The sequence below is a fragment of the Mesoplodon bidens genome, assembly GCF_964165515.1.
Source record: "Mesoplodon bidens genome assembly, contig: HAP1_SCAFFOLD_206, whole genome shotgun sequence".
NCBI classification, from domain to species: Eukaryota; Metazoa; Chordata; class Mammalia; order Artiodactyla; family Ziphiidae; genus Mesoplodon; species Mesoplodon bidens.
In genome coordinates this window covers 81,444-225,622 of record NW_027672582.1, presented here as the reverse complement: position 1 = coordinate 225,622, position 144,179 = coordinate 81,444, and the positions used below count along the sequence as shown (strand labels likewise).

The 144,179-nt window shown below is 37.9% G+C and overlaps 2 protein-coding genes and 1 long non-coding RNA gene across 3 annotated transcripts; 1 reads left to right on the top strand and 2 right to left on the bottom strand.

The window, feature by feature from the left end:
- Window positions 1-40,460: 40,460 nt before the first annotated feature.
- LOC308609966 (E3 ubiquitin-protein ligase RLIM-like) lies at window positions 40,461-45,939 on the top strand (the record flags this gene model as incomplete). The annotated part of the gene is made up of 2 exons (XM_081259237.1): window positions 40,461-40,488; window positions 44,498-45,939. 2 exons carry the CDS (start codon window positions 40,461-40,463, stop codon window positions 45,937-45,939), a joined length of 1,470 nt encoding a protein of 489 aa, XP_081115363.1.
- A 3,320-nt stretch (window positions 45,940-49,259) lies between these two features.
- LOC308609965 (putative spermatogenesis-associated protein 31C2) lies at window positions 49,260-90,350 on the bottom strand (the record flags this gene model as incomplete). Its single annotated transcript, XM_081259236.1, has 4 exons — window positions 90,325-90,350; window positions 89,909-89,969; window positions 89,023-89,680; window positions 49,260-49,304 (listed from the first exon to the last, which is right to left on the bottom strand). The coding sequence occupies exons 3-4, from the start codon at window positions 89,548-89,550 to the stop codon at window positions 49,260-49,262; spliced, it is 573 nt and encodes a 190-aa protein (XP_081115362.1). The 5' UTR covers window positions 89,551-89,680; window positions 89,909-89,969; window positions 90,325-90,350.
- Window positions 90,351-105,160: 14,810 nt separating this feature from the next.
- Window positions 105,161-141,490, bottom strand: LOC308609962. Its single transcript, XR_014014376.1, has 3 exons — window positions 141,425-141,490; window positions 111,173-111,394; window positions 105,161-105,715 (listed from the first exon to the last, which is right to left on the bottom strand). It is a non-coding gene; the product is annotated as an uncharacterized lncRNA (long non-coding RNA).
- Between the last annotated feature and the right edge of the window lie 2,689 nt (window positions 141,491-144,179).

Sequence of the window (144,179 nt, the reverse complement as noted above, 5' to 3'; positions counted from 1 at the left end):
TTTGTGATGATGCAAGGCATGGAGGGGATTCTTGGTTGTTGCCGATGTTCCATTTCTTGACCCGTGTGATTGTAACAATTGTTACTGCTTCATAATTTTCATTAAATGTACATAGAGTCTATAGATTTTCCATCTAAACTCACAAAGAAAAACAGCTATTGTGCTTACTACCTAGGGCGTTAAGTACACAGGAATGATGCTACAGATGAATACTTATGTCTCCAGAGCGATGCTTGCTGGCCACAAAAGCTAAACCAGATAACTGCCTTTCCTTATTTTCAAATTCCAAGTCTCACATAAATGCACTGAGTTTGTGGAATTTCTTTTTTTTTTTTTAGGTCACAGCTTTTTTATTTATTTTTTAATTTTTTTAATTTTCTATTTTTTTTTAGTTTCTGCTTTTAAACAAAGTGAATCAGTCATACATATACATCTGTTCCCACATCCCTTCCCTCATGCATCTCCCTCCCTCCCACCCTCCCCATCCCACCCCTCCAGGCGGTCACAAAGCACCGAGCTGATCTCCCTGTGCTCTGCGGCTGCTTCCCACTATCTATCTACCTTACTTTTGGTAGTGTATATATGTCCATGCCTCTCTTTCGCTTTGTCACAGCTTACCCTTCCCCCTCCCCATATCCTCAAGTCCATTCTCAAGTAGGTCTGTGTCTTTATTCCCGTTTTGCCCCTAGGTTCTTGATATTTTTTTTAATTCCGTAAATATGTGTTAGCATACAGTATTTGTCTTTCTCTTTCTGACTTACTTCACTCTGTATGACAGACTCTAGGTCTATCCACCTCATTACAAATAGCTCAGTTTCGATTCTTTTTATGGCTGAGTAATATTCCATTGTATATATGTGCCACATCTTCTTTATCCATTCATCCGATGATGGACACTTAGGTTGTTTCCAGCTCCGGGCTATTGTGAATAGAGCTGCAATGAACATTTTGGTACATGTCTCTTTCGGAATTATGGTTTTCTCAGGGTATATGCCTAGTAGTGGGATTGCTGGGTCATATGGTAGTTCTATTTGTAGTTTTTTAAGGAACCTCCATACTGTTCTCCATAGTGGCTGTACCAGTTCACATTCCCACCAGCAGTGCAAGAGTGTTCCCTTTTCTCCACACCCTCTCCAGCATTTATTGTTTCTAGATTTCTTGATGATGGCCATTCTGACTGATGTGAGATGATATCTCATTGTAGTTTTGATTTGCATTTCTCTAATGATTAATGATGTTGAGCATTCTTTCATGTGTTTGTTGGCAGTCTGTATATCTCCTTTGGAGAAATGCCTATTTAAGTCTTCTGCCCATTTTTGGATTGGGTTGTCTGTTTTTTTGCTATTGAGCTGCATGAGCTGCTTATAAATTTTGGAGATTAATCCTTTGTCAGTTGCTTCATTTGCAAATATTTTCTCCCATTCTGAGGGTTGTCTTTTGGTCTTGTTTATGGTTTCCTTTGCTGTGCAAAAGCTTTGAAGTTTCATTAGGTCCCATTTGTTTATCTTTGTCTTTATTTCCATTTCTCTAGGAGGTGTGTCCAAAAGGATCTTGCTGTGATTTATGTCATAGAGTGTTCTACCTATGTTTTCCTCTAAGAGTTTGATGGTTTCTGGCCTTACATTTAAGTCTTTAATCCATTTTGAGGTTATTTTTGTGTATGGTGTTAGGGAATGATCTAATCTCAAACTTTTACATGTCCCTGTCCAGTTTTCCCAGCACCACTTATTGAAGAGGCTGTCCTTTCTCCACTGTACATTCCTGCCTCCTTTATCAAAGATAAGTTGGTAATATGTGCGTGGATTTATCTCTGGGCTTTCTATCCTGATCCACTGATCTATCTTTCTGTTTTTATGCCAGTACCACACTGTCTTGATTACTGTAGCTTTGTAGTATAGTCTGAAGTCAGGGAGCCTGATTCCTCCAGTTCCATTTTTCGTTCTCAAGATTGCTTTGGCTATTTGGGGTCTTTTGTTTTTCCAAACAAATTTTGAAATTTTTTGTTCTAATTCTCTGAAAAATGCCAGTGGTAGTTTGATAGGGATTGCATTGAATCTGTAGATTGCTTTGGGTAGTAGAGTCATTTTCACAATGTTGATTCTTCCAATCCAAGAACATGGTATATCTCTCCATCTATTTGTATCATCTTTAATTTCTTTCATCAGTGTCTTATAATTTTCTGCATACAGGTCTTTTGTTTCCTTAGGTAGGTTTATTCCTAGATATTTTATTCTTTTTGTTGCAATGGTAAATGGGAGTGTTTTCTTGATTTCATTTTCAGATTTTTCATCATTAGTGTACAGGAATGCCAGAGATTTCTGTACATTAATTTTGTATCCTGCTACTTTACCAAATTCATTGATTAGCTCTAGTAGTTTTTTGGTAGCATCTTTACTTCTTCTTTTCCAATTTGGATTCCTTTTATTTCCTTTTCTTCTCTGATTGCTGTGGCTAAAACTTCCAAAACTATGTTGAATAAAAGTGGTGAGAGTGGGCAGCCTTGTCTTGTTCCTGATCTTAGTGGAAATGGTTTTAGTTTTTCACCATTGAGGACGATGCTGGCTGTGGGTTTGTCATATATGGCCTTTATTATGTTGAGGAAAGTTCCCTCTACGCCTACTTTCTGCAGGGTTTTTATCATAAATGGGTGTTGAATTTTGTCGAAAGCTTTCTCTGCATCTATTGAGATGATCATATGGTTTTTCTCCTTCAACTTGTTAATATGGTGTATCACATTGATTGATTTGCGTATATTGAAGAATCCTTGCATTCCTGGAATAAACCCCACTTGATCATGGTGTATGATCCTTTTAATGTGCTGTTGGATTCTGTTTGCTAGTATTTTGTTGAGGATTTTTGCATCTAAGTTCATCAGTGATATTGGCCTGTACTTTTCTTTCTTTGTGACATCCTTGCCTGGTTTTGGTATCAAGGTGATGGTGGCCTCGTAGAATGAGTTTGGGAGTGTTCCTTCCTCTGAAATTGTTTGGAAGAGTTTGAGAAGAATGGGAGTTAGCTCTTCTCTAAATGTTTGATAGAATTCGCCTGTGAAGCCATCTGGTCCTGGGCTTTTGTTTGATGGAAGATTTTTAATCACAGTTTCAATTTCAGTGCTTGTGATTGGTCTATTCATATTTTCTATTTCTTCCTGAGTCAGTCTTGGCAGGTTGTGCATTTCTAAGAATTTGTCCATTTCTTCCAGGTTGTCCATTTTATGGGCATAGAGTTGCTTGTAGTCATCTCTCATGATCTTTTGTATTTCTGCAGTGTCAGTTGTTACTTCTCCTTTTTCATTTCTAATTCTATTGATTTGAGTCTTCTCCCTTCTTTTCTTGATGAGTCTGGCTAATGGTTTGTCAATTTTGTTTATCTTCTCAAAGAACCAGCTTTTAGTTTGGTTGATCTTTGCTATCGTTTCCTTCATTTCTTTTTCATTTATTTCTGATCTGATTTTTATGATTTCTTTCCTTCTGCTAACTTTGGGGGTTTTTTGTTCTTCTTTCTCTAATTGCTTTAGGTGCAGGGTCAGGTTGTTTACTCAAGATGTTTCCTGTTTCTTAAGGTGGGATTGTATTACTATAAACTTCCCCCTTAGAACTGCTTTTGCTGCGTCCCATAGGTTTTAGGTCGTCGTGTCTCCATTGTCATTTGTTTCTAGGTATTTTTTAATTTCCTCTTTGATTTCTTCAGTGATCACTTCGTTATTGAGTAGTGTATTGTTTAGCCTCCATGTGTTTGTATTTTTTACAGGTCTTTTCCTGTAATTAATGTCTAGTCTCATAGCATTGTGGTCGGAAAAGATACTTGATACAATTTCAATTTTCTTAAATTTACCAAGGCTTGATTTGTGACCCAAGATATGATCTATCCTGGAGAATGTTCCATGAGCAGTTGAGAAAAATGTGTATTCTGTTGTTTTTGGATGGAATGTCCTATAAATATCAACTAAGTCCATCTTGTTTAATGTATCATTTAAAGCTTGTGTTTCCTTATTTATTTTCATTTTGGATAATCTGTCCATTGGTGAAAGTGGGGTGTTAAAGTCTCCTACTATGATTGTGTTACTGTCGATTTCCCCTTTTATGGCTGTTAGTATTTGCCTTATGTATTGCGGTGCTCCTATGTTGGGTGCATAAATATTTACAATTGTTATATCTTCTTCTTGGATTGATCCCTTTATCGTTATGTAGCGTCCTTCTTTGTCTCTTCTAGTAGTCTTTATTTTAAAGTCTATTTTGTCTGATATGAGAATTGCTACTCCAGCTTTCTTTTGATTTCCATTTGCATGGAATATCTTTTTCCATCCCCTTACTTTCAGTCTGTATGTGTCTCTAGGTCTGAAGTGGGTCTCTTGTAGACAGCATATATATGGGTCTTGTTTTTGTATCCATTCAGCCAATCTGTATCTTTTGGTGGGAGCATTTAGTCCATTTTCATTTAAGGTAATTATCGATATGTATGTTCCTGTTCCCATTTTCTTAATTGTTTTGGGTTCATTATTGTAGGTCTTTTACTTCTGTTGTGTTTCTTGCCTAGAGAAGTTCCTTTAGCATTTGTTGTAAAGCTGGTTTGGTGGTGCTGAACTCTCTCAGCTTTTGCTTGTCTGTAAAGGTTTTAATTTCTCCATCCAATCTGAATGAGATCCTTGCTGGGTAGAGTAATCTTGGTTGCAGGTTTCTCTCCTTCATCACTTTAATTATGTCCTGCCACTCCCTTCTGGCTTGTAGAGTTTCTGCAGAGAGATCAGCTGTTATCCTGATGGGGATTCCCTTGTGTGTTATTTGTTGTTTTTCCCTTGCTGCTTTTAATATGATTTCTTTGTGTTTGATTTTTGACAGTTTGATTAATATGTGTCTTGTTGTATTTCTCCTTGGATTTATTCTGTATGGGACTCTCTGTGCCTCCTGGACTTGATTAACTATTTCCTTTCTCATATTAGGGAAGTTTTCAACTACAATCTCTTCAAATATTTTCTCAGTCCCTTTCTTTTTCTCTTCTTCTGGAACCCCTATAATTCGAATGTTGGTGCATTTAATGTTGTCCTAGAGGTCTCTGAGACTGTCCTCTGTTCTTTTCATTCTTTTTTTTTTATTCTGCTCTGCATCAGTTATTTGCACTATTTTATCTTCCACCTCACTTATCCGTTCTTCTGCCTCAGTTATTCTGCTATTGATCCCATCTAGAGTATTTTTCATTTCATTTATTGTGTTTTTAATCGATGCTTGATTCATCTTTAGTTCTTCTAGGTCCTTGTTAAATGTTTCTTGCATTTTGTCTATTCTATTTCCAAGATTATGGATCTTGGAAATAGAATCTTGGATCAGCTTTACTATCATTATTCTGAATTCTTTTTCAGGTAGACTGCCTATTACCTCTTCATTTGTTAGGTCTGGTAGGTTTTTATCTTGCTCCTTCACCTGCTGTGTGTTTTTCTGTTTTCTCATTTTGCTTATGTTACTGTGTTTGGGGTCTCCTTTTTGCAGGCTGCAGATTCGTAGTTCCCATTGTTTTTGGTGTCTGTCCCCAGTGGCTAAGGTTGTTTCAGTAGGTTGTGTAGGCTTCCTGGTGGGGGGGGACTAATGCCTGTGTTCTGGTGGTTGAGACTCGATCTTGTCTTTCTGGTGGACGGGTCCACGTCTGGTGGTGTGTTTTGGGGTGCCTATGGCCTTATTATGTTTTTAGGTAGCCTCTCTGCTAATGGGTGGGGTTGTGTTCCTGCCTTGCTAGTTGCTTGGCATAGGGTGACCAGCACTGTAGCCTGCTGGTCGTGGACTGAAGCTGGGTGCTGGTGTTGAGATGGAGATCTCTGGGAGATTTTCGCTGCTTGATATTATGTGGAGCTGGGAGGTCTCTTGTGGACCCGTGTCCTGAAGTTGGCTCTCCCACTTCAGAGGCACAGCACTGACTCCTGGCTGCAGCACCAAGAGCCTTTCATCCACCCGGCTCAGAATTACAGGGAGAAAAAGCAGAAAGAAAGAATTAGTAGAAGAAAGAAAGGAAGAAGGGAAGGAAGGAAGGAAGGAAGGAAGGAAGGAAGAAAGGAAGGAAGGAAGAAAGAAAGAAAGGAAGGAAGGAGGGAGGAAGGATGGAAAGAAAGAAAGAAAGAAAGAAAGAAAGGAGGGAGGGAGGGAGGGGTGAAAGCAAAAGGAAGAGTGAATGGAAGAAGGGAGGGAGGGAGGGAGGAAGGAAAGAAAGAAAGAAAGACAGGAGGGAGGGAGGGAGGAAGGAAAGAAAAAGAAAGTGGAAAGAAGAAGGGTGGGAGGCAGGGAGGGAGGAAAGAAAAAGAAAGAAGGAAAGGAGGAGCGGAGGGAGGGAGGGAGGAAGGGAAGGTAGGAAAAAAAGAAAGATCAGGTAAAGTAAAATAGAATAAAGTATGAAATATAGTAGTGTTATTAAAATTAAAAAGTAATTATTGAAGAAAAAACGGACAGATAGAACCCTGGGACATATGGTGGAAGCAAAGCTATACAGAGAGAATCTTACACAGAAGATTACACATACACATTCACAAAAAGAGCAGGGGGAAAAATCAAAAATCTTGCTCTCCAAGTCCACCTCCTCAATTTGGGATAATTCGTTGTAAAAAGAGGAAAAGGGCGAGAAGTCTGAAATCTTGCTCTCTAAGTCCACCTCCTTAATTTGGGATAATTCGTTGTAAAACGAGGGAAAGGGGGGAAAGTCTTAAATCTTGTCCTCAAAGTCCACTTCCTCAATTTGGGATGATTCGCTGTCCATTTATGCACTCCACAGACGCAGGGCACATCAAATGGACCGTGGAGCTTTAATCCGCTGCCTCCGAGGCTGCACAGAGAGATTTCCCTGTCTCTTCTCTGCTCTCACAGCTCCCGGGTCTCAGCCTTGGACCTGGTCCCGCCTCTGTGCGTAGGTCGCCGGAGGGCGTCCGTTCTTCGCTCAGACAGGACGGGTTTAAAGGAGCCGCTGATTCGGGGGCTCTGGCTCACTCAGGCAGAGGGGAGGGAGGGGCGCGCAGAGTGGGGCGGGCCTGCAGCGGCAGAGGCCGGCGTGACGTTGCAGCAGCCCGTGGCGCTCCGTGCGCTTTCCCGGGAAAGCCGTCCCCGGGTCCCGGGACCCCGGCAGTGGCGGGGTGCACAGGCCCCCCGGAAGGCGGGGCGGGCAGTGACCCGCGCTCGCACACAGGCCCCGCGGCGGCGGCGGCAGCGGCGGCGGCAGTCCCAGCGTCCCACGCCCGTCTCCGAGGTCCGCGCCTTACCCGCGGCTCGCGCCTGTCTCCGGCGCTTCCCCAAGCAGCCCTCTTAATGCCCTCTCCTCGCGCACCAGGAAACAAAAGGGAAAAAAGTCTCTTGCCTCTTCGGCAGCTCCAGACCCTTTCCCCCGACTCCCTCCGGGCTAGCCGTGGTGCACTAACCCCTTCAGGCTCTCTTCCTGCCGCCAGCCCCAGTCCTCTCCCTGCGCTCCGACTGAAAGCCGATACCCGAGCCTCAGCTCCCAGCCCCGCCCACCCCGGCGGCCGAGCAGCCTGAGGGCACCGGTCCTCTGTGCCGGAATCTCTCCGCTTTGCCCTCTGCACCCCTGTTGCTGTGCTCTCCTCCGCTACTCCGAAGCTTTCCCCCTCCGCCACCTGCAGTCTCCGCCCGCGAAGGGGCTTGTAGTGTGTGGAAACCTTTCCTCCTTCACGGCTCCCTCCCACTGGTGCAGGTCCCGTCCCTATCGTATTGTCTCTGTTTCTTTTTTTCTTTTGCCCTACCCAGGTATGTGGGGAGTTTCTTGCCTTTTGGGGGGGGTTCTGAGGTCTTCTGTCAGCGTTCAGTAGGTGTGCTGTAGGAGTTGTTCCACGTGTAGATGAATTTCTGATGTATCTGTGGGGAGGAAGGTGATCTCCGCGTCTTACTCTTCCGCCATCTTCCTCCGGGCCCCCTGGAATTTCTTTTATATAAAGATCCCAAGCTGAAAGAGGGTTTGGGATTTTTTTTTTTCTTAACTTCTATCCTCTGCCTTACGAAGGTATACTAGAAAATGCAGTAGCCCCCTTATCCTCAGGGTATATATTCCAAGACCCCAGTGGTTGCATGAAACAGCAGATAGCACCGAATCCTATATATACTGTGTTTTTTTCCTATACTTACATACCTATGATAAAATTTATAAGATAGGCACAGTAAGAGGTTAACAATAACTAATAATAAAATGTAAAAATTATAGCAATATACTATAATAAAAGTTATGTGAATGTGGTCCCTTCCTCTCTCAAAATATTTTATTGTACAAATTTAATGCCTTTTCCATCTTAACTAAGCACTTATCATGCACTGTGGCCATAACTTTTGCAATTTGAGGTGTGACCGCAAAACTAGCATGAATTTATTTTTCCTTCTTCACAATTTCACATACAGAAGATTCATTCTTACCATAGATCTTAGCAACCTCAGCAAATGATTTTTTCTTTCCTTATTAAACCAAGAACTTTCACCTTTTCACCTAAAGAAAGTACTTTACAGCTTCTCTTTGGCATATCCAAATTGCCAGCATCACTCCTCTTTTGCTTTGGGGCCATTATTAAGTAAGATAAGGGTGACTTGGACACAAGCACTGTGATACTGAGACAGTCAGTTCTATAAGGAAGAGGGCTACTAAGTGACTAAGGGGTGAGATATGCCAGACAAAGGGATGGTCCATACCCCGGTGGGTGGATGGATGATACAAGATTTCATCACACTACTCAGAAATTTATGAATTGTTTATTTCTGGGAGTTTCTATTTAATACTTTTGGACTTCGATTGACCGTGGGTAACTGAAACAGCAGAAAATGAAACCTCGAATAAAGGGAAATGACTATAGATCAAATAGATGCTGAATGCCAATCCACTTATTTCACTCTAGGAGTAATCTTGGATGAATCAATTATAATACCATCTGAACTCTCCAAATATCTTTAGTTCTTTCAGATTGGTAAGAAGTGGTCTTGTTAATGACATAAGTAATTCTTTTTCCCCTTGTCAATAAACAACATGGTGCACATATTCACTGAAGTGTCTCAAAACTCACACCTGTTAAATGACATTTTCAAATTAACTTCCTTAAGGTGATCTTGCCCTTAGAGAAGTAACTTTTCTTACTTTTTCAGAGTCCTTAACTCCAAGAATCAAGTTTATTATTTAACTATACCTACACTTCCAAATACTCCCACCAATAGCCACTGTCCCCAAAGAGTTTAGACTCTAGTGTTACCCTGAAGCATTTTTTCAAAGGAAAAAAAATCTCCCTAGAAAAAAGTATTTATATTCTCTTTAGGTTTAGTCTTCCTATGGGTATCAAATAATATTCACTCCTTCCTTAAATCTAACACAGACAAAAAAATTCCTGAATCTATACCATGCCAACTTCTGAATTCTGAATTTGGGATATAGTAAATTAATGATTACTAGTTTCTTCTTCAACTTCCTTTAGTACAAACACACACACATCCTAATTTTCTTAGTCTTTTAAAATACCATCACAATTGAATAAGTTTACTAACTTCAGTACTATGATATCATAATATAGGATTTCCTACTATGGTACCATAAAACATTGATCTCTGATGGCTCAATCACACTGAAAAGCTCTACAAACTCTAGGGTTCTACAGCTGTAGTCCTCCTTTTGCACTGCTTATTGAGAGGAAAAATTTGTATTCATACCTTATAACTTCTCTTTAAACTTGCCTTCCATTCTTAGGTTACTTAAGATTTTGTATATTCAAATCTGTCCATAAATTGGAGTCAAATATTACTCTGATATTTGATTACGCGCTAAAATCAGTGGAAAATATTGTTTAAGGGACTAAAGTCAAAATTACCCTTGAAAATCTCTTAAATCAATCATAATATACACTGTCCACTAAATAATTTATATCAGTTCCTCTAAAGCTTATTTAATCAATTTCCCTTACCCATCCTCTCAATTAATTATTCAATGAATTATTTGAGAATGGCAGAGAATCATGAATTCCTAAATAATGCATTCTTCTTGTCACGTTCTTACTGGCTGTCTTCTCACTAGTTTCAAGCCCTGTTTCAAATGTAGCTGGAGCCAAATACTGTATCAACTGCATTGCCCCCATCAATATTGCCATATCATTCAGGGACTTTTCCTCCGTCTTCATAAACTATCTAATTTCCCTTCTATCATCCATTTTGGATGATGCAGATACACAAATGACCTTCCCCAGACTTCTTCCCTCTCTTCAGAGCCTGATAACAGCTTGTGAATTTTTCCTATGGGAAACTAATAAACTCACTAGAAAGAATTAACCTAGGCATTCATGTTAAACCATGCATTCTCAAACTTGACACTCGGCCAGTGCTTCCAGGCCAAGAATACTACTTTTCTCAAGTTACTCCCCTGCTGAAAGAGTATTCATTACATCAGTTTACAAAAGCTGTGAGCACTCCCCTTCCTCAGCAACAATCTGGTAGTTTAGATAAACGGTGGAGTATTTCTTGGCTAATTTCTATGGTAGTCTTAGATGGAGGCACAGCCATATGTTATGTCACAGTACAGTAATCTCAGACAAGACCACAAGTATATAAATCCTCATTTATGTAGACTTGAATATCTGGAAGAGCATGAAAGTGGGTCTGTTACTAGAAGAAAAGCCTACTTTACAATACAAAACACGTAGAGAACAGTGGAGAGCATGGATAGTGTTTTCCTCTTTTCCATTTAAAGTCTATACAGGTTTCAGCTTAAAGCTGCATCTCTGTAGGTTCTCCCTAACTTTTCTCCTCTTCACCATGACTTTGGCTTTTTTTAGCTTTCTTCTTACTCTGCAAGACTTGATTAGCAGTCAATAGGCTCCTTTCATCTTCTCAGCAAGATAGGCTGTGGGAGAGGTCAGGTACCTTGAAGGTCCTACGGAAATATGTTTTAATCTTTCAGTTAAACATCTACAATCAAAATTTCTCTTGCAAATGTTGATAGCCTTTATTTGGTGTTATGATAATAGAAACTTTATTTTCTCATCTAAGCTAAGGCTCTCTTCTAGGAGGGGGAAATGACCAAAAAATGGGAGGGGGGACTTGAAGAAAACAGATCTTGTCTTACTGCGTAACACTGAAGACAGAGAACAGAATTATATGGCACTTTTTCTTGAGGATATGATGACATTGCACTGTGGTATTCTTTTTTCTTCTTTAATTAATTAATTTTTATTTATTTTTGGCTGCGTTGGGTCTTCATTGCTGCACGTGGGCTTTCTCTAGTTGCGGCGAGTAGGGGTTACTCTTCAGTGCAGTGTGTGGGTTTCTCATTGCGGTGTCTTCGCTTGCTGCGGAGCACGGGCTCTAGGCACGTGGGCTTCAGTAGTTGTGCCCTGCAGGCTCAGTAGTTATGGCACACGGGCTTAGTTGCTCTGGGCATGTGGGATCTTCCTGGACCAGGGCTCGAACCCATGTCCCCTGCCTTGGCAGGCGGATTCTTAACCACTGCGCCACCACAGAAGTTCTGCACTGTGGTATTCTAATGAGAGAAGTGGAATTTTTTTTAAATTGTTTTGCATAGAGGGAATTTACCACCATAGTGGTGATATCTGACTTCTCTTGTGTCTTAACCTCTGAGACCTAAAGCCATTCAGCAGTGTTTTCTTGGTAGCTCTTGAAATACCAGACTGTAGAAGAAGAAATTACAGACCTTTGTCCAATGTCTAAAGCCAGTTTATTAACCAGAAGCACAATTTAAGGACTCTGTACTTCAAATAAATCAAATCCTTAGAGTCTCTAATTTATACATAATCTTTCAGTTCCATTATTTTTCATTTCCAAAGATCATTCTTTTTAAATCCACTAGGCTATATTTTCTACCTAAACTATATGTTCCATTAAAATAAAAGTATGGGGGTTGCTAAATGGGCCAAGATCCTCTCATGTTCTATCATGTATGTCATTAAAAATAATTTAGAAAACAATGCCATGTTTATTATCAGATTATGTGTCTGTTATAAAAGATACATTGGAAAACCAGGTTAATCATATGTGGTTTGATTGAGAAATTCAATCTTGATGAAGTAAAAAAATTTAAATGTTTAATTTTTTTCAGTAACTGCTACAAGGGAAATTTAATGCTTTTGCAGTCTAGAGCAAAAATTACATCTAATTTTAAAGAATTCGTTTAAGTAAATATATGGACATTTCATGTACCACTATTATTATGTTATTATTTTTATTGGGGGGATATTTGTTCAAAGCATCAACTCCAAATAGCCAAAAAGCTTCCCACATGCTCTTCTCTAAATTCCTGTTTTGTTTAATTATAACCCTGAGTTTAGAATTAAAAAGAAAAAGGGGAAAAGAGGGAGACCCTCCTCTGACTACAAGCACAGTTAGCTGCCCATTAGCAGTTATGATCCTGGTCTTCTGCCTCTGATATCAGTGGCCTCTAATAACATGGGATGGGTTCACTCTGTGGCTTCAGCATGGGAAGAGTTTATGGTTCATCCTCATTCTTGCCTCTTTTACAACGGAAGAACCCCACCAAAGTGGAAGCCATGTCATACTTTTGTCACTTCCAGCAATAACCCCCTCCAACTTATTCTCTGGGCTACTGTTTGACCACACTGAGTTCTCTTTTAAGCTCTCTGAGAGTGACAGTGAACTAACCGGAGGACTGGTATTTTCATCATCTCTTACCCAGAAACACTGTTTCTTCTACCAGGTCTGACTGGTAGAACAAATGAAACAAATTTTCAAACAACAAAGTTTCAAACACACAAAACCTATCAAATGATTTGTTTGTTGCTTTGTTTTAATTTCAATAACTGTAGCTTTCATCTCTAGAAGTTAAATTTGGTTCTTTTATATATCTTCTATATTTCGACATAACTTTTTTTAACATGTGTGGTACAATTATAAGAGCTATTTTGACTTCCTTATCTTCTCATTCTAACATCTGTGCCAGTTTTGGGTCACTTTCAAGTGATTATTCTTATTCTAGTTCATCTTTTCCTCTCCCTTTGTATGCCTGGTAATCTTTGGTTGGATGCCATACTTATTAATTTTGCCTTGTAGTAGTGATGAATATTTTTGTATTTCTATAAATATTATTGAGTTTTGCTCTGGAACATAGTCAAGTTACTTGGAAAGGTTTTCACCTTTTTGTGTCTTGCCTTTAAGATTTGTTCTGCTCTCAAAAACTTCATTAGTTCAATGTTTTAGATCTATTGTTTAGATGATGAAAATGAAATTCCTAGAGAAAATGTAAAAGCCATGTACCTGGCTGTGGTAGGATCTCAAAAATTATCATTGAATAATTTGAATTCATATCCCTCGGATTCTAAAAACACCATGGTGCCACTCTTCACAACGTTCCTCTGTTTTAAGTTAACTCACTTAATAGCTAGATGAAAAGTCCCTCAAAAGTTTCTTAAATATCAAATTTAAATACTGTGCTAAAAAAACAATATAATAATTTTCTTACCACTGGCTGTAACAATTTCCTCATCTAATTCAGGCTTTTCACTTAACAGTAATTATATATGGTTATAATATGTGAGAACATGCAACGAGAACTTATGTTGGGAAAATATCTGTTCTTACATTTCATATTATAAAAATGTTTTCACTGTACAGGAAAAGCCAGACATATTCTAAAATATTTATTTGCAGTAATGTCTTGGATATATATTTTCCTTTAATAAGTAATAAAACTAAGAACTGACAATAGCATTGATTGAGAAGGAGTATAATTTTGAGGTTCCTGCCTCAGAGATGATGTTAATCTTCATGTTCACATTTCATGTAGTTTAGTTCAGAAAAAAGTTTTCATTTTCCTCTTTGTAACGAAAAGGATCCCCATTCTGCATTCAGAACAGTAACAGTAAAAAACAAAGGCCTACTTTATATAAAGTCAGAATTTATAAAGACACACACACCCATATATACATATATGGATGTGTGTGTGTGTGTGTGTGTGTATAAAACTTCCTTATTCTTGTTTCCAAAATATTATTGTAAAGAAAATTATGACTTCTGTGGTATTTATTCATGAATAAACTCTAATGGAGAGTTCTACTCCTCGTTTTGGTCCAGTGTGTGAACCCATATATAAGTTATGGAAATCCCCATCTTATGAGGAAGAATCTGTCTCTCGTTATACAGACTGAAAATGCCACCTACTTAATCTCTGAGTATCCTTTAAAGCCATAGGCTAGCATATGACCTTAGCTCTGACAGTCAGTTATGTCCATTCTGGAGACTGGACTAGAAGCTACTGACAAGAAGAAAAGACTGCTTAGAATATATTCTGGAAGTGGAAAGCACACACTGTTTTCAGTATCCAGAACAAATGTATCAGTGATTCATATTACTGTGTTTAGCATCCCCTATCATTGATATTTGTAGTTCTAGCTGAAGTGTCTCTGCCCAGTGACTCTTGCACTAGGTTGTTCCCTGGACCAATTCTACAGCATGATTCCTAGACATAAGTTTAAACTTCCAAACACCAATCCTGGTTGTTGAATCTTTTATTTAGAGATTCCATAAACTGTCCAATATCTTTTTAATAGTTTATTTTCTACTTAATTAACCCAGAGTAAGTCACCGATTGCTCTAACATAAAAATTGATACCAGGAGAGATCACAGACAACAGATCATTGAGGATATAGGGGAAATTGCCATCTGTTATCTAGCTTGGTTGGCACTGGAGACAGTAAATCTCTAGTTGGCAATAAGAAACAAATTGAGAAAAAATTATCCTTCGAGTCTCCTGCAACTTAAAGCCTACTAGTGACCTGACTAGGGAAAATCAAGTAGTAACTCACATGTAAAAGTATGAAGGTCCTGGGACTTCCCTGGTGGTGCAGTGGTTAGGAATCCACCTGACAGTGCAAGGGACATGGGTTCGAGCCCTGGTCCGGGAAGCAACTAAGCCCACAAGCCACAACCACTGAGCCCGTGTGCCACAACTACTGAAGCCTATGAGCCTAGAGCCTGTGCTCCGCAACAAGAGAAGCCACGGCAATGAGAAGCCCACACACTGCAATGAAGAGTAGCCCTCACTCGCCACAACTAGAGAAAGCCCGTGCACAGCAATGAAGACCCAATGGAGCCAAAACTAAATAAATAAATTTATCTTTTAAAAAAGTATGAAGGCCCTGGGTATTCGAAATCTCTAGTGTGTCATGGTTACTTCTAAGGGCACTGGGAGAGCATCCTTTCCCAATTGTATTCTTAGCTCCCTTGTCAATGATCAGTTGGCTGTATATGCATATGTTTATTTCTAGTCTCTTTATTCTGTTCCATTAGTCTGTCTTTTTGCCAGTACCATGCTCTTTTGAGTACTGTAGGTTTGTAATATATTTTTTGAAATCAGAAACTCTTATGCCTCCAACTTTGCTCTTTCTCTGAACTGACAAATGGTGTTGGTGAAATTGGATATCCACATGCAAAAGAATGAAACTGGACTCTTGTATCATACACAAAAATCAACTCTAAATGGATTAAAGACTTAAACATAAGATCTGAAACTGTAAAACTCCTAGAAGAAAACATAGGGGAAAAGATCCTTGACACTAATTTTGGCAATGATGTCCTATTTATATGACACCAAAAGCACAGGCAACAAAGCAAAAATGGGCAAGTAGAACTACGTCAAACTAAAAACCTTCTGAACAGCAAAGGAAACAATCAACAAAATGAAAAGGCAGCCTATGGAATAGAAGAAAATATTTGCAAACCCTGTATCAGATAAGGGGTTCATATTCAAAATTTATAAGAAACTCCTATGACTTAATAGCAAAAAAAAAACACCCCAAATAACCCAATTTAAAAATGGTCAATGGTCTTGAACAGACACTTTTCCAAAGAAGAAATATAAATGGTCAACAGATATATGAAAAGGTGCTCGACATCACTAATCATCAGAAAATGTAAATCAAAACCACAATGAGGGAATTCCCTGGTGGTCCAGTGGTTAAGACTCTGTGCTTTCACTGCTGAGGATGCAGGTTCAATCCCTGGTCAGGGAACTAAGATCCCACATGCCACACAGTTCATACCAAAAAATCCCCCAAAAAACAAACAAACAAAAACCACACAATGAGATATCATCCCGAACCTGTTAGGATGGATATTATAAAAATAAAAAAATAGAGTATTGGTAAGGATGTGGAGAAATTGGAACTACAGTGTACTGTTGGTATGAACGTAAAATGGTACAGTTGCTACGGAAAATAGTATGGAGGGTCTTCAAAACCTTAAAAATAGAATTATCACATGACCCAGCAATGCCACTTCTGTGTAGATAGCCTAAAGATTTGAAACCAAGATCTAGAAGATATTTCTGCCCTACCATGCTCACTGCAGCATTATTCATGATAGCCAAGATATGGACAAAACCTAAATTTCCATTGATGGATGAATACATTTTTAAAATGTAATATATACATACAATAGAATATTGTCCAGCCTTAAAAAAGAAGGAAAATCTGCCATGTACAGTAACATCGATATACCTGAAGACGTTATGCTAAGTGAAATATGCCAGTCACAGAAGAACAAATACTGCACGATTCCACTTACATGAGATATCTAAAATAGTCAAACTCGTAGAAACAAAGAATAGAATGATAGTTGCCAGAGGCTGTATTATACACTTAAAAATTTGAGAGTAGATCGCATATTGTTTTCTTACCACAATAAAATTTCTTTTCATAAACTAATAAAATAAATTAAAAATAAAGACAACAGGATACACCAATGTAATAAGAATTTAATATTCCAGTCTTAAATTCCCAGCTCAAGGTAATGCCAAATATCATTAACTTTCTGTGAATGTGATAAAAGTCTTACTTCTTGCATCCACAGGTTGAGATAGAATAACTCTAAACATTTAATTCTGATGACTGCTTTATTATGAGAGTTTCATTGGCATCTTGGAATGGGGCATTGACTGAAAAAGAACTGGACTTCTTTGTAGTGGGATGAGGATATAATGGTAGATTCCAATAAAGAAAGGACTCTCCAACCCTCACTTGCCATCGTTCTAAGGAGAAGTCAATTTTACAATATATAGTAACATTTTTTTCGCCATGATTGGAGACATGTAATGACTTAGCCAAGAAGAGTTACCTAGAAAATGGAAGTCAATTTTTCCCATCCCAACCTCTTTAGCCTTCACTGTATTGATTCTTGGTACTTGCAATACCACTATTCTCCACTAGTCAGGGTGGAGACATGAAGATGAAATGATAAATGGCAGTTAGACTTAAGTCTGCCTCCCAGTAGGACTAGTAGGATGCCCCAAATGTCCATAAATATTTCATTAGTTTCTTAGTATATCATTAAAGTAGTACACTCAGCCACAAGCAGAATCACCATCTTGGCTGCATGTCTCAGGGAATAATATTTTTTTAGGAAGAGCCCACTAAATGCCCCAAGAGCTTCCTCTATTTATTATAATAATATGTCAAAAGCATGATTAAATCCCTAAGAGAATCACAGTGATTAGTTTCACTACTAAAGATTTTACAAATTCAGAGTTGGTGATTTCTATCATATTCCCTTTTAAAATTTCAATTTGTCTAGTGTAGAAGTCAGCGTATTCAGGAGTAAAACAGAAGACTGTTATAAATTTGATCAGCTAGAGACAGCAAATTGAGACCGTTGTTCTATATGTGGTCTCTTCACTAGAACAAATCAGTAAGGTTCTAAGGAACCTGCTTTGCTTTCTAAGTAATCGATAGCTATTGATTAGGCACATGCTTTTATTCCTTTACTCTAAAAAGCTGAGAACATCAGAACAATTTGCTTGCAAATCGCAAGGCAGCAGTATTAATTTCACTGTATTGTCTCAACTTTTTCATTCTATATCACAGCTTAGCTCATAGGGACCTTGACCTTCTGGCATCACACTTATCCTCTATTTTAATGACATCATGCTCAGAGAACCTACAGATCAGTAAATAGACTATCCAAAGTGTCTTGGCAAGACCCATGTCTGCCTGAAAGTCAGAGATAAATTGCATGAACCTTGTCCATTCCCTATGTTTTAGGAATCTCCCTCTTTATGAGGCAAATCCACCTTTCACCATAGAAGCTAAAGATCTCAAGTACTTGTTTTCTCAGCCTCCTCTGAAACTAGGGCATTAGCACAAAAACGGAATTCTATCAGTTGGATGCATATGCCCCAGATTTGCAATTAAAAGCTGCCAGTGAGTGAGTGGAAAACAGCAATTGTAGAATCTATTCTGGTCACACAAAAGAACCCTAGTGGAAGCAATATCCTCTTTCCAGCAGCATCTAACGTTCTGTGTTTGTGAGCTCAGCATTATAATCTGCAGAGTAATCAAGTAATCCAGCAGTAGTGGCAATCTCATCTTCACCCCATCAGACCATGAAATAAGTTTAGACATTTCTCCTGGCTGATAGTTTACACCCACGGTTCTCTGACTCTCCAAACCATTCTGTGAGCTACTCTATATCATTGTAATAAATTCATTTCCTTAAAGTTATCTAAGTTATATCATGTTGCTTAAAACCAAGAGTTCTGCCAATACACCCAATTAGCATTTAGTAAGCATCTTCAATTGGCCTTATCAGACCCTAAAGGAAACTAGATAAATAGGATACAAACTCTGTTAGTGCATATGCTTGTGGGGGAAACTGTGATGGTGTTAGAGTACACACATATATAATAAACCATGGGAGTATACCTAAAATTTTGCTTTTCTTATGCTAATTGTGATTTCTACTTTGTGGATTATTTAAGTAAAATGTTTAATTCCTGAACATTTGGATGTATTTTTAAATAATTTTGGTTACTGATTTCTAATTCAACATCTCAATGGTCAGAAAGCATATTTTATTGTATTTCAGTCTTTGAAATATGTTGAGACTTGCTTTATGTACAACCATATAATTAATTTTGTAATATAGTCTATATATACTTGTTAAAAGTGTGATTTCCATCGTTGTTGCATAGAGCGTTTTATATATTTCAAATTGATTGAGTTTGGTATTTGTATTAAAAATCTTCCATGGACTTTTGGCTGGTTGTTCTACCTACTACTGAGAGAGTTGTGTTAAAATCTCCCACAAAGGGCTTCCCTGGTGGCGCAGTGGTTGAGAGTCTGCCTGCCGATGCAGGGGACGCGGGTTCGTGCCCTGGTCCGGGTAGATCCCACATGCCACGGAGCGGCTGGGCCCGTGAGCTATGGCCGCTGAGCCTGCGCGTCCGGAGCCTGTGCTCCACAATGGGAGAGGCGACAACAGTGAGAGGCCCGCGTACCGCAAAAAAAAAAAAAAAACTTCCATGATGATTGTGGATTGTGGATGATTGTGGATTCTTCTTTTCCTGTCAAGTTTTGCTGTATGAATTTTTAAAAACATTATTGTTTGTATGAAATCTTAGATTTATTACATTGTTTTAGAGAATTGATCTTTTATTCATTATGGTATTTGAAACAAATTCTACAGGTAAGCCATTTGAATAAGATAATTTAACAAGGTTGCTGAATCCAAGGTCAGTATTTTTAAAAATCAATTGTATTTGTACAGACCAACAACAAATAGGATATTCAGAAAACGATGCTCTTGATGGTAATATCTAAAAAGTGAAACACATAAAAATAAATCTAATGAGAGATATGGAGATTTCCATTTGCAAAATTATGAAACACTACGGAGAAAAATTAAAGAATACCTAAATAAAGGGATATACCATGTTCACGGACTGAGGGACTCAACTTATTAGAGAAATCAATACTTCACATATTAATCTCAGTTTCAATATAGTCAAGTCCCATTAATTTGGGTTTTTTTATTTGTGTTTTTGTGTTTGGCTGTTAAATTTGTTGCATATTTGTTTGTTTGGCTTTTGTTTCTTTGTGGAGATTAACAATGGTTTTAAAATCACTGGGAAGTGTGTCCTCCTACAATTTAAAACTGCTACTCTCTTCCTCATTGATGCTTAAAATTTCATATTTAGATATATATTCTATAACTTTACCTTTCTTTGGACCTCTTAAATCTCACTCCTCACACTTCCCTGGGAGAGGCAGCACCTTAAGGCTTGTAAGCCATTTACATTTCAGTACAAGTTTGATATAAGTTTCCTAGAAGAAGTTTTGGTAGGAGGAGGAGAGAACAGAGATAAGAGGCACCTAAAAGGGCAAAGAAAAAAGAAAAGGAGTTCAATAAAGACAACCACAGATTGGAGAAAGACCAGCCTTTTGCTATTTCTCAATCCTTCTTAGAACAGCTCTGTTTATTGACATTCAGAAAAACAGATGACTGCAGTATTTCTGCTTATTGATTTACTTTATATTCCACTATAAGCCACTACCAATCAAGCAGTCATCATCTGCTTAATCCAAAGTTTTATTTTAAAATTGTTTTTTATGTTGCTTTTTAAGTTGATATGACATCTGGATTCTAAAACATGACATTCTGTTCTCTTTTGGATACAGGAAAAAATATTTTGATGTTTGAGACTGTATGATTAATTTTCCAAATGGTGGAAAGAGTATTGGATTGAGAACAGAGATTTTAATACTTCTTAATATTTAATATGCAGTCATCTATCTTTGGTAAATTGCTTAGCTAAGCAGGCTCATAGTTTTCTCATTTGTAAAATGAAGGGACTAGAATATCTCATGAACAACGTGTTCTCAACCCCTTTAAGGGTACATGACTCTTAGTCACATGTTCATTGGATTACTCCGGAAATTCTTTGTAAGAATAAGACAGTATAATTTTAGATGACACCTTTCTTTTAATAACATCAATTAATTTTTTTCTCAAAAATTTCCAGTTAAGCAGTAGAGATAAATATCTTTTAGATATGGGGATATCAATAAAGTCTGAAGTTTTACTAAGCTTACAGAGTTGAAAGTAAAAGGATAAGTATTGTTAATATCAATATTATCATTTAGAAAATGGTTTTTACATCTTATAGGCTTACTTCAGAAACAAATAATGTTTTAAGTCATCTCCAAATGCTCAAAGGGCAAATAATCTATTCTATATATGACAACCATCATAACTCAATACTTTGATTCCTTAAATATGATTTCTAATTCAAACTTACCCCTCATTTATTATAAAAAAGTTCATTCTTTTGATCTAAATTAATTTACTAAAATAGATATTAATTGTCTGTGCTAGATAATATTTTCAAATGTAACTTCCTTGTCTTACAATACCCTCATTTGAGACAGGAATATAATAGATGCATTATTAAAATGCCTGCTCTTTCTACAATCTAATGATTTTCAAAATGACGTAGTCAATCAATAAATACTTATATCAAAAGTTACTGAGACCAGGAACTTCCCTGGTGGTCCAGTGGGTAAGACTCTGTGCTCCCAATGCAGGGGGCCCGGGTTCAATACCTGGTCAGGGAACTAGATCCCGCATGCATGCTGCAACTAAGAGTCCACATGCTTCAACTAAGATTCCGCATGCCATAATTAAGAAGTCTGCGTGCCACAACTAAGACCCAGTGCAGCCAAATAAATAAATATTAAAAAAAAAGTTACTGAGACCAGTGGTTTTTAAATTGTAGTTCTTGGAGTTTGGGGATTTTGTCAAGGACACTTATGAGTTTATGAAAGAGTGGAGGATACAAATAATCAAAGCCACACTTATTGTGTATTTCAAAAAGTTATTGGGATTACATGTAAAATTTTGTTTGAAAGATGGGATATGTTGTATTAAACATTTGGATGTCACTGACTGTACAGACGCTTTTCAAATGTAGATGTTAATAATAATAGTAATAATGCATATTGAGCATTCATGAAATACCAGGCACTGTTTGAGTGCTTAAGAGGCACTAACTTATTTCATCCTAACATCAATCCAATGATCATTATCTCAATTTTACAGATGTAGAAATCAAGGCACAGAAAAATTAAATTTCTGTCCCAGTTAGTAAATGAAAGAACAATAATCAAACTCAGGCTGTTTAACTCCAGTACGTTCACTCTTACCCACAACATTAATTCTCTTTCTTAGGACCTCCTTAGAATAGAAAAATGGACAATCTTAAAAGTCAGAAAAAAAGAGACAAAATAGACTAAATGAAGTTTCTGATCAGAAAAGTAGCAATACAGAAGTGGTATTAAAAATATTCATCTGGTAATTAAAGTAAAATAAATAATAGGAGAACCTAACAACTTTGGGTATTTGGGCTCATTCATTTATTAATGAATATCAATTGAGCTAGTTATCATCCTTTGTGATTAGGCTACATTAATGAATAAAGCATAAAGAAAATTCTGCCCCCTTGGACTTTCTAATGGATCCAGAGACTAGTTACCTTGGCCCAAAGACCTGGCCTAGGAGGATAGCAAGGAGCTTACAGAGTGTTAGTTGAAAAAACATTCAATTTTTTTTCTATCTAAAGGCTATGGCAGAGATAGAAGAATGAGAAAATCAGAAAGCGGGACTAGGTTTGGAGAGAAAAATGATTTTGAATAGCTATCTTTCAAGGAATAGCAAGACATCCATTTATGAATATTTAGAAGGCAATTAGCAATACAAAGTTGGGGCTTTAGTGAGAGTACATTACATGGATACAATAGCCATTTCCCACTGAGGTAATAGCCAATCCAATGACAGGTTTTAGCTGGAAACATAAAATTGAATAAATAGTCTGATAGAGGAGAACCAGCACACAAAATACAGAAGTATGGTGAATACCCAAAATAATGGAATGGGAAAAATCAAAAAGAAGCACTCAAAGTAACAGACTGATTTGCTAAATATGTGAAAAGTGTAACAGGTAGTACACAGACAACACAATTACAGCAAAAAGATAAGAGTCATCTGTGAGGAGCAAAAAAATCAAAAGCAATTGAGATTTTAAGGTAAATGAGACAGAAGAAGAACCTTTGAATTTGGAAATTATAAAGCCATTACTGATGTGGAAAATAAAATCTTGGTGCAATGTGGAATGAAAGCAGGGTGAAAAGAGGACATAAAGAGTTTGTTTATGTCATTTGTTTTGCACATATAATACAAGGAAGGGGAGGAGTAGACCATTAGGAAGAAGGGCATGCTTCATTTTGGTGGTAAATGCATCAAGAACACTACAGGATTTTGAAACCACAAATTAGCTGAGGATTAGAGAAAACTTTACTTAGCTTTGGAAAAGCTGTGCTTCAAATAGCTTACGGATAGCCCAACTAATTCCTTAGTCTTTCCACTACTATATGCTGCTTCCAATAGAGTAATACAAACCTGTCACTTGTTTTTAATAATGCTTGCTCATTGCCCCAGCAGTTTTCTCTTAATCTACTATCTTTGACGTCCTTGCCTTAGCTTACAGTAACACTTTAATACAGGGACTATAACAATAATGCTGGACTCATTTATAATTCCATCTCTTCAAACACATTTTCCCACATGAAATGTTCTTAGGATTAAGTAAAAAGAAAGTAAAGTGACAAATAAGAAAACCCTCTTTTAAAAAAGATTTTTTAAAAACCCTTTGCTCTGAAAGGCCGATATGAATCACTGACAGCACACATTTGGGTATTAGCTAGGTGTAATAAAGTTCTCACACTCTTTCACTCAAGCTTTGTTTCAGTCCAATTGTGTCCTCTACAGTCTTATCAAGTGAATGATGGTGACTTTAGCTTGAAAGGAATCTGATAAGTCTCTGATACTCAGTCCACACTTTTCAGACACGAGAGCAATATTTGATTCTTTATAAAAATTTCCGACCTATTTAATTTGGGGGAACTCTCTAAGATAAAAGGTAATTAAATTTAACAAGTGGATACATTTGCTTGGCTGTGTGATGACCACTGGAAAAGAAAATAAAGTTTTATATAGTCTAATTGTGTCCTTCAATACTGAAAACTATTATTAGTGACAATGTTGAATTTTACCTGAGCCCTCGGATCCTGGAAAACAGCAAAAGTTAAGATATCTCTCTGCCCTTTGTGTTGTGGAAAACAGCTTAATCCTAAGAACCACCACAGATGCCTCCTCGTGTTTACCGATGGCAATGCCAGACAAAGATATTCCAAATTGCCATTTTTTTTGTCTCATAAATTATCATCTGAAGTGTTTATTCCTACTAATCAATTGGAACAAACTGCTAATTAATCAAACTGTAAAGTTTCACTCCTTCCTCCAGGCTCCAGAAGTCTGACTCACTGTCAGACTGAGTCAACATATAATCTCTCCTAAGAACAGGCTGACCTCAGGGTAAAATATTCTCTGATCTACCATCCACTCAAGCTACTCTTTTATCCCATTTTCCCACAGCCTACACTTAATACCCTTGTTACTTCCTCTCAAGAGAAGAAAAACCCCTTTTGATTAACCACTGAGAGGCTTGCAGATCTTAGGGTCACAGCATTCTCCCTAATGCAATAGTTCTCCTCCCCCAATTGCAATACACCCCTCCTCGCACTTAACCTTTTCAGTAAAGTTTCTCCTTACTATGCTGGTATTGTTTGGGGTTTTTTTTAGTTGACATTGGCAACTGATAGAAGAAGTAAATATTGCTGCATCTGGATATATGTGATAATGGGGGATTGAAAACTCTAAAATTTTAAATTAATTTTTATTGGAGTATAGTTCTTTTACAATGTTGTGTTAGTTTCTTGCTGTACAGCAAAGTGAATCAGTCATACATATACATATATCTGCTCTTTTTTAGATTTCCTTCCCATTTAGGTCACCACAGAGCACTGAGTAGAGTTCCCTGTGATATACAGTAGGTTCTCATTAGTTACCTATTTTACACATAGTAGTTATATATGTCAGTCCCAATCTCCCAATTCATCCCACCCACCCCTTCCCCCCTTGGTAACCGTAAGGTTGTTCTCTACATCTGTGACTCTATTTCTGCTTTGCAAATAAGTTCTTCTCTACCATTTTTCTAGATTCCGCACATAAATGGTACTATACAATATTTGTTTTTCTCTGTCTGACTTACTTCACTCTGTATGACAATCTCTAGCTCCAACCATATCTCTGCAAATGGCACTATTTCATTCCTTTTTATGGCTGAGTAATATTCCATTGTATTTATGTACCACATCTTCTTTATCCATTCTTCTGTTGATGGACATTTAGGTTCCTTCCACGTGCTGGCTATTATAAAGAGTGCTGCAGTGAACACTGGGGTGCATTCATCCTTTCGAATTATGGTTTTCTCTGGATATATGTCCAGGAGTGGGATTGCTAGGTCATATGGTAGCTCTATCTTTAGTTTTTTAAGAAACCTCCATACTGTCCTCCATAGTGGCTGTACCAATTTACAGTTCCACCAACAGTGTTGCAGGGTACCCTTTTCTCCACACCCTCTCCAGCATTTATTGTCTGTAGATTTTTTGATGATGGCCATTTTGACTGGTATGAGGTGATACCTCACTGTCATTTTGATTTGCATTTCTCTAATGCTTAATGATGTTGAGCATCTTTTCATGTGTTTGTTGGCCACCTGTATGTCTTCTTTGGAGAAATGTCTATTTAGGTCTCCCACCCATTTTTTGATTGGGTTGTTTGTCTTTTTGATATTGAGCTGAATGAGCTATTTGTATCTTTTGGAGATGAATCCCTTGTCAGTTGCTTTGTTTGCAACTATTTTCTCCCATGCTGAGGGTGTCTTTTCATTTTGTTTATGGTTTCTCTTGCTGTGCAAAAGCTTTTAAGTTTCATTAGGTCCCATTTATTTATTTTTGTTTTTATTTTCATTACTCTAGGTGGTGGGTCGAAAAAGATCTTGCTGTGGAAAACTGTAAATATTAACTGATTTGGTTCATTCAGTGAATTATGAGTGTTAATGAATACATTAAACCGTCCACAAAGAGAGAGTCCTTTAAGCATCTGCTGTGTGCTAGGGTTTCCTCTACTAGGCCACAATTAGAAAAATCTGTTTGCTCAAAAAGCACATAGGTCAGTACAGAAGACTAACATAAAACCATCATGAGACGCATTGATAGAAATGTACACAGAGTGCTATGTTTACATTTGATAAAGTCATTTACTATGAGTGCCTAAGGTCTATGGCAGGAAAATAATGTGACAAGAAAAGTTCTATAGTAAAGGTGATATCTGAGAAGACCATCAAAGAATAAACACGACTTTGTCAGATGAACAAACTGTGGAGAATCTGTATTTGGCATTGGGAACAAAGTGATCACAAAAAGCCCAAGTAATACCATGGTTCCTATGGAGAGCAAAAGTAGTTGGAACTGACTCAACTGTAGCTCACATATGTAAGACAACTGAAGGGGAGCTGGAAAGATGAGCAGATACAAAGCAGCACAGCCTTTTACAACTATGAAGGTTGGGGACTGCACAACTCCAGGGGGTACCATTCATAACAATGTCAATGAGAATGACACATGCTGGAGTTGTGTACAGCCCTGAGCAAGACCTCTGAGCAGGTACCAAATTAGTAGAGTATTTTTATGCCAAGTGTATAAGTTAGGATGCTTTTGGTAGCAAAAAATGGAAACCAAATCTGTCTGTCCTCAACTTTAAGAGGATTTTGGAAAGAACATCAGGGCTCATGTAACAGAGGAGGACCCTATGGGGCCTTCCTAGGACAGACCCCTCCCCCATATCCTCTACTTTAGCTCCTCTCTGAAGTACATAGATCACAGTATTTGATGCACATTTCCTGCTTTACAGATGCTAAAACCCCCACCAAATGGAAGGTTAACTACTTAATGACCATAAGCACATAGCCCCCAGGCCTACTGGAGCCAAAGAATTGATGACCTTAACCCCTGGGACACTGTCCTGTAACCTCACCATCAACCAAACACAGAACTGTGCACAAGCTGATCACATACCCTGGGACTCCCCTCCCTCACCTTGCCTTTAAAAACACTTTGCTGAAACCCATCAGGAAAATGAGGCTTTTTGAGTACTAGCTGTCCCGGACTCTTTGTATGGCACCTTACAATAAAAACGGCACTTTCTTTCACCACAACCCAGTGTCAGTAGATTGGGTTTACTGCATGTGGATAAGTGGACCCAAGTTTGCTTCAGTGACACTCACAGTACTGCTATGGGGCTTTTGCACAGCAATGGAGACCATAAACAAGATGAAAAGACAACCCTCAGAATGGGAGAAAATATTTGCAAATGAAGCAACTGACAAAGGATTCATCTCCAAAATTTGCAAGTAGCTCACGCAGCTCAATATCAAAAAAACAAACAACCCAATCCAAAAATGGGCAGAAGACCTAAATAGACATTTCTCCAAAGAAGACCTACAGATTGCCAACAAACACATGAAAGGATGCTCAGCATCACTAAGCATTAGAGAAATGCAAATCAAAACCACAGTGAGGTATCACCTCACACCGGTCAGAATGGCCATCATCAAAAAATCTACAGACAATAAATGCTGGAGAGTGTGTGGAGAAAGGGGAACCCTCCTACACTGTTGGTGGGACTGTAAATTGGTATAGCCACTATGGAGAACAGTATGGAGGTTCCTTAAAAAACTAAAAAAGAGAACTACCATACGACCCAGCAATCTCACTACTGGGCATATACACTGAGAAAGCCATAATTCAAAAAGAGTCATGGACCACAATGTTCATTTCAGCTGTATTTACAATAGCCAGGACATGGAAGCAACCTAAATGTCCATCAACAGATGAATGGATAAAGAAGGTGTGGCACATATATACAATGAAATATTACTCAGCCATAAAAGGAAATGAAATTGAGTTATTTGTAGTGAGGTGGATGGACCTAGAGTCTGTCATACAGAGTGAAGTACGTCAGAAAGAGAAAAACAAATACTGTATGCTAACACATATACATGGAATCTAAAAAAACGCAAAAGGTTCTGATGAACCTAGGAGCAGGACAGGAATAAACACAAAGACATAGAGAATGGACTTGAGGACACAAGGAAGGGGGAAGGTTAGGCTGGGACGATGTGAGAGAGTAGCATGGACATATATACACTACCAAATATAAAAAAATAGAGAGCTAGTGGGAAGCAGCCGCATAGCACAGGGAGATCAGCTGGGTGCTTTGTGACCACCTAGAGGCGTGGAATAGGGAGGATGGGAGGGAGATGCAAGAGGGAGGGGATATGGGGATATATGTATACATATAGCTGATTCACTTTGTTATACAGCAGAAACTAACACACCATTGTAAAGCAATTATACTCCAATAAAGATGTTTAAAAAAAAGAAATAGAAAAGAATGGAGGTTTTGTAAAGGAAAGGGAAAAGCCAAAAAGTGCTGGATATAATTGAGGATTTCTGTATTAGAGATTCTGCAGCACTGAAGTACAAGAAAATTGAGTAGGGGGATGAAGATTTAAGAATGTTCAACTTTTTATGAATTTAATTCCTTTCACCTTTTTTTTATGAGTAATGGTTAAAATTTGAATTCCTTTATAAATTACTTTTGGGTGATTAACTGTGTTTTTTAAAATGCATCTCTGTACAAAGACTCTCTCTGAAATTTATTACGGTGGCCTAAATAAATTAATACATCTTGAAGGTCTTAGTGGCAAATCACCACGTTTAATTCCAAGAGAATTTAAAAGGTAAAGAAAAATTAGTTTCAAAAATATTTTCAACAAGTTGACATTTATGAAAAAATTTGAAAGATGAGCAGTATGGGCATACCACCTTATTTTAGCTGATGAACTAACGAATATAGACTTCACACATTTTCAATGTACTGAACTGCCTTTTCTTCTATAGCAATCCTCAACATATACCAGGTTAAAAAACCTAATAATCTTAAATCATGATTTCTTCCCTAAAATCCCCTTTCTACTCATTTATAAATCCTCCTTAACATTATTTTTTTCCTATTGTATTTCTTAACATTGATTATTTCATGTATTTGATGTACAAATGTACTGATCACTTACAATATGTACAAGATACTTTTTTTAAAGCTACATATTAGTTGACACTTTTGTGCTTGGCACTGGAAGATACACTGTTGGAAGATTCAGCCCCTGCACTCAATTTTCTCACAGGTTAAAAAAGATTCAGACAAGTAAATCCACAATTCAACACTCTGCTATAAAAGATATGAGAAAGGGTTGCCCAGGGGGTTTTGATTGTAAAGAGCAGGAGAAACTATCTTTTCCTGGGTATGGGAGGATTCCTAGAGGAGATGTTACCTGAGAAAAGGAAGATGAAAAGAAATTGCCAGGTGAATAAGGGATATTTTTTTAGCTTTTATTTCTCTTCAATTCTCACAAAAAAAGAAAAACTCAAAAAATAAATGAAGGTATATGACTCTCAGAGCTCCTTAGGCTCTTTGGTATCTATATTTGTAGCTGGAGATACATGTGCCACAATTATGTTCTAAGTTAAGGGAGTCTGCGTGTGTCATGCATCAAGCATGTAGCGCAAGCTCATGTTAATAAAAATAGCCAGTCAGGCATAATCAAGGTAGAAAAGCAACAGCTCACTACATATTCACTGATAACTTTCCTCTAGTCCCCTCTCCTGTGTTCCTTTCACCCACCCACCCCCAAATGTTTTGGTGTGTAAGCTTTCCTCTCAAGACAATGGAGTCCACAGCATGGCCATCACAAGTTTGAGTGTTGAACAATAGGTGAGATCCCTAGTGAATAATTATACCCAGTTGGAGAAGATTGAACAGTGCTTGGAGCCAGGTGAGAGAAATAGTGTTTGGCTTACCTGCTCTAAAATAATATCTGAAAGACTCAATTCATAAAGTTTCCATATGTTTGAAAGCAAGTTGAAGAGTGAACCCTGGGTCTTAACGTTATGTGTGTGTGTTTTTGTGTGTGTATGTTCTGATTCATCAAATGTTAGGGAGAAACATTTTATGATAGAAAGAGCATTGGCCCCAGAGGCATGGGTTTAAAGTTCTGTATCTGTCACTCTCTTGCCAGGAGGCTTTTTTAAAAGCTCATTTAATGACTCAGTTAATGCTTTTTTACATTTGAAAAAGAATGAGGCTTTGTCCAACTTTAAAGTTTGATGATTTTATGGTCACTTTTAGTTGCAGCTTTTTAAGACTCCCCATCTAAATAAACTCTTAGGCTCCATGACGTGTGCCCAACCTAGACATGCCGAAGGGGCTTTGAAATCCTGGCCTGCTTTCAGCCAACTTTATGCATTTATATCAGCTGATTTGTTACTTGATAAAAATGTTCAGGATAATGCAGTCACTTTTTTAAATGCTGTAGAAAAGACCACTTCAGAAACAGATTAGAACAGCCATGATAATGGACCGGAGTCCTGAGGCATTGAGCTGAGAATTCCATCTCCCCCTGCATGAGAGAGGCAGATCGTTACCCTCTACAGCATCTGAAGTTGGGGATTTGCTCCCTACCCCCCTAACTCTGGCTAACAGCTTCCCATCAGCCTACCATCTGGGAATGAATCTGGACCTGCAGATTTATAGTCTCAGTTGGTACCGTGTCTTAGGATGTGGAGGACAGCTTGCTTTATTTTTCCCTAATGCTGCTTTTTCTCAATCTTAAGAGCTAACTCAAGATTTAGTGAATAATCTATACACACATTACATGAGCTACTCAGATTCCCTCCCACATCGTGTCTTCCAGACTGAGGAGTTCTTCCAACCGCCTATTCTCAAACGGAAGTTCCTCCTCTCCCTCGATGGTTTTTGCTTCCCTCTGTATTTTAAGGTGTCCTTATCAAAACTTCCTAAGAACTTCTAGGTTCAAACAAATTTCTATTTTGTCCAAGGGTAAGACAATACCTTTCACTTTGTTTCCAATATCCTTTGTGATAATGTCCAACAAATTTGGTCAGTGTTGGTTTCCTGGTCGTAATCTTAGACTGAACCTTCAGGCAACGGAGTCCTTAGGCTTTCTTCTGCAGTGATAATCAGTTCTCAGAGGCTTCCATCTCATAGAAGCGTTTCAATGATTTGACCTGAATTGTTTCTCCCTGCTCTCATTAGAGCTCCTCTGCTCATTTCAACTCCTGTTCATCCTACTTTGATGATTTTTTTATTACCTGGAAGAACTTAGTTCTGTGCACAAATTTGGAAATTCTCCCATGGTACTTCTTATCTTGATCCCTTGAAAAAAATGTTAAATAAGGCCAGTTCAATATGTCTTCTTAGGGGTTCCTATTATAAATCCTTTTCCTTCCAGAGAAAAGGATCATTTATCTCAACTCTTCATTTACTCTCTAAGATTATTCTCTCTCCATCTCAAAACATTGTCTCTAATCCCAAGAAAACTCAATTATTTAGCTTTAGTGAAGTGTAATTGATATATAATAAACTGTACACATTTAAAGTAAAATAAATAAATAAACTCTCAACTATTTCTAAACTTCCAAGTATATATAGATAGCTGATTACTTGTGACCTCTCACCGATGGGCCTATTCCACTCAACTAAAGACAACTATGCCACAGAAATGCACTCAGTCTGTGTAGACTACAGATCTAAATGTCTACCCACTCATGGTGTAATAATATATTCTTAATAAAATGCTCTGTAATATTGATGACTGTGGTCTTTAGTGTCCCATGAACCTAAACATGTTGATTAACGGAGTAACATGTAGATTTCACTGTGTGTTATTTACAGGAGCTTTATTTTTATTAAGGTCATTGCTAGAAAAATATGTTTCTGCTAATAGTATTTATACTATACATCAAAAGTTAAAGTTATGATTTTGGCAAGATCAGACTCCTGATACTCACTTATTTAGTACTGCCCAGTAAATTTTCAATATTAGAATTCTTTATCGATGAAGAATAAAGAATTCATGATACTTTTATTATTCACCTTTTACATTTGTATCCATTAAGAAGCATTTTCACAATACATGCATATGAATATTTGTGGATTATTTTAATGTATCTTTCACAATGTTAAAATCTCTTTCAAGACCCATTTGCTGTTAAGAGGTCTTACCTCTTTAATAATAGATGATGGATGATTTATTGTCATATTTGCCAATGAAAAGGAAAACCATGGCCAGAATTTGTGATGTCACTCTATGTAGACACATATGCATGGAAATAACCTGTAGGTGTTACACACACACATATATAGTCCTATATATATAAGTATATATTTTTATATGTATATATTGTGCATACATATGTATGTATATGTATATGTGTGTGTATGTACTCACTTATCTTTCCACCCACCAATACATGCATCCATTGATCTATCTAGCTATCTTCCAACACACAGTACCCCTACAATGATAAAATAGGATCAGAGTTTCATAGAAATAGAGAGCCCAAAAGATCCTTAGACATAGTTTAAAAACAAAGAATGTTATTCTTAGAGGTGTAACTCTCCGAGATAGCACCAGGAGAAAGAACTCAGCTGGAACCTAATCCCCATATTCCAATTACAAGTTCAGTTTTCATTCCACCATACCACACTGTCTTTCGCACAGATATCTGTTATACAGATGGATAGATACTGATCCTTAGAAGACAGTGTCAGTGCTGAAACTATTTTCTGTACTGAACACCCTGCTGTCAACTAAATTCTCGTTTGAGTTTTGAAGTTTACTGATGGTTTCTATCAGTCCCAAGCCCTCCTAGGCATTTTTACACATAATCAATATGAGGGGAACTTCCTGTCTGGCATCAATCAGTTCTTTAAACCACAATTATCTCTTAAAATATTGTTCTTAAGTCAGGAAAAATGGATGTTAGTGTCAAACACAGCTTTGCTCACTCTCTCACACACACACACTCACGCAAATTACAAATAGTATTCGACTGCTCTATATTTCAGGCTATTCAATAACTAGATAAATGACATATACTTTCTGTCTACATAATTTTTTTTACTATGCCAAGGCATACACACTAGTTGTTCCCTGCAGTACCTGCCGAATGCAACTAAATTTGCAACAGAGTTAATCACTGGAGCAGCTGAATATTTTAAGAGATTTCTCCTCTAGTAGGAAATTCATCTTTTTTCCAAGAAAAGGGCATTTACCCACTCCTTCATCTCCAACTGAAGTAGTTCCATGATTTCCTTCCTTTCTCTGATTTCCACGCTCCAATTCCCAAAGACAAGCTCATCTCTGATGACCTTTCAGTCTATGAGTATTTGGGGTAGCAGTGGGGGTAGTCCACAGTTAAAATAAAGTTTGTATACAGTCACTTTCTATGTTGTTATGAAATTATTCTAAGCTTCCCTAATAATAAACTTAAAAGAAACCATGCAACTGGTTCAGATGTGCATATGGAGATAGCTATTATCTAGAAAGCATCCAGATTTCTTAAAAAGCCAAAAAAAAAAGAGACTGACTCACTCAGGATATATGGAAATATAAGTGAGGTAGGTGGGCTAGAGTGTATGTCATTATCAATAAAGCCCTAAGAGAAAATCATAATTTGAAAAGATACATGCACCCCAAAGTTCACTGTAGCACTATTTACAATAGCCAAGACATGGAAGAAACCTAAATGCCCACCAACAGATGAATGGATAAAGAAGATGTGTTTCATATATATATATATACACATACACACACAAACACACATACACACACACACACATACACACAATGGAATATTACTCAGCCATAAAGAAGAATGAAATAATGCCATTTGCAGCAACATGTATGGACCTATCATACTAAGTGAAGTAAGCCAGACACAGAAAGACAAATATAATATGATATCACTTATATGTGGAATCTAAAAAAAATTATACAAATGAACTTATATATGAAACAGAAAAAGACCCACAGACATAGAAAACAAACTTATGGTTAGCAAAGGGGAAGGGGGTGAGGGATAAATTAGGAGTTTGGGATTAACATATAAACACAACTATATATAAAATCGATAACCAACAAGGACTTCCTGTATAGCATAGGGAACTATATTCAATATTTTGTAATAACCTATAAGGGTAAAGAATCTGAAAAAGAATATATATGTATATATATGTGTATATATATATATATATACATACATAATTGAATCACTTTGCTGTACACCAGAAACGTATACAATATTGTAAATCAACTATACTTCAAGAAAAAAATTAAATTAAATTAAAACTAAAAAATAAAATAAACCCCTAGATATATTTTTGCATAACTGAATTAAATTCTTAAAACCCCAAAAATGAATGTTTTAACTGAATTTGAGAAATGAAGTCTAACTTAAATCTTGGGTTTAGAATTAATTTGATTCATAATGGAAGGAAGTTAGAAAATAACATTTATTAAGAACAACACTGTTTAGCAATCCTATATGAAGATATAACACACAAAATATCTCCTATTACTTCCCTGTTAGAAGAGCTCTTTGCTTTAATACTTACACTACAGAGAATTTAATTAGTTCTCAATCAAATATTCTTCAGCCAGTGATTATACAGCAATAAAACATATTTGCATCTGCAAACTCAAGGTAACTTTTATAAGAACACAGTGGTTGGAGAAAATCTTGAGTTACATTCCAAATACATTGGGTAAAACTTCAGACTCCTGTGTAGACATTTTGAAAAGCCTGCAAAGTGTCACAGAAGAGGATGTGCAACTCTGATGTTACTGGGGTTAAGAGAGGCCATGTTACTGCAAAGCAATGTTTGTTAAAACCATATTAATTATTAAGTGATTAGGATATGATGATTTTAAATATCTATATTATAACAATTTTTGTTTCTTTTGTTTCATTGCGTTTCAGGAAATTTGTTGGGGTTGTTGGGCTAACATATAAAACATATTAAAGGTTTCCATTAAAATAATAGGAAATTTTTTCCTGGTTACATTTTAACAAAAACGGCTTGATTTTTACAAATGGATTCCTGACCTCAAGCAGGAGACACCTTTACATATAGTATCACATTTACTTTATTTTACATAGAATGTCACTAAAGTTTACCACAACCCATTTAGTTATCATTGCCTTTTACAAATAATGAAACTAAAACTGAGAGATTAAATAACTTACCCAATGTCACACAGCTCATGAGCGGGGGAGATCAGAATCCAATTCAATAGCCTTTGAATTTTTCACTATATAGTAGGACCATAGTTCAACTAATCAGGTATTTATTGAGTTTCTAACTGTGCATAACATTTGGTGTTAGGCATTAGAGGGGCACATAATGATGCCTACTTCTTGCATCACTACAGTTTACAATCTAGTAGAAGGCAAGTGCACACATTGTTCTATTTAAGAGTCTAAGAGGAAACAGGAAGGTGAAAAATGGCAAATATTTATGCAAACAGGAGTTTTACAGGCCATCTTGAAGGGCAGTGTATTTAATACAGGACTAGAAGGGTACAGATATTGCAGAGAGGTTTGATATGAACTAGGGCATAAAGGGTAGGGCATCGCAGGCACAGATTACAATGTGAACAAAGGCATGGAACAAGTGACAGCACATGCAGAGAGATGTAGGTAAGGAAAGCCTGGAAGGTATTGAAGAAAACAAGTATACATGATACTTGTTAAAGGTAGCAAGGATAAGTCAGGGAGACTACACAGAGGGGCTGTGTAGTAGGAGAGGGAGACGGGGCTCAACTCCTAATATAATAAGAACAAGTAGAGATATAAAGGCAAGGAGCAGGGTGGGGGTCAGTGGATAGAAAATTACTAAGAGGAAACATCAGGGGTAAGGAGAATTCTGGCTAAACCAATTTGACAGAACTTTTTTCTGTAGTCAGGCTAGGATTATAAGACATGAAGGGTGAGGGATAAAGAGTTTGATCATATATCAAGGGTAGAGGATTTTTGCTAAACTGACCCACCAGAATTCATGCTAATACTAGTCTAAATGGGCCAAGGACAGAGCCTAAGGTCAGGGACTAGTTAGAAAGAGGACTCAGAAAAGCCTGACTCAAGTTTGGTCAAAGAAGAGTGCTATGGTCTGAATATTTATGTTCCCTCAAAATGTATATGTTGAAATCCTAACCCCCCAAATTGGTGGTATTAGGAGGTGGAGCCCTTGGAAGGTGATTAGGTCATGAGGGTGGCACCCTCATGAATGGGATTAATGCCTTTTATTTCATATTTTTTGTGACTATTATTATTATTTTCATTGAAATATAGTTGGTATACAATATAAGCTACAGCTGTACAATATAGTCATTTGCGATTTTTAAAGGTTATACTCCATTTATAGTTATCATAAAATATTAGCTATAGTCCCTGTGCTGTACAGTATATCCTTGTAGCTTATTTTATACATAATAGTTTGTACCTCTTAATCCCCTACCCTCTCCCCTTCCCTCTCCCCACAGGTAACCACCAGTTTGTTCACCACATCTGTAAGTCTGTTTCTTTCTCGTTATATTCACTTGTTGGTTGTATTTTTTAGATTCCACAAATTCCTTCATGAATGGGATCAATGTCTTTTAAAAGAGGCTCCAGAGAGCTCACTAGCCCCCTTCCACCATGTGAGGACACAGCAAGAAGGTTCTGGCTATGAATCAGGAAGAGGGCTTTCACCAGAATGAGACCATGCTGCTATCTTGATCTTGGACTTCAGGCCTCCATAACATTACAAAATAAAGTTCTGTTTTTTATAAGCTACCCAGTCTGTGGCATTTTGTTACAGCAGCCAGAATGAAAAAAGATGGAGAGAGAATCTTTGCCAAAGGCCCTTCCTTCCTCCCTTCCTCCCTCTGGCCTTTCTTCCTTACTTTACTTATTTCACTCTCCAACGCATATTCATTTAGTATCTACTTTAAGGAACTGAATAGATGGAAAACACAGGTTGAGCTATAAAGATCACTATTCTTATAGTATACAGTTTATTGGAGGAAGAGATAAGCGTCTGTGACAGAGCATGACATGCACAATTTTATTTTAGATAAACTGGTCAGGAAGACCTTTCCATGGAAGTGACATTTAAACTGAAGTTTGAAAGATGAAAATGTAGTAATGTTGGCAAATCTAGAGTGATTTTTGTAAGGCCTTACTACACATTTTACTTTATTCTATATGCAATAAGTTGTCAAATGTGTTTGAAGATAGAGGATGCATTCTAATAGTGTGGATAAGAGCTTGCATTTAGCCTGAATATTAAAGAGGCCCCAGGAAACCTGACCATAAGGAAACCCAAACTCTGCTCCCAATACAAATGCTACTTTTTAAAAAACTTTCACCCTTTGGTCAACCTACTGTCCATTGAATTTGTTGAGGTTTGTGGATATTAAGACTTAAGCAAGAGAGGCAACTTGATTATAGTACAGTAGTTTGAATTTAAGCAAAATGGTATGCCTGAAATGTAGGGGCCTTTTTGTAATGTAATTTGAAAATGTGGTGAGTTTCTTTGAATAGGCAACCCAGACTGACCATTCAGTGACTCTCCATAAGAGCGACTACAACACCCATTTAGCACCATAAAAGGGAGAGTCGACATGACAGAGATGTGAGGTGACCATTTTTACCCACACCACACGCTGCCATTGTGGTTACACCTACTGGTGTAAATACCTGGTGAAAGAGGCAGTGCACTTCCCTGTGACTGCAGGCTACTGAACAAAATCACCAACCTCCCTTCAATAGGAGCATATAAAATTCTAGGCCTGGAGAAGAACAAGTAATAAAGTAACTATGTACTCTCCCCTGAGTTCATTATCCTCTTCTCTTCTCCCTACTGGGTCGAAGGAAGGCAGAAGATAGCATTAAAGCTCATTTTCAGGGTCTGCATGTTCAGTTGTACAGGTGGTGCACTGCATATTTATAGGAGTGTCGTTCACTTTCTTCTTTACATGAATGGTGCCCCCTGGGAATTTTAGAGTGCACAACCTGTGAATCTGTATACGGCAGGCCTGCTTAATTTAGTTTTACTCATATATTGTGAGCTTTTGTGTTGCTTATTCATTTTGTGTTCTCTGTGTTCATTTGTTTTGAGAAACAAACCTGATATCCGTTTCATCCTTGGAACCGTATAATTCATCTTTAAATATATCTATATAGGTAACAAACAGAATATTATTTATGTATATGTAAGTTTATTTATATATTACAATAATCTAGGATGTAAGACTTTACAGATAAACAAATGTGCGGAAATATGAACTAACTTGCTTGTGAATAACAGACCTGGAGCATGCCTCAGAGAAAGTGTGTAAAATGGCTCAAAACTAGAGAAAGCATAGAAGCAAAGTATCCACTGAAACGGCACTAATAGAAAAGCTATCAAAAGTCTAAATCCGAGCAGAACTGGGAAGAAAGGAAATCATAAGAGGGATGAGACCTTGCTAAATAAATACATTTTTATTTCCATAATTAGAGGTAAGCATAAGGAAGAGGTGAAACTAATTCCTAGTGTCAAGACTATGTAAGTGGAAAGGGTGTGATTTCAATTAACAAGAATTTCGTGTTTAGATTCAAAACAAGTATTTGTGTCAAAGAACCAATTCCAGTAGATTCCATGAGACATGCATATTTAGATTCATTTTTCTGCATCAATGTTTTCAAGCTTTTAACCCATCCTTCTGGTAGGAAAGAAAAAGACATAAATATATGAAATATCTTATCAAGCTTTAATTATGTTTACTGCTCGATTTAAAATTACTCTTTATTAAGTTAAAACGAAGATATTCTAGACTAACTCCAAAGCAGAATTGAAATGGCACACGAAAATGATCAAACATGATTCAAGCATCTCATTTAACTGAGATTTTACTACGTTTGTGTAATGATGTCTGATATTGTGTTTTCATTAAACATAGCAGACTAGAGCGAAACAGGGAGAGTCATCCTATAGACCTTGTTTGAATCTAAACATATTATCTATTACTGTAACTTTGAGAAAATCACTTAATTTGCATCAGCCTCCATGCCTTTATCTCTGAGAATAGTAATACCTATCTTGCATGGGGCTTGAGATCAAATAAGTTAAGACACAAGCAGAGTGTCTAGCAATTACAGTTGCTCAGTAAATAGCTCTTAATATTACCAATGGTCTCTGATGTGGGAAAACTATTACATAATAAAAAGATCCTTAATCGGGTATCTTTAAAATCATGTTGAATGCAAAGAACTTCAGATTTTATGTCCTCCCTTTTTTTATTTTTACCCAGAGAATAATGCAATTCAGAAAACAGAGGGAGAGATTAATTTCCACTTCAACTGAAAAGTCATCATTATAAGAGTTTTTTCATCATGTGCTATAGTACATTAAATATAACCATAAAATCTTTGTTATCTCTCTATTGAAAGGTAGAATGTGGTGTCCCTCTTCTTGAATATGGGCTGATCCAGTGGCTTATTCAATCAACAGAATGCAAGAGAAAAGGTGTTCTTGCACTTGTGAGGCTAAGTCATAGGAAGCCTTACAGATTCCAGCCAAGTCTCTTGAAATGTTTACTTTGGGTAAAGCCACTCACTATGTAAGAATTCAACTATTTTGAGATATCCAGGTTGCTAAGACTCCAAAACTACACCGAGAAATTTCATGGAGAAAGACAGAGACAGAGAGAAAACCAGCCCCAGATTTTTCAGCCTGTGCAGCCCAACTCAAGTCCCAGATTTGTGAATGAAGATGCCATCTTGGTTGGACATTTCAGCACCAAAAGATGTGACTCAAAGAAAACTTAGCCAGAACCAAGGCCCCAGACATATGACACCAGTCAAGTTGTCTAATCTATCTCCAATCATTCAAGCCACCACAGCTGAGGCCCAGTCATGATGGAGCAGAAATGAACCATCCCCAGTATTCTTTATCTTTATTCTTAGCTCACAAAGTCCTGACTATAACAACATGGTTTCTATTGTATCTACCACTGCGTTTTGGACTGGTTTGTTATACTGCAATAGGTATCTGGAATATATGTCTTGATCATTTCTTACAGTTCTAAAGCCACAGAACTCCTTTTACCCATATTCAGGGAGAATGCTATCTCTTGCTTATTTTCAGTCTCCCTTTGAGTCATAGAATCTGTTCAGAAGCTTCCTTGGACAGAGTCAGTAAAAGAAAACTCTTGATTACAAAACTCCATCATTACAACCAGGATAAAAGAATAGCCAAATCTGCTCACACACACCCCGTTTTTTCACCACATCATAAACAATGGATTGGCCAAATTTTTAAGGGCTTGACTCTGATTGAAAGTAAGCAACTTTCCATCTTCAACCTCTTCCCCTCCAACTCAACCTAGAGTGATGCTCTAGCCAACCTCCGGACTTCCTGATGCACCTCCCATCTCTGAAATGAGAAGTGAAGAAAAAACATCTTCAGAAGACCTCTAATATCAAGACAAGGGATAGAACAAAGGCCAAAGCAGCAATATTGCCATCCAGAAGAAAAACTACTGAACCTACACTGCAATATTCAGAAGGAAAGTCAAGACTTGAGAGAACTAAGTGTAAAGCACAGCTGTATTGGTGGCTTCTATTTAAATAATCAAGGTCAATAAGTAGGTCTCTGGGATGATGATCCCTATACCCTGTTACTTGCACCAGAATTGGGACATAACCAGGAACAAATAGTTCAGGAAGCTAGAGTCATTGACACTGAGAGCCAACTACAGGGAACACCAAACATCCCGGGCTATTAGTTCATGTGCTTCTGTACGTAAATTTGGAATGACTGTAAGACTTTCTGAATCTTCAGGTAACTTGCATACTATTCTAATCAAAAGCAGTCATGCTCCCTCTTAAGCTAAACCATACAACTTCAGAATCAGGTGTTACTTCTTATTGGTACCACTGTCCACTAAGCAAAGACAGAAATGCAGAAGTAATCCTGACCCCTGCCTTTCCCTCATATTCCCCCTCCCCACTTTTCCCTCTTTCCCATATATTACTAGGTTTAATCAGTTCTGCTGCCTAGAGATCTGTTAAAGTCCTTCATTTTAATCATATCCCTTTGCCCTGATTCAGATCCTTGTCATCACTAGCCTAGGCTGCCCTCTATTTCTGACCCTCCCACCTGAACTGTTGCCCTTCATATTCATCCTCAACACTACTATCAATATTATTTCTAAATTGCAAATTTGACCATCAACTGTCTAAAGACTTCAACATCTTTCCATTGCACTAATGATAAAGTCCAACTTCTAAACATGTCATAAAGGTCTCCATTTTTTGGCCTTGCTCTGCCAATTTAACTAATGTCTTTTTTTAGTAATTAAAATCTACTATCCTTGTTGTTTTACGAGTGTCAGCAGTGGCTGTTCTCACTTTTGAAAATATTTCCCGCTTTCATTCACTTAGAAAACTCCTATTCATCCTTTCAAACCCAAATGCAGTGAAACCGATTTTCTCTCTCACTCAAATCACTTTCTCCTCAAAACTGTACTTTTAACTCTGTGTAGCTCAATTGTTTGTTATACTCTAATGACAACACATTCTTAAATATACTCACCTTTGTATCTTAATATCCGATAATATGACTGACATTTAACAAACGCTAAACATACTTGACACTTGAATTGATTGAATTGAATTAAACTGAATCAATCACTCTCAAGAACACTAACGATTGTTAGGGTTTCCTGCATCAAGAGTACAAATCACGCTGAATTTTCATAGTACTGCTAGTTTTGATTGAGGCACAGCAAACAAGTTTACAACGGATTTCCCCTGTGAAAAGAATAACTTCAGTAAAAGATAACAAATACACTCAGAAGTCCATAAAGGAGGCAGGGTGGTCTAGGGGATTCTGTTCTCATCCAAAGACTTGCTGAGATTTGATTCAGAGGGGAAAGATTGATTTTTCTAGCTTAAGTTAAACGAGGCATGGAACAAATGTCAAAAGCAGGACATAGACTTAGATTCTTCACTGTCACACCAGTAAAGTTCCCATCCTTCCATCTCCTTGAGAACAAACAAGAAAGACTGCTGTGGACCGTGAACAAAACAACAACCGTGAATTTACACAGCTCCTTAAACTTCTAAGCTGTGTACTGAGAGTGAATTAGAGGTCTCCTCCAGATAGCATTGCAAATGAGCGTTATTTTATTTTCACCAAGCCTTTCAGGTGATACATGCGACAAAATCAGCAGGGTCAGTACTCACTGTGGCAGACAAAGTAACTATTATGTATCTGTCCTAAAAGTTCCTGTGATGTTCTGGCTAGTTTTGCTTAAGGACTATTTATAATATTTATGAGAAAGGAGGACAAAAATGAACGTGATGCTTTTGTGGAGAAGGAATTCCCTGGCTGAGCAGAAAAGCCTGCCAAAGTTTTGGTGTTTCTTGTTTGTTTGAAACAAGACTGAAGGACCATATAATGCAAGATGAAGCCATTAACAGTTAAAAGGGAGAGGACACACTAAAGAGACTCAGCCAGGGCCCTGGTAAATTATCCAAAATTGTGGGCTTTCTTAGTGAGAGTCTAGGATTTGAGAAATTCATGAGGAGAAAAGGCGGAGGTCCCTGGGCACCTGAAAATGAGAATTGCTGCCTTGAACTAGGCTGACTTTGGCATGGCATTTTGAAGAAGGCAGTCCTATGGAATGTAACGAATAAATAGAGCATATCAGAGCCTGAAAACCTGAGAATAGGCTCATGTGGGTGAAACGAGGTGAAGCACGGTGCTTGGTACACTATAAACCCTCAGTAACATTGGCTGGTTTTGAATGAAATGAAACCTAACCTGAATCCAGTCCCTACTCGGTAACAGCGGGGAAGATAATGGGTGCCTAGGCAACGTCTAGCAAGTTCTGGGCTCGAGGCGGCTCCCAACTGTTGCGTCACCAGGGGCCACAGAACTGAGTCGGGAAGGGAGAAGGGAGGAATCTGTGCGGAGGGTCATCCGACTGAGTCGGAACCGGACACTCTGGCAGGAAGTAGAAAGCGAAGAAAACGAAACGACCATTGGTGAATTTCAACAGCACGTCGTGAATTTCAGATAATTTTCCACTTGTTTATTAAGATGGAAAACTCGGATTCCAACGATGAAGGAGATGGAGTTTCGGCCCAACACATAAGTCAAACGGACCGATTGGTTCGGGAAGAAGATTTCTCCAGGTTCGTAAATAATCTGAGTGAAGAAGATTACGAACTTATGAGAGACAACAATCTTCTAGGCATTCCAGGTGAAAGTACGGAAGAAGAGTTGCTGAGAAGACTTCAGCTAATTAAAGAAAACGCACCACAAGACTCAGATGAAAATACAGGTATATTCTGCTTTTGGAGGGAATAGGATGGGATGAATAAGGAACTTCATAATAGGAAACAGTAACTTCATAATAGGAAATAGTAAATTATAGAGAAGTGACTTACATTCATTTGGTAAGTAACTTCTCATAAAAGGAACTGGCATTTACTTGATTTTGGGTGAGCATGTCAAGGTCTGTTTGTTTGTTTTCCTGATTCACATTTGGGTTGTTTTAATTGGGAAACAGTGCAAAGTAGCCTATTTGTATTTTTCTTGGTTTTCTACCTCAACTGAAAGTCCCTCCTACTTCCTGAATTATTTTTTCTACATAGACATGTAAAAAAAGCAAACAGAAATAGTCTCCACTGGGGACAATTGTGCTCTCTTCAACACCTGGGGACATTTGACAATGGCTAGAGATATTTTTGGTTGTCACAGGGGAGGCATGGGTGTTACTAGCATCTAGTGGGCAGAGGCCAGGGATGCTGCCAAAGATCCCACAATGCACAGGATAGCTCCCCAAAACAAAGAATTGTCCAGCACCAAAATGTCAATAGTGCTAAGGCTGAGAAACCCTGCTCGGACCTCAGGTCTGGTGCCTTCCCTTCCAGTGTGAAGCAGAGGATTTTGCTGTCTAATGAAGAGGATACTATAATACTTTGGCTCTTGAACATGGTCTTATAGGTACCATGCTAGGTTCAGTCTATTCATTTGATCTGACCTTCAATTTAATGTCAATTAAAAATCTTGGTAACTTTAAGAAGTATTCAAAATGCAAACACTTTTAAACCTATAAAACTTGTTTATGTTTGGGCAATAACCTTATATTTTAAAACAGCTTATCTATTATCAAAAGCACATAAGTGAAAAGCCTAGAAGTAGTCATGTTGGAGACTAATGAAAATTAGACAATAATGTAAATTGAACTAAACTACTAGCATTGTACCTTAACTGGTGTTTACCTTGTTTAATTGCATTAGTGTTTTGACAGTGGACTGAAAAAAAAGTCTCTTGACATTCCTCTGACAGTGGTACACAGGGCTGTGTATATGATGAAATACTGAAACATAGACTTCCTCCGGATTCCCTTTTTAAAAAATTCTCTAAGTTTATCTAGGATTAGCTCACTCTTTTTGGATGGAATCGAAACTTTTCTACCTTTACTTATAAATCTACACAGTGCAGTTTATAAAATATTAACTCTATAAATGTGAAATCAGTTGAAAACACCTGAGTATTTAAGTTCTCATTTTTTGTTTGTTTTTGAAACAAAGTTTCAGAGTGCTATTTTATGATGGTTCTAATTTTGGTAGTTCTTTTATGCACCCTCCCCATTTTTTTTTTTTGTTAACAGACAGAGGAGACTCTTCAGATGACGTGTCTAGTGGTGACTCTCTAATAGACTGGCTTAACTGTTCTGGACAAACTGAAAATATGACAAGTGGACAAAGAGAAAACCAATCTTGGAGAGAAGAGAGCCAAATTAATCCTAAAAGTGATCAGTTCATATTCAGTTTAGAAATAAATGCTAACCTTGATCATGGGAGTCCAAATCCAGAGAATGAATATGTAGCGTCTGCAAGACTTCCCAGAAGAGAAAATATGGAAGACAGCCAAAGGCAAGTGGAAAGTCCACAATCTGAATCAATATTTACAAGACCATCTATGTCTGAACAAGATACAACTGAAACATTAATGGAATTCCCACCTACCACAAGTCAGAGAAGAGCAAGAAGTAGGAGCCCAGAGTATCGGAGAACCAGAGCAAGAATTGAAAGTTGGTCGCCTCCACGTTCACTTAGGGAAATTGTACAAAGACTGAATCATAGTATACCCTCTCAGAATTTTGAGCAGCCTCTGCTAAGTGAGAATGCGAGATTTTCTAGAACTGAGCACCGAGAAATATTGACACAGCAAATGACTGGATTTGAGTTGCAAAATAGCGGTCTTATTGAAACTTCTAGAACAAGGAATGCCGTTCATGGAGAAAATTCTCCAGATACAACCAGCAGTGGTGAATCTTGGGGAATGAGGGAAATATATCCAACCATACCCTTCAATCTTGAAGTAGGACAAGTTCATTCTGGAGCATATTCTCAGAGAGACAGCAGAGCTAGTAGAACTCAGTTAACATCTGAGACACCAAACAACACTGTCACTTCTGAAAGTGAACGAGGACTGAGGCATATGTATTCACATTCTGAGCAGGCAGGTGTGAGAGCTTATGTCAATACCATTAGAAATCCCGTTTGCAGAATGTTCAATACTAGCTTAAATGATACAACATCTGTTCCAATTCAGAGCACGTTAAGGCAGACAATGACAGAATTTAGTAACTCAAATAACCTTATGGACAGTGACAGTAATTTAGAGCATAGTGTCTCACCTCCAAGTCCAAACATGGAATGGCTAGAGTCACCTAATGGTAGTAGTAGTGGTACATTTGGTTCTGATTCAAATGCTAGCTATGATACCCATTCAAGTTCCACACTGAGTTGTCATTCAAGCCCCAATTGTACGTCTAGTTCCAGTTCTAGTCCTATTTCTGGTTCCAGCTCAAGTGATGAAAATTCAGGAATTAGATCACTGATGTTTGAAGGCAGTGAAGAAACAAACTTAGCAGCAGACTTATCATCAGAGACCAGGCAAGTGGGTAGACAAATTAGCCTAATAATATATGATGAAAGTGACTCTGGGTCCTCCCATGATCTGCAAACTACAGGACTCACCAAAGCACAGATTGACAGCTTGGCTGTAAGATCTTTTGATGAAAATGATGCACTAAAAGCCTGTAGCATTTGCCTTACCGAGTACACAGAAAACAGCAAGCTTCGCATACTACCTTGCTCCCATGAATATCACAGTCACTGCATTGATCGCTGGCTGTCTGAGAACTCTACGTGTCCGATTTGTCGTAGGCAAGTAGTGGATTCCAATGAGAGTGAAAATCCTGATCGATGAGTTCTCAGCTACATAAAGTGTTATAGGGCTTCCCTGGTGGCGCAGGGCTTGAGAGTCGGCCTGCCGACGCAGGGGACTGACAATAAAAATTAATTTCACACCATAGCAGTTCACTGAATTTCAATAAAAACTTAGCATGTGCACTGGGTTGGGATGTTCCTGATTCCATGGGAGAAATGTCTTAATATGATATAATGAATCTAGATAGATCCTAGTAGTATTATCTCGTCATGTAAATCCCAGACATCTCTTAGCCCTGTTCAATCCTGGTTGTGCATGCAGAGAAACAGAAACCCAACCAAAGATCAATAATTAAGAAGCCATTTAAGACTACATTAGAGTCATTCACATAAAGAAGTCATGTTACATTCCTAGAATGCCATAAAAAGCTTTGAAACCCTTCTCTTCCTATCTCTCTCCACAGCAGTTTATCCCACCTCCCTAACACTACCTTAACGTTTCGCCTATTCCCCACTACCAATGTATCAGTCAGTTCTAGCTAAAAACTGATGGCACACTTTAAAAGAGTGATGGAATAGCATTTAATGAAGAGACTAAAGTGTGTAAAGAATGAAGGGAAACCAAGAGATGATGAAGTACTCTGAGGCTAGCAGCTGTGAGAAGCCAGTATTATAACCACTAGGTTTGAAGGGGCATAGAGAGATAGCAGTTCCTGCAACCCAGAATGTCTTCGAGTTATAGGAGAAGCCCACCCAACAAGAGATGTAACCTTAGAAAATGGCATCCACTGCCAACCTAAAGTTTGGAAGGGGGCAGATCATGGAAATAAATACCCTTGCCTTCTTTCCTCCTGACTTCTAATCACTTATCAGTAGGTCATATTAACCCAACCCAACCTGAAGACACAGAGAGACTGGTCCATGAAGCTGATAAAGATCAGCCTCCTGGAATCACGAAGCAGGGTTAAGAAGGATGGCGAGTAGATCCGGTAAGCAAATCAGAGACCATCTACCACAACCAGCATTCCCAACTCTCTTCAAACCCAGCCTGTGTACGCTTTCTTGCCTCTTCCGCTTCCGCTTGTTCTCTATTCCACTCTATGACTCAGCTCTTTAACAACCCTCTCTATTTTCCTTTCATTTACTCAGATCTTGTATTTTTAAAAGTGATAAGATGGGCCTCCCTGGTGGCGCAGTGGTTGAGAGTCCGCCTGCCGATGCAGGGGATACGGGTTCGTGCCCCGGTCTGGGAGGATCCCATATGCCGCGGAGCGGCTGGGCCCGTGAGCCATGGCCACTGGGCCTGCGCGTCCGGAGCCTGTGCTCCGCAACGGGAGAGGCCACAACAGTGAGAGGCCCGCATACCGCAAAAAGAAAAAAAAAAAAAAAAAAAAAAAAAAAAAAAAAAAAAAAAAAAAAAAAAAGTGATAAGATGACAAAGCCTTAGAACTTAATTACCTTTCTCTTAAACATGTCACACTTTGATTTGCTGTGATTGTAAACAACTAAGGATAAAGGGCAGTTATAGGTATGTCTTTAATTTTTGCTGCTTCAATATATTCAAGCTTCAATTTCTTTCTATATATGTTTAGTTCATATAATTAGTTTTTAAAACAGATTCTGATGTCTTATAAAGGGTTTTATGGTTTATATATGACTCTGAATCCTTGTGTGAATGACCCAAAGTAGCCAATTGCTGCTTGGAGCCTCACAAGCTGCAATATGAAAGCCTTAAAGGTAAAACTTGGCTTCAAGAAACATGTCTACATAGTTCAATTCTAACTGTCCCCAGTAAAACCATCACCCAAAACCCCGAGTATTTGAAATCAAAATTTAGGTCATGCTTCCTTCCAACCTAAACATAGTGAAGGATTTTTCTCCTAATTCAGCCTGAAGACTATTTTTGGGAGGTTGTATTGGCCAGTCCAGAAAATTTTGCTTAAATTTTTCAATCCTGGTATAGGTGAGAGTACATTGTATTATAACCTAAAGCAATAATCAGAAATTTTGTGCAATGTGCAACCTATACAAATGTAGGCAGTGTTAAGTATACACCTTCTCTAAAAAGTTAAAGTCAGCAACATCACTGACCTTTCTTTTCTCTGTGAATTGCTGGCAGCCACAGTTTTTGCACATAACTACAACGTATAAATGGGGAGTGGTGGTGAAGTTTTTGAAAACATCTTTGAGGTAGCATATTTTTCACACAGAAGATATCTGCATGGCCAGAAATGAAGGCTTGGATCAAACCTCTGAAATTTACATTAACTTCTGAAAGTTGTTTGAATAGTCTGATTTTTAGGAAGTATTTTTGATATCAGATATACTTCATTTAAAGTGAGTAGAATAATTATAACAGTACTTGGCTTTCATACTATCCTAACAGATTAAAACCTTCCAAAGGATGATAATTGCTTAATTAATGCTTCAGTACATTCACATGCACATTCTGTGGTCGACAGAATTCTAAGATGATGCCCAATGATCTTTGTAGGAGCCCCTCCCCTTGAGTATGAGAGCTGTGAATGTGATGGAATATCATTCCCATTATTAGATTATGATATATAGCACAGTTGATTGGGAGATTATCCAGAGTGAGCCTGACCTAATCAGGGGAGCACTTAAAAGGCACAGAGAGGACTTCTAATCCAGATAAGATGGTTTATACTCCCCTCTCCCTGCTCCCCCTTTATACGCACAACTATATATCCTGGAAATAATATGAGACAACCAAAGGAGATCTCTGAAAGGTCTAGAGAAGGTGAATTGCCTAGGGACCCTCAGAATGGATGAACAGCCTCATGGCAGGGCACCTTATGACCCTCTACCAACAAAAAAATGTGATCCAGACCCAGCATTTCCTAACTCCCAACTTAGTAACAGGAAGTGGCTCAAAGAGGCTCTTCCTCCATCACATCAAATGGAAATCCCCCAAACACCAGGCGAGCCTTGCAGAACCTGCAACGACGAACAATTGGAAGCCCTGATGACACTAAGTGACCAGGGAAAGTGCTTTCCTTCCCCACTGGGCCTGAGATCCCCCTTCACCACCCAGACACGTCAGTGGCTAAGGGTCCCAGCAAAAGTGCTCCTACCACAAAAAGCTCCCGCCTGGACAATGCTCTCCTCAGATGGGCCTGAGACTCCTCTCCCCTCCCCAGAAACATCAGGCAACTTGCTGGTACCGGCAACGGAGATCCCTCCACAGAAAGCTCTCAACCTGGTAAGCACCCTCCACTCCTTACAGTCCAGGGAGATTCTGTCACAAGTGCCTGGCCCAGGAAGGACTCTTCATCACGTGTTCCAGAGATGCCCTTCCCTCACCAGAAGCACCAAGTGCCGTATCCTGGGGAAGCTACTTCAGACCGCATAAGCAGCATGAGAAGGGACCAGAGGTAACCCCACCTGCACAAGAGAAACAGACCAAAAGAGTACCACAAAGGGTCAGAAAATTAGGTTATCATGGAACCACCGTCCATAAAAGTACAGGAAATGTGTGCCAAACCTATAAAGAGTGAATGCCTGCTAAAAATTAAAAAAAACAAAACACTTTAAATAGGGACCAAAGTATCCTAACATAATAGCCAAAATGTCCAAAAGACAATAAAATATCACTACTTATACCAAGAACCAGATACATGACAGCTTGAATAAGATGGGACAGATGATGCCAACAGAGATGAATTAGATGTTAGAATTATCTGACAAGGGTTTAAAAATGCTGATTTCAGACCTTTAAGACCTCGAACACAGAACCTAGTCACTCCATGCCAGTATCCCCACCTATAGGACTGTGAGCTAATAAAGGGATGCTGTTTTAAGCCATTACATTTGTACTAATTTCTTATGCAGCAACAGACAACTAATACAACTTCTCAGCTAGGATCCATCCTGTACCTAGAAAATGATTAGAATGAGTCCTAGACAAGTAAATGGCTTAATGTCTTGGTTCTAGGCCCACTATAACATTATATTCTACCATTTTTCCCAAAAATGGAATCCCTAATTCCTGCTACTGAAGCTGCTAGAAGACAGTATCCTTCCTGTTTGAACAACCACCAATATCGTATCACTCTAACTTTACTTCACATCACCCTATCTCATTCTACCAGTGTATGCTGCTTATATCATAAACCCAATTTAACACTCTGACTTTGAAACTATAGAGCCACTTATTTTTCTCTCAAAGCGATTGCTGAGTATTATATTGCTCTTCCAAATCATATTCCTCTCTGTCTGCCCTGACAAATCAGAAATGGAGAAGATTTGTACCTGAATCTTCTGAGCTCAACCTGATACGTTTTTTACATTACAGTATATCAGTTTAAATACACAGCATCACTGTGGTTGTGAGCATACATATTTCCATCTTAAGAATTTTCTCTGTATTTTCTTGGTAGTTTTTAAAACATTTGTTTATTTTGGCCTAATTCCAAAAAAAAAACCCCTTATCTGAATAACAAATTCTTTTTGAAAGTAGTTATAGCCTGTGGATAAGTTTTTGATAGCAATATAAAGTCTATCTTTTTTGGCTAACCCTGAAAATAAGTTGTGCTCTCAATATTCCATGAAGAATTAAGTATAAAGATTCTGTTGTAAATGCAAACAAGCCTGAGCATCGAACAACATGAACATCAAAACACTGCATGTACTGGAAAGTTCACAAAGAAATGTGACGTTTCTCTTAAGTAATATTACTTGTTATCCATATGCAATACTTTGAGATCTTCAGTATCTTCTTTACTACAATTAACCAAACATTTCATGTCTTTTCATTATTTGAGAGGTGAATGTATACTCCCTTCAATGAGAAGTTCCTGGTATGAGAATTTCGAATGGAAACTGAACTGCATTTCTTTTCTGTGACTTCATTTAAGATTTGAAAATTCTTTACCATCCTAACTCAGGCTTTCTCCCTATGAAATAAGAGGCTCTCCTTTGTGTGATATTCAAAATTCTCCATTTTTAAGCATCAAGCCAGCATCTTTAACATCACTGCAAAAATGTGGAGATTTGGAAAAGCATGTTGGGGAAAATCCTTTTTCTCTCATCCACCATTCGTAGAGGACAGACACTAATTATAAGCCAACTCTGGGCTCTGGGTTCTCCATTCTCACATCACTAGTCACAACACAGTTATCTACCACCCCTGGCCTTGTCATCTTCTATTCTGGAAGTGTATTTTTTTTTTCTTTAGTATGACTTGTGACTATCTAAAACATTTTTTATTTATCTTGTGCTTGTTTTCTTCCCCATTCCTATCACAAAATAGAAGCTCCAAAAGATCTTTCTTTTTTTTTAAATTACTACTACATTTCTAAAAACTAGAACAGTTACTGGCATATACACACACACACACTCACACACACACACACACACACACACACTGCTTCAGAATTTTTGGCCACTGTGAGCATCCCAGACTTATTTTTCACCCTTTATTCTCCAAAGAAAACCTATTTTAATACTGTTACCTACCATCCTGGATTTGATGTATTTCAACCTAGATCTCTCTCACTTACTTAACATATTTGTATAGGGTTTCTTGCCTATTAAGTTATAATATCTGCCAACCCTTTTCTAAATCACTATTCCAGGCATTCAATGCTGACCAAGAATGTGCCATGCCCAATGCTGGGTGCTAGGGTTATAGTTACAAAGTACAGCACTTATCATGAAGAAATGTATTACATTTTAAAGAAGGCAGCTGAATAAACATACAGTAACACTCTATGTCAGGGATGCCCTGACACAGATTCAGATACAGGATAAAATGGAATGATCTAGGAGGAGAAATCTACACTAATAATTCAAACGTCCTTAAAGTTGGGTTATATCTGAGTTGTATCTTACAGGACTAGTAGCAATTAGCCAATGAAATGAAGTCATTAATTTTATTCTAAGCAAAATAAACACTTCATGCAACAGTAAAGATGCATTGAAAATTTAGGGCTCAGTAAACAGTAAGTATGAGTCATCATGCTCTGGGGTAGAATAGGAAGAGATGTAAGTACATTAGCAAGAAATGAAGAGATGAGGCCAAAGAGGCAACAAGTGGTATTGTGTATCAGGCTGAAGAGTTGAACTAGATCTTCTAAGCAATGCACAATCAAGACAATTTTTCTAATAGGAATAAAATTTTTCAATTTTTAGAATGGTCATACTAGCAGGGATATGAACAGATTGTCAAAATTTAGATTGTCCCACTTACGGAGTTACGGCATTAACTGGAAGAAAAAAGTATAAAGTCCTGATATAATGGTGAGACAGTTGAGATATGGATGCATATAGATTCAAGTAGTATTAAAGAAACACAATAAAATTTGGTGGCTGCTTGGATAATTTAAAGATGACCTTAAGTTTCTGGTTTAGGTGACTGAGTAGATGGTGAGAAGTTCCACTGATATAAGAAATGTAATATAACTTGTTTGTCATAGTAGAGGAATAGATGACAATTCAGCTGGAATCTCTGAGATTTGAGATGTCAGAGTGATATTTTAGTGGCAATGTTCATCTAGCTATCACGGAATATCAAGTATGCTTCTAAAATTAGGATAAAGATGCCAGACTGAAGTCAAAGAAGTATGAGGTATTGCCTGTGGAAGTGTGTTCCATGGTAGTAGTGGAGGGAGATGGATGGAATCCTTTGGAACAGGAGCAATTATAAAGTAGACAGACATAAAGAAGCTAGCAAAGATAATCAAGACAGAAAAATGAGAGGTGTAAAGATAATCATAAACACAGAGCTCATGGTCTTCATTCTTAAATATGAAGAGAAAACAAAATATCTCTAGATGTTAAGAAGAATGCAAACTCCTAGGAAAGCAAGGGTTTTGTAATTTTCACTACAATAGTCATAGCACCCAAAACACGGCCTTGCCCAAAGTAGATGTTCCATAAATATTTGTTGAGATATTTGAGATAGGCATGACATAAGAGAGAATAAGATAAATATTAAAAATAGCAAAATAAGTCCTGGGAGAAATAGGAATAATTCATGGACTAGGAAAGAACCTGAAAGGCTTAGTTTTACCATGAGCAGATGGAGACCTGCCACTATTCTAAACACATACAAATGTTGAAAGCATAAGTCTTTGGCAGGAACTGTAACAAACACACTGGCCATTATAGATCACCTGGAAACAGTCTTTACCTATCTTTTTTAAAAGGCTCCTTTTTAAAAGAAAGAATTGGTAAGAGGGTGGTTAAATGCCTTTCTGTCAGGCTTTTTGTTTGGAGAAAAAGGTGTAGGTGAAGTAACTGCCCCACATAGATTCTCAGTCTACGTCTCCCTCTTGCCATCCTGAGTTACTCAGGAGTTCTGCTGGGCACATATATATCTCAGAAGCTGAAGCCCTCTCCTTGCATATTATAGTAGTGGGCTTCCCTTTCTTTCAGGTTTCACCGTTATTATGATAGGTTTTTGAGAGGCAAAGGTAATGGCTACGTATGCTTACATTCACAAACATCTTGAAGCAGAGCCCATTTTCTTTTGTATTTTGAAATCCAATATAAAGGAATTTAAAAATTCAGCAAGAGGGAAAGGGTTTCAGAGTATTTGGACTTGAAAGAGTATATACCCATAACTTCATTTTTGCAAGAAAATTAGCTTCTTGAAACCTTATGCAATTGCTGCCATGGTCATTGTATTAATTTTAAGTTGTAATTTTAGAGAACACTTACAAATTAGTTTAAAGGCTAGAAAGGAATTTATTGACTCACAATACAACAAAGTTTGAAAGTGCCGATACTTTCAGACACAGGTAAGTGTGGGGGCCCAAAGGATATAAATAGAAAATGTTTCTCTGACTTGGATATTCTTCCCTCTGCAGTTTGTTTTGTTTGTTTTGTTTTGTTTTGTTTTGTATTATTTTGGGGAAACCTTTCTCCAAGGGGTGGCAAGAAAAATGACCAATCCCAACTCTATTTTTGTATATTACCAATTTACTGAACCCAGGCAAAGAGAAAGCCTTTTTACAAAAGACTGACTCAGCTTGGGATTTCTGTTAAAACCTCAAGTTCAGGGAATTCTAACTGGCCAGGTCTTGGTCACATGCCCAGCACGAGAATATGGAGGTGGGATCTCCAAGCCAAACCAGATGGAAATGTGGACAAATTCACCAAAAGTAGCAATGAAGGTCTTGTAAGGGTTCTCTTTTGTTTTTCACACTCTTCTGGAATCAATTCTGGTGGTATATATTTTACTAGGAAATAATCAATTTCATCCAGTTTTTAGATTTTTACAGCATATTTATGTTCAGTGCATCATCCTAAATTTAATATATTTCCCTTTGTGTTATTTTTCTTTCTGTTCCTATACTTTATACCTTGGCTTTCTCCCTTTTTCCTTGATCAGAATATCAAATGACATTCGATAAACTCTATATTAAGGTTTGGTGGGACAAGTAGAACCACTAGAAGGACTTTATTATAGAGATTAAACCTTACATGATAGTGGGGCTTTGTTAAGCAGTCTATGTAAATTCACTGTCCCTGCCTCTTGGTGCCAGTCCTGAAGTCAGTAGGGCTGGATGTCAGGAATGAGAGATGATCTGAAGTTAGAAGATCAAGGATAAGCTGGAACCTTCAAAGATAAGCTATAATCCAACTAGAAAAATGAACTGAACACCATATTAAAAGGATTATACATCATGGCCAAGTGGGATTTATTTGTAAAATGCAAGGATGGTTCAACATACGATAATCAATCAATGTGATACACCACATTAACAGAATGGAGGACAGAAAAACCAGATGATCATCTCAACTGATGCAGAAAAGGCAGAAAAAATATGTTCATTGGAGTTCAAAACTCCATAGAAAGTTTAAATAACATATTTGATAAAACTGAATTTGAATTTTATAAGTTGAAAATAAGCCAGAAAAAATGATGAGATTAAATGAAAATGTGAATGATAAAGGAATAAAGGATAAAATGGAAGACCCACATTCATCTAATAATATTTTTAGAAGGTGAGATTAGAGTGAATTTAACAAGTATTTGAAGAAATAGTACTTCTCAGAGATTAAGTTAGAAATAAATCCTCCGATAAAAGAAGTGCATGGAGTCACCAGTAAAAGAAATGAAAACAAATATATGACTATATCCTGTATCGTATACCTCACCTCAGCCTGATCCTTCCTTTGTTCCACATTAAAAGAATGTGCAACACTGGCAGACTACTTATATATACAATCTGACAGTGTCTCACTGTGTTCATGATTCCAACAAATCTATCCTCCACCTCTCTCCTTACTCCAGCAGGTGAGAATATTCCTAAAGCAACCCTTTCAGTTCTCCCACAGGCTAAACCCATGGATGAATTCTTTCTCCTTTCTTCACATTCCCTCCCCATAATTTTGAGATCCAGTTTACAGAACTTCCAGAGGTCAAATCCCAGCTTGATCATGCATTCTCATATTGAATCGCCAGCCTTCCCTGCTTCCCTGCTTTTGCCCTGCAATCCGGTTCACTTGCATTGTACTCTCTAATTAAATAATAGCACATAAACTCTTGGCCTGAGGCTCTGCTTTCTGGGGAACCAAGGCTAAAATACAGCTGGTAAACCACATCACATAATGGCAAAGAGGAAAGTCTACAAAGCAACTTGGAAGAAAGAAAGAATATCAAATAAAAAGAGCAATGAGACTAGTAGCAATCTTCTCATCAGTAACAATAGATGCCAGAAGATAACTGAAAGCACTATCCTTAAAGTACTAATGGAAAAATCACTCTTAACCTAGAATAGAACATTTAACTAACCATATTAAAAAATGAAAGAGATGACATTTTCAGACAAAGAGAGAAATTTCTACCTATAGATCTTCAATACTAAAACTTCCAAGGAATAGGTTTCTTACTGAAGGGAATTAAACTCACCGTGAAGAAGTGGGATTAAAGAACAAACTGAGCAAAGAAAGTGATATACATGTAGATAAATCCAAGAGGTTTAACTGTTAAACACTGTGTAATTGTGTGACTAATTTGGGGGCCAAGTCAAAAATAAAGTGCAATTCAATGGAATATTACTCAGCCTTAAAAAGAAACGAAATTGAGTTATTTGTAGTAAGGTGGATGGACCTAGAGTCTGTCATACAGAGTGAAGTAAGTCAGAAAGAGAAAAACAAATACCATATGCTAACACATATATATGGAATCTAATAAAAAAAGAAAGGTCATGAAGAACCTAGTGGTAAGATGGGAATAAAGACACAGACCTACTAGAGCATGGACTTGAGGATATGGGGAGGGGGAAGGGTAAGCTGTGACAAAGTGAGAGAGTGGCATGGACATATATACACTACCAAACGTAACATAGATAGCTAGTGGGAAGTAGCCGCATAGCACAGGGAGATCAGCTAGGTGGTTTGTGACCACCTAGAGGGGTGGGATAGGGAGGGTGGGAGGGAGGGAGACGCAAGAGGGAAGAGATATGGGAACATATGTATATGTATAACTGATTCACTTTGTTATAAAGCAGAAATTAACACACCATTGTAAAGCAATTATACTCCAATATAAATGTTAAAAAAAAAGAAATTAGAAACTAAAATAATAATAATAATAAATAAGTACAATTAAAATAGAGATGATCATTACATGGAGATGATATAAAATACAATCAGAACCAATGCTTTGAAACTCATCAATTTTGCTTTCTGTAAGGGTTAGAGCTATTAAATATAAGACTGTGATCACTCAAGTAGGAATGTTAGACCTTTAATTATTAAAAATCTAGAATTAGAATAGATAAACTCCAAATCTGTTGAGGGGAAAAACATAACATTGAATGAAAAATGCAAGTTACAAAAGGAAATATATTATTTATGCAAGTTCAAATTATAAAAGAGTAGAATAGGATTTCTAACTATAAACAAATTCTTGATTTACAAAAATATGGATGCTAGAGTATAGTCAAACTTTAGACAGTGTGTAACTAAGCAGCAAGGAAAATGCCATGGACCTTGAGAGCTCTCATGTGTATCACTAATATTTTATTCTAAAACAAGGTACCAATCAAATAGGGAAAAATCACATCTTGACTCTGAGTTTTGGATATACTAGTGATTCTGAGCTCTTTTATTAAGTTTAAATAGTTGTAAACAGTAAAAGTTAAAAAAAAAACTGTAATGGATCAATGTCCTTTACTAAGTCCTGAGTCTTAGATCATGCTTTCTCCTCCTCCTTGGACCAGTCCTTCTCTCTTCCTCCTTTTCCTTTTATCTCTAGTACATAACCTTGTAAATGGAACATAGTAAGTACACATTAAACATGTGTTGACATGAATAATTCACATGAATGAGCTTTGCAAACTAAAGCCATTATCATAAACATAAACTCCTCACAAAATAGCACAATTGTCTTCCAAGAAGTGAACCACTATAATAAACTCTGTTATGTGCTACAGAGTGCCTCAACATTAGTAAATGTGAAAATATGTACCATAATTAGAAAGCTATCTTGAAGAGCATTAAAAACCAAAGAAACAATTAACCAGCATCAGTATATTAGGTAAAAATTGCTTTGTTAGATGTCTTTCCAGAAAACTGCTAGACTACAGAAAATTGTAGACTGAGGAATTTTCTAAATATGATTCTGACGTGAATCCTGTAGACCTATTTTTGCAAATAAAAGTTTCTGTAGAGAAAGTGACATCATATAACACTGGTGGAACCAAAGCTTTTATGACTAAAGTGCACAATTACTGGTGCACAATTATATATAACTTTGGTGGGAGACTATTAAATATCTAGCATGCGAAGGTAATCTATTAATCTAAGAGTATAATTTTTAAGAGAGGTGAGAGTAGAAGGCCAATTTTTTTTTTTACAAATTTATTTATTTATTTATTTTTGGCTGTGTTGGGTCTTCGTTTCTGTGCGAGGGCTTTCTCTAGTTGTGGCAAGCGGGGGCCACTCTTCATCGCGGTGCGTGGGCCTCTCACTGCTGCGACCTCTCCTGTTGTGGAGCACAGGCTCCAGACGCACAGGCTCAGTAGTTGTGGCTCGCGGGCTTAGCCGCTCCGCGGCATGTGGGATCCTCCCAGACCAGGGCTCGAACCCGTGTCCCCTGCATTGGCAGGCAGATTCTCGACCACTGCGCCACCAGGGAAGCCCAGAAGGCCAATTTTTATGAGAGCATAAATGCTATCAGAATTGCACTTGCGCTACTATTATAAAGTAGGACACTCGCAGGTACAGAAAAATAGGTTTCTCAAGTGTGGAAGGTGAAAGAAAGAACAATGGAAATTTTAGCTTTTTGAACATAAAAATGTGAAATATATGCTTTAGCAATGAAAATGAAACTACAAAATAATCGTTTTTATTAAAAATATTTTCTTTCCAGTTACTAGGTCTTGCTAGAATACTTTTAACCCGATCATTTAATTCCCATTTCAATCCATTCTATACACCCGATTTGGTTATGATTTCTAAAAGTAATATGTATTCCCCCCCAAACCGCAATATTTCACACAATATGAAAAGAGAATATTAAGCTTACCGTGAGATTGAGTAAAACCTATCATTATGCAGTGTCCTCATAATGAGATTGCATAGTATAAAAAGAACAAAACAGAATTGAAATAATGTATGAACATCCATATGTTACAGTTAGTTCTACTTGGGTGACACATTATACAATAATTCCGTGAAATTAATTGGAGAGAAATATCTCAAGACTTGAAAAAAAATCCAAATTCACAGACGTTAATCTACTCTAGCATTAATTTTACTACTGTTCTTTAAAAATACTGTGAACCTTTCTTGAAAATCTATTCTAAGTCAAACTCTCTTTCATAGTCAACTATGATTTTTGTACATTTATTCTATGGACTCAAGGAGAGAACTGAATGCTGATATCAGAATGTCCCTTGAGTCCACAGATAGATTCATTGACAATCATCTCTATACATAGCAAAAAAACATGAGCTGATACTCACTACACGCAACACTTTTGGTATTCATACTTAGAGTGTTTCCTTCAAATTGACGTTCCATAGATTTTTGGTATGCAATTATTTATGGAAAAAAGATGAAATATTAAAATCTATAAAATCGCATAAATACACATACAGTTGATAATGTCTATAAGCAGTTAAACCAAACTTTTAATTCATATTTTATTTTTTGCATTTTTGTGAGAAAAGTATCAAACTCAAAGAAAGTTGAAAGACCAGTATAATGAATAAATATATCAACTATTAATGTACCACAATGCCAGTTTTCTCTCTCTCTCTCACTCTCCAAACACAGACACACACACACACACACACTCACACACACCTATGTCTCTTTTATCAAACAATCTGATATTAGCCTGAGGATATTATACTTCACCTCTAAATACTTCATTATGCCTGTAATGAGGATACAAACCCATATCACCACTACCACACATCCATCTTGGCTAAGAGATGTACATGAACACGGGAGGACCCTGAGGTATACCAAATATGGACTCAGAACCAGGCAAAGCAAGATGATTGGTCAAAGGAAACCTGGAAGAAATTCCCCATAAAAGTGATTCAAACTACCAAGTGAGCGCAACTCTCTCTGAGCCCGCCCATGTGTCTAGCCACATGTATTCTTTGTCCTCCTAATAAACACTTTACTTGTTTCACTACTTTCCATCTCTGTGGAAATTCATTTCTACACAGCACACAGGCCAGGAACTTGTCACTGGCCACTAGTCCCTGGTGGTCTAGTGGCTAGGATTTAGTGCTTTCACTGCCCCGGCCTGACTTCAATCTCTGGCCAGGAACCAAACTCCTGCTTCAAGCAGCTGCAGGCTGAGGCCACCTGAGATGAAAACAGGGGCAATGTTTATCTTGTTTAAGATCATGTCTTGTTAAAAAACAAAGTTCAACTGAGTAAATTTGAAAATCTGATTGGCCTTATTTGATGCTTTATGAATTGGGCAGCATCTCATCTAGTAAATAGAAGGGCACTTTGAGAAGTTTTACAGAGTGGAAGGTTTTTATAGAAAGGAGGGTTGGCAAGAAAGTCATTAGCAAAAGAAAAAAAAGGTTATTTGGGACCAGTACTATCTTCTCTTTGTAGGGAAGGGAAGCCTTGAGTTTATCATGCAGATTGCCTCTTCTTCTTGGTTTGGGGGAGATGGAGAGGGCCCCTGTGATAGATTACCATATTGGTGCCAACCAGAAAATTCCAGATTTCAGAATTAAGATAACATTTCTGGTGAAGGTCGAAATTGCAAGTAGGTTAGGTATTAAATATATGCGTGGTATCGTGGGCTTCAGCACAAATGAAACCATTTTGTGTCAGTGGTTTTCCTCCTTAATAGTCCCTAATGCAGAGCTAGCAGAAACACAACAAAGATTTGTGAAGAAGGAAATGAGTGCCTAACTCAATTGGTCAACTGGTGTAAAGAATGTGGCATAAGAATAAAAAGATCTAGAGAGCAGATGAAAGAAGCTTTTGTTTATATTTTTAAAAGGAATGTCTTCTGTGTTTTCAAATTACTGCAAATCTAATCAGCAATGTTGATGTGACTCTTAAAAATGATGCTTTTTGAAAGGTTAGAGAAAGGAAAAACAAGAAAAAAATAAGGATGTTTGGCATTCTGGATGTTGGCTAAATGGCAATTTCATCACTAAGAACATATTTTATTCTATTGTCATGATATATGGGTAATATATGTAAAGATATATTTATATGTCATACATAATATATATTTCCTTTTAATCACCCCTATTGGGGTACAATTTACATACAACTAATAGCACTCATGTTAAGTGTATAGCACAGTTAGATAAATTTTGACAAATATGTACAGTTGTGTAATCACTACCACAATCATGATACAGAAAATTTCCATTACCCAGAAAGTTTCCTTAGGCTCCTTTGTGGTCAATCCTCACCTTCCTAAAAAAGTGATATGATGATTTGCTTTCAGTGACTATAGTTTTCCCATTCTCAAATTTCCATAAATAGAATCTAACAGTGTGTCTTTGGTTCCTGTTTTCTTTCACTCAGCATGTTTTGAGGTTCATCCATGTTATGTATATTAAGATTTCATTCCCCTTTATTGCTGATGTGAATTACTCATTCACTTGATGATGAACATTTGAGCTGTTTACAGTTTGCAGCCTTAACCTTTATGAAACCATCGGGATTTCCATTAGAATTCTTTAATTTCTTACCCAATTCAACAGTATGATTTGAAAGTTATCAGAAACCTGCACTTGTCAGAAAGTCTTTAGTATGAATCTTCCTGAAGATGAAGCATTTTTGCAAAAGCATCTATGAATGATAAAAAGACTTAAAAAGACACAGTTAAAGAGCTGGTTAAAATGCAATTGACAAAAAAAATTTGTTTACTTCTGTAACATACAAATTTGACATATTCAAATTTTAGAAATTTTATTTAATTTCATATAACATAAGAATATCTATATTAATGATATTTAGTATAATCTAAATGGATAACCTAAGAAGGTTGTAGATACATTTATCTCTAATCAATTGACAGTGCCTCCCATAACATACCAAATCATCCTAATTAGTTTAATATCTCTCTTTGAGATGACTTAGGGGTCCTCTGAAACATCCCAAAGGTATCTAGAGGTCAAAATATCTTTCATTAGGATTCTATCCTTGAGAAGTTTATCCAAAATGTTAAAAAGTTTCAAGACACTTGGTCAAATAGGATTACAGATCACTGTGAAACAATGCTTATGCATTTAAGCAAAGTTACAATGAAAGATTTTAAAAGCAAGTACAGAAAGTTATAACAGATTATTTAAAAGGTAAAGAAAATTTACAATCTTAATCAAAAGCAAATCAATATTCCAAGAAAACTTTTTTCTCTTAACAGAGAGAGAAAAAAATTTTAAGTTTTTGTACCACTTTACTTTTAATCTTAAAATTCATTTACTCAATTAAATTCATTCTAATCTTAGTGAGTCCTGACAACACATAGAATTTCTTTCTAAAGATTACTTTTTCCCCAGAAATCTACAACTTTCTATATTCATATTAACTTGCCCTTTATTTTATTTCCTCTTTAGAAATAACCAGCTTTAAGACAAAATTACTTCCTTTTTCTTTAACAAAATAAATTCCTATTCTTCATACCTTCTTTTAATGAAAACACACATCCTATTACCCTGTATACGAAAATGTTCTCATTATTTCTAGTGGCTTTAATTACATATTTAATTAGAATTCTCAAGTCTTAAAAACCTAAATTCCTAGTGAAAATTAAGAAGTAAGCAATTATGAGCTGTTCTTTACATTAGCATTCTGTAGATTGGCAAATTTATAAATAAATGCTATTTATAATTTCTAAAAATATGTACTTTCTTATGGAAAATGTCTCAGTGTGACACCAAACATATTTATTAATAGTCTTAAATATCTTTACTTTCTCTGTAAAAGGAAGCCAATGTTTAGTAATTAATATTTCAGTATATTATTTTATTTGGAAAAGACCTCGATATTCAATGAATTCTCATCATTTAGCTTAATTTAGTTAAACTCTAAAATTTCAAGTTACTAAAACTTCCAGAAAAGCTATTTTTAAGTAGACATTCCTAAAACATAATTATTCCCAGAGTTCACCTAAAAACTCTTGTCTCATTTACCTCTATTTTATTCACTTGTTCTCAAAAATTATGTTTAGATTACCCAAGAAAACTTTATGAGACATTAGACCAAGTCAGCCATTATCCCAAATTTAATATTGAATATTTTTCAGATCACATGAATCTGAAATTCATTCAACTTAGTTTCTTTTATATTTCTGAGCATTTCTGTAAGTGCTTAATTTCCTTTAAGTCAATTAAATAGAGCTCATTTACAAACTAACTTTGATAATACCATCCAAAGGAAAAGAGATATATTTATAATGTACACATGGACATACATACATTCCAGACAAACGAGATCTCACAGTTTTCCTGCCTGAGTTTAAAAAGGACTCTTCTCCCTTTTTTTCCCCCCTCAGTCTCAGGAATTGGCGATGGTATAGACAAGAGTGAGTGAGAGTACATTAGAGCCCAGGGTAAAACATTTACATTTCAAAGTCACAGGGAGAAAAATGTAAGTTCCTCCTAGTAAGATTTGTTTCCTTCTGGTCAGAAGAGTGAAGAGATACTTTTAACAAGCCAGCTTTTTCATATGCAAAAACAAGTTTTAGAATGTCAAAAAGTGCCCCATCTGGGGCATTATTCTCCAGAGCCTAAAGAATACTGTGACCACATGATTTTAGAAAAATATCACCTTCTCCTTTTCATGGGTATGAGCCCGTGAAACTAAGAGCTAAGAATTTCCCAATTCTGCAAAATACACCGTAGGGAATATAAGATGAAACAGAGCTCTGATTACCCCTTCTCAGTTGTTTATGGCTGGTAATCTTAAAATCTCAAACAAACAAACAAATGTAGTCTCTCAGGGTTTCAAACTCCTAAGCCCAAAAGGGAAAATCCCAACAAATGTTTAGCCACTGACAGACCCAAATGGCTAAGAGAATGAATACCCTGGTATTATCACACACAAGTTCCACTACTTACTAGAGAAATCTCAACCAGCAAAGCATGTGTCTTTTTCCCTTTACCACAGAAATCAAAAGTGCCATGGGCCAATGATGCCTGGACAGTGGCAAGTGTTCAGGGCCATCTCTGAGACAAAGGTGTTCAAGCAGCTGCTGAGTCGTATCCATGAGCTGCCACTGGTCAGGGGCCAGTGTGCTATGGTTGAGATGCCCACTAGGGATGGTGGCCCTTTCATGGTTGCCCAAATTATTGCCAAACCAAACACAGATTCACTCACCCAATGCAGAGCAAAGCCAATCTACTGATACCAGTTGTGGTGAAGGAAAGTACAGTGTTTATTTGCAGGATGCGAAGCAAGGATAACAAGCAGCTAATGCTCAAAAGACCCAAACTCCCTGAAGACTTTTGGGCAAGTGTTTCTAAAGACAACATTAGGAGTGAGGGTCTCAGGGTGAATTATCAGTTCATGGACATTCTTTTGATTAGTTGGTGGAGAGGTGACAGGGTGATGTTTTGGGAACCTTATTCATCAGCCTTCTTGTTCCAGCCAGTCTGGGACCTACATGCTTGTGATCAGCATGTAGTCAAATCCTCCATCAGGTGGAGAGCCTTAGCGTCTACAGAAAACGCTCAAGTGTCGTGGTCCATACGTGGGTTAGAAAAGAATTTCCAGACACAAGGCAGAACGTAAAGAAGATAAAATTTATTAGAGGAAAGTGTCTCTGCCAGAACAGCAGGCTGACTTCCTAGTAGTCTGGGGGAGTCGACCCCAAACATGTGCTATTGATCAGTTTTTATAGCCAGAAAACAAAGGAATGCTCCAAGTTGAAAATTTCATTTACTGATTGGTCGAGGCACATATACTTTCCTTTTATAGGGTGGCAGTGGGACAGGGAAGGTGCCTTTTCTTATTTGGGACAGGTCTCATCGCCCAGCTGGGCTCAGGAATTTCATAACCATCACAACATGGTGGGGAGGGCAATTAAGGGTCTGATAGGGGGTGTAACGCTGACACTTTTTCTGAGAGGGTTGTCCTTTGTCCTTGAAGCACCATTGTCCTTGGAGCACCACATCAAGGATATGTGTCAGACTGTTATCTATATCCCTTGAGGAGAAAGGGATAGAGACAACACTGTTTTTCAATCTCTTGTTACTTTTCTTGCTTGACTGCTTTTCCTTTGTTTCTGAATTTGGTCAGTTCTATAATCATTAACTGCTCTTTGGAAATCAAGGGAGGCCTAGGAGACTAAAGCTTTGTTCTACAAACAAGAAGCAGGGAACACTGGGAGTCTGTCACTGGGAAGGCCCCACAGGATCCTACTCAGTTTCACAATCATGAATAAAGTTGTTTCTATGAACGTTCATGTACAAATTTTGTGTGGACATATTTTTCTCATTTAAATTCCTAGGGGGTGAAATTAGGGGGTTGTATTAATGCCTAACTGTTTTCCAAAGTAGTACATCATTTCACATTTTCTTCAGGAATGTATGAGACTTCTGGTTGTTCTCCATCCTTACTAACATTTGATGCTACCAATCTTTTTAATTTTAGTCATTCTAGCAGATGTGAAGTTATTTGCATTGTGGTTTTAATTTTTCTTTGATGACTAATAATGCTGAACATTTTAAAATGTTGCTTATTTACCATTCATGTGTCTTCTTTGGTTAAGTGTCTTATTAAATTTTTGGCCCAATTTAAATTAAATTGTTTGTCTACTAAGTAGTGTTTTAGTAAAAGCTGGAGAAGAAGCCAGTCTGGCTGGATTACAGAAAACAAGGGGGAGAGTGGTAGGAATGAGGCCAAGAGAGACATGGGAGAAGGGGAGAACAGATCAAAAAGGACTTTGAGGCCTTGGTGAGAACTTTGGATTTATTGTAATTAAATTGAATTCACTGGATGATTTTGAGTCTAGAGTGGCACAATCAGGCTTAAATTTTAAGGGACCACTTTGGCAGCTCTGTGAACAGGCCAGAGGAACGGGAGTAAACAGAGGATAGACTAGGAGGTTATTGCAGCAGTCAGAAAGAGAGAAACTGGTTAGTTGCAGTTCTGAATGACCTTTCCCCTCACTCTTGTTCCTAACATTCGAAACTGCATAATTTCAGATGTGGAAGACTGAGAAATTTCCTGGATTTTCTCAACAGAATATTGACTTACTCAAGGCCTTTAAGTGGAACACACTCTACTGAGGGTTGAGAGAAAGCTGACAATAGTGGCTTGCCTAGCTTAACTCCGTGGTTATGCTTGTTAGTTGTGGTTGCAATATTATGGTTGTGTGACTCTTTGGTTAGTATTCACTTTCTCCATCTTGGAATATACGTTTGATGAGGATGGAAAAATGATCTCTGTTTTTAACTCACCATTGTAGCCTCAGTTTGAGCACAGTGCCTGCCAATTAGCATTTAGTCAATGGGTTTTTTTGTAGGGGAGTGAATGTGTGTATGTGTGAGGGAGAGAGGGAAGAGTGGCAGAAACAGAGAGGGGGAAGAGACAGCCATAGGGACAGGGGAACAAGTCCATATTGCAAAAGAACAGGACAATATTTTCTGTGAGTAGAATGCTCAGAGCCTGTGTACTGTGTTCTTTTCTACTTTCTCAGGTTAGATTTATCCCTTCATAAATTTTCTTTATCTTATCCAAAATGAATCTACATTTTTTTTCCTTATAAGTATAAAGAAAAAGATTTTTTTGGGGGAAAATTTTTAATGTCTCACTACAATTCAAGTACCATACATGTCTCTTTCTATTATTTGTATATCTTGAAAATATACCAGCATTATTGTCTAACACAAAGGAGGCACTAAATAAAAGTTTTTCTTTGAAACATTGGTACTATAAATTATAAGAGACAGGAGCCATGTTTTCACAGCTCTGTTTCTTGAGCACCCAGCCCAACGGTATTGTGGAGATGGAATAACAATCACCATGAGCACAGGTCACTGCTGACAAAGGGACTTGCTTTCTCTCTAAACCATTTGACTTTGTTGGTGCCCAGGGCAGGATACTCCAAAATATGCCTCAGTGGAATATTACTTTGAATTAAAGTTACTGAAGAAATGACTGATGCAAGAGAGACACACTGACCTTCCTATCTGTCTCCATGAAAGCAGGAAATTAATATCTCATGTGACTGGTGCCCTCCCTCTACCAGGAGGTAGAAAGACATCATTAGCACCAGAGATAGGGAATGCAGGGTCAAGATGGCTGTATAAACCTTGTTACTTCTTTAACTCAAGAAGGTTGGCAGGGACATTTCTTCCTCCTCAACAGCTGACAAGACAACCAGGAGGCTGGCTAAACCCTGCTTCCCACCACAAGACTGCTGCAGCTGAGAGATCCTAGGACACATGACAAAGGCCAGCAGAAGGTAAAATTTCGTATCTCCTCAACTTCCCAGGCCTGTAAGGTCTGGTGGGCGGGAAAGTGCTTAAGAGTCTCCTTTTCTCTCTCTCTCAATTTAGATTAGCAGAAGAAAATACTTATGGAGCAAGATCCTTGTGACATAGAAAATCTGGTTTTTGGAAATGAGTAATCTCGTCTCAGTTTTTCTTAATCCTTTCCTCCCAGAGATAGTCACTGTTTTTCTTTGTCTCTGTCTCCTGAGTCATGTTTCATAAGAAGAAAGAACCATAGGGCAGAGTACAGGCATAGGCCCTATAAGCCTGCTGTTGGAGACAGCCTCACAGACTGGTGAGTTAACAGTTCTCTCCAGTCCAGTGCCTATTAAGACAAACTTTGCTGTCAGTCCTCTATATAAAAACTGGATGAGATTTTTCCTTCTGCATTTTTCGATGTCCTGAGAGTTTGGCTTTTTGTCCAGTGAGAATATTCTCTCTGGTCTCCACCATCTGGATGGTGTATTTACTGGGGTGCATCTGGTAACCAGTTGAATTGACTGGGGTTCTGAGACGCAAAGTCATAAACAGCACACTCTAGTCTTGTTGTGCCAGCTGTCAGAGGAGTTTGTCCTAAGGGGACCCAGTCCATATGGGGCCTTTGTTGTTTCAACCTTCATTACCTTGTAAGTGTTGGAAAAGTCCCATTCCAGCAGCATATGCCTGGTGTCACAGATTAGTAGGTTTGGGATCAGAGGTGCCTCAAATTCCCAGGAGAGACCAGGGACACAGTTTGCATTATACCACCCTTACTGCCTGTGCAATGAAGGCCTTTGCTTTCTTAGATTATCCTTGGAAATGAATTTTCACATTATAGGGGCTATACCATCCGTGCCTTCTCCATCTGAAAGTATGCTTATTTCATCCATGGTAACGATTTATTCTAAGCCTGAAAAGTTACCTCTGGGTCGTTCCATAAAAAGCCTTACTGATTTGAGTCACTATTTGAAATTAATGAAAGGTCTTACTCCTCAATGGCCAGATGATGGATCCTTTAAATTTGCTGTATTTAAAAGATTAAAGATTAAAAGATTGAGAGCTCTCATCATAAACAGCTGTCATATTGGTATTTATGGAAGGATCAAATTGAAACGAAAAATAATGTATAACAGCTAGCTTCAGGGAATCGTTATTAAGATGAAATAAGAGAAATTAGACTTAAAATAAAGATCCAACGTGAATTCCCGTTTTTAAGAAAAATTTTAAAAATTGCCCCATCTCCTCAGCAATTCCTTAGGCCCTCCTACAAATACTTAGGAAAAGATCAGTTGGAAGCCAATATTCAAGAGCTAATAGAAACAATTATCTTTGTCTTCCAAATCTCTACAAAACCAGAAATGCAACTTAGGAACAAGTCAAGGCCCATTTACCTTCACCAATTCTGAAAGCTATTCCTCTCAAATTCTTGTAGATATTATAAAAGTTGAGGATAATTGGAGCAAAATTGTCCTGTACTTAAGAAGAAAAAGTTTTTAAAATAATAATTACCCTGAGACTTATGATAATAGAAAAATACACTCCAAAACTCACAGAAGAAAATTTACATTTTTTTCTCTGTCCCTTAAAGTTATAAATCTTACCATGTTTTTGAAATGTAAACACAGCCACATTGCCTGAGACTGAGCCCAGATTATCTCAATTGTTAGAACCTGAAACTAAAATTTAAAGAAAAAAAAGGAAAGAGGTGTTTTTTTTAAACAAAAACCACCAAAAAAACCCTCTCTTGCTCAAACTCTAAATCACAGTCTCCTTAAAATTGTTTATCAAGGGCAAGTACACTTAAAGGGCAAGAAGACTTAAAAGTCTTCTCCATAACTAATAAAAGACTGTAGCTATCTGAGTGAGTAAACTTAATTTATTCCAACAAGCAATCTAAAAATTCTCAAAAATATAACAAAAACGAATATAAATATTTTTCAAATTCACATGATCTTGGATAATTTTTGGTAAGTAAAATCTAGTTCAGGTTTAATGGTTTAATTAATACAGACATATCTTAAGAGTTATCAGCATTAAGTATAATAGCTTTATGCTATGTAGTTTTACTAAAAGTCAAATAAGCTCATGTTATCTCTTTTACAAAATTTCTCAGAAAACAGTAATAATAATAATAATTTAAGATGATGGCTAACACTACTTTAACATCTTATGAATATGTCATGAGTAATCTGAGTGATTGTTAAGAACAAATTAATTAAATAGACATAAGATAAGAATTCTTTTAGGTAAACTTTTTTTAGCAATAATTGTTTTTGCTATGTCAACTTAAATAGTTTTCTAAATGTCTTTGATAAATTGTACCCTTAGAGTTTTGCTAAGTTAAATTAAATGAATTGAATGTCTAGATCATTTCCAACTAAGACAAAATACTGAAATATTAATTGCTGCACGAGTCTAAGTTTACCTACCTTTGACCTCTTATTACACACTAAATATGTTTGGTTCTATTAGTAAACATGTCTTGTGCTTCATTAAAAGCTTGTACTATGAAGTAGAATATGTTTCTAGAAATTATGAAATGTATTTATAAGTCTGCCAAGCCACAAAATACTTACACAGTTAATAATTTTTAACTTTATCTTTACAAAAAAATTAAAGCTTCAAAGGATTAAGAATTGTAAATAATATATGTGGTTAAAGCTACTAGGAATTATAAGGAAATTAGAATATGTTTGGGGGTAAGAAAAAGTGTAAGCTATGGAGATGTTTTTGTTCATGTAAAAACTTTGTTAAGTGATTTTTGTCCTAAAGCTGGTAACTTCTAAATGGGAAAGAGAACAAGGGACAAATCAAAATGGGCAGAGAAAGTTGTGAGAGGTTTGTTAAAAAGGAATCTTTAGAAAGGAATTTTATGTGTAGTCACGTCTAAGATTGGAATGAATTTAATAAAGTGATTGAGTTTTAATATCCAAAGTAAGCTGGTAGAAAATTAAAATTTGTTTTTTCTCTCTTTTCTTAATTATTGGTCTGCTCTTAATGAGAAATTGTAAACAAAGACTTTTTTTTACATTTAATGTAATCTGCCTAGCAAAACAAATATTGTACATTTTGTCTTGATGAGTCTTTGATAATTTTGAAGAAAAACTGAGTGCTTTCAATATTAAAAGAGCTAAGTCTTTTTACACTATTTAACTATCTGTATTTACATGTGAATCTTTGTCACTTTGATTAAATTGATAACTAAATATTAATTCACAGTGACATATGATCATATTTGACAAAGTGTTTTAAAACATTTTTATTTTTGAAAAAGTAGATTTTCCCCCAAGTCAAATTCTAAATGAAGTCTTATGGACCTGGAAATAATGTTCAGGTTTTCCAGAGGCCCCTTGGAACACCCTCAAAGATTTGTTTCATCTTATTAGAAAAGAGAGCTATGAAACTCATTAGGCTTATTTGGTATGTTACCTATATGGGAAGCATTGCTAAATAAATGATCATCAACTCTAGGTTATATCATAAGGGTGAATGTTATTAATATAAATGTTCTCGAAAGTATATGAAATTCCTAAAATTGGATATGTCCTAGTATAATGTTATCAGTCATAATTCTAGTTATTATCTTAAATGTTTTGTGTCACAGAGATAAATTTTCTTGTCAATTCCATTAGAATGAATCAAATTTTTAGTAATGGCTATTTGTCTTTTATTACTTAGACAATGGTTTTACTCAGATGCTTTTACAAAAGCTTCCTGAAAATGTGTTTCATGTTCAGAGAAATTCATGGAAAAGGATCTAACAAGTATTCTAGAACACAAGTTTCTGATGAATTTCAAATCATTACACTGAACTGAGTAAGAATTTACAAAACCCTAATGGAGAAATTGACGGTTTCATAAAACTTCTAACAAAAGATCAAACAAAACAAGAATTAATTCCATGGGACTAAGTAAACTGAAGAAGATGGTTATAATATTTTATGATTTTAAAAATAAATTTATTTAGTTTATTTATTTTTGGCTGCATTGGGTCTTTGTTGCTGTGTGTGGGCTTTCTCTAGTTGCAGCGAATGGCAGCTACTCTTCGTTGTGGTGCGTGGGCTTCTCATTGCAGTGGCTTCTCTTGTTGTAGAGCATGGGCTCTAGGTGCATGGGCTTCAGTAGTTGTGGCTCGTGGGCTCTAGAATACAGGCTCAGTAGTTGTGGCACGTGGGCTTAGTTGCTCTGCGGCATGTGGGATCTTCCTGGACCAGGGTTTGAACCCATGTCCCCTGCACTGGCAGGCAGATTCTTAAACACTGTGCCACCAGGAAAGCCCCATTTTATGATTTTTTTTCATGTTACGCGGGCCTCTCACTGTTGTGGCCTCTCCCGTTGTGGAGCACAGGCTCCGGTCACACAGGCTCAGCAGCCATGGTTCACAGGCCCAGCCGCTCCACGGCATGTGGGATCCTCCCAGACCGGGGCATGAACCCGTGTCCTCTGCATCACAGGCAGACTCTCAACCACTGCACCACCAGGGAAGCCCTATGATTTTTACATTTGAAACATTGCTGGTTTTATTTTTTTTAAGTTTTCTTTCTCCAAATGTAGGAAAATTTGTTTTTCTCTCTTAAGCTTAGAGCAGTTTGGTAAATTATACCCTTGTAAGCAAAATTGAATCATTTGTCTTTTTCTCCCTACCCGATTCCTCCAGAGTTCAGAAGCTTTCATTGAACATTCTTGTTTTCTTGGCAATATAGTTATTTGCATAATTTCAATAGAATCTGTTCTTATAATAGCACATAATTGCAAACATTGATTATATTACTAAACTTTTGCCTAGAATGTCATATTTGAGAGAGATATACATAAACTTAGGTTTGACCAAACAGCTTTAAGAAACTAAGGTTGACTTCATGGAGCCAATAAAGCCCCTTGGTAAAATAGTGTGGTACCTTGCTTAGAGTTCGCAGCAGCCTTACTAGTTGAGTGAGGAAGGTCACTTTCTGGCAAATGCAAGAACCTCAGAATATTTGGGGGACATTGAGGAGAAGAATTCACCCAAATCTATAGATGTCAAATGATTGGCTTGGCTTCTTAGTCTCAAGGGACTATTAAAAGTTTAATCTGGAGATTCCTTATAAAAAGTTCTAGCAAAGCAGATTTAAAAGAGCCTATATGGGAGATTTCCCTCTAACCCTGGAGATATTCTGCAGAGATAGTGGTTGACCAGAGGTAAAACCTGAAGTCCTTCATGAATTTCAATCAAAATTGAACTTTAAAAAGCCAGGACTCCTCACAGTAATATTCAGGAGAGAGGGTAGAGACAAAGATGGCAGAGTAGAAGGACGTGAGCTCACCTCCTCTCATGAAACCACCCAAATCACAAGGAACTGCTGAACAACCATCAACAAAAAAGACTTGAACATACAAAAAAGACACTCTACATCCAAAGACAAAGAAGAAAGTACAACTAGATAGTAGGAGGGATGCTTTCATGATATAGTCAAATCTCATACCTGCTGGGTGGGCGACCCAGATAGTGGAAAATAATCATCATATCACAGAGGTTCTCCCACAGGAGTGAGAGCTCTGAGACCCACGTGAGCCTCCTCAGCCTGGGGACATGGCAATGAGAGGAGGAGATCCCAGAGCATTTGATCTTGAAGGCCAGTGAGACTTGAGGGCAGGAGCTCCACAGGATTGGGGGAAAGAGACTCCACTTTAGGAGGGTGCACACAAGGTTTCATGTGTACTGGGACCCAGGGCAAAGCAGTAACTCCATAAAAGCCTGGGTCAGACCTACCTGAGGGTCTTGGAGGGTCTCCTGGGGAGGAAGAAGTTGGCTGTGGCTCACTGTGGGGGCAAGGACACTGGTGGCAGAGAACCCAGGGAATATTTTTTGGTGTGAGCTCTCCTGGAGGTCACCATTTGGGCACTGAGACCTGGCCCCACCCAATAGCCTGCAGTCTCCATTCTGGGATGCCTCAGGGCAAACAACCAACAGGGTGGGAACACAGACCCTCCCATGAGCAGACAGGCTGCCTAAAGTTATTCTGATCCCACAGCCACCTCTAAACAACACTTGACACAACCCTGCCCACCAGGGGGAGAAGACACAGCTCCACCCACCAGTGGCCAGGCACCAGTCCCTACCACCAGGAAGACTGCACAAGCTCCTGGACCAACCTCACCCATCAGGGGGCAGGCACCAGAAGTGAGAGGAGCCATGATCCTGCAGCCTGAGGAAAGGAGGCTACAAACACAGAAGGCAGAGAAATGTGTTCCAGATGAAGGAACATCATCAAACTCCAGAAGAACAACTAAGTGAAGTGGAGATAGACAATCTTCCTGAAAAAGAATTCAGAGTAATGATAGTAAAGATGATACAAGTAACTGGAAAAAGAATGGAGGCACAGACCAAGAACATAGATGAAATTTTTAACAAAGAGCTAGAAGTTTTAAAAAACAAAGAGAGATAAACAATAACTGAAATGAAAAATACTCTACAAGTAATCAATAGCAGAATAAATGAGGCAGAAGAATAAATAAGTGAGCTGGTAGACAGATTGGTGAGAATCACTGCTTTGGAACCGAATAAAGAAAAAACATGAAAACAAATGAGGACAGTCTAAGAGACCTCTGGGACAACATTAAATGTGCCAACATTCACATTATAGGGGTCCCAGAAGGAGAAGAGAGAGACAGAGGGGCTGAAAAAATATTTGAAGAGATAATAGCCAAAAACTTCCCTAACATGGAAAAGGAACAGTCACTCAAGTCCAGGAAGCACAGAGAGTCAACTACAGGAGAAACCCAAAGAGGAACATGCCAACACACATGAATCAAATTGACAAAAATTAAAGACAAAGAAAACATTAAAAGCAACAAGAGAAAAACAACAAATAGCATACAAGGAAACCCCAGTAAGGTTATCAGCTGATTTTTTTCAGCAGAAACTCTGCAGGCCAGAAGGGAGTGGCCCAATATATTTACAGTGATGAAAGGCAAAAACCTATGACCAAAATTATTCTACCCAGCAAGGCTCTTATTCAGACCTGACAGAGAAATCAAAAGCTTTATAGACAAACAAAAGCTAAGAGAATTCAGCACCATCAAACCAGCTTTACAACAAATGCTAAAGGAAATTCTCTAGATGAAAAAGAAAATGCCACAACTAGAAAAAAAGACAATTATGAATGGGAAAGCTCACCATTAAAGGCAAACATACAGTAAAGGTAGGAAATCATCCACTCACAAATATGATATCAAAACAAGCAATCATGAGAAGAGGAGAGTACAAATGCAGGATATTGGAAATGCATTTGAAATTAAGAGGCCAGCAACTTAAAACAACTTTTCATATATATATATACACTCTGCTATATCAAAACCTCATGGGAAATGAAAACCAGAAATCGACAATAGATACACAAAGAAAAAGCAACCCAAATGCAACACTAAAGATGGTCATCAAACCACAAGGGAAGAGAACAAAAGAGGAAGGGAAGAAAAAAGAGCTACAAAAACAAACCCAAAACAATGAACAAAATGACAATAAGAACATACATATTGATAATTACATTAAAAGTAAATAGACTAAATGCTCCAACCAAAAGACATAGACTGGCTGAATAGATACAAAAGCAAGAACCATATATATGCTGCCTACTAGAAACTCACTTTAGATCTAGACACCCACACAGACTGAAAGTGAGAGGGTAAAAGAAAGGTATTCCATACAAATGGAAATCAAAGGAAAGCCAGAGTAGCAATAGTCATATCAGACAAAATAGACTCTAAAATAAAGACTGTAACAAGGACCAAGAAGGACACTGCATAATGATCAAGGAATCAATCCAAGAAGAAGATACAACAATTGTAAATATATATTCACCCAACATAGGAACGCCTCAATATATAAGGCAAATGCTAATAGCCATAAAAGGAGAAATTGACAGTAACACAGTAGTATTGGGGGATGTTAACACCCCACTTTCATCAATGGACAGATCATCCAGACAGAAAATCAATATGAAAACACAGGCCTTGAATGACACATTAGGCCAGAAGGACTTAATTGATATTTAGAGAGCATTCCATCTGAAAGCAGCAGAATACACACTCTCCTCAAGTGCACACGAAACATTCTCCAGGATAGATCACACGCTGGGCCACAAAGTGAGCCTTGGTCAATTTAAGAAAATTGAAATCATATGAAACACCTATTCCAAACACAATGCTATGAGATTAGAGATCAACTACAAGAAAAAAACTGTAAAAAACACAAATACATGGAGGCTAAACAATATGCTATAAGCAACCAATGTATCACTGAAGAAATCAAAACAAAAATTAAAAAATACCTACAAATGAAAACAAAAACATGAAGATCCAAAACCTATGGGATGCAGCAGAAGCATTTCTAAGAGGGAAGTTTATAGTGATAAAATCTTACCTCAGGAAACAAGAAAAATCTCAAATAAACAACCTAACCTTATACGTAAAGCAACTAGACAAAGGAGAACAAACAAAACCCAAATTTAGTAGAAAGAGAAATCATACAGATCAGAGCAGAAATAAATGAGAGAAAAAACAGTACGAAAGATCAATGAAACTAGAAGCTGGTTCTTTGAAAAGATAAACAAAATTGATAAACCATTAGCCAGCATCATCAAGAAAAAAATGGGGAGAGCTCAAAGCAATAAAATTGGAAATACAAAAGAGATTACAATGGACACCACAGATATACAAAAGCTCATAAGAGACTACTACCAGAAACTATATGCCTGTAAAATGCACAACCTAGAAGAAATGGACAAATTCTTCGAAAGGTACAACCTTCGAAGACTGAACCAGGAAGAAATAGAAAATATGAACAGACAAATCACAAGTCCTGAAATTGAAACTGTGATGAAGAAACTCCAACAGGGCATCCCTGGTGGCGCAGTTGTTAAGAAACCACCTGCCAAGGCAGGGGACACAGGTTCGAACCCTGGTCCAGGAAGATCCCACATGTCACAGAGCAACTAAGCCCGTGGGTCACAACTACTAAGCCTGCTCTCTAGAGCCCACGAACCACAGCTGCTGAGCCTGCATGCCACAACTACTGAAGCTCACGTGCCTAGATCCCATGCTCTGCAACAAGAGAAGCCACCACAATGAGTAGCCCATGCACCACAATGAAGAGTAGTCCCGCTTGCCACAACTAAAAAAAGAAAGCCTACATACAGCAACAAACACCCAATGCAGCCAAAAATAAAATAAATAAATAAATGTATTTTTAAAAATTATTAAAATTTATTTAAAAAAAAAGAAACTCCCAACAAACAAAAGTCCAAGATCAGATGGCTTCACAGGTGAATTCTATCAAGCCTTTAGAGAACACTAAACACCTGTTCTTCTGAAACTATTCCATAAAATTTCAGAAGAAACATTCCCAAACTCATCCTATGAGGCCATAATCACCCTGATACCAAAACCAAACAAAGGTACTACAGAAAAAGAAAAAATAAGTCAATATCACTGATGAGCATAGACTCAAAACTCATTTACAAAATACTAGCAAAGTGCATCAAACAACACATTAAAAGGCTCAGACACCATGATCAAGTGGGATTTACCCCAAGGATGCAAGGATTTTTCAATCTCCACATATCAATCAGTGTGATACACCACATCAATGAATACAGTAAAGTCACAGAATACAAAATTAATACACAGAAATCTCTTTCATTCCTATACACTAAAAACAAAAGATCAGAAAGAGAAATTATGGAAGGAATCCCATTTACCATCACATCAAAAAGAATAAATACCTATGAATAAATCTACCTAAGGAGACAAAAGACCTGTACTCTGAAAACTCTAAGATGCTGATGAAAGAAATCGAAAGTGACACAAACAGATGGAGAGTTATACCACGTGCTTGGATTGGAAGAATCAATACTGTCAAAATGAGTATACTACTTAAGGTAATCTACAGATTCAATGCAATCCCTATTAAATTACCAGTGGAATTTTTTTTTTTTAGATTTTTTTCATGTGGACCATTTTTAAAGTCTTTATTGAATTTGTTACAATATTGCTTCTGTTTTATGTTTCGGTTTTTGTTTTTTTGTGTGTTTTTTTGGTTGCATGGCATGTGGGATCCCAACTCCCTGACCAGGGATCGAACCTGCATCCTCCTCATTGGAAGGTGAAGTCCCAACCACCGGACCGCCAGGAAAGCCCCCACCAATGGCATTTTTCACAGAACTAGAACAGAACATTTTAAAATGTGTATAGAAACACAAACCCCCAAATAGCCAAAGCATACTATGAAAGCAAAATGGAGCTGGAGGAATCAGGCTCACTGTCTTCAGACTATATTACAAAGCTACAGTAATCAGTATGGTACTTGCACAAAAACAGAAATATAGATCAACGGAACAGAATAGAAAGCCCAGAAATAAACCCACACAACTATGGTCAATTAATCTATGACAAAGGAGGCAGGAATCTACAAAGGAGAAAAGACAGTCTCTTCTATAAGTGGTGCTGGGAAAACTGGACAGCTACACGTAAAAAAATGAAATTAGAACAATTTTCTAACATCACAGACAAAAATAAACTCAAAATGCATTAAAGACCTAAATGTAAGACTGGATATTATAAAACTCTTAGAGGAAAATCCAGGCAGAACACTCTTTCACAGCAGCAATATCTTTTTGGATCCACCTCCTAGAGGAAAGAAAACAAAAACTAAAATAAACCAATGGGACCTAATCAAACTTCAAAGCTTTTGCACAGCAAAGGAAACCATAAACAAAACAAAAAGACAACCTACAGAATGGGAGAAAATACTTGCAAATGATGAGACTGACAATGGAATAATCTCCAAAGTATACAAATAGCTCATGCAGCTCAATATCAAAAAAGCAAACAACCCAATCAAAAAAATGGACAGAAGATCTAAATAGACATTTCTCCAAAGAAGACATACTGATGGGCAAAAAGCACATGAAAATCTGCTCAACATCGCTAATTATTAGAGACATGCAAATCAAAACTACAATGAGGTATCACCTCACACCAGTCAGAGTAACCATCATCAAAAAGTCTACAAAGTGTAGACTACAAAAATGTTGGAGAGGGTGTGGAGAAAAGGAGTCCTCCTACACTGTTGGTGGGAATGTAAATTGGTGCAACCACTATGGAGAATATTATGGGATTCCTTAAAAAACTAAAAATAGAACTACCATATGATCCATCAATCCTACTCTTAGGCATGTATCTGGAGAAAATTATACTTCCAAAAGATACATGCACCCCAGTGTTCAGTGCAGCACTATTCACAATAACCAGGATATGAAAGCAATTTAAATGTCCATTGACAGATGGATGGATAAAGAAGATGTGGTACATATATACAATGGAATATTACTCAGCCATAAAAATGAGTGAAGTAATGCCATTTGCAGTAACATGAATTGACGTAGAGATTATCATACTAAGTGAAGTCATTCAGAGAAAGACAAATATCATATGATATCACTTATCTGTGGAATCTGAAAAAATGATACAAATGAACTTAATTACAAAAGAGAAACAAACTCACAGACTTAAAAAACAAACTTATGGTTACTAAAGGGAAAATGTATGGGGAGGGATAAATTAGGAGTTTGGATTCACATATACACACTACTATATATAAAATAGATAATCAACAAGACCCTACTGTATAGCAAAGGGAACTCTACTCACTATTCTGTAATAACCTATATGGCAAAAGAATCTGAAAATGAATGGATATATGTATATGTATAACTGAATCATTTTGCTGTACACCTGAAACTAATTCAACATTGTAAATCAACTATACTTCAATATAAAATAAAAATTAAATTAAAAAAAGAGATTAAAAAAAGAAGTGTCTTCCAATGCAAGGATCAGATCAAAGAACATGAATGGAATATTCCTACTGGGACGATTAGGAGGATAACACATCCTTGGTAGGTGCAGAGCCTGTTCACTTATCCTCTGACTTTCCTTGTTCCCTTTCTCCACTACATCCAATTAAGCAGATAAAAACTTTGAGAAAGCTGCCTCTTCCTTCACCAATGCCAAGAAGGACAAACTCAAAGAGCCATTTTCTGTCTGTCTTCCTCTGATGTTGCTTCTTCATGTTTGAGCTATTGGGAGGAGAGACAGGCAATAAATTCTCTTAATAAAAGCACAAAATAAAAATAAAAAACAAGCCTATATGGTCAGTCATGATCCTTGCTATACTTATATAAATAAGACCAATTGTATTGAATCTAGACTTATTTTGCAAACAAATTTGTCTTAATTTGGCTATCTTTGATAGAAATGAGGGTGATTTTAGAGAGAAAAATTATCTTTCAATAGAAACCAAAATACGTATTGTGGATATTAGACTCTAGTGCTATTAATTTTCCTTGAAGTTTTGTTAATTACCTGAAAACTGGACTGTATCCTGAATTTTGCTAGTTTCCTCCACTACCTGACTACAACTCTCCAAACTAGTGTTTCTAAATTTTCTCCCACCCTTTTGACTTGGAACCATTGAAACTAAAACTGCCTTTTTTTCTGAAGTCCTGCATACTGAAGGTAGATATCTTAATATAAACTTCAGAGAAATCTCCACAGCAGCTCATGTTTAGACAGTCTTCTTCGTTCCTGTTGCTATATGGACCACTCAGAAAGCTTACCTGAACATCTGATGGACATTCAAACTACAAAAGATGCTTTAACCCTGACATTTAGAGATCTTCTCAACTGTCTACCCTCAGAACTCAAAAACTGGTATGAAATTTGCCTCCATTAGTAACCATTGTTTTTTTGTCTCCATAGCAATGCCTCTTATTCCATACCTGATTGCTTGTACAGTAAGCTTAACTTCTACTTGGAAATACTGCTTTGGAAGAGAAAATTAAGGTAAAATGATCATATGGATGGACTCTAATCCAATATGACTTGTATCTTTATAAGGAGGGAATATTAGAACACAGACATGCACAGACTGAGGGGCAACAATGTGAGGACACAGCGAGAAGGTAGCCATCAAAGGAGAGAGACCTCAAAGAAACTAAACTTGATACTTTGATCTTGGACTTCTAGCCTCTAGAGCTATGAGAAAATATGTTTTTGTTGTTTAAGCCACCTAGTAGCCAGTGCGGTATTTTGTTATGGCAGCCCTAGCAAACAAATACAATCACTATTAGGGAAAAAAAAAAAATCATGTGCTTTGTTATTCCAGTAGAATGATTTTAACACTGATTACTTCTTACCTTGAGATTATAAAAGACAGTGATAAACATTACTGTAGAGTATATATGAGTTGTGTCCTATGAAACAAAGGAATTTAACAAACACCTCTCAGCTGTAGATGATGCCATGTGTTCATCTGATCAGCAAGAGGACATGAGTGGAAGGGAGAACCTTTTCTGCTTCAGACAAGCAACTTCCTGGGTTGCCCTGAGTATGACAAAGAGGGCCATTGCTTGGGGTCCAGGTCTCCAAGCAGTCACAACAGGCCTCAGGAACCCACAAGAAAATTGTGAAGGAAGAATATTACTAGCCAGGCCCATATGAATCTTTTCCTCCCATCACTGTTCTTTTGTGAAAAATTCTTCCAAATACACATTTTTGTCCCAAAATATCATGTTGGACGCTCGCTACTAGGAGCAAATTTTTCTAGCATCTCTGTTGGATGAATTTTCACACTTGCAAAATCACTCAGAAAAGAGTTCATCCTCCCAACACCTCCCCTGCACCAGTGTCCCCCTAAACAGCATCTGACCACAATATGAAGGAACTTACCTCCCAGGTAAACAGGTGCTTGAATGTGATTTAATTATCTCTGCATCCTCTCCCTGGTCTCCCTGTGAAATCTAGTCACCTCTTTGCATTAAAGCATTTCTGTGAGAAGCCCTGTAAGGTGCTGGCTATTCTCAATTCTGTCCTGCTGGTTTCTCTGAAGTGCCCAGAAGCTGTCCTCTCCACACACAAACTGTTCTGACAAACTTCATTTGAATGATTTGGATTTTAATTCTCAATTTGCTTCTGTTCCTAAGCCTAAAGGCTTTTTTTTTTTTTTTAACCAATTCAGAAAAAAGCATCATTAAAAAAAAGAGAAGGTTGGGCTTCCCTGGTGGCGCAGTGGTTGAGAGTCTGCCTGCCGATGCAGGGGACACGGGTTCGTGCCCCGGTCCGGGAAGATCCCACATGCCGTGGAGCGGCTGGACCCGTGAGCCATGACCGCTGAGCTGGCGTGTCCGGAGCCTGTGCTCTGCAACGGGAGAGGCCACAACAGTGAGAGGCCAGCGTACCAAAAAAAAAAAAAAAAAAAAAAAAAGACAAGGCTACTCGCAGATCTAACATACTAAGCTTTAACTTAGTATGTTCTTAGGACTGATGTTTTCCAAGGAACAAACTTTCTTGTTTCCTGTGCAATAATAAAGGTTTGTTATAAAAGTTAAGTACAAAAAGTGAGAAAAAATAAAAATAGTGGTATCTTCACAGTTGAGTTTTTAACATATTTTCTGATACATGTAAAAAGAGAAAAATTGGCAAAATGAGTACCAACATTTTTAAAAATAAGAATTAGGGCTTCCCTGGTGGCGCAGTGGTTGAGAGTCCGCCTGCCGATGCAGGGGACGCGCGTTCGTGCCCCGGTCCAGGAAGATCCCACATGCCGCGGAGCGGCTGGGCCAGTGAGCCATGGCTGCTGGGCCTGCGTGTCCAGAGCCTGTGCTCCGCAACGGGAGAGGCCACAACAGTGAGAGGTCCGCATATCGCAAAAAAAAAAAAAAAAAAAAAAAAAAAAAAATAAGAATTAAGCCTAAATCCCTGGATTTACCAATTTTATAAAATAAGAAAGTAACATTTTATAAAATACAATTTTATGAAATATGATTTTATAAAATTTGTTTAGCTAAGTAACAAATGATTTGCCCACAAAACAGATTTAGCTGGTGGAGTCCAGGGGGCACATTCTACAAAATAAATTTATTGACACTGTAAAGGGTTACTAGCATAAAATTGTGGTGGGAATAAAAAGGGCAGTGACCTTCGTCCTGAAGTTTAGGAGTGATCCCTGAATTGAGAGATATCTGAGTTGAAGTGGTCACTGGAAACAAATGGTAGAGACAAATCACAGAGAGCAGACTGTATCAATTCCAGCTTCTGGACTCAGAGAAGGAAGGAAGAGCTTCAGATTTCATTGCAGAGAATGAGGCTGAGAAACTTTAAAATCAGATGCTTTTTCCCAGATCCAGGGCGCCAGCTAATGCACAAAAATGCTTAAAGCCACATAGGTATGTCACCTTTATTTCCTAGAGAAGATGTTAGCATTTTCTAAATCCTCATCTACCGTGCCTGGCATGCATTATTTTATAGCTTTCTGGAAGTTTCATCAGCACCACTGGTATATCTGTAGTACGATGTGTCTGTGGAGAGTAGAGAATGCAGGTCCGGGCTGGGGGCAACGGACTTTTCTAGCTACCACAGTGAGTGGTGCCCCTGCAAACCTGAGTAAGGAAGACAACTTGCCTTTGGGTGGGTAGTGTTACAATCTGCATGTCTAGGGGCACAAATGTAAAGACTGACCCTGTTCTGGGAATGATTATGATTCTGACTGACCTCAAAGGGGTAATTATGAAACCCCTGGATCATCAGGATCTGGATGTTCCCTACTTTTTCCATGGTGTGATCATGACAGAAAGCGTGGCTGTAGATATCTGGGAACATTTCCAGAAATGTCCTCCTATAGGAGTTAATTATAAAGTAAATGTGTATAAAAGAGAAAATAATATTGAAACCTATCAAGGGGAGGAGATCTTAAGGGTTAATATTGTAGATGGACTACTTTGGAAAAAATCTTTTTCCCTTGGAGTATTAAGAAGTCATCGCATAATTGCCATCTCTCCACATTTTGTTCTAGAGTGCCTGGTTTCTTGATATCAGTGTGAGACCTGTTTTAAATAAAAATCTATTTGTAAAAATCCAGATCTGTAATATGTTCTAAATATCATTATAGTGTCTTTTAACTATAGATTAAAAATCACTTCATTTTCAACAAAATATTTTGATGTAAACATCAAATGTTTTGAAAACAAAGGGGATCTGTTTTTGTTGTTTTCTCTTTTATCTAATTTTTGTATCCATTTTGTCTGGGCATATTAAATGGTAAAAATATTTATAAGATTTGCACTAGGTGAATCTTCTTAAAAAGAAAATACGGAAGGCCACAGAGTCTGGGAATATTAATATCTTTTTAATAGATTGATCCCCCTTGATTTCTTATTCTGGAGTAAAGGTACAAGTTTTTCCATGAAAATTAGACACACAAATCATCTGACACAATGTACGACAGATGGAAAATGGTTGATGGGAATTTTGCTTTAATGCACATTGTTCATTGTAATTTTGCCCAGCTTAATGAACTGTGAATTAATAATGAGGAGCAACACATTCAACGTATTATAGTAATAAAGTGCTTTTATGGACATTTTTCATGTTTCCAGACTTTCTTGGCCACCCTGAACAATTTTAACTCAAAGGATTAAAAAATAATCGCTTATTTAACTGTGTTAAAATAGTCAACTTTGAAAAGGATATTTTCCTGTATGAACTTTTTCCTAATTGATCCCATTTGATTCTTATCAGTAAACTTACCTGAGTAAGCTGCACTATTGAAAAAAAAGTGATCTGATAGAGTCTTAGGTGACATACGTGACCAGAGTCCATTGCTTTCTGATTCAACGACATAAAGGAGTAAAGGGAAAATTAATAATTATACATTGTTTAATTAGGAGAATAGAAAAACTAAATTTCTTGTAGAAATAAGCCCAAAGAGTCCTCGTGTCAGCCCTGTTCCTCTTAAAAGACCGTGACGCTGTAATACCAATGGATAATCTGGGAGACAACCAGCTGTCATTAAGATAGATTTTACCAAGGCAAGGGCAATAGGTTGCTTATTAGCAGTGAGAAATCAGTAGTCTTTTAGAAGTGTACCCTTTGGAAAGTGTGAGCTATATAATAAATGAAAGCCTTTCATTATTCATTGTTATAAGCCAGATGTAGATTAAATGTACACTACCTTCAATTCAGATATTAAGATATCCTTCCCTCAGTAATTTTATGAGGTAACATGTAGAATGTCAACCATAGGCTAAGTCATATATTTTATAATCTTTCAAAACTTTTTTAAGCAATGTGTTAACCCTATAATGAATATAAAGTGGATCCTAACTGCATGTCTTAGAAAATGTGCATTTCATAGAATTATTTAAGAATGAATCCTTAATAGCCCATCTTTTTAAGTATGTTAGCTGAACGTTATGATTGTGTAATATCATTTTAGGGCATTACCACATTTTAAGAAATAAAATAATATTCAGAAGCATAATTTTGCCAGAATGTAAAATTTAAAACCAGAAATTTGACTTGTGAAAAATCCTCACATGATTATTGGCCTGTTAAAAAATAAAGCAAACCTCACAAACCTAATGCAAGCTATTATGTGCAAAATAATGTGCTAGTTACACAGCCCTCTGGGAAGTGAATGTGAGTCCGGATGCTTCTTTCTTGGTTTATTTCATTCCTAGAGTACCTTTGTTGCAGTTTTTTCTTATGTTCCCAAAGGAAACAAGTAAGCCATCTCAAGTTTAAGCTTTGTCCTCAATAAAGTAAAAAATGTGCCAGATACCATTTGACTGGATGATAACTAAAACTGGACAAATATTTTCTCTCACTGGAGACTGACAGTGTTTTAGTTGTGCTTAAAATTTGTGATTCTCCTAAAAAAAGGGTACAAATGAAAACTTATGGTTACCAGGAGATAAGGGGGGAAGGATAAATTGGGAGATTGGGATTGACATATACACACGACTATATACAAAATAGATAATAATAACCTACTGTATAGCACGGGGAGCTCTACTCAATACTCTGTAATGGCCTCTATGGGAAAAGAATCTTTTAAAAAAGTGGACATATGTATATGTATAACTGGCTCTCTTTGCTGTACACCTGAAATGTACACAAATTTGTAACTCAACTATACTCCACTAAAAATCTTTTAAAATAAAAAAATAGAGTACTACATGCATTTCTAAGAAATAAACATTATTTTCTTCATTCTTCTAAAATAAATAAAAATAAAATAATGTAATATGTGATTTTCAAGCTAATGAACACCTAAGAATGAAATTTGAAAATCTACATTTGGAATGTATAATTCCTTTGTTCAGAGGCAGTGACATTACAAAAGAACAAAACTTCTCAAACATTTCCCCATTTAGAGTAATGCTGACAGTGAGTGTCTGGTGGATCTCAGAGGGGCACAACTGATAATATCTTTATCATGCTGCCAGTTTGCTAAGTGGTTTCATATTCACTAAGAAAGACTTGTCAATGGATACTGAAGAATAGATGTGAGGTCTCTGTGAGGTCTTTGTGCCAAGTCTCTGTGTGTTGTCTCTGGGTGAGATCTCTGTGTGAAGTCTCTGTATGCGGTCCCTTTGGAAGGTATCTCTGGGAAATCTGTTAAATCTGGGCTAGATTTCTGTCTGAGGGTCTGTGAAGCAACATGAGGTCCCTGTGTGAGGTGTCGGTATGTGATCTCTGAGAAAGGTGTTTGCGTGAGAAGTCTCTCTTGGGAGGTGTGTCTGTGAAGTCTTTGTGTATTGTCTCTGGGTCTCTCCATTTCTTTTTTTCTTTTGGTCTCTCAATTTCTTGTCTTACTGTACCTTATGGAAGACGGAGCAGCAAGAGAAGGGCAAAGGGACTTGCTTCTTTCTGTTTTCTTGCTGTTCCATCAGCATCACCTGTCTGTGGCACCCTCCCAGCAGGAGCCAGGGGGGTCCAAGTCCAGCTTCCCCATATTCCCAGAACTCACTTCTGGGTGCCCCTGAGAGCACCCAGCAGCAGCCAGGCTCAGGTCCCAGCCCTGTCATCTCTTTCCTCTGGGTACCGACCCCTCCCACAAGTCCTGGCTCCACTCTCACTGCTCTGCCTATTCTGGAGGCTGCCTTGGGAATTGGGGCCCAGAGGTAGGGCCTGGCTCCAGGGAGAAACCAGGGGTGTGAGCAGTCCTGTGCTCACTCTGCCCCCTCCACCCCAGGTCACAGCAATTCCACGTGTTGAGGGGCCTGACAGGGATGGGGGATGGGGTCCATTTCTGTTGTCATCTGGATCAGGGGCATCAGCTAGAACAGAAATCTCCACAATGAGAAAGACACCACCTGGAGCTGTGTCCACCATGAGCCTTGCACATGGCAGGAAGCACCAAATCACTCTAGAGAAATTCTTCCTCGTCTCCCTGCTTTTCCATATGGATGGGGGTCAGGAGACAAGAAAAGCTGTGCCAGAAGCAGATCAGTGGAACACCCCTGGATTGCACCCTGCCCCATCCACTTTGCACAGGTCACCTCCACACCACCACAAATCCTGTCTGATTGCTTCTTCACCTGCCAGGCTCTGGGGTGATCAAGGACTGGGAGACAGGCAAGGCTTACTACACAATCACAGGCCAGTCCCCACCTCTCCCCTGGAACAGTCCTTGGGCCATGTGTTTATGTGAAGGTCACCAGACTAGGAGTCACATCCCAAGTTCCCTAGTCCTGGCTTTTACACCTATTGTTAACTTATCCTTCCTAAAAGTCAAGAGGTGATGATGTGTAAGCTTATTAAATATAGTATTAAGAGATTAACCTTCCCTGATTTGCTTTACTTCTATAAGTTTGACCTTCTGTTTTGACCTAAAGGTGGTTTCTCTAGGTCTGTGATCTTAGAGTTGGAATAGGGTAGAGACCCTGGGGTGGGGCCATGATGAGCTACTGGACCCTTAACTTTTCCTCCCCTTTAGGCCTTTAGATGGTGGTTGTATGTCAGGGGGCTGCTCTTTCACAACTGCACATTTATGGGAATCTGGTACCACTTTGCCTCCTTCCTTCGATCCAGGGATTTTTCTACACCTACATCCCACCCTAAATTCACAGTGTTTGACCATCAGATAGTTACTACCCACAGTCACACCCCTATTCCATTCATCCAAAACTCCTTCTCTGGGGTTAACATAGAGTGGAAGGTAGGTGACCCATGAACATAGCCATTCATTTATATGGGACTGGACTCAACACAGCCCTCAGCAGCCTCCCTGATACTCCCCCCACCTACACACACAGAGCTGGAAATGCCATCCTTGTTGCTGCTCTAAAGTCTAGGAAAAACAGAGGTGGGGGAGGGTGATGCTGTACATTTTATTATGCCTAAGCTAAAAGGGGTTCATAGGGCATATCTCAATCCCAGCCTTCAGCAGAGAGAGAAGGAACTCTTAAGAGCAGATGTTGGATATTCCCTACCAAGAGATCCAGGGGCAAGATTTCTCCTGTTTCTGAACTCAGAGCCCATACTCTATTCCCCCCAAACTTCCATCCACTTGGCTCTGACACTTCCTGGAGCCTGAATTGCAATGTCCGGCCCTATCGTGTAAACCTATCCACTACAGTTGCATAAAGTTCAAAGTAGCATAGAAGAAGGAGAAAGACTGGTTGAACCAGGTCCTTGGGTGTGGGTTTCATAGGTTTTTCCCATCTCATTGTTAGAGTAATTTTGGTTTGTGTAATGACAGTATCATAAGGTGCAATGAAGGGACACGAGACAAGGAGCAAGCTTGTGATGCTACTGTCCACCTCCCTCCATGCCCCTCCCTTCTAGAAGACAAAGTGCACAGCACAGACAGCAGCCATTACACTATGTTTTTATTAGAAAAAAAAATATGTATATATATATATATATATGTATTGGGGAACATTAAATATCTTGGATGTGCTAATGAGAAAATCATTTTCTCTACATGGACTGAATTTTTACTTGGAGATATGTTTTCCTACTAAAGGGAAGACTAAAGAAGGATTTTACTGTCGACCAGGCAAGACACCTCCCCAAAGATGACAATGCCTTGGACAGTGTTGATGGCGGGCTGGGGCACCTGAACTCTTTGGCCCATACTGGCAGGTACTAACTGGAAACAAACTCTTCTTGGGGGGCAAGGATGGGAGGCACCTTAGGCCCAGCTGCTCATCGTCGAACCTTACACTTTTCAAACTATGTTGGTGTCTGACTTCCCTTTCCCTGATAGAACAACTCTGGCCCTTGGAGGTGGCTTTATGACCACAGGCTGTAGAACCCATCATTCTCCCTTGCTCTGGGTAGGAGGTAAGCCTATGGTAGCAGAAGCACCCACATACTGGGACTTGGAATTCCAGTTTGTGTTCATTTAACTTTGTGGCATGAAGTCCATGGTAAATTGCTCTTTTTTCTTCTGGGATCTGTCCAACAGCTCTCATGCGTGCCTGACCCTCAGCAGTCTCACTCTTCAAGGTTGATCTGCTTTTGACTGATCCGTGACTCTGGGCAGTGGCTGATATGGGCTTTTTTTTTTTTTGCAGAGCATCTCGACCATTGACTTTTTTCTTGGGGAAAATCCACTTTAAAAATAGCCTCATCCTTTTTCTGAAGAGGCTTTCTGTAGGGTTATGTTTCTTCTCTGGCATGAGCTGGAGACATCTGCTCCCAATAGAGTCTGTTATTCCCCTGACCTGGGCAGGGCGGCTCATACTTCCAGCTTGAGAGGTCCCTAATTCTTTAAACCTTTCTTCATGCTCTCCTGGTTTATGCCTCCTACAGTCCTCTCTTTTGTAAGTAGGGGCAATCATCTTGCTCTGGCTCTTCCATGAGTCTTGGAGTTTTGAAGTTTTGGGCTCCTGCTGCCCTAGGTGGCTCCTTTGGGCTTCCATAAGGCCACTTGGCTCCTGGGAAGCTAACCTGTCTCTGGTGGGGACTCTCTGGGGATGGCACTGAGGCACCTGAGAAGCCAAGTTGTCTGCAGCAAGGAACCTGTGTTTGGGAAAGTCCTGAAGCTGGTTGTCTGACTGTACCTTTACTTTGGAGTTAAACTCACTAGCAACCTCCATGTTAAGGCATGGCTCACCTGGATGTTGGAAAACAGACAGTCTAGGTAGTAGGAAACTTCTACTGGCCCCTGGCACCTCTAAACTCCTCATATGTACATTTGTGGTTTGGGATTTTGTCAACACTTTTGTTTCCAAGATAACACTAGACTGTGGTTGAAGAGCAGGAGACTCCTTGGCCTCCACAGCCTCCCTGGCCTCTTCACCTCTCAAAGATGGGGATCCTAAGTTCACCTCCATCACTGTTACCCTATGGCAGGGGTCTCGTGAGGCCTGACCACCACTCTCCTCTCTTGGCTCATTCCTGACCACTGCTGAAATTGGACCTGGCTCTAGGCTGTCCCTCTTGACCCCTTCCACACTCTCACTCTTCCAGGTTCTGCCCACAAGGCTGAGTGTGAGGGACTGAGAAGGTGGCCTGTCCTCCTGTCCAGTCAGAGAAGCCTTTGAGGGCCCATGGTAGTCAGCAGATGGAATCGCTCCCAGGGCACTCTGGATTTCCTTACACACAGCTGAGGGGGCAAGGAGAGGCCTCTTCACGGTAGGAACTGACTCTTCTGTTATCACCTTCTCTCCTGAATGAGCCTGAGGAGGTTTCTCCAGGAACTCAGCACACTTGACTTTTGAGTGGGACCCAGATACACAGGTGGCTGAAGGGGAAGTGGCAAACTGTAGAATGGTGGAGGGTTGGAACTTTTTCGACTTAAAGAGATTTATGGGCTTGAGGACCTTGAGGGGTCGGGTCCACCTGTGCTTTACCCAAAACCTTTTAATATGTGCTTCCAGTACCTCTCGAGTGTCTGGATCAGGGAAGGAAACCCTACAGGAGGTGTTCATGCAGGGTTCCCAACCCTTCAAGCAGTATCTTCCACAGGCTCCAGCAGGCACTGCTTTGCACGTCTCACCAGGAGGGTCTGGACATGAGAGCTGATGAAAGTTGCCCTTGCCAGGAAGCCTCCCCAGGCAGCTGTAGGAGAGCAGATGGGGCCAGGATGGCTGGACAGGACAGGCAGGGGTGGGCACCTGCAGCCCAAGAACCCTCCTCTGCCCCCACACTGACTTCATAATGCCCCTGCTCTCCTTCACCCTAGGGCTTTAGCCACGCCCTCCCATGGCTCCCCCTTCCAGGGCTGGGGTCACATTAGAGGCTCGGGGAGGAAGGACGACCCAGGAGAGAAGGGGAAAGATTCTTTACCTTTGCAGAAGTGAAACCAGGTCGTGAGTCCCCTCCAGTTCTTCCAGGCAATCTCTGAAAGCTGGAAATCAGGAGACTGGGTCATGGTGGTGAAGGCAGAGGCCTAAGAGCCTTTCAGGAGGCTGAGTGCAATGGCCCTTTAAGGGAAATCTTTGGAGGATTAGACTCTGGAGCCCAAGTATCAGTGTCCAAGGCCACATGTCCCTGACAGTGATGGTAAGTCTCACTTGAAAAGGGTTTGTCCTTTGCAAAGTGCTTCCACGTTCATTAGGCTCTGTTAATTAGGCTCAGGCTCTGTTTCCTGAGGAATAAGCTCTGCCACTGGCATCCTCAGAGACCGTGAAGCTGGGGCCTCAGGACTAGGAGAGATGGAAGCTAACTCTCGGGTCACGCAGGGCTGAATGGCAAAGGCTTACCTTTCAAAGATCCACTTTTCTTCCTACTCCTGCTCCTCCCCTTCAGCTTTACTTGAAGCTGAGAGATAAGAAAAAGTGAGGGGCTAACACCCAACTCTCACTGTCCTCTATCTAGGCAAGCTGTGTTCATGAACAACATGACTTTCTACATTTAACTAAAACTCTGTGGGTTTTTTTCCCCTTTTACTTATTTTTAAAGTGGATAACAATCTTTTCAGTTTTTCTTCTTTGAAGAGTGCAAAGAAGGTTTTTTTTTTTTTTTTTTTTTTTTTTTTGGGCAGGGGGGTATTCGGGCCTCTCACTGTTGTGGCCTCTCCCATTGTGGAGCACAGGCCCAGCGGCCATGGCTCACAGGCCCAGCCACTCCGTGGCACGTGGGATCATCGCGGACCGGGACACGAACCTGCGTCCCCTGCATTGGCAGGGGGACTCTCAACCACTGCACCACCAGGGAAGCCCAAGAAGGATTTTTTAAGTTTTAATCACCATAGATTTCTTCTGTCACTGTTCCTCTGATCAAGAAACACACACATTCTCAGACCTAAATGCCCACGTGAGCTTTGTCAGATAGGATTCTGCTTCCCAAGGCCAGACCTCTAGTCCAGCCTCTTCTCTCAGGCTCTCAGGGGCTCAGCCCCAACACAGAGGAAGGTCTCACTTGAGACACCCGCTGTGGGAAGGTGGCTGGTGAACCAGGGCTCAGGGGTCAGCCTTCCTGCAGAGATTGAACTCTTAGTAATCCAGTCCTTAACCATTAGTCACTGCATTTGGGACTTGCCCTGGAGCCCTCTACCATACCTGAACTCCTGGTCTAAGATCTTAGGCTAGAAATCCTCATGCCCACTCTAACCCCTCTCTGGCCTGGCTTTTCCCTAGAAGGATGATGTTCTATACTTTTCTGAGAGTTCCCATCTCAGGAGTCTCTCTACGTGGTTTAGAAAAGTGGAAATAAGAATAAGAAAAAAAGAGAGAATCTCTGCTGGGATTAAGCCAAAGGTTTCTTACCTTCCTGATGTTTCTATGTTTCCTAGGTGGTGCTAAGAATAGATTACTCTGGAAGCAGTGGAGTAACATTAGGAAGAGCCCCAGTCCACACAGGAATCCAAGGATGATATCAATCACCCAGGAAGTTAGGCTGGATCTCAGCCAGATGGCAACAGTGTTTTTCAAAGAAAAGAGATTCTCCATCTTCTGAACTGCATTGCTGCCCTCAGGCAACAGAGCACTGGGAGTTTGCTTGATGGCAGAACCCCAGGCCTGCATCACAGAGCTGTGGCCTTGTCACAAAGGGCTCCTGAGTGTGGGGGAGGGGCAATAAGAGAAATAGGCTGAATCACTGCCCCTCCTTCCCATCCAGACCCACAGACACCTGCACCCTCCTGGGGCTTCCAGATCCCTCCTTCCAACTACTCTCATCCTGTCAGAGAGACCTTAGCCAATTTTCTCTTCATTCCATCTGGAACCTGGCTCCTTCATCCATTAGAGAGACCTTTACTTGAGGCCCACCAACTTGATAACTCTTGAACATCTTAAGCTGACCCTGGAAGACTAGCTGTTTCACAGACATTTTTACTCAGGATTTCCTTTGTCCTCAGCTCCAACTTTCCCGCATCATGTTTGTGTCTTGTGTAAACCCAGGGATAGAACTTGAATTTCTTTTACACTTATTTAGTTTTGTGAATTTTGAATAGTGTATGTTTTGCCTCATTTTCTATCAGAGGGAACTACACACAAAAATTAAAATAATTTATTTTTCAAAATTCATAAGTATGAAAGAATTATAAATAGCTATGTAATAGGGAAGAACAAATCTGCCTCCACATGAGATCTTTTTTACTTTAATCTTTATGCTTTGTTGCCTGAGCTAACTCTGTCCATCCCTGTGATCCAGGCTGGCTCTGCACTTTTTGTAAAACAATGTTGCCTAGAGCCTGAAATATACAGGATAGACTATTTCTAAGGCTCTGACTTTTAAGAGCCCATTCATGGAGATAAAAAGTTGCACAACAGAGAATAATAATTGTTTTCTTGGAGGTTTACAGGAACACATGACCTGACCAGGATCTGACCCATCTGGCCAGCCTCTAGAACAAAGGATCCAACACCAAGATATTTGCAACAATTAGTCATGCCCCTCCCTCACCTTGCCTTTAAGAAGGCTTTGCTGAAAGCCTTCAGGGAGTTTGGGGTTTTTCCTGGGCATGAGCCACATGTCTTCTTGCATGGCACTGTGTAAACCTTTCTCTGCTTCAAACTCTGATGTTTCAGTATTTAGCCTCACTGTGCATCAGGCACACAGACTTGCATCTGGTAACAGTTAAACCTTCAAATGATGTTTCTGTAAGTTTGTAGTGTTTATAATTCTGGAGTTAGTAAATCTTTAAACTGCACAAAAACTTTTGGGACACACTGCAAACACGCACACACACACGTACTCATGTTCCTTAACCAATCTAGTACTTTCAAATCCAATAATCCATACTTTTCTACTTAAAGAAAAATCTTTCATATGTTGTCTCAACCCAACTTCTTAGTTTGCAATGATAAGACAGTCCCCACTCTCCAGATAAATTTTGAAATATGTGGTCTTAATCCATTAGGGCTGCTATAACAATATACCATAGACTGGGTAGATTACAAACAACAGACATTTATTACCACAGTTCTGGAGGCTGGGAAGCCCAAGATCAAGTCACCAGTATGGCCACCTCGTAGTGAGAGCTCTCTTCCTGGTTCACAGCTGGAGCCTTCTCTCTGTATCCTCATATGATGGGAGGAGGCTAGAGATATCTCTGGAGTCTCTTTTATAAGGCACTAATCCCATTCATGAAAGCTCATAAGCACTTTTGCACGGCCCCGCCTCCTATCTTTAAGAGGTAGGATTTCAACATGTAAATTTTGAGAGAACATTAACATTCAGACATGTGCACTCATTCTATACCCGGAAGCTAGGAATGGGTTAGGGTGAGCCAAGGTCCTGACCCTAAAGGGCTGTAGGGTGAAGAGTAGGACTAGGGGTCAACCCTTGGGGCTGAGCCAGGTCTTGAGCAGCCTCTTCAGATATTCCTAGTGTGTTATGGATGTATTCTCTTTTCTGAGTGTGCCTTGACTTTCCTGCCCCATCCTCCCAGGCCCCTGAAGCTTCAAGTCCAGCCTGAACCATATAGAAAGGGAGCTTTGAGTCTTACACAAAATCCCCTTATGACATCCCTTAGCAGTAACACAAGATTCACTGAAGGATTCACATGGTAAATATGTCTTAATGCCCCATGAGGGCTTTAAAATAATGTGTATTCTCTGCTTGTTGGTCATAATTTTATACAGTTTTAGTGGGAACGTGGGCATGTGAGGTTATTTGGCTATATTGCCATGAATGTGCACTTTCACAAACATATCTCCTACATCTACTATTTTTCCTACAGTCTTTTCCTCCCATATGATATTCTCACCTTAATTCAACCTTTTATCAAAATTTAGACTTAGGTCTGTCACCATGTGGACATGCTTTGTAACAAAATAGCTTCAACCGAGGAGGTCAGTGGAAGGCCTGGACCAGCTATCTTGGTTCCATGATAGTAAGCAAAGGATCGCAAACTACCATGTTAAGCTTAAGCACAAAGCAAAGTTGATTTAAGCATAGGTACACTCTCAGAGAGGGAGAGAGAGAAGGAGAGAGAAAGAGCAGGCTGTTTCTGAGAACAGGCTATTTCAGCGAAGTGAAGCAAGCCCAAAGCAAAGTATATCGAAGCAAAGGTACACTCTCGGGATGGCGGGGGGGATGGGTGTACTGTTTCTGCAAATTGAAAGCAGAATTCCTATAAAGGCTTACGAGCACTTTTTTTTTTTTTAAAGAAGATGTTGGGGGTAGGAGTTTTTATTAATTAATTAATTTATTTTTGCTGTGTTGCGTCTTCATTTCTGTGTGAGGGCTTTCTCTAGTTGTGGCAAGCGGGGGCCACTCTTCATCGCGGTGCGCGGGCCTCTCACTATCGCGGCCTCTTGTTGCGGAGCACAGGCTCCAGACGCGCAGGCTCAGTAGTCGTGGCTCACGGGCCTACTTGCTCCGCGGCATGTGGGATCCTCCCAGACCAGGGCTCGAACCCGTGTCCCCTGCATTAGCAGGCAGATTCTCAACCACTGCGCCACCAGGGAAGCCCCTTACGAGCGCTTTTAAGGAGCATTTTGCAGAGAGGCGGGGGTGAGTGACAAGGATCATTATTTGACTGACAGTCCTGAGCTATGTAACAAGTTTCCTGCTGCGCATGCTCTCATCCTTGAATCCCCAAGAAATGCCTACTGGGTGGGGGGAGGGGCAAAACCACATGTAATTTATTGTAATTATGGTATAATGAGTTTGGATTTACTATAGGGTATACGCCTGTCTGGTCTGGGCATGCACAGCCTGGAGAAGTCCCCTTGTGTTACTGTGCCTCTCTTTATCAGGATAAGCTGCCCACCACCAGACCACAGTCTCTCCCGTTCTGGGTGGAGTCAAGGGAGAGTCCCCAGACGGCTGCGTGTGACTCAATTTCTTCTTCTTGTCTTTCTCACCACCGTCACCTCCTTGCTGCTAATGTCTGACTAACTACCTAACAGGTCTTCTTTGCATTCATATTTGCTCCCTAAATTTTCTCTATTACTTTATTTTCAATATGTTTTGTTTGATGGGGATTTTTTTTGGAAATTTAAAAATCTTATGATAACATTTACCTTGATTTCTTTAATTATTGTTCTACTGTTATTGATTTCTGCCATCTTATTTTATGCTTTATTTTCTACATTTTCTTTATTGTTTCTTTTTTTCCCTTCTTTGGCATCTTCCATTTTACAGGTCAAGGGTACTTATGTTTGTTTGACATTTGGGAATTTTTAATATTGTAATGGTTTTATATCTTGAATTATGTTAATTTTCTCCTCAATTTCTTACCCGTGGATGAAAAATGTTCCCTGCCATATCAGTAGACAAAGGATGTTGCAGTCATCAAGTCAGATGTCAAAGCAGGAACCCTCAACTGTGCACCTTGAGGGGATTCGGGATGGAGAAAAACAGGGTACTGATCCTAGAGTTAAGGTGCATATCAAAGGAATGATTTCACGGAGCCCAGATTCTTTCATCTTCTCATACATAGAAAAGTGCTACAGTCCTTAACTTGAGATGTCTAGTTTTCTTTAATTAATAGTAACCTTTTGATGTTCTGACTACCTGGTTTTGGTTGACTCCTCCCTTAGGTCTTCTGAGCAGTTCCTCAGAGTGATCTGACAGGCTGTGTTCTGGGCTTAAGTCCTCAGAAAATCTGCCAAATAAAACATAATTCTCCTTTTGGGTTGTGCATAGTTTTCAGTCAGCAGTCTTGGCAACCAATGAAGGGGCCCAGAGCAGACTTTTCTTCTTTGCCTGAACTCTATGAGGATCCAGAGTCCTGGCACCAGCAGAGGCTTCTTGGGCCTGTCCGCTTTCTCAGAGAGTCCAGACAAATTTGGGTGAGTATCTCCTGGTTCTTGGATCTCCAGTTTTGGTTGATGATCCTAAGTTTTATTCAGTGGTGTTCAACTCTTCTCTTGAGTAGTAGGTTATCCTTGAAACTTGGTTTCAAGAAGAAGTACTTGGGTCATCCTCAGTGAAAGACACTGGGAAGATTTTTACTCAGTTTAAACACTGAGAGCTTATCCTCAGTAGAAAAACACTGGGAAGACTTCTGCTCAAGTGGGTTAGCCTCACTTAAAAGACACTGGGAAGATCTTGCTCAGTGTAGACACTGTGGTTTATCCTCAGCTGAAAGACTGGGGAGACTTTGCTCAGGTGAAAGACACTGAGTAAAAGTTGGACTGGGTAATTAGGTGGAAGACTAACCTGTCTTCCTTGAATTGGCTACTTTAATAGAGTTTGTCAAAATAAAAGTGATCTTCACAAATTGAACTCAGAATGGGGAACTTAGCTTTCAATACAAAAGAAAAGGGAACAACAGATTTCCAGCCTCCAACGGATATCCTGGCCAGGTTTATGTCCATACAAAATTTACATTTACAAGTGCTTACTTACTTGGGACTTAAAGAAAATCTTGCCCTAAAAATGACTAAGATAGGACTCTTTTATTGCATATGCAGTTAAGTTAGAAAAAGCTGGCTCGATAAAAACATCTTTTCAGAATTCTGACTTCAAAAAAGCAAAAGGCTTTCTAGGGGAAACTTGCATTTCTCTTCCTGTGTCTTTGAAATGTAAGTGTTCTGATATTCTTCTGTGTGTGTGTGTGTGTGTGTGTGTTTTGAGAACTTGGTCACTACCATCCAAAAGTACTTATATGGTGTACATTTGGCAGCCAGTCAAATAGACTGGGATTCTGAGCAGTCTTTTGTCTGACTGTACAACTCTCAGGGGCTTTTTGCCATCTTAACCTTCATTGTGTCAGCCTGTACAACAAAGACCATTACTTTCTTAAACTACTTTTGGGAGTAAACTTTCTGCATCTTATTTAGCCAGCATCCTTTACACTCTTTTGTGGGGAAGCCTCTTGCGTCTTATTGGTTTGAGTCACTATTAAGGTATACCTCATTTATGGCCAGATGATGGATCCTTCAAATTGGAGAAACTTCTAAATTGGTAAATTTTTAGAGAGCTCTCATTATAAACAGCTGTTTCATTGGCTCCTATGGGGGGGCGGAAATGCTGGAAATTAGTCATATAATGGTTAACCTAAAAACTCCTTTAGTTTCAAACAAACCCAAAAAATTGGTTTGGGAAACCTTATTTGTGGTCTCTGCTTCCCCTAAATGGGTCTTACAGATGCTAATAAAAACATTAGAATAATTATTGTTAATTAGGTTAAGTAACAGGGAAAAAAACTGAAGGAAAAGCCTAAAAACTTTTTCCCAACAAGGTGGAAATTTTAAAGGGACTTCTCCTAAATGAATAAGAAATCTTTAGATGGTTATTTTAAAGTGGGATAAATAAAACAGACATTAATGAGATAAATCAAAGATTGGATACAATACTACCTAAGATTGGATGGGCCAAAGGGATCTCCTACTTGTCATCAACATTAAAGGGCCAGACCCAAACAAGTCTGCTCTATTTACCCCAGTTTAAAGTACGTATATTTTATTACATGTAAATTTTATACACGTAAAATTACACTGAGATACCTGACCAACAATTACTTGGGGCAAAAGTTAGACCAATTAATCAAGTTAAAAGATTGACAAAAGTGCCTGAGTCCCTTGGTTCAACCACTCTCTGGGGACCCCAGAGTCTTTATAAAAATTGGTATGTTTAAATGGGCATTGTGTAAGATAATGACCTCTCTTTTGCCTAATTATATTGTGTGGGATAGACATGTTTCACTGGGGAATTCTTCCCCTGCCTGATATTATAAGACGGCATATGAAGGAAATATTAATTAAACATACTAAAGGAAACCAGTGGGATTACCTGAGCCTATACAATATAAAGTAAGAACTGACAGCTAATATTTAAGGGATAATAAAAATAAATAATGGAGACTTTACTCTGGGTCTAACCTGTGCACTCAGAAAGAGGGTCTTTGTTGAATGCCTTATGCAAGTTTAGAAGGTATGATCAATTAAACCATAAAGTTCTAGACTATAGAATTCTGAAATTTCAGTCTAGTTGGAAATCTTCTCACTGATACAGAAAAGCAAGTTAAAGAAAATGTAGTTGGGCAAATCAATCTTTTAATATTATTTAGGTGACAGGCCAGTTCTTTGGGGAATTAAAAGCAACTGTCTTTGTCTCGCAAATCGGTACAAATCAGAAATGTAAATACAGACCACAATGACCTGAGACTGAGCCTAATTAGCTAAATTAGGTAGAACCTGAAACCAAGGTTAACAAAGGGGAAAAAGTGGCCTTTTAAAACTCAAACTGCTGATTAGTCAGTCAAGAAGACGGAGGAGTAGGAAGATGTGGAGTTCATATCTCCCCACAAATGCATCAAGAATACATCTACAAATGGAACAATTCTCCCAGAGCACCTGATAAACACTAGCAGAGGACCTCAGGCACCTAAAAGGACAAGAAAGATCCCCACGTAAGCAGGTAGGACGAAAGAAAGAAGAAGGGAAAAGGAAGAGCAGATGAAGTGGGACGTGACCTGTGACCCTGGGTGGGGGAGCGGAGCTGAAGGTGAGAAGAGGTTCCCCGCATCTGGGGAAGCAGCGGGGAGAGAAGCTGGGGCAGAAGGAGAAATTTGGTGGCTCAGAGAACAGTGCAGCAACCAGTCTGTGGCAGGCAGGAGAGAGTGAGGCCTACACAAGTGGTCTGGCCACAGCTCTGCATGCCCCGGCCACTGGGGACCACTGGTGCACACGGGGGCTGAGTGTTGGAATGTGGGGTTTGAAGAGCAGACCCAGGAAGGGGAATGATGTTGGCTGTGAGGAGACAGCTCAAGGGGATAGGAGTGAGGAGCTCCACAACAAGGAATGCTCCTGGAGGAAGCCCAGACCAGCAGAGAAGCAAAGTGCCACTGCTGCGTGATGCACAAAGGGCGGGGCCCCCATTGCAGCCTCTCTCCTCACGCACTGGCCCCTGCCTCCACAGGCACTAGGAAGGGCTCCTGCCAGAGTGGCTCACAGGCCCCCAGCCATCATCACCTCAGCACTCTCCTGCTTGGGTGGCCCATTTGCCCAGCTTGCCACCTTGACTCCCTCCTGCCTGACAGGCTCGTACATCCCATAGCCACCCAGCACCCTCTCACCTGGGCAGCCTGCCTGCCCTGATTGCCGCTTCTACATCCTCCTGCCTGACAAGCTCGTGTGCTCCAGCAGCCTTGGGAGCAGACGCCAGTGGGTGGCCCACATGCAGAGACGGGGCTGAAGCCACAGCTGAGTTCCAGGGAACATGCAACTAAGGAAGAAGAGCTGAAATCTCTCCTCATGGCTGTGCAAATCATGGCATTACACTTCCTCTGATGGCTTCCTAAATTCAGCACCTGGGAACATCCCAATGGACAAGTGCTCCTGCAGCTGAGACAGGTCTGGCTTTAGCAGCTGTGGGTTTTGTGGGCACATACATGCTGGGGTTTGGCCAGGCCAGAGTCTGAGCTGCCTCCGTATCTCACATAGTGGGTCCAGGTACATAATTACTGCAGTCCTGGGACCTGACCTCAGTGGATCTGGGCCAGTGGCCTGGTGAAAATGATGCCTGAGTCACCAGGGCCAGTTGCCGCCATAACCACGGTTAAGGTGGGACTGAGAGCAGTACCAACAGCAGTGTACTTTGTAAGCCTACACAATGGGCGGAAAGGAGACAAAACAGAGCATACCCACAGGTGAACACCTCCAGAGGAGGAATACTCAATGGCTTCTATCCCAGTGGGGGTGCTCCAGTCCTCCCGACCTCACACCGCAGATCAGAAACACAGCTAAGAAACAGACCTGAGGGCCTCTGCTCCAACGACTAGGGATCAGAACCCAACCCTGACAAGGCAGTGACAGCCACAGAGGAAAGGGAAACTTCTGCTGAATAAAAATCAAAATTAAGAAAATCAACAGGAAAGATCAAACTTGGAAAAGGTTTGCAATATCAATATCTGGCAAAGAACTCATATACAGATTAAAGAATTTTTACACTTCAAAAATAAAAAGACAATCCAATGGGAGAAAATGGCAAAAATATATTTATGGATATGTTTTATATATATAAATGTAAAGTATATGTATCCATGAATATATGCCTATTGGCTATTTGCATGTCTTCCTTTTATTTTTAAGTGCCTAATTACATTTTATATATATATACACACACTATTACATATAAAATAGGTAACTAATAAGAACCTACTGTATAGCACAGGGAACTCTATTCAGTACTCTGTAATGACCTATATGGGAATAGAAACTAAAAAAGAGTGGATATATGTATAACAGACTCACTTTGCTGTACAGCAGAAACTAACACAACATTGTAAATCAACTATACTCCAAAAAATTAATTAAAATATTTACATATATTGTATACAACATATATATGAACTATATATTATTTATATATATTAGAGATTGCTCCATCAAAGACGTACAAATTATAATTATGATGAGATACCACTACGTACCACTATAATGTCTAAAATTTAAAAAACTGTTAATATCAAGTTTTGGTGTGGACCTAGAGAAACATGAATACATTGTTAATGGGCTTGTAGCATGAAAGCTTTAAAGTTAAATATACATTTACATATGACCAAGCAATTACCTAATAGTTCATACTTATCCAAGAGATATGAAGTCTTAGGTCACACAAATTTGTTCACAAAAATGTGTAACACCATTATTCATAATAGGTAAAACTGGATATGACCACAATATCCAAGATTTTTTCTTAAACATCTTTATTGGAGTATAATTGCTTTACAGTGGTGTGTTAGTTTCTGCTTTATAACAAAATGAATCAGTTATACATATACATATGTTCCCATATCTCATCCCTCTTGCGTCTCCCTCCCTCCCACCCTCCCTATCCCGCCCCTCTAGGTGGTCACAAAGCACCGAGCTGATTTTCCTGTGCTATGCGGCTGCTTCCCACTAGCTATCTATTTAACGTTTGCTAGTGTATATATGTCCATGTCACTCTCTCACTTTGTCACAGCTTACCCTTCCCCCTCCCCATATCCTCAAGTCCATTCTCTAGTAGGTCTGTGTCTTTATTCCCATCTTACCTCTAGGTTCTTCATGACCTTTTTTTTTTTTTCTTAGATTCCATATATATGTGTTAGCATACGGTATTTGTTTTTCTCTTTCTGACTAACTTCACTCTTATGACAGACTCTAGGTCCATCCACCTCACTACAAATACATCAATTTTGTTTCTTTTTATGGCTGAGTAATATTCCATTGTATATATGTGCCACATCTTCTTTATCCATTCATCCGATGATGGACACTTACGTTGCTTCCATGTCCTGGCCATTGTAAATAGAGCTGCAGTGAACATTTTGGTACATGACTCTTTTTGAATTATGGTTTTCTCAGGGTATAGGCCCAGTACTGGGATTGCGGGGTCGTATGGTAGTTCTATTTTTAGTTTTTCAAGGAACTTCCATACAGTTCTCCATGGTGGCTGTATCAATTTACATCCCCACCAACAGTGCAATAGGGTTCCCTTTTCTCCACACCCTCTCCAGCATTTATATGGTACTGGCACAAAAACAGAAATATAGATCAATGGAACAGGATAGAAAGCCCAGAGATAACCCCACACACATATGGTCACCTTATCTTTGATAAAGGAGGCAAGAATATACAGTGGAGAAAAGACAGCCTCTTCAATAAGTGGTGCTGGGAAAACTGGACAGGTACATGTAAAAGTATGAAATTAGAACACTCCCTGACACCATACACAAAAATAAACTCAAAATGGATTAAAGTCCTAAATGTAAAGCCAGACACTATCAAACTCCTAGAGGAAAACATATGCAGAACACTCTATGACATAAATCACAGCAAGATCCTTTCGGACCCACCTCCTAGAGAAATAAAAACAAAAATAAACAAATGCGACCTAATGAAACTTAAAAGCTTTTGCACAGCAAAGGAAACCATAAACAAGACGAAAAGACAACCCTCAGAATGGGAGAAAATATTTGCAAATGAAGCAACTGACAAAGGATTTATCTCCCAAATTTAGAAGCAGCTCATGCAGCTCAATATCAAAGAAACAAACAACCCAATCTAAAAATGGGCAAAAGACCTAAATGGACATTTCTCCAAAGAAGATATACAGATTGCCAGCAAACACATGAAAGGATGCTCAACATCACTAATCATTAGAGAAATGCAAATCAAAACTACATTGAGGTATCACCTCACACCGGTCAGAATGGCCATCATCAGAAAATCTCCAACAAGATTTATATGGGTGAACCAGTTGTGGTCTATCCATACAATGTCATATCATACAGCAGTAGAAGGATAGAATTATGAGGAATGCAACAAGGATGAATCTCAGAAACACTATGCTGAGAAAAAAGCTAGACACACAAGAGTATGTACTTTATGTTTCTGTTTATATGACTTTCTAGAAAAGGAAAAATGAATCTATGGCGACAGAAAACATATCAGCAGTTGCCTGTATCAAATATGGAGTAGAGAGTGACTGCAAAGAGGAAAGGGAAAACTGCAAAGGGGGGTAATAGGAAAATTGTCTACCTTGATGGAAACAGAGTTACAAAATATTTACATTTGTCAAAATTCATTAAAGTGGACATTCAAGTTAGTATATTTTTTATATTATACCACAATATATTTCTTTTAATAAAATCATTATGAAGAGTAGGTAAGTGGGCAAAGGACCTGAACGCCAGCTTTAGCTATGTTAGAGCTGTCAAATCAAAAAAAGATCAAGTTGCCCCTAATTTAAAAACCAAGAAAATGCATAGAAGTTGAGGAAGAGAGATTTTAACTTATTTTAAGAGTGCGTTTTCTAACAATTCGAGCTTCCTAAAAATGAAACAAACTGATTTTGAGTTGGCAATTTCTTTCTCAGTGAGGACATTCAAGTACAAGATGACGATCATTTTTCAGGTATGTTGTAGAAGTGCCTTAGAGATTGAAATTTGCATTAACCAATATTTAAGATGATTCAATAACATCAGAAAATATGCTATATTTATATATGCTCTTTTATGGTAGAGTTCTGTCTATAATGTTTTCTAAAATATCCTTTGAATTAATATTTCAATAGTAGTCTCCAGTGCTGCAAATGTAGGCCAGAAAGTTAGATCTGTGCACAGTCTATTTTTTAAGAAGCTTGTAATCTGGAAGAGAAGATAGACAAAAATGTTGTAGCAAAATGCAGTAAGTTTCATAATAGAGATATCCTCATGCTCTTATATGACATGGAAGCAGTGTCACATTCTTAATATGTCATCTTTTTCTGAAATACTTCAGTATTAATTTCTAACAATGATAATAATTAATTAAGGCATGAATTATTTACGGAGAGATACTAGTTATTCCTAAAATATTTGGAGATTGTTTTAACATGAAGGTATTTCTTAGAATACCTCCAGTAAAGTTCCAAAACGTGTCTTTCAAAGCCTAAATGTGTTTGTACGATCCTGAAAACCTCAAGGAAAAATGTGAATGTTGCCGATTATCCACCATTTAAAGTTTTCTAGGCTTTGGCATTTTTCTGTAAGTATAAATAATTGACTATGAACTATGCAGAGAGTTGTTTTACCTGAATTTCTTTGAGATCCATCAGATGTGGCCATTAAAATGAGCCAATCTCCTCCATTACAACTACTCACTGTGCAGGCTTCTAGTCAAGCATTGGTGGAGATAGCGCAGCTCAATTTAAATGTAAAATTCAAGGTAATGTAACTAAACAAGTTAGTCCTATCCTTTTCCCCTTACTTTCCCTTAGAGAGTTTCTGAAGTTAGGGATTTGTAAAATGAAAGTATTAAACCAAATTTAATAGCAAAATGTCATTGATATCATGAGTGAAACCAAGCCCAGTTTCCATTTACCCCAAAGTATGAATTGCCTATCTGAGAAGCAGTTCAAATTTAAGTCATGTCAGATTGGTGGTCTTTCTGAGTTTCAGTTTGGAACTCTTATTTGAAGTCATTGTTTCATTCAAGAGCATCTCAATATCAATAGCAGGTTTTCTACTTCAGCAAAAGCCTTGATGTACATCAGTGCCATTGGGTCCAGAGGACAGCCTCTTTGTACGTTTTTTCTCCCAGTCTCACTGCAATGTTAAAGTCACTGATATCACAGAGCACATTTCTAATCCTAACTATATGCCCTAATTTGGGCAGAAATCCACTCCTCCACTTTTATGCAATGTATTAACAACCAGAAATTTAATTGTATTTGTTGAGACTGTAATATCAACGTGAAGCATTCCTTTTTTGAAGCTCAAATTCTTAACACTTGCTTTCCCCTTTGCAAGAAATACTTACTCCTTTACTCCCTTGTCCCCTTAGGCTACCTACGTCATACTTCAGTTAAGAAGACATTTCACAAGGGATGCCTTTCCTCATCCTTCCAGGTGAGAAAGGCTCCCTGTTCCATGGCTCACAGTACCCTGTCTATATTTACTACAATTAGTAATTCTTCTTTAGACTGCAGGCTCTAAGAAATATGGACAATGCTTGCTTTTCCACACCTTGTATTACCAGCACCTAATGCAGTGCCTGGGACCTAGTAGAAGTTCTATAAATATGTAATGATTGCTGAATGAATGAATGAATGAATGTGTTAGTAACAAGATAAATGCATAAATCGTATTTGTAAAGCACAATACAAAGTAATTTCATGAATATTCACCCACTTATTTGTACCTTTATACCCTTCTCTTCATTTATATATCTTAGAATTACTTTTATCAGCAGGGATACAGGATTTAATGATGAAATTTTGAGGAAATGTATTAGAAATATTTGTGAGTGAGTAAGCACTATGCCATGGTGAGAGAGAGAAAAAAATAAAAGCTATTGCTATATTCTTGACTCAAGTCATACTCAATATTATTTGTTACATATTATATTACACACACAAATGCATTCTCACTGGCATGGTATCACCTACATTATTATAATTTCCATTTCCTTCCCAATCCCTCTAAAGCCCATACCTGACCCTTAGACTTATTAAATTGCATTGTTTTAAACCACTTCTCCAATTTGTCAAGGTCATATTACGGTCATGTTGAATTTTGATCTTGACAAAGTATTAATCAGTCTTATCAACTAAAGAGAACTGTAAATGACTAAATCCACATGCTTTTCTATGATCCTAGACTTGATGAAAATATTAAATAGCCTCTGTCCCAGGATTGACCTCTACATATAAAACTTCTGTCCACTTTGGTTGAGGAGGAACTATAAATGAGTTTCATTGTTCTACCTACTCTGTTTCCAATAAATAGGTCTCTGGTGCTGATCTATTTTTATAAATTTGTGAATGAATTCCATTTGTAATATTTTTATAATATTAATATTTAATGTCTGATTTCAAGTCGTGGATGAAAAAATGCTAACATCAATGAAAACTACCACTTGCCCAAATAGATTAGTAATAGTAAGAACAGGTAAAGTAGATTTAAAACCTACTGTCATGTTTATTTACTTTCCTGAATTGTTCCCACTGTGCCACTTCCTTACTTTCTGAATATGACAGGTTCATGCATGACGTCCTCCTCTAGATGCTGTGCCATTAAGAAATCTCCCTGATTATAATAGGTGATCATCTATGATGGATAATAAATATGCTTGTGCATTTTCAATCACAAATCCACGTCTTGCACACTGAAATGATTTTACTTGTTGCTTGATCACGGGGACTTCTTCCTCTGAATAAATAAGACTTGACTTTGCCTCTTTATGCAGTCATCTGTTCACAGTTCTGCCTCTCTCCAGTAGACTGTGTCTCCTTAAAGACAAATGAATATTCATTCATCTTTGATCCCCTTTGCTTAGCATGCATAGTAATTGTTCAACAAATATTTGTTTAATAAGTTAAACACCAATATGCCGTGAAGTAGGAAAATCTGGAGATGTGAGTGGTCAAGATGGGGGGTGTGATTAAAGGACCCCTCTGAATTCTAAGAACAACATACTTAGGAGGGAATGCATGAATAATCAACGGGGCTGACTACTTGACAACTAGTATGTATTCAACTTTCAAATTCTATATTATAAGCATCCCTGAGTGTAATTTGAAATGGATAGACAGGAATTTTTATTTTATTTTTTCTAATGAGGAAGCAGTGTAGGTCTCTATTCTCATGGCCTCTGTTGCTTCCTATGAATATTTCTCCAATATCTTGACATAATCATTTTCAGGAAGCCAAGAGAGTCCAAAAGAAAATGACAAACAACAGAAATTGCTTTCATTTTCTAGTGTTTGGAAAAACATAAAAATAGGTTTAAGTTTTTCAAACATACTTAGATTTCATGAGATTTTACTTGGTTTATAATCAATATGATAAGATGCATATATATGTGTATAGAATCATCATTCATTTTAAATTGGAAATAATGTGTATCCCCATGGCTGATCTGCAAACTGTCCATAATAAGAACCAAGCTTATGTCCTCCTAAGTCTTTTGTAGCCCCATTTTAACACATTTTCTGAAAGTTATTTCACTTCAACCACTCTAGATACTTTCTAAAACAACAATAGATGACTTTTTAAAATTTTCCTTTCAAAATGAAAATATTAAAATATGCTACAGGGCCTCCCTGGTGGCGCAGTGGTTGAGAGTCCGCCTGCCGATGCAGGGGATACGGGTTCGTGCCCCGGTCTGGGAGGATCCCACATGCCGCGGAGCGGCTGGGCCCGTGAGCCATGGCCGCTGGGCCTGCGCGTCCAGAGCCTGTGCTCCGCAGCGGGAGAGGCCACAGCAGTGAGAGGCCCACATACCGCAAAAAGAAAAAAAAAAAAAAAAAAAAAAAAAAAAAAAAATAAAATAAAATATGCTACAAATTGGTGCAATAATGGAAGCTACAACTTACCATGTAAGTTTGTTTGTAATTGAGCAAAATATGTTCCAATAATTTTTGCATTGTATTTGCCTTTCTCTCTGTAATTACTAACCCTTTTTCTTTCACTATGGAATGTGAATTTTGATTTCTCATCTTCAAATTTGCCTTTAAATACATTTCTACCCTTATTTTTCCTCCATCTGGAAGCTAAGTTTTCAAGAGAAAATTTGTTGCCACAAATATTGAATGTCTTCATATTAGGAATAATTCTAATGCAACTACTTTGTACTTGGAAATGTGCCACTGTGTTTAGGAAGGCTAAACACATACTTTTGGGTAAGTTCAAAAAAGATTACTCCAATGATTCAACCAAGTATATTTCAAGCATATTGATAAGAAATTTCAAACTAATTGTGTGTGATAGCCATCAATTAAAGACGTAAAATGAATGCCTGCTATTTTAAAACATAGTTAAGCCAAGGAAAAGCTGTGCATAACTAGCATGTTCTGTAAAGATAATTGGCTCACTAACTAAATTCTAACAGCCCATTCACATTTCTAGATTTTAATTGAAGAATGGATGGAAATAGTAAGGTGAGCTCATTGCCCAATACACATAAGCATGGGACAATTTTAATTTCTGCAGAGATGTCCATATTGTGTGAAATCTTATTAATATTGTGATGGAATACAGTGAATCATGCTGTGAAAGAAGCACACATTTGTTGTACGTGTGTTCACACACACACACACAAACACACAGATACACACACATTTCTTTTCTCTCCTCTCTATTCTCATTTCAGTCCCATTTTTCCTCTTCTTAGATAACTGGTATCATTAATTGAATATAAATACTTTGAATCCATGCTTGAACTTTTTACTATATGCAAATGAATCCATGAAAAACACATGATTGCTTTGAGTTTTAAAAATTTGTAGACGTGTCATCATGCCAAATATGTAATCTTAAAAATCATTTATCATGTATATAATTAATTATTTCGAGTGAAGTATTGCATTGCATCTTAAAAATAGTTTATATATGTCTTTTGTAAGCAGCATAAACTGGAATTTTTAAATTTATTTTTATTGTCTCTGTGATCAAATGTATTGTGATTATTGATCTATTTCTCCTTTATTTTTCCGTGTTTCATCCCTCCCGGTACTAACTTCGTTTAAACACATTTTTCATTCTCTTTTTATGGTCTACCTTTTTATGAATCATATATGAAGTATTCATTATTAGTGTTTTCTGAAAAATTTGACATATATTTCTAACTTGAAAAAGTCTAAAACTAATTATCTCATCTTCCTCCTAAGCAGTTCATGGACCCCTCAAATTTTAAATCTGATCTCCAGTATTTCAGTATATTATCTAGTGTTTTAGTTTTACTTTGTACATACCCCCATTGGCTATTATTTTTTACACTCAACCGTTATTCAGATTCATTCCAACATTACAAATTTCTTTGCTGGTCACTGTTCAGTGCACCTTCCTACTTCTTTTTATTATGCTTATTTTCTTTCTTACTGAAGAACATTCTTTGTACAATGGTCTCCAATCTTGCCTAAAACACATGAGAATTATGTGAGAACTTTTTAAAGCTCCCATTATTGAAACACCGCCTAGATCACTGGTTAAAAAAAAAAAATCTCCAAGTATTGGCTTCAGGCATCAGAATATTTTTTAATGCCTTCAGACAATTCCAATAGCTGCTGCTACTGCTTTAGTCATTTTGTTGTTGTTGTTGTTACAGTTTGTGGGTGGTAATTCCTCTTTGTCTATGAATGAAAATTTCTTTACTTCTTGTTCTTGAGTAGTTTTTTAAAATGAGGTGTAGAATTTTAATTTGGACAGCTATATGTGCTCAGTACTTTGAAGATATTATTCTATTGTTTTCCAGCATCTACCTGTTTTCTGATAAGACAACAGCATCTACCTGTTTTCTGATAAGACAACAGATATTTAAAGCCAGCCCTCAAAAACAAGGCTTATTATTTCCAGGGCCCCCTTGAATTTCTTGGTTTCAACTCCTCCTCACTATTCTAATGTTGAATTTGTTTTTTCTCCTTAAATCCTGAGACTGGCGATCCCCCCCCCATTTTTTGTAAGCTTGTTCATTTTCTTTTTATGTGTTGCTACATGTAAAAGCAACATATAAAAGAAAACACAAGTATAACAAACTGTGTGTTCAGATTGCAAGAAAGGATTCTCAATATCAGTTCAGCCTATCCTATTGACTGAAAGCATTTACCTTGTTTCTTTTACAACTAACTTGAATATTATGAGTCTTACATCTAATATACAGTACTCTTCACCCTTCTTGGAACGTCTATGCTCAATAAGGACATTAGTTGATTTGTCACTAATATTGCTTTCCCTACATGTGAGTGCATTCAGAGTTCTATCCTGTCCCATATACATAGCATAATCTTATATTTTGTATCTAACTGGCATCAGTTTTCCTTTTTTTTTTCCGATTTACTTTTAAGGTTTACTTTTAGCAGGACTGTACTGAAACACTCTTACACCTTAATAGATCTAATTGTCTGGACTTAAAATAATAGATTTCTCTATCACAGGGGCATTTGTCTGTACAGATACTGATTTCTGTTCTCTGCACATGTTTTCATGTTATATGCCCAGTGTAATATGAAGCGAGTTAATTTATTGTGTTGCATATAGTAAAGAATCCAGCAGAATAATGTTATTTAGGGGTCTTTTTTCATTATTTCTATGAATAACAACAACATCAACAATAATAGTAATAGAAAAGATAATTTCTACCTATAGCAAGTCTCAGTTTTTTCTTAAATGCAGTAGAAGGCCCTTCACACTCTATTTGTCAGCTTGGCTTCAGGTTTTCATATTGTTGGCTAGAAGACAGATAAAGGGGATTATGGACAGAACTGAGCCTGGTTTCTGCTAATCTCCAACTTGAATTCTTTCAAGGGTTGCAAAATATGATTCAAGTATTTCACAGGCCTTTATAACCTTTGTCATCTGTCTGGTATATGTGCCATCATGGGTGGATTTGGAACTGACATTTTATATCTCTGATCTCAACTGTATAAATATTTGTTTAGACTGACTATCAACATAGAACACAGACATTCTCTTCTGATGTATGGATGATAGAATAGTCCTTAACTGGGCCCCTAAGGATGGGGCAGGCACAAACTAACAGAGGGCAATGAGGCAAATTTTCAATGAACTCAGATTTTATATTTTCCTTTAGGTAAAAGAGTGGTTGCTTCTATACCAAAAAACTATTTCTTATAATTTGGGTTACATTAAAAATATCTCAAATATACAACCGTTTATCTGAATCTATAATAGTGACTTGGTTTTCTCAAATACATTATATATGGAGTCCTTTAGACTGGAATTAAATTAATCATGGTTGTTATTTTTTTTTTTCTATAGACTTCCCAGCTATTTTCCCCTAGGAAAACTCTCTTAAATAATCAAGAGAAATATTTTAGGCAACATTATGTAAATCATCACCCTTATTAGATGAATTAATATTCTTGAAGTTATAGCTCATTTCATGGAAATCAGATTAACCTGATGTTATGGGCATTGTCATTTATCAGTAAGTTATTTGTTCATATGCTCAGTATGTGACATAAAATATGTAACTTTAATAAGAGAATGGATCATCTCAAATAATTTAGCAAATCTTGAAAATGATAAGGATTAAAATTGTGGATGTATAAAGGACACAGAAGCTTGGAGAACTTTAAAACCATCTATTTCTCTCCTGTTTCCCTCACAGAAGGAAATGAAGGCTGACACTTTAGCATGGTTTGGAAATCCTTCTAAAAATTATCTGACTTTCTCTTAGAATTAACAAGTAATTTAAAGTTTTAAGAACTGCAGAACTGATCACATGAATTACCATAATTTAGTCAAGAATTTTTTTGAATATCCACCTTTTGACAAACATTGTACATATATATATACCAGGTTGTAGAGATGAATAAAATCATCCTTAGTCTCAAATAACTGAAAGAATAATCCCCCAATATTAGTGAATACTGAGGAATTAAGGATGATGCTATGAGAAAATTTTTATAATGTGAAATTTATTAAGTTAAATAAAATATTGTGCTTTTGAGATTAGAATGACTTGGTTTTGTTCTAATGATACTGATGATAGACAGTGGTTGTATTTTGCAGAAGTTTTATGGGAGCAAAATAAAAACTTGATAATGTGATATAAATTTGGTCCCCCAAGGCGATTTTTATTGTTATTTCTATTGGTGTTGTTAATGAGAGAAATTTCTGTGAGCTATTAGAAAAAAAATGTGGATATCAATATCTAATCAAAAAGAAGGACAAAATAATGGATAATTAGAGAATATATATAACCAGTAAGTTAAAAATATACTCACATGCTAAGGAAGCACAGTGGTGGAAGTTTTGCTCATCATAAAGCTTTAACAGTGAGTAGAAGGTATCTTGGTGTCTTGGGTGTGGGAAGATATGCTAACAACCAGTGATAGATCCGTTGTAAAATTTGGAACTGTTCCTTTGGTATTAAATTTCACTTAAGACCTGTGCTTCTGGACAGGATGGAGTAACAGGAACTGGATTTACTCTCCTGGCTTAAACTGCTAAAAGTAAAAAAATATATATATATTAAACAATACTTTTAGACATTGAACAACAAACAGCACAAGACAACGGTTGTATAAAGCTGTTAATTATAATGATAACCCATAAAAACCAGTGGCATAATGTTTTGTGTAATACAGTTAAATGTTGGTGTTTGAACAAGTCCCTGGTCACCTGTGAAAAATAAAGGTGGATTCTCTTTTCATATTTATTAACAAAATGAATTTCATAGGGATGCAGTATTTAAATATGTTAAAATACTACAATTACTAGAAGAAAACATTTTTGTTTTATTTAATAAAAGTTAATTTTTAAAATTTTTTATATTTTTATGTGTTGCATTTATTGCTTTAAGATTATACAAATATGTTTTGATATAATTTAATACATGCAGCATCAACTAGAGTATTCAGTACACAGAGTATTCAATGGGTATAGGCTTAGTAGTGGGACCAAATTAGCCCTAGACTAAATTGTTTCACTTGCAGCCTAATAAGGCTTACAAGGAAGCCTCAAAATGATCAAACTATTTCTTAACTACCTCTTTGAGCAAAGTTACAAATATTTACAAAAATACAAATACGCCCTGCAAACAGTAAAGTAAAATTCACAATATCTGACATGCAATCTAGAATTACTAGGGATGCAAAGACGAAGGAAAATATAACCCATAACAAGGAGAAAAATTAATTAATGAAAACAGACTGAAAAATGGTACAATCAGTAAACAAAGACATTCAAACAGTTATTATAACTAATTTTCATAGGTTCAAAAAGTTTAAAGGAAAGCGTCAACATCTTAAATAGACATACAGAGGATATAAAAATAACCCAAATTGAGTTCCTAGAGATGAAAAATATAGTTTCTGAGATGAAAAATAAACTGGATGGGATTAAAAGAGATGAGGCAATGCAGAAGCAAAGATTGACCTCCCTGCGAAAGCAAAATTTTGTTATTATAATCTGTCCCACTGAGTAGTCCAAATATAAAGTCTGAAATGCAAAATGCCAGCTTGGTCATCTTTTTCCATTTCAAGTTTGCTTTACCCTTTCTGGTTTGTGCTTCCAAAAATAATTAAAGTATAAAATTATGAAAATTGTATTCAATGGTGTTAAAATTAAGCATCTATCCATTTTATGGATTGCCCTGCATAATGCAAATATCTAAAATCTAAATATTATGTGTATATAAACATATATGTATACATACATATATGGATATATATCTCACTAGCAGAATGAAAAGAAAATATGAAAGTACAACACAAGTTGTGGAGGAATATAGTAAAGGAAAGTAAAATGATAGTATTTTTGTTTTTAGATATAGTTGCCCTACGCAGTGGAAAAAGGATATACGGATTAGCATATTTTATTTTCTGAGAAGCATGAATCAATTTAAAAGATGAATGGGCAGATGAATTTAAAGAATCATTAATTTAAATACATAATCAGTCTTCAATTTTTTTGTTACTGACAACATCCCCTTTAAGATTTTCAAAATGCTGAAAGGTGGGATTCCAAGATTTTTAGTTGCTATAGAAGCAATTATTAGCAAATCCTTTCTTCTAATCTCATTACAGAAAATAGTGCCCTTTGTGCCCAGAGAACTCCCATTAGAACAGATAGCTAGTGGGAAGCAGCCACATAGCACAGGGAGATCAGCTGGGTGCTTTGTGACCGCCTAGAGGGGTGGGATAGGGAGGGTGGGAGGGAGGGAGACGCAAGAGGGAAGTGATATGGGAACATGTGTATATGTATAACTGATTCACTTTGTTATAAAGCAGAAACTAACACACCACTGTAAAGCAAGTATACTCCAATAAAGATGTTAAAAAAAAAAAAAAAAGGAACTGCATTTCGGAGCAGCTCAGAACATAGGGTGTACCACTCTGGAGCTATCCGACATTTCCTGTGTCTGATTAAATATTGTGTATATATGCTATGTATTTATATCTCCATCTAAATATACGTCTGTATCTCCTAAAATACTCTCTCACATATAATGAAGTCACAGTTTCCAGATAGTTGTTCTGGTAGTCATTAGACAAAATATAGTCTCATTTATTTAAAAAATGTGAAATGAGAGAAATGTATGAAAAACTTGATCCATCTTCTGACTGAATTTGTGGTATTGGTACCTTCAGAAGAGGAAATAATTAATTTATTGTAAATTATTTTATTCCTCATTTATTAGAGAGGAAATTTATAAACTGAAACTGTTAGGGCTTAAAGGGTTTTTTTCCAGAAGATAATATCTGTGGTTCTCACCTTACACTGAGCAGTATATCACTAGTAAACAATCAGACAAATAGGTACATTATTAAGTTATTTTATTTTCACCTGGCTTTTTAATACTATCATCTGATATACATCATATTAATTGACACTGCAATTTCTTCCTTGATTTGTATATTTTTTTCTACAAACACTTTGCATTCCAACTTCCACGTATCTGATTTACTCATCCCTGTGATGGTCTTCATCTTCAGACATCTTGCTGTCTGGGCTGTTCAACCCTGTGACAGTAAAAGCACACTCACTAGGGACTAGGAGTTTGAGAAGGACTTAGAAAATTGTTTGGAACCTGAAAAAAAGGGCTCCAGAATATGAAAACAAATCTGCAAAATGGAGATCAAAACTTGTGTAATTAATATTTTCAACTAATATTACTACAACAGCAATGTTACTCAGCTTTCATATAGTTATCTATAAATTATATTGGATATGTGACTTGGGCACATTTTAATGCATTTGATAACATTTAGGGTAAAGCTTCTAAAAGGGCAATTGCCTAGGACTGAGGAAGGTTTAAAAATGGCCCTGCACAGAATGAACTAGAAGTGACTTCAATGGGAGGCTGAGGCAGAGATGCTGGACCCGGAGAGTGACAGAGCAGGCGTACATTGGAGAGAGCTTTCCTATATAGGAGAGCCAAGAATGTGTTACTTATTGAGGGGGGAGCATGAAGGTAGTGGACCCTATAATGAGAATCCTAGGATTGCTCCTAGATTTCTAACTTGGATAAATGACAGGACGGTACTCTTTGGTGAATACTAAAGGAACAGCAACAGCAGCAAAAGTCTAAGAATGGAACTTTAACATACCACAATGCCACCTTTAAAGTAAATTTGGCATTCTTCCCTTTTTGAATGAATGAAAATACATTAATTAAAGACATACACGGGCTTCCCTGGTGGCGCAGTGGTTGAGAGTCCGCCTGCCGATGCAAGGGACACGGGTTCGTGCCCCGGTTTGGGAAGATCCCACATGCCGCGGAGCGGCTGGGTCCGTGCGCCATGGCCGCTGAGCCTGCGCATCCGGAGCCTGTGCTTCGCAACGGGAGAGGCCACAGCAGTGAGAAGCCCGCGTACCACACACACACACAAAAAAGACATACACATTCACACACCTGCTAATATCTGCTCTTCTGCAATCGTGTTTTCTGTATAGTGTCTAAATATCTCTTCCAGTTGAAGTAGTGCTTAAACACTTCAATAGGCCTCTTTTCAGCCAAAAAGAAAAACTGTCTATGACTGTTTCAACATATTTTAAATATATGTATAATCATTGCCAACTTGTCTGCTTTGCAGATTCTAGTTTCCTATACAATATTTAATATCTCCCTTTATTGAAAATGTCATTGCTCAGTATTATGATTGTTTTTCATTTTGATTATATGTCTGAATATTAGAATTATTGATTAATCTCTTTATTAATGGAATAATCTCAGCACAATGTTCAATACACTTCTTCTCTACCATTATTATATGTTATTTTAAAGATTTTCCATACAGTTACTTTAAATGGGATTTTCAGATTTTTCAGGCTTTTTGAAGTCAGTAGGATAGGCTCCAGTGAGTAAAAGAAATGCTGAAGAACAACAATATGAATTAAACAAATTTAAGTAGTTAAGAAAGCACTAATCTAGTCATTGGGAAATGTATACTAATATTTACATAGTATGTATATATAAATCAATAGTTTCTAAATGAGATAATCTACTGAACAAAATATCTTAAAATATGAATGAAAAGATGTTGTAAAATCTCTATATGATTAAAGTACAAAAATTTTTATAAGCTTGGAAGATAAATAATAAGTGCATTTTTGTCTGGGAGACAAGTTGTTATCTGGGAAACCTCAAGACATTTTGTAGATTATTGAAATCACTTTACTATCAATCTTGAGCATTTCTCCTATCAACTCTATAATTATTATTGGAAATTACCATGATGACTCTATTTCACTATCAGGAACATTGAGGAAACTATTTCAAGTGCTAAACATTGGTTTTAACAAATAAAAAACAATTCATCTGAAGAAGATGTTACAATGAGCTGAGGAATTAAAAGATCTCAAAGTAGAGAAATTTCACTGACTGCAGTATAAACAACTTGAGGGTAGAGAGTGTCTGTTTTTCCTGTTTGCCCTCCAAATTTGGGAACAGTTTTATATGCACGGTGCAGGGTAATAAGCAAATGTTTAACAAATGAAAAGTACTGAATTCATTACCTTGTGGTACAAATTAGGATTTCTTTTGTACTGTAACTAGAAGATTTTAACTTCAGCATTATGAATTATTAATGTCTTTATCTGATTCCCAGTTCTGTGTCAACCAAACTTATTTGAGTGATAATTAGAGGACTTCATGTTTATCCTATCTTCTAGGATTTCACTTTTGCATATCTGTTAATTCATAATTTTGACATTTTTATAGCACAACCAAAGACTATAAAAACACATAGAGCAAGCACTTGCCAAAGAACTCTAAATAAAACACATCTCAGATATGAAATTAGATCCATGCTTGGTTCTACTTCTAAGTGCTTCATCTAAAGAGAGACGTGCAACACTGCTGCATGAATTAATCACCTAGGGTGACTTTTAAACCTACCAACAGCTGGCCCCTCTATCATATCTGATTTTATTCAATAGTCTAAGTGATAATCATTTCTGGATCAAGAACTTTATTTTACTGGTTGTAAAGGTGGGCACATGCACACGCACACAATCCCCAGTGCTTTTAAAAATTGTGGGACAGAATTAATCATAACTATTGAGTTTAAATGCCATTTATCAACTTATTAAAGTGCAAGCATGCAGGGAAAATAAGCTAAAGACAAGACTTTCGTTTTTCAATTTATTTTTTAAAAGTCTTGTAGAAATCTTTATGAAATTAACACAAAATGGTGGTACCAAAAATCTTTTTGCTTTGTTTATTCCCTAGTCTGTGGCAATGTAAAGAGTGGAAGTTAACCCGGAATTTAAGTTAAGGAAAGCTATATTGTATTAAGTTTAGCCAAAATTCTCTAACTTGCCCTATTTTTTCAAATAAATAAACTTTCTATTCTCTTCCCTCTCTCCTCATCTCCCTTAAGGTATGTCAACTCTAACCCCGCCCCCCCATACACACGCCTTGTTGCCTCTGATATTATCTCCTCTACTAGAGGCGCTTTTGTACTTATTGCTACACGATAGTTCAACAATAAAATGTGATAAATGCAGGCAAAGGTGTTTCAAGAAAGAAGGTAAATGTCCTTACACGTTTTCAACATAGAAACAAAAAGTTTACAAAACAGCAAAATTAAAAAAAATAGTTATAGATAAAGTTTGCAGATAATGTTGTCATCCCTCTTAAAAGAAGAGGGATAAGGCACAGAAGAAATGTAGTGTTGAGGACAATGAAAATCAGCAGTTATTGAAATCTATTTATGCTGCATTCAATGGATTTAGAAGACAGAGGCTTGAGTGCTGTCGTTATTACTTGTTTGCCATTTGATGGTGGGCAAAATATTTAATTTCATTGGGTTTCTCTTTCTATGCCTCTAAAATGTGGATTCCCAGGCTAAGAAAATATTTCAAATCTTTTCTAGGTCTAAAAGTCACAGACCTTAGTGTACCCTTTCTAAAGGCCACATTTTCACAAAAGATAGCATTCTTGTAAAACACCTTCATAGAAAGAAAAAGCTATAGTTAGAAAGCCCACTCAGTGTCCAGGGTTTTCTGAAGTCGTACTGCTGTTTGTAACCAGGTGTAGGCCAGTAGGACAACACATTTGCTTTAATAACTGTCCAGATTTCTTGGAGTTAAAGATAAGTCTTTCATTATTCTAAGTGTTGACCTAAGAAATTATTGAAAATAAGAATTGTTCTAATTTACTTCTTGAATTGCCCAGTTCTTACATGGCCTGACACGAAAGGCGATTTAAAAGATTGCATTTAAGTTTGGACATATAGCCTTCATCCTGCTGTTTCATCACAGACCTCTTACAAGATAAACACGTGCAACCATTTTGAGTTTCTGAATGGGAGTGCTCCTTATAGTATTTTCCCCTTATAAATTTCTTGCCAACTTACTCCAATTTGAATGCAGGTAGAAATTTATAAATTTCTCCAAGAACTTATTTTTATTTTTATGAATCTTACTGATTTTGTGTTAATACCGAGGACTTTATCAAATTCATAGACATTTGATAGAATAAAAAGCAAAAGCATAATTCAGAAAAATCCAAAAACCTCAAATAGAAAGTAAGATGCTATGTTGTTAGTAACAGAAATTAGCACAAATAGACTGAAAAACTGACCACCATTGTAAACTGAGCTTCTAACTATGGCAGTCGCCAGGAAAAGGAGGGTTACTCCTCTTTTTTTTGCCTTCTTTTAACAATCTCGAAAATTAAAGAAAGCTTGAAATGACAATAAAAATAATTTATTTCCCAAACCATTTGAGAGTAGTTGCTAACACAATGCAATGTCTCCCCCAAATCCTCTAGTATTTCCTACAAACACATATCCAAATATAATCATGAAAATAAGGAAATTAACACTGACACATGACCACAGAGCTACTAATCCTCAGACCCCTTTCAAGTTTTGTCAATTATCCCCATCATGTCCTTCATAATAAAAGGATCAGCCCAGTGTCACATGTTGCATCTAGTTGTCCTGTCTCTTTAGTTTTTTAATCTGGAAAATTTTCTCAGGCTTCCCTTGAATCTCATGAACTAGAAAGTTTTAAAGAATATGGATCAGTTATTTTGTAGGATTTAGCTGTTTGTATTTGTCTGATGATTATTCAGGATATGTGTAGTTGGCAGGAATAACACAGTGGTGAAGCTCTGTTCTTCTCACTGCTTCCTATCAAACAATTTTGGCAAACTTTTAACCTGTAACCTTACTGGAATATCATGTGACTCATTTGATTAAGGTGTATCACCCAGTCTTCTCCATTGTAAAGTTATTTTTTTCTCCTTCATTATTAATAATTTTTGTGGTAAGGCACTTTGTAATTATGTAAATATCCTGTTCCTCATCAAACATAATTTACTCAATTTAATTATTTAAATCAGTATGAACTCATAGACTCCTATTTTATTCAATTGAGTATAATACATTTCTGCCATTATTTATTTTGAGGCTGAGATTGTTCAAGATTTGTCCAGTGGAAACCCCTTCAGTTTGGCTTCTATATCCTTTGATGTTTCCCAATTATTCTGTGATAACTCCCTTCTTTTTTTTTTAACATCTTTATTGGAGTATACTTGTTTTACAATGGTGTGTTAGTTTCTGCTTTATAACAAAGTGAATCAGTTATACATGTATCCTCATATCTCTTCCATCTTGCATCGCTCTCCTTCCCACCATCCCAATCCCACCCCTCTAGGTCACAAAGCACCAAACTGATCTCCCTGTGCTATGCGGCTGCTTCCCACTAGCTATCTATTTTACGTTTGCTAGTGTATATATGTCCATGCCACTCTCTCACTTTGTCACAGCTTATCCTTCCCCCTCCCCATATCCTTAAGTCCATTCTCTAGTAGGTCTGTGTCTTTATTCCCGTCTTACCCCTATGTTCTTCATGACATTTTTTTTTTTTTTAGATTCCATATATATGTGTTAGCATACGGTATTTGTCTTTCTCTTTCTGACTTACTTCACTCTGTATGACAGACTCTAGGTCCATCCACCTCACTACAAATAACTCAATTTCGCTTCTTTTTATGGCTGATCCCTTACTTCTTGAAACAATATGTTCTAGGGTCATCTTATATTTTCCCTGTAGCGGTTCTAGAATCAGCCATTTCTCCAAAGACCTTTAGTTCCTTCAGTTGGAGAGCTGTATTTAGAAACCAAGATCTGGACACTAGGTGTATTCATTGCTCTTGGAAAGCAGTGGTCCCAGGTACTCTCAATAGGCAGAGCTAGGGGATTTATGTACATATATACATACACACATATGAAAACACATATTCATAACCATTTACACATATTCACAAACACATTCATAAACATATGCATACATATAGTCTATGTTTTTTCTATAATGTCTCTATATTGAAAATCATGTGTTCACATTAACATCCTCCATTCCCTTTCAACACCCTTTCATTCTAGTTTTTGCCCTTTTCATATTTTAACTCCCTCCACAGATATTAAAATAACACTGATTACCATATTCTTAATATCCTTAATTATTTGATCAATCTTCCTGTATTTAAGTAAATTCTTGTAGCTGCCACTTTCCCACCCACACATTTTCTCCACCTGGCACGGGTTAGGACAATCTGTACACAGTGGTTGCCAAGGCCACTTCCTCATGTGGATGCCCTTTCACACGAATCAGACTTCAGCAGTCAACTCCAGGCTCCCTTATGCAGACATCCTCTCCCCTTTCTCAGACTCTGAGACCCAATGCCAAGTCATTTGGTTCCTTGAATGCCCACCTCCCCCATGCTGACAAAGGGTTATTTTACCTCACTTAATGGACTAATTTGTTCAAGAAGGGAAGGGATCACAACACTATAAAGCAGTTATACTGCAATAAAGATATAAAAAAAAAAGGGAAGGGACAAGGAAGGGGATGAAGAAAGGGAGGTGGACAGGGATGAACAGGTATCTTTCCTTTCTAAACAATATTTGAAGAGGCCCTTCATTTAGAAGTTGCAAAGACATTATGAAGTATCAGCTGAAGAACTGAAACAATGACATATATTTACACATCTGTATCCCTACATCTATGACACACAATGTACACCTAATTTTATAGCAACCAAAATATAATTTAACAAAACTTATGATGCTTAGCCATACACTTTAATACTCAGCAACTTAAAAAAATGTGCAGTGCCATTTGGCTGTTAACTATCGTCCATTTATATGAATGGATGTGTAAAACTCCTAGCCAAGAGTGCTTGGGATAGCGTCTCTACTGATCCTTACTGGATCCTCTTCTTCTTTTGTCACTCTTTTCAGTCATTTGTTGATTCTCGATTGTATCTCATTGGTGACTTGCATGACCATTGGTAATCATATCTGGGCAAATACCCCAGCTTGGTGTCTCTCAAAGGGCTGACTGAAAACCACCTGCAACAGAATCAACTGTGGTACTAGATAAAATTCAGGTCCACAGGCCCTGTTCTGATTTCCTGCTCAGAAGCTCTTTAGAGAGTAATGAGTATTTGGAAAATACCTTAGCTAATTCTCACACATTAACACTGAAACCATGGTGGAGTTTGCATGTCTACAATTCCTCAAAGTTCACGGTTTAAAACACATAGGTCTCACCAACAACAGTTCTTTTATTTTAGCTTCATCAATTCACATTTGTTATTTAACCAACTTGGAAATTGCCAGATGTGTGAATAGCCGCCAAAGTAAAATGTATCTATCTTTTGCAAAAATGTCTTCTACCAAATGTCTCTACAAAATGAAATGTAAATACCTTCTAAGATCTTGCTTGGAGGAACCTTACAGATTTTTTAAACCTTCCAGGTTTTAGGGAATAGCAAGTGCAAAGGCCCTGATGTTGGGAAAGCCACTGCAGAAAGAAAATCTGGATGTGTGTGTGAGAGAAGAGTAGTAGTAAACGAGCTTGGAGAGTAGGGCAGAAGAAATACTGAATAAAGCATGTGGGACAGGTAAAAAGTTTAATTTTTATTCTAAAGTGATGGGAACAGGTTTTGGGAAATAATGTGATATGATTCATGTTTTTTTTGTGATTATTCTGGCTATTGTATTGGTTATAGACTATAAGGATTGGGGCAAGAGGGGAGGAAGCAAGGAGGTTGTGGAAGAGGCTGCCTATTGCATTAGATGAGGCAAGCAATGATGGCTTGGAGTAAGTAAAGACGGCAAGAGTAAGGTGAGAGGTAGGTGGATTCAGGATGTATTTTCAAGTTAGACTGGCAAGAATTTCTGATGGACTGGACACAGGAATTGTGGGAAAGTGAGAGTTCAAGGATGAATCTAACATTTTTGGCCTGAGCAACTGGATGAGTTATGGAGCCAGGAAAAACGGGAGTGCAATGGATGGATCAAAGCAAAATATTTAGTTTTATTTGCTAAGTTTGAAATGTCTATTATGCATAGATTGGAGATATTTAGTGGGAAATTGGACTTAGGAGTCTGGAGGTTAGGTGAGTGCTTAGGGCTAGAAGTACGAATTGGGGAATCATAAGTCATCTTCCCATTCAAGTAATGGGACTAGATTAAAACTCATGAGTAGTTAAGGTAGATGGAGAGTGAAGGGGGCCAGGAATGAGCCTTAGGGCATTCTAAAAGACATTGAGGGATGGGAGGCATCACCAAGGGAGACTGCCAAGGAATGGTGAGTGAGGAGGGGAGAAATCTAGGAGAGGATGGTGTCCTGGTAGCCAGTGAAACAAAATATTCATTCTGAAAATGATGAGGTTCATTTCCCAAAGTTTCTTGAATTGATGATCATTTGAAACTTGGTATTTTAAAAAGAGCTTTAGCAAACAGAAAAGAGAATAATTTTCTATCATGAGTGATTGATTGCAGTAGCATGGGGAATGGAAAAGTTGTGAAAAGGGAATCAAGAATCTATGTAAAAGACAATTTTAAACAAAAGTATTCATTTAAAAAACAAGTACACAATATTTAGACATTATATTTTGTCTTTGTGTCAACAGCAGCTACAGCATGCTGTAAGTGAAAGATGAAGGATTACAGTTTAATATCAAATCAGGGAAAAAGGTGAAATAGTTGAATTCTTTGTAGATTTTTAATAGATTTCAAACCTCTATTGGTTTTGAAGAATGCCATATTTCAAACATACTTTTCTAAATAATCATAACAATTTTAGAATCAGAATAAACCTTATATAACCTTATATAAAACTTATTTAAATGCACATATAGTTCATTTTTACGGGTAAAACTAGGACTCTGGTCTTCTGATTACCAGTACTATTTCTTATTGCAACACACTGTTTAAATGTATAGATGATTGAAAAAAAGAGCATACCAGTGATCTCTTAAATGTTTTACAAAATATTAAGTAATTACAATTAGGGGAAATAAAGCTCATGAGGATTAAATTACAGGAAGAGTTTATAAGAGGGCAAACAAGTAGGAGATGTTTTTCCACACAGATAAATATGAGGTTTTAGTAGAAAATGACCAAAACTGCATTTATAAGGTCATGATACTAGCTAAATGAAATAAAGACAACCATCATGTAAATAACATATAATTTTGAAGGTGAATTTTGAATATGGAGACTGGTACAGATTAACATCTGATTATAATAAAAATCAGACAGGCAGGGTAACAAGGTCTTCTTCATCCAATCACAGCTTATCAGGAATAAGGGAACCTCTTGATACTTTGGTATGTGCCATTTTAGGACAATGAACTTGGTACAAAGTGAACACCTGATACAAGAAATAGTTTAGAAACATAAATATGATTCAAGAAATTCATGGATGGTGAAAGCTATGTTGCATTATTTCAAAAAGTTTTAGACAAGAAATATGCTGTCATTGGAATTGGTGTTTCTCAATAAGTAATGCATCGTTTCTTCCTGTCCACTTTCGAGATTTTTTTTGTCTCTACTTTTCAGAAGTTTCGTTGTAACGCGTCTTGGCAAGGATATCTTTGCGTTTCTCCTCTTTGGGTTTGTTCAGATTCTTGAATTTGTGTTTATGTGTTCTAAAAAATTGGGAACTTTTTAGCCATGATTTCTTTGAATACTTTGTCAGTCCTACTTGCCCTCTGTTTTCATTCTGGAACTTTGATGATATGAATGTTAGTGCTTTTGTTACTGTTTACAGGTTCTTGAGATCCTGTTCTTTCTCCCATCTTTACCCCTCAGTCTATTTTTCTCTGTACATTTGGTACATTGTATTGATCTCTTCTAAGTTCATGATTCTATGCTTTGTAATCTCCAGTCTACTCTTGAGCAAAGTTTTTTTTTTTTTTTTTGAGCAAAGTTTTTTGATTGTTGTATTTTTTAGTTCTACTGTTCTCATTTGTTTTTATTGTTATAGCTTCTAGTTCTTTGTTTACATTTTCTATTTTTCCCATTTCTGTCAAGGAACACATAATTGCTAATTGAAGCATTTATGTGACAGCTTATTTAAAATCCTTGTCTGATCATTTCAATAGATGTTTTATCTCAGTGTTGGTGTATGTTTATTGTCTTTTCTCATTTATTCTGTGATTTCCTGGTTCTTGGTGTCATAAGTATTTTTCCATTGTATTCTAAACATTGTGAGTTATTATATGACTCTGTAACCCATTTAATTTTATTATTACTTTTTAGAAGGAAGTCATCCTATTTGAGGCGTAGTATAAGGACTGGGGGATTACGTACAAATTTCCATTGGGCCCTACTGACGATACCCCAGCAAAAGTGGGCACTTACATTGTCTCACTGCAGACAGATCAAGTAGAAGTGCAGCTATCCTACTGGCCCTTCTGACACCTTCCCCCCAAAAGTGGGAACATTAGTATCATTGTGTTGCCTTTTAGTAGGAGTGGAAGTTCATCTCCCCAGTAGATTTCTTTTATTTATTTATTTTTTTTTTGGCAGTACGCGGGCCTCTCACTGTTGTGGCCTCTCCCATTGTGGAGCACAGGCTGCGGACGCGCAGGCTCAGCGGCCATGGCTCACGGGCCCAGCCGCTCCGCGGCATGTGGGATCCTCCCGGACCGGGGCACGAACCCGCGTCCCCCGCATCGGCAGGCGGATTCTCAACCACCGCGCCACCAGGGAAGCCCTCCCCAGTAGATTTCTTGACATAGGGGAGGGGAGAAGTGAAGTGTTTGCTGTCCTTCCTCCCACTTCATTCCTTCTTGTTGATGCCGGGTGTGGGTAGAGGGTCAGCTACATGCTGGCCCCACTGACACCAAGGTAAGAGGAAGAGAACTGCCAACTAGCCCTGCCTCAGGATGGTTATGGGGATTCAGCACCCCACTGGGTCTCACTGACATCATGTGTTGGGGGTTAGTGGGGTGCCTACTCCCTCCAACCTGTAACATCCTATTCTTATTGATGTCAGGGAGAGATGGACGCTATGTCCCACCATTGGACCCCACGACTGTGTGAGGGCAGCCCAGTGTTTACAAGCCTGTCAGGCACCACCTTTTTTTTTTTTTAATAAGTAAATTTATTTATTTATTTGGCTGTGTTGGGTCTTCATTTGTGTGCAAGGGCTTTCTCTCGTTGCGGCGAGCGCGTGCCACTCTTCATCATGGTGTGCGGGCCTCTCACTGTTTCGGCCTCTCTTCTTGCAGAGCGCAGGCTCAGTGGCTGTGGCTCATGGGCTCAGCTGCTCCGTGGCATGTGGGATCTTCCCAGACCAGGGCTCGAACCTGTGTCCTCTGCATTGGCAGGCAGATTCTAAAACACTGCGCCACCAGGGAAGCCCAGGCACCACCTTTTAAAGTCTGTTTGCTAATGGAAAGGGGTGGAGGCTCAGCTCACCACTGGACCACACTGAAACAACCCTGGTGGGGAATCAGAGCGCTGGCTCTTCTGGAGGGCAGGAGTGGGGTGGTGTGGAAGATCAAATCCTACCTTGGCCCAACTGAAACGACAGGACATAGGGGATGGGTGCAATATTCCACTGGCACTTGGCTCGAGTAGTGTGTATATTCCACTGGCACTTGGCTCGAGTAGTGTGTATATTATTGCCCAAATGGTCTTCTGTCTTTAGCAACCCCTTTCCTCATACTTTGGCTAGGGGGAACAGGGTTTTGTGTTTTTTTCTGAAGCTTTTTTGTCTGTTGTTCTGTTGGTGGTTATTGATTGGGGGTTCCTGTAATACCCTCTCCAGGATGTATGGGAAGCAACAGGAAACACAGGGGACTCATCACCATGTTATTCCTCAAGTCCCAAAGTCCCTAGTTAAGTCTGCCTTCTCATTTCCACCTTTCAGCGTCTTCCTATGTTTGTTTGTTGTTATGTTCAGGGTTTTAGTTTTAAGTGGGAGAACCTGGGAGAAATGGGCTACTTCATCTTCTTGGAAGCAGAGGTCTGGAGGCCTACTGATGTTAAAAAGTACTGCTGACTGTAAGTTAAAATTTGATGATATACACCTTGCCCTTTAAGAATTATTCTGCTAGATGATGTGGCTTCCCAAAGTTGCTACAATTTGATTTTCATACTTCTAAAAGCCAAGTGTTTTGCTGGAGTTGAAATTTAAAGATAAGCAAGAGATGAGGCTAAGATGATCTATGTGGTAACAGATTAAAGTTGGAAACATCAATATACGTTCATGTTTAGCTTAATATTGCTTCATATTACCTTAATACACATGGTTATGTAGAGAGATACTTATAGATATGTGCCTATACATGGGTCTTGTACACACATATTATCTCTTTGCTCTGTCAGCTGACAAGATCTAGAAGCAATGACATCCGAGCAGCAATTAGCACACCCTACACCCAGATCCTGCTGTCTAATACCGTTCTCCACTAAAAAGACCTAGTTATCCTTGAAAAAATAGCTGATTCTAGGACTAGGGCAGTAAATATACAAGATTTATAGACAAGACCTTCCTATAATGTCAGAAAGGAAGGAAGTTCCAAAAAAAAAAAAAATACAGGATGGGGATACCTCAGAGTGGCACAAGAGCCAACTGAAAAGAGTTCACAAGGGTCAGGACTAGAGCAATTTGAGGAACTAATTCTACTGAAGTAGAATTAGATTATAACCCAAAGTATAAAATAAAAATCCATGAGTTCTTCTGATATAAATAAATAATTGGATACATAAAGAAATGCAGGAGAATAGATAAATCTCCAGTGCAATAGAATTCCAAATAGTTTATGTAGTACTCCATCTTAAGCATAACTCCCTATTCCTTAGTTGTGGGCTGAGCATATTGACTTCCTTCCAAAAAGTACAGCATGAAAATGGGAAAACAGTAATCTTACGATGGAGAAACCTGAAAAACACTACCTCAGCCTGGTGATCAAGGTCGACCTCAGCATTCATAATGCATATTGATACTTTGTACACTTGATGTGATCTGACAGAATGACCCTTCTACTCTATGGTCTTCCTCCCCAAAACACATAATCCCAATATTATCATGAAAAATGCATAAAACAAATTCTAGTAGTGGGCATCCTACAAAAAACTAACTGCTCAAAATTGTCAAGATCATCCAAGGAAAATATGAGAAGCTATCAAACCCAAGAGGAGCCTAAGGAAACATGGCAACTACAGGTAATGTGATGTTTTGGATGAAATCCTGGAATAGAAAAAGGACATTAGGTAAAAACTAAGGAACTGGACTAATGGATGGGCTATAATAAATGATAATGTATCAATATTTGTTAATTGATTGTAACAATATAACATACTAATAGAAGTGGATCATCATAGAGGGAAATGGGTATAGTGTATATGGAAACACTTTATACTATCTTCTCAATTTTTCTGTAAAATTAAAACATTTCTAAAAAATAAAGTCTATAAAAACATCGTGTTTCTTGTTTTATGAGTATGTGCCTGTATTTCCTAAAAAATATGTAAATTTGCTTTACCTTCCTTGATACTCATATTAAAGAAAATACTAAGTAACCCTGAAAGAATTTGTAACTCCAATTCAACAAGCAATAATTCTTGGTATTAACTTTTTGGAAGAACCCACTGAATAAATCAAAGCAAATTGTCTTTAAAGGCTGAATTTCTTTTCAGTGTTTAATCTTTTATAGGATTAATGCATACCACAAGCATGATTCTGTTTCAAAGGGCAGAAAACGTTGATTGTAGGCAATGTCTAAAGTACAGTGAAATATTAACGCCTGATGCTATAACAACTTTAATGTATTTAATGTTTTCAAAATGATGAATTGTTATTTCAGTCAACAAAGTATTCACTTGTATACATTTCCTACCCACCTTTTCCGAAAACACCCACAAGAAATGATACTATCATCTGACATTAGGTTCATCAAGTTAAATTAGCGTTTTTGGTAGCTGTGGTTGCCAATGGTACTGGAATGTGTGATACTTTTACAAATCCTCTCCATGGCAAAATCTGATCTTCACAAGGTAAATCACAGTAGGTGCCTAAAGCCAAATGACATATAGCTTTGTAGCTAGATGACCAAGCATTTTACTTAGAGGCACAATAGAATGTAGAAAAGGCCATTTCTCTTTCTGTCTTTTTCTGCTCAAAGGTCACTCACCATCTTACTTTTTATCAGCCATCTCAGAAGTTTTCCACAAAATTAGACTATATAATGTCACTTAATGCGAATGTAGCTCAACCTTCTGTTTTAGTACAGCTAATCTCACATTATTTTATTGGTGCTAAATATGTAAATCAGCAGCAAATTTTTGTACTTAACTTTTCTTTTGATGTGGACCACTTTTTAAAGTCTTTATTGAATTTGTTACAATACTCCTTCAGTTTTATGTTTTGGTATTTTGGCTGCGAGGCATGTGGGACCATAGCTCCCCGACTAGGGATTGAACACACACCCCCTGCATTGGAAGGCGAAGTCTTAACCACTGGACCGCCAGGGAAGTCCCTGTACTTAACTTTTAAAAATAATTAAAATAAGCTATTCAACACATTTTCCCTTAAAAAAAAAAACGCAATTCTTCTTAGGCTGGCCCTGGGCACATATGTGACTTTGCCATTTTTTCCATGGACTATTTTCTTATCTGTTCTACTGTGTCACATTTCTTCTACCTTCTCAAAAAGAAGCATTTAAAAATTCATCTATGCATTCATGCATTCATACATTTATTAAATAAATCTATTGAACACCTACATACGGCACAGAAAAAAAGGCAGAAAACTAATCTGGGTTGCACAGAAAGTAATGAACTCAGTGAAAATTTTTGGTGAAAACAGGTGTTAATCTACTGGAAATTACGTTTCATTATGGGGACTCACAGACTCAAGGAAAATCAAGAGCTAAATAATAATAAAGTGATAAAAGCACTAGCCATTTACTGAGTGCCTGCTTGTACCTGACTCTGAAACTCTAAAATCATTACGGATGTTTTGAGGATTGTCTGATATGATTATAATGTCCATTTTACAGATGAAAATAACAAGGTTCAGAGACATTAGGTTACTTGCCTAAAGTGAAGTGGCCCAGAAACTACAGAACTGGAAATTGAACCTTAGACTTCATAATGCCAAAGTCTGTGCTTTTAATCACTGTGTGTGTGTGTGTGTGTGTGTGTGTGTGTGTGTGTGAGAGAGAGAGAGAGAGAGAGAGAGAGAGAGAATGTGTTTAATAGAGAACTTCTGAGAAATGGCAAGAAAACTGTCAGGTATCCATAAAACAATAATTTAGGAGCTTCTTACTATACAAGTAATTGTTAATCATATGGCTGGATTAAGCATCTCTCACTTTTGAACTAAGAAATGAAAAGCTTCCAGAAGTTGAGTCTAAATTTTACACTTACATAAGATACTTCATACAGAATGCTCAAGTATAATAACTAAAGAGCTCTGAAAATACTGGAAGCATTCATATTAGTATGGTTTCATATTGTGGATAATAGAGGATTTAAGAAATTGGCAGAGGCAACTGCAGACTCATTGGTTATCATTTCTGTGAATAACTGAATAAAATGCCAAAAATGAAAAAAGAATGGCTAGCAATTTTAGGTAGTTTGCTTAATCTCCATACTAGGAAAGACAGAGCAAAAAAAAAAAAAAAATTCTCGAAATTTTATTTTGAAAGCACCTACAAGTGTATATGGTCTTTTTAAACCAAATAACTTGGAATTATGAACTGTCAAATAAGTCTAATCTTCTCTGATGATAAAATTGCTGACTTTATTTGAAACTATGAAATGAAAAATGAAGTAATAATCAGAAATTCTTAAGAAAAGGAGTAGAAAAAACAAAATTATAAGAGTTATGTTAAAAAATATTTTGAAAGAAACATAAAATCCCCATTACTGGTACAGAGCTTTTAAAACCTTATTTTGGTTTTAAGTTTTAATAAATATTTATATGTTTACATAATTACTGTCATAAGGAAGACACAATTGTAGGTCAGCTTTCTTCATTCTTTCTTTATTAAGCATTATTCTATTTTGCTCCATCATCTTGTAATTATACTATAGTAACTGTGTAATTTTCTACTAAGTGGATATAATTTCCTAAACTGTTTTCCTACTGTTAACAAGTAAAGGTGTTTCTAATTTTTTGTTATTGCAAATGACATGACAATGAGCATCTTTATATAATAATTTTCTGGATTATAAAGTATTTATTGGCATAAGCATCTAGAATTAGAATTAATGTGTAAAAAGCTATTAACATTTTTATCTTGCTAGACATTGCCAAATTACTTGTGAAAAGATGGAACCAAATTATATTGCAAACATCTTTGCCAACAGAAGACATTATATAAAATTTTTCATTTTGCTAAATTAATAAGTTGGAAACCTATGTTCCATTTCTTTGAATTCTTTGATAACAGAGTGCTGCTGGAGGCTGGGAGGGCAGCCATGTCCATGAAGGCTCCCCAGAGTTGGAGCGGGGAAGTAGAAAAAGGTAAAAAAAATACTAATTGTATTTTCTCTCGATTGTTATCTCTCACTCTCTTCTGCCTCTGTGTAACTTATATCCAGGTAGCTGGAGAAAAATCATGTGGCAGGGCAAATTGGTATTCCAATAAATTAATAATCACCAGCTTCAAATGGATTTTCAAGACTGGAAATAGTGCTCTGACTTATAGTACGTTCTTTCTAATTCTCCTTAAGGACTATTTTCTGAGAAGCTTTACCTACCCTCCTCAAATGTTCCTCCATCCTCTCTACTTCCTTCATTCTGAGCCGGTGAGGTGCTTCATAACTCATTAAGAACACAGAAGTCAGTAAATAGTCCACTGCCAAATCCATTAATCCATTAGCATTTGCATTGATCTTTGTATTCCCTTTTACTACAGGAGTTAAAGTTAAAAGTCCATGTGCACTACAGATAGCATTTCATTTCCTCTCATCTTCTCAAGTACTTCACAGCACTGCATTTTCTACAACCCATCTACTCCTTATGAATGATTCTTGCCAAAATTCAACCTCATTCTAGACTAGTAACTCCAACTTAAAATGTTAAAAACTATACGTGCAACATGAAAGCCTCCCTCCTCCCCTAATCCCTGCATATCTTCTTTAGCCAATTCATGTCTGAGCTTTTCAAAATTGTTATCTTCATATATTGTTTCCATTTCCTCACGTCCCATTTACTCTATAAGTTACATCCATCTGACTTCTCTCACCGTAATCTCTTTGCCCACTGTCCTGAAATTTTACTTATGGAGGTCACCAGCGATCTCCATGTCAGTATAGCCAACGAATAGTTTTTGTCCTATTTCTAGGCTTTTTCCTTCTTTAAAAAAGAAAAACAAAAACAAAAACCATTTTTTTTTCTTCTATGCTTTTACACTCTCATCATCTTCTGTCTTGGTATATTTTACTGGCTTTCTGTGTTTAATCTGATTTCTAATATTCTATTAGTTTCCTTTATCTTGAGTGGAATAAACCAGTATATGAAGGATTATTCTCAACAGCTAGTTCTCATAATAACAGTACTAGGAGCAGCAGTCAATACTCTGTAATGCTTATCATGTGCCAGACACTATTCTAAGACACTGTTTAAATACATATATATAGACACACACAAATATATATGAGGTTTTCCTCCTCATAGGCCTATGAAATAAGCCTATTATTATACCCATGTTACAAATGAGAAAACTGAGGCAATGAGAGGCCAAGGTCCCATGATCAGTACATGGTGAAGCCCCGCCTGCGTTGATGCTGGAACTTTAGAGTAGACAGGATAAATAATGTCTCACAGATTGGCCTTAAAAGTGAGCAACATTCAATTAATGACTTGTTAAGTATCAGAAAAAAATGGAACATTTTAAATTGAATGGGAACTACTGAGTCATGTATCAGTAACTAAGAATGACTCTTATTGAATGAAATTATTTTTCATTATTCTTTTGAAAGAAGAATATTCTTGTGTAAGTGTTTCACAGTTGTTTTTTCATTCACATATTTATTCATTTATTGGACCCACATTTCCTACACACCTTCTATGTGCCAGTGTCTGCTGCCAGCTGTTTTGCAAAATCAGAAGAAAAGGAAAGGTAATTCCTTCTCACCATTGCCTCAGCCAGTATTTCTTCTGTAATTAAAATTGAAAGCTTTCCCCAACAGGTTCTCAGAGGCTCTCCCAGAGAAACAGATTTCTCTTTTCCTGTATAATTAAGCACAAATTGTAAGGTGCAGGGCTTGGCCATAGAGGGATGGATGGTCAGAGGTGTTCCGTGCAAGGCTGGGGGACGCTTTTGTGTTTGGTTAGCTGTTAGGAAATGCTAATTTCCTTTTCTCTTGCCATTAGGCACTAATTCCCTGCTGTGCCAGAATTTTTTTGCAGGCTGGGGCCAGAAAGGTGAAGGGAGCTGTACAGCACAAATGCCACAGAATCACCTGCACCAGGAAACTGCTGCTGGGCCAGGAAGGTGATTGTTCACCCAGCGTTTGTGCCAACAATGTACCTCACAACTCCTTTTCTTCTCGTCCTTGGGAGCAGGCCTAAGAGTAGGTACTAAATTCGGTCTCTGACTGTCTCAGGTCGCTAAGCGTGTACCCTACACACGAGGTTCCAATAGCAATTAAGCATCTAATCAAAATCTCCTAGCTCAGGAACAAAAGCCAAGGCTTAACTCTTTCCTGGGCTGCTGACTGCAAGGAGATCCGTGTTGCCTGCCCGTCAGAGCCACGTGGCTGCGTCCCCACATCTACTGCTCTGAAGGGGAGACAGCCCACAGCAAGCTCCCAAGCCCTACAGCACAGATACCCTGAAAGCTCGGGGAGGCCAATGTGTGTTCCTTCTGCTTCTCACAAACACAAGGCAAAACGGGCTGCACCCACATCACCCTAACACCTCTGCCTCTGCAGGTCTCATCCCAGAAACGCCCTTTCCTTTCAAAGAACCAGGTGGCCAGAACTGTGACCACAGATGACAATTTTTCTGCCATTTTATTTTAGCCCTATGCAAAGAGCCTCTAGCGTGGCCCTATGACTCTGTTCGCCTGGTGTTGACACCTTGTATGATCACCACCTCCCTCTGAGCATAGACAGGACCTGTGACTTTTTTCTAAACAGTTGAGTATGGCAAAGGTGAAGGGGTTTGGCAGATGTTATAAAGGTCCCAAGTCAAAAGGGTAAATCAAAAAGGAGATTATCCTGTGTGGCCTTAATCAGGTGAAAGCTCATAAAAGAGGCACCGGGCCTTCTACAGGCCAGAGACCCTCCTTGCTGGCTGAAGCAAGCAGCCACACCGAAGCAGCCCACAGGGAGGAACTGCATTGCCTCTAGGATCTGGGGTGGCCTCCAGTGACAATCAGCAAAAAGCTGGGGACCCCAGTCTTGGAGCAACCAGGATATGAATTCTGCCAACGACCTGAATGAGCATGGAAGTGCATTCCCCCCCAGGCTGATGTCCACATGAAAATGTGGTCCACCCAACACGTTTATCAGAGCCTGGTGAGACCCCAAGCAGAGGACCCAGTGCCTGGACTCCGGACCCATAAAACCTGGGTTGTTTTAAGCCACTCATTTGTTACTCAGCAAACAGATAACTAATACAATTCCTAAGCATTCAGATCCTACATTTTTAAATGACTGGTGACTCAGTTGTATTGCAGCCATGGTCTTCATCATTAATATCTTCAAATCACCAGCCAATTAATATATTCCTTCTATGCATTGCCCCTTGGGTCCATGGTGCATATTTTTTGAGACCATTGAGCTCTTGAGATCTTCTGTCAATCATTTCTCATTTCTTCTCAACCTTGCCTTTTTAGTCACTGAGAGCCCATATTGCAAAGAAAGATCTTAAAGTGAGTAGAAAACTACATTAAACAAAAAGATAGGGATCCTATGCTTGACACACAAATATTACAAAAATATATTCTTTTTCTTTTAATCAAGCCTTCACATGCACAAAGAGAAAATCATATTTTATTCCTGCTTGTCTTAAGCCTCATGAAGCCTTCAGTTCATAAACTTCTAGAAAACTTTCAAAGTTCTCAACAAATATGTTTTGTAGTTCAGATCATTTTAGAAATCAACTGCCATATACCAATAGGATTTTTTCCCCATGGAGTTTGACAAGCTGAACCTATTTATATGGAAGAGCGGGCCAAGAAAGGCTAGGATACGTCTAAAGACTCCAAACACCAGATATGAAGAATTATTATAAAGTGATACTTTATAGTATATTATAAAGTATGATGTTGGCACAATGATTTAAAAAATGATAAACCAACAGAATAAAAAGAGGTGCCCAACACAGGCCCATGCATGTATTGAAATCTGATATATGGAAGATGGGACATTACAAATCAGAGGGGAACAATGTTCTATATACTGAATGGTACCCCATGATAGGTTCCCAATATAGGGGTGGGGGATAAATAAAACGGAAGAAATCGTCATTTAGGAATTTAGTTAACTACCAAACAATGAAAAGAAAAAGAGGTAAAAAAAAGGTATAAGCCAGTATTTTTAAACTATAACACAGTAAACAGTTATATAAATCATGTTATTCATTGTGTTTTGCGATCATTTATCATTTTAAAACAATCTAGGGTTAAGAGAGGCTGACTGACCTTTTAAAATATATTAATTACTGCCTATGATTCAGCTCTTAAAAATATATGCTTAATTTGTGATTGAGAAAGGGGATTCATTTTAAAAAATAGCTTTAACATGCCTTTGGCCTAACAAAAGCCAAACATGGGATGTATTTCAAAATCATAGGATTATGAAGATTGGACGCGAGCATGATGAAACAAGATTGGTCATGAATTGATAAGTACTAAAGCAAAATAATGGGCATCTAGGGATTTATTATGTATGTGTGTGTTTGACATTTTCCATAACTAAGAAAGTATTTTAAAAAAGGAAAGAAAAAGAGTGTTTGGTAAAGCATCTCAAGTAAGAAAGTTAAACAATAAGTCCCCTACATACAAATGAGTTCCATTCCGAGAACGCGTTCCTTAAGTCCAAATTGTTTGCAAATCCAACAAAGTTAGCCTAGGTACCCAACTAACAACTCGGCTATATAGTACGGGACTGAAATAGGTTTATAATACTTTTCACACAAATAATACATACAAAACAAACAGAAAAAATAAAGAAAACATTTTTAATCTTACAGTACAGTACTCTGAAAAGTACAGTAGTACCAGCTACTTTACCTATGCTTTTACGCTTGCTTCTGGACAGCCTGGGCTTGAAATAAAGATACTGTACTACTGTCCTCTATACAGTTCTGTAAACTACACAAAAGCTCAACCACTCGTAGATGCATGCACGTGACAATTTACCCCAGACACTTGAACTTACGTGATTGGACATGCGAATGCATGTTTGCATCTTTGAAAGTTCACAACTTGAAGGTCTGTATGTAGGGGACTTACTGTACAGAACTTGTGTGCTATTATTTTAAGAAAACACACATGTATATATGTGCATATATATGTGTATATATAGGCATAATAAAATGTGCATAAAAAGTTATGTTATATATATACACACACACACACACACACATATATATATATGCATATATACATAATTAACATAACTTTTGGGGGCAGGCAAGTCTACATTCTTACACAGTCATGTTACAGGTGAGGATCCTGATCTCTCCTGGGTGGTTATCTTCTGTTTGCCCTCCCAGGTCCCCTCTCCACCCTTCTCTGGTGAACTGGAAGGGTGAGGTTGACAGGATCCCAGCCCCTGAGACTTCTAGCTGGGTCTGGGCCATGGAGAGCATCAGAGAGATGTGAGGGAGGGAGGGAGGAGGAAAGTGAAGGCAGGGGATTTGTTTCCCTGGCTTTCTCCCTGCTAGATAGCCTCCAAGTGGGCTAACTATGACCTTTTACTGAAGGTTACTGTACCTCTCAAGAAGACCAATTCTCCAGGGGTCCTTTTTCTGCTGGGGTCCTGAAACTGATCCCTCTCTTCTTCCCTTTGGACATAGAGATTGTCTCAGCTCAGCTGCTCCTAGCCCCAGATTCCTGCACAATCCCTCCTATGGGGCTGTACTCACACCCTTGTAACAGTTTTGTGTGCCATCTGTTATCTATTAGGACCCTAATTACCACCCTCTTCATTAAACAATAGATGGTACACAGTTATTATAAATAGAGATGGGGAGATTATTATTCTCTACATTTGCAAATCTTTCCAGTATTGCAGTTATGTCCTAGGTGATTCCCAAACTGGACACAGCAGACATAGGAATAAAGGAAAAGAGAGATGTGCAATTGGGGGTTATCAGCTAGATACTTACTGGTCCACAAACCAGTTCCTTTTGCTAATAGACATGGAGGCAACTGAGAAGACAGTCCTTTCTCTGAAAAGCCCCAATTGTGAGAGCAATTCAGCTCTTCTAACTTTCCCTATATCTGAACCTAGACTCAGTGCTATAGGACTATTAGAGCACATCAAATATTGCACTATAGTTACCTGGATACATGTATTTATCTCCTCCAGTAGGCTGTGAGCAATTCAAGGAAAAGAGTCCGTCTCATTCAACTTTATATCCTTGCCATCTAGCACAGTGTCTGGCATATAACAGACACAGTAAATGTTAATTGAATGAATAAATGCCTGCTTGAATAAATGAATGCCAGTGGGGCCAGTGTGTTCCATAGCAGGGCTCTAAACAGAGGCTCTTCTCACCTTCCAGTCGCCATCTGGCTTCCAAAAGCAGCACCAAATCCAAATGTGACCTTGGTACCATGGAATAAAGAATCTTTCTCATCTGAATCACGCTGGCTACATCTGCCTGGCTACAGTCAACATAAGGTCTTGAGGCTGAGACACACCTTCATTTGTTAAAAGGGGGAGGGGAGCAGATGGCAAATGAAGGTACTAAAGCTCATTAATTCCTAATGGAGTTGTCCTCCTGGATGTAATTAGAACAACAAGAAGAGCCAAAGGAGGAGGGTTTGAGGAATAAAGTAGGCAGCTGGAAGAGGTTTATGAACGGTATAAACCCTCAGGGAGCTTTCCATTAGAGAGAATAATAATGTCCACACTTCACAATGGCATAGTTCTCCTCAACCAGCAAAACACATCTGCATACATTATTTCAATAGCGTCTCAGGAAATGATTGTAAGACACAGAGGAGAGTTTTATTGTTCCAATTGTGTAAATTTAAAAAGTTAAACTTCTCCTCAGAGAAGTTAAGCCACCTGCCCTGAGTAACATGGCTAGAAAGTTATAGAATAAGGATGGATTTCAAACATTCTGACACTGAATTTGGTCTCCATCCATTCCATGGCTATAAATGGAGAGAGTGACCTTCAGACCAATTCTAAAAAGCATGTGACACTCCACCCAGCCCAGATATTCCACAGCATGCTCTTTTCTTCCATGCCCACTACCAATCACTTAAAGACAACCAGTTGCCTTCTATTTTTGATTGGCAAGTGGGACACAGAAGTTCTTATGAGCCTAGAGTTTTTATTTCTTTATGTCCCCATGGAAGACCTCAAGCCAAGAGAGAAGGGAACTCTTCCTATTAGACCTGGTTAACTGACTCCATTTCTTCCCACTGTTCCCAACACAAAATAAATTTATTCAAATATGTAGTTGCATTGAAATTGAGAATTACATATTGTACTTTGATCTTATAGGAAGTGTGCAGCATAAATCTGAGATATCAGCATTAAATGCAGAGACTTTATAACTAAGGGCTTGCTAGTAAGCCTGGGTTTTCATACTCAGGTCAGTCTACCCAAGAAGAAGTACGTTACTTGAAAATTGACTCTTTGCATTAAAATAAACTTGCCCCTTAAAGTCTTCTTCTTCCTCTCTCAAAGACACACAGCTGACTTAGTTCAGAAGCAAGCTGAAAAGAGTAAGGAAGATGTTCTATTTAACCAGCATCAATTGCTTATAACTCTCCTGTTCTCAGCATCTTTTCCCCCCAAGGAAGCATTCAGCCAACATTTTTATTGGACTGATGCCCAGATTGCTCCATTAATTCATGCAACTACCTTTGTTGGAGTGCTCCAGGCATTATTACTCATGAATCCTACAGAGCACAAATATATCTCTAGAAATACTGTCATTTGTATTACATATGACCTTAAAGCATCTTCATAAATTATACCTTCAAAGCAAACTAGAGAGCACTGAAGTCTTTTGCTATGTTAGTCATCTTAGTTTCACTAGACCCATTGTCTTTTCTTTACATATGCAATGTGACTAAATTGGTTTTACTGATCTGGGTCCTTCAGATTCATCAACTTTATCTTAAAGTGTATAAGATATATGATCTTTAAATCAGTAATGGTATCTTTCTGCTCTGTGGGTTTCATTGGTTCAAACTTATCTTCCAATTATGTCTTCCTGAGACGTATTCTAGCTATGATGGGGGCTTCTAGGCTGTGGTTTGTTTCTGGTACTGTATCTATTAAGTAATCAAACCAGAAAAACAACAAAAATTGTGCTTTGGCTTCATATACATTAGACCATTTAACATGAAACCTGTCCATTTTCAGAGATTTGGGCAACAAATATAGTCACTTAATTATTAGTTACCTTATCCTAAACAATTGTCAGTAGCCCACCATGGTAATAAGAAAGTTCTTTCTCAAAATAATTACCATTTGATTTCCAATTGCTTATAAAAGGAGCACTGTTTTCTACCCCAAATTTCCATGAAATCTTTTAATATATATTCTTGTTTCATATTAGGAGTTTAAATGAATAAGGCATTATTCACATAAAAGAAATAAGTACTTTGATCTACTACATTATTTTCAAAAGGAAAGTAGAACCACAATGTATGATGATATCCTGAACATGATCTGGGACACAAAAAAATCAGTATTATCTGTGAAACCCTGAGCAAAATTTCTCTCCTTTGCGGACAGAAAGCAACAATGTCATTCAGCTATTTACATATGGCCCAGATACTAATGAGGAACTGTTTCCTGCTTTCTGTGAAGGAAAAGTGAACTATGAATAAATATCACTGGGGTCATTATCACCTGCACACACAGGTAACTGGTGGCTTGCAACAAAAGAGTGTCAGAAGCAAAATGGATCTGTAGCAGGAAAATCTGTCTTAAGGCATGATTGGGGGTAAAAGACTAACTGTGGATAAATATTTGTGGTGCCTGGCAAAGCTCTCCAAGTTCCAAGATGACGAAAGACCTTTCACACATATATGGAACTTTCCATGAGAGTTCTAGAGCCTTTCAACCTCAGAATATATCTGGCCTATCCTCTTTTCAAAAGGTAAACTGACAGGATCTTGGAGAAATGGGAGTTGAACCTGCTCTTAGAGATCTTCAGAGAAGAGGAATTTCAGCTTCCTGGCTTAACTATGTTGCTTCTATCTAGTTTATTTTACATGGCACACTTATCATGCTTAAAAATCAGCCCAAGTCCACCTGTTAATTTTTTTTAGCAGCATTCACTCATTTATTCAATAATTATATACTGAGCACCTCTTATAGTCCAGGCACAACTTTACTAGCTGGGATTCAAGAGAGAACAAAAGAGACCATAATTCTTCCTCTTGTCGTCTTTATTATTCTAGCAATAAACTGTTCAATTCCCAGTAACATCCTTATTTCTTGTATGAAATTGGGTCAACTTCTTTGACCAAAGCTAGTTTTGTTAGAATTTAATTCCTTTAACAAAAAATTCAGCGACATGAAAACCAACATTACTTTTGTACTCACAATTTGACAGCATTTGGGGCTGGTTCTTTTTTATTATTTGTCATTCTCATGTTTCCTAGAGGTGTACCCTGAACTGAAGAACAGTTTCCCTCCATCCTGGAAGGATACCAGTTCAACCGCATACACATCCCTGAGGGACACAGGCGGAATGTGAAGAAAGAGGGGGCCTAGCCAGCCATATGGCCCATTCAACATTGGGGAAAAATGGAATTGCCTTTACATCAAGTTTCCTAGGGCGGATATAGGGAAAGCTTGTACAGAATTACTACTCCAGCTAATCTGTAGCTCTTGCTACTACTACCATTGTCCTTTGACCTCACATACATTAGAATACTTGGTCCTCACAGCAACTCCATGAGGAACAGATGAGAAAACAGGCTGGCAAAGGTAAGTGACTTGTCTACAATTAACAGCTCTGACAAATGGCGGTGCTGAAATTCAAACTTATTTCAGGGGTCCGTCTCATGAAAAACCTATGATGTTAGTTATCTAATAAAACCATAGAAAGGGAGGAAAACCTAGGCAGAACACTCTATGACATAAATCACAGCAAGAACCTTTCTGACCCACCTCCTAGACAAATGGAAATAAAAACTAAAATAAACAAATGAGACCTAATGAAACTTAAAAGCTTTTGCACAGCAAAGGAAACCATAAACAAGATGAAAAGACAACCCTCAGAATGGGAGAAAATATTTGCAAATATTTGAAGCAACTGACAAAGGATTAATCTCCAAAGTTTACAAGCAGCTCATGCAGCTCAATATCAAAAAAACAACCCCATCCAAAAATGAGAAGACCTAAATAGACATTTCTCCAAAGAAGATATACAGATTGCCAACAAACACATGAAAGGATGCTCAACATCACTAATCATTAGAGAAATGCAAATCCAAACTACAATGACGTATCACCTCACACCAGTCAGAGGGGCCATCATCAAACAATCTAGAAACAAGAAATGCTGGAGAGGGTGTGGAGAAAAGGGAATCTTCTTGCACTGTTGGTGGGAATGTAAATTGATACAGCCACTATGGAGAACAGTATGGAGATTCCTTAAAAAACGAAAAATAGAACTACCATATGGCCCAGCAATCCCACTACTGGGCATATACCCTGAGAAAACCATAATTCAAAAAGAGTCATGTACCACAATGTTCATTGCAGCTCTATTTACAATAGCCAGGACATGGAAGTGACCTAAGTGTCCATCGACAGATGAGTGGATAAAGAAGATGTGGCACATATATACAATGGAATATTACTCAGCCATAAAAAGAAACGAAATTGAGTTATTTGTAGTGAGGTGGATGGACCTAGAGTCTGTCATACAGAGTGAAGTAAGTCAGAAAGAGAAAAACAAATACCATATGCTAACACATATATATGGAATCTAAAAAAAAAAAAAAAGGTTCTGAAGAACCTAGGAGCAGGACAGGAATAAAGACACAGACGTAGAGAATGGACTTGAGGACACAGGGAGGGAGAAGGGTAAGCTGGGTGAAGTGAGAGTGTGGCATGGACATATATACACTATCAAATGTCAAATAGATAGCTAGTGGGAAGCAGCCGCATAGCACAGGGAGATCAGCTCAGTGCTTTGTGACCACCTAGAGGGGTGGGGAAGGGAGGGTGGGAGGGAGACGCAAGAGGGAGGAGATATGGGGATATATGTGTATGTATAGCTGATTCACTTTGTTATAGAGCAGAAACTAGCACACCACTGTGAAGCAATTATACTCCAATAAAGTTGTTAAAAAAAACATAGAAACGAATTAAACTTTAACCATCATTATTTCATCCTATAGAATGACATAACCCAAGAGAAAAAGATAGAGGTGTTGAATATCACTCATGCATTTTCAGTTCCTTCTGTGAATCTTAGCTACTGTAATAAAAGCATTGTTTTGAGCATTGTTTTATATGCATCCTCATATAAGACCACACATGCCTGTATCGATTAAAATTTAAAAGAAACAAATATTAACTGCAGATATCTAGTTCACTTACCTTGAACAAAGTAGCTTCAGGTGCTTCCACTTTTGAAGCTGGATAAATATCAGACAGGAACGAAGTTCACTTTAGTTTGGTGCAGGAAGAAAAAAGATTCACAGCTCTGAGAATAAAGAAAGAATCAGACCTTGTCAGGGCATTTGGTTCTAATTAACTAGTGACAAAATGGTTCTACACTGCAACTATGTAAAAGTGGCTGAGTTATTTGAGCTAGGAAAGGTCAAAAACAATGATTATGATCAAGATGTTATTATTGCATATACTTTTGATTATTGGGAGTGAATCTTCCTCTCTCTTTTCCTCATTAAAATTTTATGGTTTATCAATTTAAAGTTAAGTGAACAAGATAATTTAACATTATTTTGATAATGGAGCATATTCCTTGTAAAACATAAATCCCTGGAGGCTTTCTCAATTCCCCTTCTTCTATCCCCACAAAGCTGCCTCTGTCTAGTATTGAGCCATGGCTTTGCTCAAGAAAGCAAAACAAAACACAGATTATCTAGTGGTAGCAATCTGAATGAAGACCTGGCCCAGAGGACAAAAAATGTGATTTAACATAAAATAGGATGTCATGATCTAAACTACTCATTTGGCATTTACCATAAATCCCTGAGTACCATTAGTTGTCTTTTCAGATAAATTCAATAAAAATTTATCGACTATTTTCCATGTACAAGCACTTTGCTAGATATTAAGAAAAAGGAGGTGAATAGAAGACCAGGCTCTCTTCTCTGCAATCTATCTTTGAAGAAAGGAATATATGCAAACAATCCTGAATAATTTCAGGGATAGAGAGAAAAAATAGCATACTTTTGAAGAGTAATGCTAACTTGATATGATTCTATTTTATTCTTTCTGATCTATTGTAAACCCTTGGAAACCAGAAATTTGTATTTTTCAGAATCTTTGCACATGTGAGTATTTTAATCAGTAGTCCTTTTTAGTGAAGGACAGAAATTGTGTATGTTCTAAGGTACACGTGTAGCCTGATATCAGCTTCAGACACAGTTGGATCGGGCTTTTTTGTTTTTTGTTTTTTTGCTACGCGGGCCTCTCACTGTTGTGGCCTCTCCCGTTGCGGAGCACAGGCTCCGGACGCACGGGCTCAGCGGCCATGGCTCACGGGCCCAGCCGCTCCGCGGCATGTGGAATCCTCCCAGACCGGGGCACGAACCCATGTCCCCTGCATCGGCAGGCAGACTCTCAACCACTGCGCCACCAGGGAAGCCCGGATCAGGCTTTTTAAAGGGACATAAGAATTTCTTTCTCCATTCCTTGGGTCTGGTTTTCTCTATATTGGCTTCCTTCTTCAAAGATCCTCTAATAGTGGGATTAAAGATAGCCCCAGAAATACTGCACCTGGTTAGTAACCCTGGGAGAAAGACAGCTTCTCTTCCCAACAGTTTTAGTCCAAAGTCATGGAATTCATTCCTAATGGACTGTTTCATGTCGTGTGCCCATCACCACACAATTCACTGGGGCCAGAGAAATGGACTACACTGATTGGCCAGTCTGAGTCATGTGCCCACTGCTGGAGCTCTGCTGCTTCCAAAGCACATGACTGAGAGATGTAGGGAGAGACGCCCCAAAGGGAAACCTAAATGTAGTTACCATAGGAAAGGCAATGTCTCCTGGGCAAGATAAATATCATGTGCCACCACAAAAAGAACTCAGCAAATATTTGTTAATTGATGTATTGATTAGTAAGTCTGGGATAAGTGAAATGATGACAAATACAATGTGTGAAGGGAAACACAGCCAAGATCAATTGTGAAATGGAGCTACAGAGGTGGGCAGTATCCTACGAGGCCTCTTGGAAACAAATCAACAAAAAGGAGCTGACCTTGACTGTTTGCACTGTTTGAGAAGAATTAACTGAGTCTATAATCAGTAAACAATCCTGAGGGCTTGGTAAGGTGAGTTCTGCCTTCTGTGATATGAAAATTGTGTCATAGGTATCAGAAGGTGAACATGGCTAACTGTCTGTGATTGCCACAAAACAAGAAAAATAAAATGAAATAGAAATCTTAAATCAGTCCTTGAATCACAACAGATACAATTATGAAAACCAGACTATATATTAATCAGATTTTCATGTATTACTTTAAAAGACTTCCCTAAAAAGCCATGAGGAAAAGGGACCTCTTATTTGAACTATGGAATGATCTGAATTGGCAACAATATACCAGTGCTTCAAAAGAAAGTCAATTAGTCCTATAAAAACAGTGTCTAGGGCTTCCCTGGTGGCGCAGTGGTTGGGAGTCCGCCTGCCGGTGCAGGGGACACGGGTTCGTGTCCCGGTCCGGGAAGATCCCACATGCCGCGGAGCGACTGGGCCCGTGAGCCATGGCCGCTGAACTTGCGCGTCCGGAGCCTGTGCTCCGCAACGGGAGAGGCCACAACAGTGAGAGGCCCGCATACTGCAAAAAAAAAAAAAGAAAAAGAAAGAAAACAGTGTCTATAAAATATGTGTAACCTTTGATAATTCATTATATTTGCAAGGCAGAGGAACCTTTAAAAATGCATCATTTTTTTCCTAAATGACTTAATTTTCATTATTAGACTACTTTAAACAAATTTTAATGAATGCATTAAAAGCTTTGAGTAGTTCTTACTTTAACCAACCAGCAACTAGAACAAGTTTCAAGAAGACTTCAAGTCCAGCCACATGCCTCCAAGAAAAGCTACACCTACAGTATCACAGACATATGGCCTCATGTGTCCATCTTGGCATGTCAGAATTCATGTC